Source organism: Sander vitreus, chromosome 12 (genome assembly GCF_031162955.1).
Source record: "Sander vitreus isolate 19-12246 chromosome 12, sanVit1, whole genome shotgun sequence".
Taxonomy (NCBI): Eukaryota; Metazoa; Chordata; class Actinopteri; order Perciformes; family Percidae; genus Sander; species Sander vitreus.
Genome location: NC_135866.1, coordinates 17,085,266 through 17,192,776, shown reverse-complemented (window position 1 = coordinate 17,192,776; position 107,511 = coordinate 17,085,266). Strand labels below are relative to the sequence as shown.

Below are 107,511 nucleotides of genomic sequence, written 5' to 3'. Positions count from 1 at the left end.
GTCTGGAGAGAAGGGAATTAGGCTTGAGTCGTTAAGCTTGAGCTTTTCCACTCCAGCTGCTTGTGTCTGCACTGCTCTCGGTTTAGAAGGCCCTCGGCATACCCGGGGGTTAAAAGGTCATTGACACTATTGCCCTCCCCTGTGCCCCTCACACAGTGCTGAGAGGTGAAAAAAAGGGTCATGGAAATGATGTGTCAGAAATAATAAAAACGGATTGATTTGTGTGCTGCAATAAGTTGCACAATGGTAGATAGAAAGCCATTGTGTGGGGCTTATTTCACATCCTGCTCCATTAAACCATTGTAGATTGTCTCAACTGAACCAGATTTTGTGGAAAATGTACTCCACTTGTACTACTACACGAGACAATTACAGCATTGCTGCACGCAGGACGAGGATAAATGTCTATGCATAGTTCTGTGTTCCCATGATGGTATGTTTGACATTGTTCCTGTGCCCTCTCCGGTGGAGAACGGGGGTACGCCTCCCCAGGCACTGTGGCTCCACATCACCCTGTGGAAGACACAGGGAACACTAACCTTGTATAATTAATGATGTAAAACAGAGGAGGATCTGAAAAAACATCCTGTTTTAATTGCTCTTATCTTGTTGAGTGTTTTATTCCATCCCTGAAGGGATTAATTAAGCAGCAGAAGAATCATACATGGACCTAAATGCAATCCCTTAGTAAAACACACACTACAACTTTAGGTGAATAGTGTTCTACTTGGTGCGGTCTCCATGCAATCACACTACATTTACTGGTGCTCTGGACTGTAGTACTAAGGTAATGAGTTGTTTTTCAGCATCTATAGTTAAATGTACTTGTACCACCCTCCCTGTAAGGTAGCTTCAAATTGGTGTGTGCTACTAAAGTGATTGTAATTGTATAGTGAAGGCATCTTGAGATATAAAAACGTGTTTCATTAAGAGACACTTGAAATGATTCCTCATGACCATCACTTCAGAAACACCGACATACTGTATATGAATGAATGGGACTTACAAGTAGAATAATGGAGGAACCCTGCTGCATGTTAAATAAACCAGCAAGATTTATTGTAGAAATACCTCACTTTAAAATAAAGGAAGCTATATGTACCACTGATTATACAAAATAAAAACGTCAAGACTGACCTTGAATTAGTAGTGCAATCACAGTTACAAATGTGGGTTATGTCATGTTGAACAGCTCTTGGAAATCCCCTGTATGATGTATATGTTTGTCACATTTATGTTTTTCAGTGTGGTTTCAACTGCTGATGGTTTTGTCTTTGTTCTTTTGGCATATGTTGTATTTTTGCAAGACTACCAGTATTAATATACAGTATTAAAGGATAAGTTCATATTTTTTTCAAATCTATATTAATACATACATTTCCTACATACCATATGTATGTTGAAGTATGGGGGTCATTTGTCTGCATTAAGTACTTTTAATTTTATGTATTGAGTACATTTAGCTGATTATACTTACATACAATTTTTAAGGCAGATGTTATACTTGTAATGGCGGATTTTTACTATGTGGTATTAGTACTTTTACTTAAGTAAAGGATCTGAATACTACCTTCACCACTGGTAGTCACTCCTCTCCATACTGGTTGTTAAGCAATCCAATTTTAGCCCACCTTCAATGTCAATATAAAAAAAAAAATCACAGAACACCAGTGTACTCAATTGCCAGTTTATCAAATCAGAGACACACACATACACATACACAGAGAGGAGAACATTAGCTGAATGTCCAACCTAAACTGTGACACCTTCAGACTCTGTGGTGAAGGTGTGTGACCTCAGGCCAGCACTTCAGCTAGCATCATTACCCTAAATTACAAATACATCTACTGAACAACTCAGGACGTGTTTCAATATCACCCATTGATTGCAGACAGGATGTATGAAAATGACTGTGAGGTGTCTGCCCCCAGGCTCCACTTAGTACTAAGTCCAATAACAGTTAGACAGAGTCTCGGCTAATATATAATAGAAAAGCTTATCAATGAGCTAGTCTGTTACACTCTGTCTGTGAATCCCAGCTCTTTCAAAATCACACTCCACGCTACCTCATCTTTAAGCTTATTGCTTTACTCCTAATGAACAATCAGTGCTGGTCACAATATGGCAGATATGAGATTAATTTACTCCTGCCGCAGTACACAGAGTGATGTTATTACAGGAAAATCAATGTCCCTGTTGTTCTCTGGGGCTGGACAGGGTGTACGCACATCTGCTCTCATAATACAACTGCTGACCTTGCTGTCAGAGTGAGCCAGAGAGAGGCTGCAGCGAAACGGCCGACGGTGTTGTTTATCAAGGCTTTATCAAGCCTCTCTGCTCTCACAGACGTGTGACATCAGACTGTGGGTCAGTCAGCCAGCCAGGGTGTACTCCAGCTGAAGAAAAAAAAAAAAACATATGTAGACAGAGCATGATAACCTTTAAAGATTAAAATTCCTGCCAAGAACATGATAGTTCAGACTCAAGAGTAAACAGTTGCTAAGGGAATTCAACCTCCTTCAAATGAAAATATGTTAGCTATAATTCATAAAATCTCATTCCTGACCTCCTTGTGTTCAGATTTCATTAACTCCCATCATCACTAAAGGCACAATAGACCTGAATATGCCTGAATGACCTCTTGACCTTTTGCAGAGGATAGGTCCATAAAAAGAGTGTGGGGGAGGTGTGGAAGACAAGCAACCCATTTGCCCAGTGAGTTTGTCCTCTCTTATCCTCTCATTTTTACAAACTTGATGGAAAGCCAACAAGAGAGATAAGGCTTTCTATGTCATTTCATGCCAGGGAAGGCTATGTCAATAAAACCATCCAACAACCTGATTCAAGCCAAAGGCACACAAAGATAAAAGAAGAATCTCTAAAACGAATAGATCTTACTGGGAATACTACCTAAATATATATATATATATATATATATATATATATATATATATAAATATATATATATATATGTATGTATATAAATATATATATATGTATATATATACATATATATATATATACATATATATATATACATATATATACATATATATATATATACATATATATACTATATATTTAGGTAGTATTCCCAGTAAGATCTATTCATATATATATATATATATATATATATATATATATATATATATATATATATATATATATATATATATATATACATATATATTATGGGGGGAAATCATGCTGAAAATGTAGAGCAGAAAAGAATTCACGTTCACAGTTTACAAATTAAATTTTCTCCTTAAGATAAGCTCCTTTTTTATTGAAATAAAACGTGCAACAAAGAGCTCCTATAGTGAGGACCCAATTCTGGACCCTAAGGCCCTCCAAAAGTCCCCGAACCCCATTTGTGGCATCCACTGACTGCCTGTTGTTGACGTCTATCTCCAGCTCTCTGCTCACTGCTGGAGGAACAAATCTCCCAGGCTGCGCGAGACAAACAGACAGGCAGGCAGACAGACGAGAGACACCCCCGCATAGTTTCCGTCAGCCGGGTGACGTCTCCGCCTCTCAGCCCGTGTGCAGAGTGACGTTGCGGGGCTGTAGTGGAGCCTCTAGCTGCATCTTGTTGACGGTCCGCCAGGCTTTTCCAGTATTGAGAGGACCCCGCGCGAGTGAGGACGACCGACACAGGCACCGTTTTCAGGCAAGTGTTACTCGATTAAAAACAGATGGAGCTTTTAAATGGTCGTTTTTTAAACAGTGTTGATTTGTCGATAGCGGATCGCAGCGCATGAGAAGGTTGAGTTTGAATTCATGTATTCAGCCGACGGATTGTGGGCGAAGCTAACCAGTTTGCCTTGTATCGCTCTATATCTAGGGGTTAGCGTGCTGTAATGTTAGCGCTTTCGGTCCTCTCGGCTAGCCAGCGTTATCGCTTACTATGTCGGGTTAAACTGCCTTAATATTATAGTGGGTTATCCTACTCAGTCGCGACGGACACTGTCGTTTATCACTCTTTGTGTGCTGGGTGAGCAGTCTGATTTGTTTTCGCTCTCATTGCTGATGTGAACTGGGTTAAGTTAGCCTGTCTGTGCTCTTGAGAGCCATGTTAGCCTGCTTCATAGCTCTCTATGCTGGTGAGACTGCTTTATAGTCGACTGTACCCGGGGTAACGTTAAGCCGGGGGAGCTAACGTTAAGTTAGCTAGCGCAAAGTGTTGAGCCTTTTAAAGATTTCTCAATTGTTGTTTTTGTGGTCAAGACATGTTTATTTATGATTTAAAATAATGTGACACAAAATGCGTAATATTGAATGTGTTTTGGGTTGTTTCAAGCGATTTGATGTTGGGTGTATCGGAACAGGCACGTTAACGTACCTGTGTGTTTAACGTTAACACACGGGGAAAGCTGCGGTTCTAACCCCCACTATGCCCTCACCAAGTCGGTGTATGTGTGTGTGCGCGTAACGCTGGATCGAGGTGCCTTCCCAGACCAGACTGTAGACAGTGAATGTCATTATCAGCGCTGTCTGCATACCAGTGCCGTCGTGGCGAGCCAACAGAAGAGGCGAGGTACAGTTTGCAGACTGGAGAGAGGAGGAGGGAGCAGAGCATTATTATACGCGGTGTCCTTGCAGCAAAAAGGATAACAGTAGTGGAGGTGACATTAAGAAATATTTCCTAATAACGTTAGCCAATGGCTGTGAGGTTGTTTGAGAAATACCACCGTTGTTATTGACCGAAGCAATTCGGGTGTTGTGACTTATGACATAAATAAACCGATCTGGTTGGAGGTTTTCGCAGCCAAACGGGAGTCCCGTGCAGGCTGGGGTAGAAGCTGCTACCTCCCCGTAGAGTAGACCATCATTTATTGGTCATTGATCTGATTTTGCAGTTTCTTTCTCAATCGGCACACGGTGATATTTGCCATTAACAACGCCCACAAACATCAACCCGCTTTGGAATTGAGCTCGAGGCTTACACCGCCGCAGCATTTCAGTCGGTGGAAAAAACGATGGGATGCTGACATTTGCAAAAGTATGCAAAACCATGCACCGTGGTCAATTAACCGAACGTGCGTTTTTGCCTTTTTGACAAGCCGAAATCCCCAATTAGTGTAGATACAATCAAACGCATTTCAGACAACAAAAATTGCGCAAATAGAGTAAATGTTGCAATTTCAAACTGAAGTGCATTCAGTCTGCCGTCTCTTGGTGTCATATTGCAGTAGTAGCCATTGTCATCTAGATTGCGTTTTAAATTGGGGATACCAGCTAAGTGTTGTTTACCTTATTACAGTCAATTTAGTAATTCCGCAGTAAGCCTGAGAGTAAAAAGGGGAAACACCGCTTTCCACACTGCTGAATGTCAAGCTGTGAAAGGCATGAAAGAAGGGGGCGACTGCTGTTAACGCTTTTATCAATTGTTTTTCATGGAGTTGATGGGGTCAGCGTGGGGTAACCAGACCTAGGGGAAGACACAATATGGTTGGGAAGGGCACTTTCATTTGCTAAGTGAAATGTTTCTGACCATTGTATCAGACTTACATTAGCAATGTAATGGGAGAGGGGCTGGGTGTTGGGGAACTTCACTTGGATAGTTATGTCTGGTCAACTGGTTTTGCTTGTTAAAATTCTCACTTGGGGCTGGGAAGTTAGTTTCAACATCTTTGGTGAAAACCTAGATGCAAATTTCCCCTGGGGTTCAATTACAAGGGCTGAGAAAGCCTTGTGTTTGTGTTAAGTATGGTAATGGCCATTTGGTTTAGTGAGCAACCATTGACCTCTTCAGCCCCCAGCTGGAACAGTGGCCATAAAACATTTTAAACTCTATGTGGATAATTCATGCTAAGCAAATAATTTTTTTGTGAGACCATTTTCAGTTTATTTACTAATCTACAGGAAATACATTGATTAGTTGTAGTTTAGATAGTGACAGATTTTTTTTGTGCTGCTTTTCTGTTTTCTAAATTTCTGTTTTTTTTCATACACAGGAAGCGGATCAGAACATAAAAAACTTCAGTCATCATCATGCATGTGTCTAACTACCAGAAGATTTGTGTCATTTGAAAAGACTTAAGGAGAGAAAAAGACTACGAATACGAGAACTCAGTCAGCAGACGGAAAAAACAATAACCCAGTGCTTAGACATGGCCGGCACCCAGACCAGTTTGAAAACCCCTTTCAAAGACTTCACCTCATTCAAGGGCAACATGAAACGGCTGTATAGAGAGCGACTTGAAGACGCGCCCATTAAGAAGCGAGTGATGGCGGAGATCAACCTGAAGCGTCGCAGCTTGGATTCCCTCCCCAAAACTCCCAAGGTAAAGAGGGAGCAGATCGAGGATCTGTGCCACGACTCTGACATGGATGTGGAGGGCCGGGCTGAACTGCACATGGTGAGCTCCGCTAAAGCCCTGGACCTGAGCCCTGGGCTCAAACACACACTGGCCCAGTTCACCCTCAGCAGCCAGAGCTCCCTCGGGGGCCCAGCTGCCTTCTCAGCCCGAACCAGCCACGAGCATTCCCCGGCAGGCATGCCCCCCCTGCCCTCCCCTCCTGTTCTGGGAGGGGGCCCTCTGCTGGTTCCCTGTGACAGCTCCACTGAACTCACCCACTCGCTGCTGGAAGGAGAGTCTATCTCCTGCTTCATCGTTGGGGGAGAGAAGCGGCTTTGCCTGCCCCAGGTGCTCAACTCTGTGCTCCGTGACTACTCGCTACAGCAGATCAACACCGTGTGCGACGAGCTCTACGTCTACTGCTCGCGTTGCGACGCTGAGCAGCTGCACATCCTCAAGGTGCTGGGCATTCTGCCGTTCAACGCACCTTCCTGTGGCCTCATTACACTGACGGATGCGCAACGGTTGTGCAACGCTCTGCTGCGTCCTGGGGCAGTCTTGCCTGCCGACCCCAGCGGTAAGCTGTCGACCCAGGGCCTGCTGAAGGAGAGTGAAGCCAGTTTCCAGGTGGAGCACCAGTGTTTGGGGAAGTGCCAGGGTCTCTTTGTGCCCCAGTTCTACACCCAGCCTGAGGCGCCCTGCATCCAGTGTGTTGAGTGCCAGTTGCTCTTTTCACCACAGAAGTTTGTCATGCATTCACACAAGTCACCTGATAAGAGGACCTGCCACTGGGGCTTTGACTCAGCCAAGTGGCCCTGCTACCTGCAGCTTGCCAGGAAGTACCAAGGCATGCCTGAGGAGCCAAAGCTCAAGCAGCTCCTGGATGAGGTCAAAGAGAAGTTCCACTACCAGCACAAGAGGTCGCTAGACAAAGTAAGTGCACTTCTGAGTGATACCTGTCTTTGTTTGTTTGCATGCATTAACATGGCATTCATCGTCAAGGAAGCCAATTAAAACAGTTTTATTATGTTGAATGGTTTTCCATAGTCTGTGTATTCAGCAGGTTTTCTAGACTACATTACAGCTGGTATTTTCTTAAACCTGTGTTGACCTAGTATGTGTTAAAGAGACCTGGGACAGGTGGTGACATCTGCCTGGCCAGGTCTAATCAGACAAGTAAGGCCATCTGGCCACAGCTGAAGGGGAGTGCATCACTTGCCCCCTCAGGTCCCCTGGAGGTCACTGGGAATGTCACTGAACAAAAGGCCAACATAGGAGACTCAGGAAGGGCATTTTAACCCCTATATACAACAATTATGTTAGCAGTTAATTGTTGGACCTTTTATCTAACTGTAAAATATGTCAGTTTCTAGTTTGCCCAAGTTAACTGGAATTTGTCTTTTAGCAAATTCCTACACAATTTAAGAAAACAGAATGCAAACTAAGACATTTTTGGATGATTAGACAATATATGGCTTCTATTAGAGAATTGATTCATAAATCCTTTTTAAGAGTTGCTCAGCAACAAGGACAAAATTACGGGTACATCATTAGTGACCCTGTTACCTCCAGGCAAACCTGAAAGTAAAATGGCTTCATTGATTTACCAGTAATTATCACTGAAAGCCAGAATGCAGCAGAGTCTTCCAAATGATTTTGCCGATTCTTTTTGTTCTTGCTGTGTAAATCATGTCAATGCAGTTATCTAAACGACAAGGGCAGCAAGCCTGTTGAAAAGTCAGCATTCATTGGGGGGGAAAAGCTCTAGATTGTTTCCCTTCCATTGACTGGTTTATGTCTAATGACCTCCCGTTGACCACAGTGGACTGCCCTTTTTGTATTGCTGTATGGGTACAAGTGGGTTTGTGTTTTTGTCCGTTCGATGTGGTGTGTTACATCCAAGTCCACCAGTTTTTACCGGCTTTAACCAGCAAACACACATTTTGAACAGAGAGGGGCTCTACTACAACCCCTTGCTGGCAAGATTTATGTGTGATAGTAGTACAGCAGGCAGCAGGATAAATGAGTGTAGAGTAGGGAGATTGCAGTGTGTATTCACAATGTGTGTGCAGGTGTGAGTATGCACATTTCTGGAACACATTTTGTATTGTTGTTTTTGTACCTGAGATGGGGAAATGCCTTGCTTTTTTCTCTGTCTGCCTGGGTAACTTGGTGTCTCAATGTGCCGGAAATACTGTCTGCTGTCTTGTCTAGCGTCTCGACCACATTCCTGTCTCGCCTCTTCCTAATTGTCCTCCTTCTCTTCCTCCGCCTTGGTTTAAGGTATGCATCTTGGAAGACGTAGACATTCTTTCTAAAAGGCAGAGATGTTTTAATAGGAAACACACATGCAAAAACAGCAACATACACAGACACGTGTACAAAAAACATATGCTCAAGGTGGATGATGAGTCCTACAATCTGTGGTGTGTGTTTGTATGTGTGAGACATTGCCAACCTCAGTGTGTGTGTAATGAGCGGCTCACTGGAGGCTAGTATGACGCATCTTCGTCTCACACTTTGCCAGTCTCACTGGAGCCTCTCTGTCTCACCACAGTTTCAGGTGCTGTCTTCTCTCTCAGGGGTCATTTCTCAGTCAATTGTTTTCCCTTTTCGTCGTTGTTGTGTTTTTTTTTTTGTTTTTTTTTATATTTTGCAGCTATTGCTAAGCAGTATTGACTAGAGTTAATATTCTGTTATTTGTGAGGGGTTGGCTTGATCAGAAATGGCAAATTAAAAGTGAAACTTCAGCTACTTTTGTGTTGGCAGAGACACGCAAAGTCACAAATCGCCCAAATCCTGGAAAGACAGTTGCCTGTGAGTCTACAGGAAGCTGGTGATTTTAGCATTAAAAGAGGATGCCACTCCACCCCCACACCTAAAGGGGATGTACGGGTGTACGAAAGGTCATTGGCCATAGAACGAGGTGACCTGGCAGTGTCCGCTTCAGTCAGTCTATCGTGTGTGTGTGTGTGTGTGTGTGTGTGTGTGTGTGTGTGTGTGTGTGTGTAGGAAGTGAGGCAGACGGACATGTCTCTCACCCTGAACATCCTCCAGGGTCTCTGTGTCCAGCCGCCTCTGCTGCACTGTGTGTGACTCATACTTTCCACATCCCAGTGGATGTTAGTGGAAGTCCAGCCAGGCAGCTTATAGTCACACATGCTTTTTGGAAAGATGGCTCGCCTCGGTATGTTGGTCTAACCCCGACTGCAGATCCTTTTCCCAATGGCCCTTGTTTACACACAGTGTCAATGTGCACATTTACAAGCAGTTCATAGTTTTACCGGAGAGCTCTGGGACCTCTAAAAGAGAAGAGACACAAACAAGGGAGCTTTCTGGAAGATTTTTTTCCCACATTCTCCAATGGCTAATGGTCCTATATCCTGTAAGGAGTGTTTGGTTTGAGAAGGTGCAGTTAAAATCTCCAGGACTTGCTCTCTATAAACGACGCTTTGTGCCTCAAGGCACTGCTACCCTGTCTACTGATCCCTGCTGTGTAAATAGAGTTTGCTAGACAGACGCCACCAACAGACGTTACTTTAGTATCTGACAGACAATGAGTTCATTTTGCCTTCAGGGGATGTGATGGACACTTGTACTTTCCACTGAGACAAGATCATGTGTGTCGTCATTTTTATTGGGTGATTTTTTTTTTTTTATCTCACAAGACAGGAAGTAACAGAAATTTCCATTGATGATCATTATTTTGTTTATTTTGGCTGTGTGTTTACATGGCATGTCATCAGGCATGCGGTGTATTACACAACATCTAAATGACAAAATCCCCAGTAGTAGTCGGTATTAGGTCAAGTTATATTTTAAGATGCAAAGATACACGAAGGTAATTTTTACTGTAATGTAAAACAACTGTAAAACTTTGGTCATTGGTTTTATTGACCAGAATCATACATTTTTCTTAGTTTATATGTCTAAAGTAGAAATAAATGTGCTGTTTTGAAATAAGAAAACATTATGACGATATTTTAGACATATTTTCACCACCCTAGCAAGCATAACCCCATGAGCATATTGAACATAGCTGTCTGTTGCTTATGTGCCTCAGCCTTGTTTGTGGCGTTGTGTTGGCCCAGAGTCAGAAGTGTCAGACGAAGAGAACAGCCTTTCTCTGTCTGTCTCGCTGGCTAGGCGGACACAGTGGCTGCGGCACAGACGGCAGACAGCTGCATCTCTCTGGCTTCCTCTATTTGCTATTTGGAAACCAGTGACTTCATTACCGCAGACCATTGCAGCTGCACTCTCTGGCTGTCTCCTGGGCTGTCTGCTCTGTCTGTCTGTCTGCTTGTCAGTCATTCTCTTGGGCATCTAATTAGATTTTGGCAGGCATGCTAATCGCTCACTGGGCTGCCTTTGCTATCTGTTCCTTCTTCCTCTACCTCTCCCTCCATCATGATTTTAATCTTCGATCTGCCTTCTTCTCTTGGGTTCATGTCCTCACCCATCTTGACTTATGGCCTTCAGTGTGCTCCTCACTCTGCCGTCCTTCGCTCACCATCATCCCTTTTCTTCTAACCAAGACGGTTCTGCTGTTGCCCACATGTGTCTGTAAACAGTCAATATCCCTGGGCCCCAATCAGTGGACAGTAACAAAATAAGCAGCCAAATGACCCGATAAGTTGATCGATACATGAGCAATAAGACTACTTGTGTGCGTCTGCAAGGTGGATGAGAGGAAAGCCAGTGGCTATTGATTGGGTCTCCGACCTTGATGGATGTGTCGAGTTGTTGGGTGACACGGACACTGAATAGAGGAGGCGATGGACCAAGAGGGAGGCAGGAGGAAATGGAGGAAAAGTGAAATGAGGAGACTCAGTTACAGGGGCCGCAGCTGGTGTTGCATAACCTCCTGTCTGTGTTCAGACGTGCATCAGTTTCCCAAATTAACCTCACCTCTGCTTCTGCTGTTGCCTGCCTTAATTTTTGCAACTCAGACAGACTGCCAGACAGAAGTAGTGTCACACAGACACAAAAAGGGTATCTGTGGTCAGAAAACACACCACCCCTGGGGGAGGCACTTAAGCAAATGTGGTAAGGGCAGAGAATAGAAGTAAAGAGTATGAAACAATGAGAGGTTAAGGCCAAGACAGGTGGGTCTGGCTGTCGTCTCAGTCATAAACTGCGCTACACTTTGGTCGTCTTACATGAAACAGGCCGTGTCCACAGCCATTAGGTTGTTATAGGGAGCTTGGGCCCCAGCTCTTCTATTCACAAGTTGAAAATTAACCTCTCAAAGACCTGAGCTGAACCACAAATCTAGTCTGGAACAGCCCTCTTGGTTAGCCAATCACATGCCGGCTAGCTCGCATTTCCCCAGCTCCAACTCTCTTATTTGCCCCCCACCCCACCAAAAGACACCCATACACATATTTCTATGTCTGTTTGTGCATTTTCCAAAGAACAGTTATCCACTTATACTGAATACACAGCCGCTTCTTTGAACGCAGGCCCAGAGTAACCTACAGTATATCACGCCTGTATGTAGTTTGGTGGCTGCCAGTGTCCCCTGTGCACAACATGCTGTGCCTTGGCCAGTGTTTGCTGCCTGTTGTAAAGGGCTAAATGGGGCCCAGCAAGGTAGGAGGGGCTGAGCCGAGGGGCCTCTGGTATGTCACCATCAGGTCAGTGCCAGTATCACAGCTCCATAACAGCATTGCAGCTCACTGGAAGAACGCCAAAGTCAGGCTTTTTCATAAATGCATAAGAATTTAATCAAGTTTGGAAAATGGTTGCAGGCCTCAGCCCCAGTTCAATTCACCACTTAGATTTGTTGTGCACTATCTCCCATCTTATTCTGTGCTCTACAATCCCACATTTACCATTAGTTTGCTGGTGGTAATGTTTCACCCCAGCTGCAGCTTATTATGTTTGACTGTTTCCTTGGTTTGGACTCATTTCCCACCTCACTACCAGAAGAAGAAGAAGAAGATAATGCGCTGCTGTAAGACTGATGTGAACTAGCTACAGCAGCAGGCAGCAGAGATAGCCAGTCCAGATACAGTGGAGCCTGTGCCACGTCTGCCAACGGTCTCATAGACTAAATAAACTGGCTAAGCCCCTCCCAGCCAAATGTTCCATGGGCTTTAAAAGAGTCCTGGACTGACTGCCTATCTGCATGTTCACTGTGCTGTGGCTCTACCCCCTCAGGGTGTCAGACCAGTTTGTTGCCTCTCAGGAAAATGAGAGTGAGAAAGTGAAAGAGGGGCCTATAATGGGCTACGAGTTCAAACAAGACTGTAAGAAACGAAAGGGTCTTGGATCGCAACACGTCTGACAAGCTTGCCTGGGTTGTTTTGCGTGAGACCGGAATAATGAGGAGTCTTAATTAATCGATGTGTTGATGAAAAGATTAATTGTCCACTGTCTGGTCTCCCTGGGAGACAGTCAGACGAGCAGGTTGTGTGTATGTTGGGGGCAGGGAGTCGGAGGCAAGGGAGTTATACTGTAAAAGGGTTGTGGGAGACTGCCAGCATGAGTGTTTTGTGAGCAAGCAGAGAGATTGCGTTTGCATTTGAAAGGCTCTTCTGTGCGGCCTTCCCGGTAGGGAATGGTGATTAATGAAGATGTAAATGGCGAGACCCAGAGACCGAGCTTACCATAGGAGCACCACACAGCAGACACACCATATAGGTACTTAGACTGCCTCTCTTGTAGTATTTCCTAAAGCCCCAAACTCCCAGACAGTACTAACTGATGTTAGTAATAACACTGGATATCAAAGGCGTGTCATGAGTCCCGCTGGGCTGCCACTCGGCACATCCACAACACATTAAGCCCGACCACTACACTGCAAACACAGAGAAATAAGGGGAAACAGTCGGCATATACGATTTAAAGTAATCCCCAACTCTCCACTTTGCCAGTAATTTATTTGCGTGTTTGATAATGTCTCCTTATTTTCATATGGAAGCGATTCTGCTTGCGTTGTTTGTATAGACGTTCATGTTTTTTTGTCAGCATCCCCCATGTGCGTAATTGCACACAACAATGGCAGCCAAATGCTCCTGTGGCCCATGTTTTGACCTTCAGCCTACACACCTAGATGAAAGCAGATAGCACAGCAAACCACTGTGAGATGCAAACTTGCCAAGCTTGGATAGGTGATTACTTGCCCTGAATGTCTTTTATTTTGCAGCCTCACCTTTGCTCCACTTAAATCAAACATCCTCCAACTGTTTTTTTTCCTTCCACTGCTGGCAACCTCTATACCACTGTAAATCCTTATCTCACCAGGGGCCTGACTGATGTTGCTTAGGACAAGGCTGTTAAGTTAGCAACTGGGAAACAGACTGCATTAGTGAAGGTAAAACAAGTGACATTTTGTGGTTTACCCAGTCTCTGCCTCTACATTGACAAATGTGGATGTGTTTATCTCACCGCTATTCCCACCTGCAGTGATGCCGCTCCTTGGAATCATCAGTCTCTCTGATATTTCTTAACATACAGTCTTCTTTGCCTCATACCCCTCAAGGGTCCGTTCCAGCTCATCTAGATGCTGTAAATAGAGGACTGTTTCCCTCTGGATCCTCAACAGCCCCACTGCACCTCCTTTATAGTGTAAACTAAGTAGTAGACAATCCTCGAGGTCGTTGACCTCCAGCTGCAATTAATTACCTAACTGCTTTCATAAAACGTATATTGTGTATTTTTTAATATACTGCAGCTATATTAAGGATTGCATGTGTGTGTTAAGACTGGAGAGTGCACTTCAGTATCCTTGCATGCAAGCTACTAGTCCATCTTAATTGTCCCCAAGCAACAGTGTGGTGTGTGCTTATTAGGGGTGGTACGGTTCACAAAATCCACGGTTCGGTTCGTATCATAGTTTTAGGGTCACGGTTTTTGGTTCTGTACGGTTCTTGTTATTTTTTCTTTTAATCTTTAACACTCCAGAAATATACATCAGAAATCAGAATATGATATATATATATATATATATATATATATATATATAGCTAAAATTGGCATATTGAATGCATGTTGCACAATACATGCACACAGTGGCAGTTCTATCTATTGTTTTATTTCCGCTGTCATCATAGGTAACATGAAATCCAAAATGTTCCCACACACGTGGACGTGACCTGCAGCATTCCACACTCCACCTGAGGAGCGGTCGGCTCGGCGCCTTTCAAAATCTGACGAAAATCTTTTAAACTGACCTTTGTCGATCAAAAAAACAGACAGATTCAGCAACTGTATGGCCTATTTCTAGAAGAGAAACACTTTTCGGCGAACTATTTTCGTAAACTACGAGATCGTATTCAGAACGAGACGCCATTAGAGTCTGTTTTGAAATTCGGGAGCAGCAAGAACCACGGGACGCGTTCGTCCAATCAGCTGCCATGTGTTGCGTTCGTCACGCTCATCCCCCTCGTCGTTTCCAGTAAGTGTTTCAACATAGGTGTCGAAAGTGGGCACTACGGCAGTAAGTGGTTAGTGCACATTAACAGTGGACTGACGAACCGTGCGACACACACACGCTCCGAACCGAGCGGTTCAGATGTTTTTTCATGAACCGTACCACCCCTAGTGCTTATGTGTACAACTCTTGTTGAGCATGTTGCTCTGATTCTCGCTCTTTGCGTGTCCAGCTCTCTTTCCTGGCTTTGCTGTTGCTCGTATTAAAACTGCTGGAGCGACTTGGCCCACATAGTGCCTTATTGCCCTTGACTTTATCCTTTGAAGAGTGAAACAGTGCCTTGTGGTTTACAGTCTGGCTACATTTTAACTACTTCCTATGAGAAGTTCACTTTGTTATGCCAAACATTTTCTTTGTCATGACCGTCTGAATTTACCATCATTTATCATCCTGATCCCAGATGAGGCCTTATGTAAAGTAGTTTTTTAGAAGACTGACTCATGTTGAGGGAACAAATCTAGCCGAATGATGGTACATTTTGGCATGAAGAAGACCCAGCAGGGTCGAAACGTTGTCTTTTTATTCAATATGGGAGTTTAAAGCAGTGTTGCGGACATTACATTTATTTCACATTTTGGCATGTTGCCTTTTTTTGTTAGCTGATTTGGCAGACAAGGAAGCGGCCTTGGTTACAGTTGAACATTTTAATCAAAAACTAAAACTCTTTGTCCTTCTCTGTCATCAGAGGTGAATTACAGAAAGCCAGACTGTGACTTGACCCTGACATGTCCATATGATGACATCTCTTATTAGAGAGATGACACATGCAAATACACAAATTAGCACAGTATGCTGTGCAGATGACACAGTCCGCAGTTCATGATTAAAGGACACACACACACACACACACACACACACACACACACCAACAACAACCCCACCATCAGTTACTTCCTTTCCGTCACCACGCCAACCCTATCCTGCAGCGTGAGTCACGGTTCTCCATCAGTGCTGCGGTCTGCTCTCCACTCATCAGCGTCACTGTGGAACCAGGACAAAGATTTATCACCATTCCGGTCTCTCACACAGTCTGTCTGATCTACGCCCAGGTGTGTTCACTTAGTGCTCTGACTCAACTGTAATGACATTTACCAAACCCAACTGCGCTTTTCTTGGGCTGTTGTCAAGCCTGCCTCAGACGGTGACTGTTCTAATGAAGGAAGTCTGGTGATCAAGTGTATGAGTTCACCTGTCATATGTTTTGGTGCATTAATATCAGTAAAGGCAGGATGGCCATATGCTGGTAGATTTCATTTTGGTTTTGAAGTTCGTCTTTAATAATTCAGATTTTGTCAGTAGGGCTGGGCAATATATAAATATTCTATCAATTTCATGATATGAGACTAGATATCGTCTTAGATTTTGGATATCGTAGTCCTGTAAATGGCTTAAGTGTTGTCTTTTCCTGGTTTTAAAAGGCTGCATTACAGAATTTACTAGACTGTTCTAGCTGTTCTATTATTTGCCTTTACCCACTAAGTCATTATATCCACATTACTATGATTATTTATCTAAAATCTAATTGTGAAGAATTTTGTTAAAGCACCAGTTGTCAACCCTATGACATATACAGTATAATGCAATATCGACATTGAGGTATTTGGTCAAGAATATAGCGATTTCTGATTTTGTACATATTGCCCAGCCCTATTGTCAGATTAAAAGTGAATGTATATAGTCAATTTCCTAGTCCACAAGCCATTGTAAAAGTAGAGAGAATGGTCTTAAGAGACTTGATTTGAAAACCAGAGCTTGTGACAGAGAGAGAGAGTCATGGTAGCTGATGGATTTGCATTACTCTGTGTTTGTGTGTTGGAGAGACAGGGGAACCCGAGGGGCCTGGACAGCAAAGCCAAGCTGTCCATGCAGAGACGAGCAGTAGAAGCTTCAAACAAGCTTCTGCATGTAATATGAATGAGACCGGAGCTTTCTGCAGAACAGTGAGGGGACCCAGGGCCTGTTTGGATTTAACTGTCTCTCTTTCCACATATGTGATTTTTACCCTGCAGGGCGTTTTGGCCAGGTGGAGCTTTCGCTTTGTCGGGCTGTGACTATATCATGGGTCAGCCCCCTTACCTCTCTCTCTATCTCTTCAACCTTCCCTTCTTCTCTCTCCAGCCTTTCCCCCACCCTCTGGCCTCGCTGCAGACAGCAACGACCAACCAAACATTGACATTTACTGCAGTATTCCACCTTAAAGTAGAGCAGCCTCCTGTGCTGAGGAAGAATTAAACAAACCACTGATCAATATATGGCCGCGTAGTAGGGCCAGTAAAGAAGGGTTTTAGCCCAACTCAAGCTCTTGCAGTAAAATAACTTTAACTGTGCAGTTGTTTTTAGAGATTTAGCACAATAATTAAGAGTTTTTATTTACTCTTTTTACCAAGAGACCATAGCTAATTATAGTGTCTGATTGCTTAAGACTATTCTTAAAATGACTATCAGGCCAAATTATGATGAGGTTGTTGTTGGGGGATTTAAAGTACATTAAGCTACAAAATGGCTATTTGAAGCAGGCATCGGCATATATTTTGAGGCATTTTAGTAGATGCTTTGTAATTTATTGCGAAGACAGAGGGTTGGGCAGTGTCTCCATTTTGTGTTTTCTCTCTGAAGTGATAGCAGTGCATTGCTGGCTTGCTGACAGCCTCTGTCGACTTTCAGTCTGCATAGCAACGCTCCTCCTCTCCTCTCTCACTCCCCTCAGTCTACAAACACTTGTTTTATCCATTCGAATAGTAAGCCGAGTTCCCTTATATAGAAAACGTGTGTGTGTCCGTAATTGCGGATTTGAACCAGTTACCTACCTCCAAACAGCGTCCCATGGCAGCAAGCTTCTGTAGAGACTTTCTGTTTTGTTTTAAGAGATGGTAAAACACACACACATACTGGCCGAGATGAAGCTCAAATGATCAGTACAGTCATCTACAGACAAGAGCCCACTGGCCTCATTCTCAGTCAATGTGTTCTCTTGGGAGAAGTGCGTCTTGCTTGTGTCTGTGTGCATATTTGTGCACAACAGTTGTTGCTTGCAGTAAACCACGTCATCCTCCTACACTGCTGTTTGATGGAGCAATTGTTTGATGGGATGTCTATGTCTATGTGTGTGTCTCCTGGCCTGGTTGACGCACATAGGTGAGCCCCGACAGCTTTGGTAATTAACGCTCTGGGAGGCAATGGGGAATGAAAGTGGAGCACACACTGAGCTGCTGTACTAGAGACGGTAAGCTGCGCATGTATATGCAGCTAGTATGCGCATGGATGATTTTTAAATGCCCTTTACTAATTCAAACACATTTCCTTGTGCATATGTGTGCATGTAGAGGAACATCAGTGGCCACATTTATATACAGGCCATGTCAAACCTATTGACATAAATTGGGGTGGTTTGGGTTAGATATATGCTTTTCAAGAGTCAGCACCATCATGCCCTCTACTATTGCTTTGAATATGAAATGGCCTGGTATGAAAAAGAAAATACACAGTTTTTTCTTCGCCGTGGCTAGAAGGGTAAACAGGAAATTTCAGATATCGTTAATCTGTCAACCTGCATGCTGTGGGTCGTTTACAGGGCTGAATCCCATTTGCTTTCACATAAAGCTGCATGATTATGGCTGAAATGATCTCATGCGTCTTCTGTTCATGGCTATTAATCATAGCACTTGAGGTGAGAGTGACATAATTTCATTGTACGTCTTTCCTCCGATGCAATGTCTAGACTGTTTACAGTTGCAACATGCATTTCAGTAGTGTTGCATCGTTGCAACTAGGGCTACAACAAACAATCTGACATTATTGATCAATTAATCATGTAGTATGTATCCTTCTGTAGTTACCAGAGTTCAAAATGATGTGTTAAACTCAGAGATGTTCACAAGTCATTTTATGGAAGTCTTTGAGCTCGAGTCCAAGTCAAGTCTCAAATCTTTGAGGGTCAAGTTCAAGTCAAGTCTCAAGTCTTTTGCCACGAGTCCAAGTTAAGTCTCAAGTCTCAAAAATGTCTAATGTCAAAGTGGAAATCAATTCAAGATCACTATGCTTTTACTATCTAGTAATTGTTGACTCTATTACTCCAACTCTGAGCGAACTCCAGGCAAACTCTCTGCTCCTCAACACAGGGCTTCCGCCCAAGTTGCAGAAGTAGCAGTGCTTTGCCTTTCTGAGAATATAGTTCCCAGTTTGTATACGGTTAGAAGACAGCTGTGTCTCATATGACCTTGTTGTTGATTTGTATACCCTGTGACTATACAAATCACAACATGTAAATAGGAACATGTTGGCGTTATTTTGTCACTTATTCGGAGCAGTAGGCTAGTTGGAACCGGTTACCTCCAGGATCCGTGCTAGGCTTAGCTAGCGCTGGGGGCGTCAGACAGAGTTACAACACGCACGGATATGAGAAGGGTATGTATCAACAATAAGTCGCCGTGTTCCTTTTTAAATGATTAATGATCAGAGTTGTCATGGATTAGTTTTCTGTCAACCAGCTAATCGATCAGCAGCACTAATCATCTCTATAATAATTACGGCAACTAGATGCATAATATTACGCAATCATGTAGCCATATTAGCATTGTAAAATGAGGTTGGACTGAGTGAAAATAACTTGGCTTGGACAAATGTCACATGATTTTGTATAGTATTTTTGTTGTTGTTGTTGAGAGCTAAAACAATTGGTTTATTAATTGATCTACAGAATTTTATAAAAAAAAATGTAAGCAAAAATACAAAAGAATTAATAGATGTTCTCAAATTTGGATATTTACTGCTTTTTTTTAAGTCTTCTATGATAGTATGTTGAATATTTTTGGATTGTGTGTGACGTGGGGTTGGTGGTTACCTCTTCCTGCCTAGTGTATTCCAGTCAGACAGTTTGTCCATTCATGAGGTAACATTATTACAACCCTCCTCGTGTACTGCTGTGAATATAGACTGGGAGCTGCCACCTGGGATATGACTGTGAAACATGAGAAACGAAGGAGGTAGAGAGAAGGGGGACGAGAGGGAGGGAGGGTGGGCAGAGAGGGAGGGAGGCAGGGAGATGAAAAGAAAAATTGATCGAAAGAGCTTAAAGAGACTGCTTTTTATGTGAAGGATCATAGTTTAATACTGTAGCTGTACAGTTGTAGCTGTAACTCCTTTCTGTAGTAAAGCAGTAGGTGGACAGAGATTCCTCACAATCACTTTCATAACTTAATTATTTCCCATAGACTCCCATCAACTGTTTGTCCATTGGCTGAAGTCTTTCAAGGCTGTGGTGTGTGGATTGTAAAATGGCTGACTGTAGCTGTGGAGGAAGGAGCTCAACACGTTGGCAGGGAGGGGAAAGGCTGTGTGTTTGACGTGCGTGTGATAACTGTCTAGACAGAGTGCCCATGTGGCGCAAGTGTGTGTGTGTGAGTGTGTGAGTGAGAGACTCTGGCATGCTTATCAGTGTGCTTGTCTGGCTCTGTTCCGTTTCTCTTTGTGTTTGGAAAGAGGGAGGAACAGGTGTGTGTGTGCGTGTCTGTCTGTCTGTCTGTCTGTCTGGGGCAAGGCACAGACAGTCACATGCTGTCTGTTTGTCTCCTCATCTGTCTTGGTTGTTTGCCTGTCCTTTTTTTTTTTTCTTTCCTGTATTTCTCTGCCACCTGTTTGTCTAACTGTCCACCTGTCAGACCTGTCCTTATCTGTGCCCTGCTCTGTTTTATTACCGCTTTAACTCTTTCTCCAAGGCAAAAGTGAATGAAAGATAAGTTGAATTATCTTCTCAACACATACAGTAAGACATACAATATTGTTCTTCCATTGAGCACTAAGTAAAGGGTCAAACACTTTGAACACTGAGCAGAAGAAATCAGAATCAGAAACGAATGAAAAGATTATTGAAGGCTCTTGACTTGAAGTGATCGAGGAATATGCTGTCTTTGTATGTTGAAATATTTTTTTTTTCTACCATGATTACATTACACACAAGTATAACCGAAGCATTAAGAGTTAAGAACTAAACATGTAGACTCAGTCATCTAATTTCACAGTGCTGAGTTAATTAGAGAGCCTAGAGAGCCAAAAAAGTGTATTCCTTTTAATGCCCCACTTTGCTGCCGGGTTCCCTTGTGGGCTGTTATTGATTTGGCCGCTGAAACAAAGTATGGCTCCCAGTCCATGGATAAATGGCTTATTGGATTAAGACTTCCATATAAAGGCCGTGGGGGTGTGGGTGGGTGTGGGACCACCAGAGCTGGTAACCAGTAAAACACATACAAAACTAGACTCCAAAGATTAATTATTTTATACATCAGATCTGAATCGCAGGCAAAAGGCTACACACTATTTAGATCACTGTTGGGGAAGCTTTGAGGATAAAGCTGTGTTAGATGAGTTAAAAGTAAAGCCGTAAATTAGTTTTTGCGACACACATTTAGGCAGGCTTGATGCTTCAATATCTTGTTGCAGGGTTTTGGCCAGGAAGTATATATATCTACGTACTGTATCTGTAGCTTGATCTTTGACACAGTCGATGACTGCAGCAGAACAGGATGTGGTCTAGAAACAGACAGGGCGTGCCTGACTGTCTGTGTATGTGCGTGTTCCTCCTTTCCTCCCTTACTGTCTAAGTCCGAATGAAAAGGCACCCAAATAAAGGCTGTTTACTTCCTCCTGAGAGGAAAAAGGAGAATGAGCTGCATTACTCTGTCCCCCCCCTCCTGAATGCCAGGCTCATGAATGGCTCAGAGGAGGAGGAGGAGGAAGAGGGAGGATGGGTGGCACAGTTCTGTTTTGTGAACCCCTCTGTTTCAGTCCCATGAGCGAGATTGTGGTGTTCACCTGGGGTTTGTTTTAGTTTTTGTACCTGACCACTGATGCCCGGGTTTCAAAAGATGTGTAGACAATTAGGCCCAACAGTGTTTATGTTTTAGGGCACAAAAAGGGTGCCTCAAGACACTTAGAGTAGATAGAGTAGGTCTAGACCACACACTATAATTTACAAAGACCCAACAATTCCAGTAATACACACACACACACACACACACACACACACACACACACACACACACACACACACACACACCTGCTGCTCTGAGATGAGATGAAAGGTCAGACCAAGGTGTGCACACTTTCATGTGCCCTAGATAAGATTTGCCATTAGGCTTGTTACAACCGGTTCTGTTTGTGTGTTATATCCTTTGAGTTTTACATTGTCATCATTTCTGTAGCATATTCTCTAAAGAAACAACTCATGCTACAAGCTAAAAAAAAAGGTGCACACTGATCCTGGAGATAAACTTGTATTTAGGGCTGCCTGCAACTAATTATTATTTCCATCAATTAATATTGAATATATATATAATATTGAATATTGAATTAATTATTTTCTTTGTTTATCTTTTTGTCTGTAAAATATCATAAAATAATGATCACAATTTTCCAGAGCCTAAGGTGACTTCTAAAATGTCTTGTTTTTTGTTCAACCAACAGTCCAAAAGCAAAAAATATTCAATTTACTTCTATGATGATATAGATGGAGAAATGCTGGAAGTGCTCCGCTGTCACAAGCAAATATTTAGCATATTTGCATGAAAAATGAGGCACACACAACTAATCAATTGATCAACTTATCATTTTAGCTTTAGTTGTACCTCCAAAATGTTAGGGAATGCTAGGAAGGTTGTATTTCCTTTTCTTCTAATATTTTCAAAGTAAGTGCCGATTTTTCTCCATCACTGTAGTGTACTCATATGTGTGTGGGGGGATGAGCCGTGAATGTGTTTTTATTATGTATGGAGACTGTGTGTGTGTGTGTGAGAGAGAAAAGACGGCAGTCATCTGAAGTAGGGCTGAACGATTAATTGCATTTGCGATAATATTGCGATATGTTAAAACGCGATTTCCTAATCACAAAGGCTGCGATTTGGTCACATGACTCGCGAGAGCAAATCAGTCTGCACTCCGCAGAGAAAGCGTCAACTTAGCACGCTAACGCTACGCCGTACCTTGAGCTGATTTCTGTCATTCAAACAACTCTTGAGTTGTAGTTTAAAACTTTTACAGCCATTTTAATAAAATGAAGGGTTTTATTCAGGCTTGAGTCCATACATGCAGTTAATGGATACAGGCACGCAGAACTGAAGGCTCGGTTGGCAACGAGGAGAGCTTGACCTCGAACTTGTGTGTGTTTATATTCTTTAGATATGAAACAAGTAGAAACGAGATTCCTCTTGTTGTCTGTGGGTACGAGCAGAGACTGGCAATAGCTGAAAAAAAATCCTTATATCCTCTGCAGTCTTCTGCTGCAAAGATATCGGGAAAGAAGTTCTTGTGAAGTTAGAAGCCTTCACTCCAATCAAAAATCAACTCTTCATAAATGATATGGTGGTGCTTTCACTAGCACAGCCAAATATGAAGTCTAACGCTCTGAGCAGAATTTCATTTCTAACTTAAACAGTTACTTAAAATGACACTGATTGTCAGCCTCAATTTCAAATGCCCCCTTGCAGGGAATATCCAACTAAAGAGAATAGAGGCAACAGGCATTCCTGGTTTAAATTAGATGTTTGTGCTTTGCAGTGGTAAGCACAGATGGAGCTCACAGTAGAAACACACGGCAGCCGCTGAAGTGCATTTACTCTCTTACGCCTGCGTTAGCGAGAGTGTGTATGGTAATGTACAGTCATGGATGTCTGTGGAGTAGAGTGGTGCTTGTTATTGTTGGAACAGCACTCAGACTACACAGACACACAGAGAAAACACTTTCTGCTCCATTATTGCGACTGCTGTAGAAACGTCATGTGTGCTAAACTGAGGCTTTGGAAATGGGTCATTGTAAAAGTTCACATGGCTGTGTGTCTCGAGTAGTAGGTTTCATCTGGTTGTATACTGGTGGGGTGAACTGTGTGTGTGTGTGTGTGTGTGGCTCCAGCGACAGGCAGACTGCTGGTGATTAGGAATAACAGGGCAGAGTTCATCTGAGCGAGTGTTTGGAATGCTAATCCACATTGTCATAAGGCGAGCTTCAGCCTGACAAAGGGCTGGAGACATAGGGGGTAGGGGCTGCATGTGTGTGTACATGTCTGTTTGTGTGTTTGTGTGTCGCAGAAGCAGATAAGAAGGTGCTTCATTATTGTCGATTATGTAGTAGCAGTGTGGTGTGTGTTAATAAAACAGGGAGGGAAAAGGTGGAAGGGACAAGAGATATGGGCAACTGAGGGTGGGGGGAAGAAAAACTGCCACTGTCTTGAAATGAAACATTTGCACCGCACACATTCATTAAGGAATAGAGCAGCTGTGTGTGTGTGTGTGTGTGTGTGTGTGTGTGTGTGTGTGTGCAAATCTGTCAACTGTTAGGTAAGCAGGAAATACAGATAGAGACAGGCAACCATTAGTGGAACACACACCTTTTAATGAGCTGTCAGTTGTCTCATCAGCAGAGCATTTGCTGTCGGGTCAGGCAGATGAAAGACCTCTGGATGACCTGTGTTAATGTCAGTTTGGCCCCATGCTCGCTGTATTTCTCTCTCTCTCTCTCTCTCTCTCTCTCTCGAACGCATGCACATGCACGCACGCACACACTCTTGTGCAGTGGGGGAAGTGACAGGTTTAAGATTAGGGGAATGTAGTAGAGAGTGCCATCAACACACAGTCAGACAACCTTCATATTGTAGGGAGTCAAGCCAGCAATGACCCAGCTCGCCTCCACACCACTGCAGTGGGTTTATTGTTATTTCTGTCAAATCTCCTCACTCTTTTCCCCCCTTCCCTCTATCTCTGCCCTGTCCCATCATCCCACTCTCTCTGCCTCCCCTTCACTCCCTCCCTCCTCTTCAGTGCTGCAGTGCTGCCTTCTCTAGAAAAAAAGAAGAAGTAAAAAACACCAATCACAAGAGCTTGTAAACGGACGAGCCCCCTTCTATACAGACACACCTGGCTATGCATAGGGCGCCAGCCTATTACATTTGCATGCATATGCTCATTCATCCATGCTCTTGTAAATAAGGGACTATCCCCTACATACAGTACACACACAAATTAGGACTATTAGTAGTTGTTTTTTCTTCTTGTTGTCTTCAACAGAAAAGATAACTTGTAACTGTAGTTGCTGACAGTACAATAGCTATAATATATGTAATATACTATTTTTTTTTCCTGAGTTGAGATGATATTATTCCCATTTGTGTGTACAGAGCTGACGCATGTTTAGCCTAGCTTAGCTTAGTTATCATAAAGACTGGAAGTTCTGTCCACATTTCATAAATACATCTACTAACACATCTAACGCAGACCTGTTAACACGTTGTGTTCTATTGTTTAACCAATATATAAACAGAAATGTGAAAACAAATCATTTTAGAGTGGTGAGTGATTGAGGGAGTGATTAAGTATTCTATGGATAAACGTTTATAGATGGCTTTAAGAGGCTAGTAAGTCAATTATTGATGCTTTCTACAACCTCTATCTCTCTTTCTTCCGTCCTTCTGCTTTTGCAATTTTCTCCCCATTGAATTCTCTCTTTTCCTGTTTATACCTTCTCTCCTCTCTACACCTCCCTTCTCCATCTCTTTGTCTGTTGCTGTGGGCTACCTAGCAGTTCGTATTGCTGTGTGTGTGTGTGTGTGTGTGTGTGTGTGTGTTGTGTGTTCTGTGTATAAACTGCAGACAGCCTGTTTGCAGCCTGTGTGTCATGTCAGACCTGTCTGTGGCAGATAAGCATCAACTCCATCAGCTTGTGGCCTCTCACTGAGCGTGTCCTGGATTTGCTCAAACACACACACGCATAGCGAAAATACATGGTTCAGAGGGAACGAAGCTGACACAATGAATCATAAACATTCAACACACAAATATGTCTTCACATTGAGAGAAAGGCTGACTCCAACCGTGTTGCATGCATACCAATGAATCACACACACAGAGGCATGTTGACAGGCCATGTTGTAGCCATGTTGACTATCATCTTATTTTATTCATAGGCCTTCCTCAGTGGGCTCATTCAGCCTCTACTCTTATCCATTTTCCTGCTGCCTTCTTTTTCCCTGACACTGTATCACAGCCGACTCAGGTCGTAGCTCCCGTGCGTTCCTCACTTTTAATGCCATTCGTCTCCATTTTCCAGCTCTTGGATGTCATTTGTCTCTATTTCCTATCATCTAAATGACATTTGTCTCTATCTTTCCCCTCTGTGACCGTGTTTTTCCTCACCACTTTCTTCTTCTCGTTCCCACGCCTTCTGACAAGGTTTAATTTTTCATAGTATTCTGACAAATATAATCTATGCTGCACTCTATCTATGTGTTTGATCTTGTGTGTGTGTTTTCTGTTTCTTTTAACCGCCAATTCTATCTGTGTGTGTGTTTCAGAAGGCAGTGGAGGAAGAGGAGAGCCAGGTGAGGAAACCCTCAGCAGATCTCTGCTCCCCCAGCAGCAAGTTGCCCGATGCCGACCCTGCAAGAAAGGTCAGTTGCCGGCTCCCCTCCCTATCCACCCATCCCTCCATCACCTCCTACCGCTCCAACATCTTCCCCTCTTCCCCCTCCCCCTCCTCTACAGACAGGTCAGCTCTCAGGGTCACCACCCCCACCCTGACTGACTGACACACACACCCTGCTCATCCATTCATAGCAGCACGCATCTCCTCCCTGACCTGTCAGGAAATACACTCATTCAGTGGCTGAAAGGCTTTGCTTCTTCACCTCCCCCTTGTGCAGCACACACATCAACTTTACATGCACACACACAGGGAAGAAGCCCTTTATCATGATCATCTTTTTTCTCCAACATTCTGTCTCTCTCTCTCTCTCTCTCTCTCTCTCTCTCTCTCTCTCTCTCTCAGAGAGTCATGTACAGTGCAGCACATTCCCTTCTCCTGCTGCTTCTCCCCATGTATTCATGTGGATGCATGTGTCTGTATGTGTGTGGGCATGTAACGGGTTGCCATTGTGATAATACATCTGTTCTGCTGCAAAATTGTATGCAAAGATCAATAAATATGATTGAATATGCTATTCTGTGCCTTTTATAACCATAACACAATGGCTTAAAAAACAGTGTTGTTGTGTGTTACTTATATTTGTGTATTTGTTTTGTTTTTCTCAGGGGAAAACATCTCAACCTACTCTGGTGTTTAACCGTCTTTTCTCTGACATCAAGGAGGAGCCAGGACACCCCACCCTGGTCCATCCCAGGTACTACACCTTATTAACTTTGATTAAACAACACCAATAGACCATTTTAGGTTTGCAACTAATGTATAGATATATCATTATTTATTTATCTATGTTATTTTTTCCATCCATTATTTAAAAAACTGAGAATGGCCATTACATGTTCTCGCAGTCTAAGCGCCCACAACCCAAATATATTAAATTGACAAAAAAAGCAGCACATTTAAGAAGCTGAACCTAGAGAATATTTGACGTTTTTGCTTGACTGAAACGATTAATTGATTATCAAAAATCTCTGTCGATTGGTGTCCTAGAGAACAAATCACTAGTTGTTTAAAAAGTAAATTTTTATTTGAGGGAGGGAGGGGGGTAGTCTTTGCTTAAAAAAAGCATCTATCAATACTAGAAGCTATTCCTGTTGGCCAGGTGTTATCTTTACAAGCCTGCTACCTCTGTGCCAGATACTGTAGGTGTTTTTTTGCCCTTCTGCTTTAGTGAATTACCAAGTAAAATTAAGTTTCAGTTTGACTTTAGTTTCTTTCTCAGTAAATACAATTCCCATTCTTTAGTTCCCTAATTGGTGCTGCACTCCCTCTTTTGCTCCCTCTTCTGCTCTGTTCCCTCCTTGTCTTCTCTCCTTCATCACATGTTACCACTCTCCCTCCCACCTTTCCTTTTCTTCCCAAAGCCCTCGTTTCCTCTCTTCTGGTTCTCTGTTACTCCCTCCATCCCTCCCCAGAGCACACCAGCCTGTGTCGGGATATGGCGCTCTGATAGCTCACACAGTAATCTAACCCAGATTAAAAACCGGAATTAGATGGTTTACGGCGCCATAGCTACATGTGACTGCCGTGACATACTGACTGTGGGGGCTCGCAGATGTCAGGCCAGACAAATTGGCAGTGTTAAAGTTCTGGTCACCTACCAGCATCACATAACTGCTACACTCTCAAACCAGTCAGGACTTGCGCAGACCAGTTTGGAGCATGTCTTTTGCATTGCAGCGTTACTAATAATTGCACTGCTACAGCCAAGCGTCGTTCTACACATCCACAGCACTTAACGTCGTATTTGGGTTACTACCAGCATCCATTAGCTGTACACTTGTCAAATACAAGCCAGGCTTACATTATTCAATCACATCTTTCATGTGAAGGAGTTTCAGATTCCCATTCAGGCGAGCAGGCAGTGCTTCGTCTCCATCCAGAGGAGAGGAAACAAGGCTCGGTTGGTAGTGCTGTAGTTTTTCAGGCAGAGCCCCACTGAGCTGTCATGCTTAACCTAGTTCACAGCTCCCGCTCTGACTAGAGGGGGCTGCTGGTGGGGGAGGGGTTCAGAGCTTCTCTTCCCTCCTCTCCTCCATCTGCTTCTCTATCTCTCTGTCTCTTTCTATTCTTCTCTCTTCCTTCCCACCATGCAGCCAGGAATAGACAGATAGTGTTGGCTCAGTGGAGCATCTCTCCAGGCACTATCTCTTTCTCAGTTGTACCCACTACCTGGACATTTGTGATAAGTGAAAGGTCTGTTTAAGCTGAGATCCTGTAAACACATGATAAGAAGTATCCATATTCCACATTGCGTTTTCAGCTCCTCAGAGCACATTTACTGTAGGCTAAAACAGCCACTACATGACTTTTGTTCTGTTACTATGATTCAGCTGTTTTATTGCTGTAGAGGTAAGAGGCCCACATGAGTTATTGCAGGTGTATGTAGCTTCACGTATAACAGTATATTAGCGTTGCAGTCCATAACTTGTAACATTTTAAGTTCATTGCAAAGACGGAAAGGTATGTGAAAGGCGCCGCTGCTACCATTATGAACTAGAATAGACTACAACAATAAAAACAAAGACAAAACAGATGCTTGATTCAATGTGTACAAAATTGTTGTCTTTGTAAATTATAGTGTGTGGTCTAGAGCTACTCTATCTGTAAAGTGTCTCGAGATAACTTTTGTTATGATTTTATACTATAAATCAAATTGTAATTGAATAATTAGCAGCATACCTCTCCTTTGTGTCATCGATGAAAACTTTGAATTCAATTGAAATTACTTTTCAATGCTGTTGTATGTTCAGCATTTTTGTGTTAGGGTTAACATTAGTAAACATGTATGTACATATGAAGTCAGTTCAGTAATTTAAATGTCTTATTTATTTTTTTAATCTCTGTCTCTCCCTCAGTTACTACCTGTACACATATGATAAGATGGTGGCTCCCAACGTGTCTCTGGGGAGGGAGGCGGAGATGAGCCCTGAGATGTTCGGAGCGCTGCTCAAACACCACTACAGCCGCAGAGTGCTGGGCCAAGACGAGCCACCCATGGGTCAGTAATGATACACACATTAATATACTCACAGTTGATGACACAACTTGACAAATGGAAAGACATTTATTTATATACACTTTACCACTTTGCTAAACCAAAGCAAGCAAGACTTTATTTATATTGCACATTTCATTCCAAGGGAGGAGGAATGTTTTCTATCTGCTTTTGAACGGTGTTAATGTTGGAGCACATCTAATGCAATCTGGCATCAAGTATTCCAGGAACTAGCACCATAAAAACTAAAAGCCACTTCACTAACTTTAGATTTAACCCTTTGAACAATCGAAAGGCCTGAGCCAGATGATATTGGATAAACAAGTCAGAGAGGTAGTGTACTGTGGAGCACAAAGTAAAATGTGATCAGATTTAATGTCAAGTTCCCAAGGTATACTATACTGAGAATTGTCATTCCTTTAGATAGATACTAATAATGAGCAAGTAAGTCCCACCCACTTCTCAAGCCTTTCAACTTTTATGTTATGATCCATTCTGTCAAATGCTAAACTCATTCTTACACACTCACATACTATAATAATTATGTTCATGTAAGTAAAAAAACTGAAAAGAGCAGAGCTGAAAAAGGTGAAATGGCAGGAAATTGCTTCTAATCTGTTCATTAAATTATTAGCTTTAGAACTCGCTAATACAGTGGGGAGAACAAGTATACTTACACTTACAAAGCATGTAGAAGTCTGTAATTTTTATCATAGGTACTCTTCAACTATGAGTGACGGAATCTAAAACAAAAATCCAGAAAATCACATTGTATGGTTTTTAAGTAATTAATTTGCATTTTATTGCATGACATAAGTATTTGATACATCAGAAAAGCAGAACTTAATATTTGGTACAGAAACCTTTGTTTGCAATTACAGAGATCATACGTTTCCTGTAGTTCTTGACCAGGTTTGCACACACTGCAGCAGGGATTTTGGCCCACTCCTCCATACAGACCTTCTCCAGATCCTTCAGGTTTCGGGGCTGTCGCTGGGCAATACGGACTTTCAGCTCCCTCCAAAGATTTTCTATTGGGTTCAGGTCTGGAGACTGGCTAGGCCACTCCAGGACCTTGAGATGCTTCTTACGGAGCCACTCCTTAGTTGCCCTGGCTGTGTGTTTCGGGTCGTTGTCATGCTGGAAGACCTAGCCACGACCCATCTTCAGCTCTTACTGAGGGAAGGAGGTTGTTGGCCAAGATCTCGCGATACATGGCCCCATCCATCCTCCCCTCAATACGGTGCAGTCGTCCTGTCCCCTTTGCAGAAAAGCATCCCCAAAGAATGATGTTTCCACCTCCATGCTTCACGGTTGGGATGGTGTTCTTGGGGTTGTACTCATCCTTGTTCTTCCTCCAAACACGGCGAGTGGAGTTTAGACCAAAAAGCTCTATTTTTGTCTCATTAGACCACATGACCTTCTCCCATTCCTCCTCTGGATCATTCAGATGGTCATTGGCAAACTTCAGATGGGCCTGGACATGGCTGGCTTGAGCAGGGTGACCTTGCGTGCTCTGCAGGATTTTAATCCATGACGGCGTAGTGTGTTACTAATGGTTTTCTTTGAGACTGTGGTCCCAGCTCTCTTCAGGTCATTGACCAGGTCCTGCCGTGTAGTTCTGGGCTGATCCCTCACCTTCCTCATGATCATTGATGCCCCACGAGGTGAGATCTTGCATGGAGCCCCAGACCGAGGGAGATTGACCATCATCTTGAACTTCTTCCATTTTCTAATAATTGCGCCAACAGTTGTTGCCTTCTCACCAAGCTGCTTGCCTATTGTCCTGTAGCCCATCCCAGCCTTGTGCAGGTCTACAATTTTATCCCTGATGTCCTTACACAGCTCTCTGGTCTTGGCCATTGTGGAGAGGTTGGAGTTGGTTTGATTGAGTGTGTGGACAGGTGTCTTTTATACAGGTAACAAGTTCAAACAGGTGCAGTTAATACAGGTAATGAGTGGAGAACAGGAGGGCTTCTTAAAGAAAAACTAACAGGTCTGTGAGAGCCGGAATTCTTACTGGTTGGTAGGTGATCAAATACGTATGTCATGCAATAAAATGCAAATTAATTATTTAAAAATCATACAATGTGATTTTCTGGATTTTTGTTTTAGATTCCGTCTCTCACAGTTGAAATGTACCTATGATAAAAAATTACAGACTTCTGTGAGTGAAGTTTCATGTTCAGAAACCGACTTTGTGTGATTAGCAATAAAAATGGTAAGGGTATTAACCAAAATGAATACCAATGTAGAATAAATCCACTTTTAAGTAACTGTTTCTCTTTGCTCCTGGAAAAAGAAAATGATCAATAGTCTATTCTATAATGTATGTGCTTCGAAACTGTGCTTGAAACTTGGGTAATACTTTACTTTAATGTCACTTATTCAGCATTTATAAGCAATTTATTTACATTTAATGAATAGTTTTTTAACACTTTAATGTAACCAATTTCAGGTTAAGGGATTTCCATGAAGAAATTTGATCATTTAAGTAATTATTATTACTTAATAAATACTCCCATGACTGTACACTGCATGTACATTAGACGGACAAACATGGCTGACACATGCCCACTTTAAAAACATGACACACACATACAGCAAGAGATTTACATACATACAACATAATGAGAAGAGAAATGCAGATCATGTAGAGCAGACACATGCTTACTGTAAACATACAACCTACAGTAAACTGCCATCCAACAAACACACATTCATGCACACACTTAACATTGTACCCTGCAGCGATGCCCATAATTCTGCATTGACCTTCACATAAAGACTCTGGCACCTCAGTTTTGATGAACAAGAGGGGTGGTAATAGTCTGTGACCTCCTCTCTCTCTCTCTCTCTCTCTATATATCTATATCTATATCTATATATATATATATATATATATATATATATATATAAATAAACCGTTTAAATAGAGAGAGGGAGAGAGAGAATCGTGGGAATGGTTTCCATCTGCGATTATTATGAAACGTTGACTGACAGTCTTTCTCTCATATCTCTGAGGCGTTCTGCTCCCCCTTTACTTCTCCAACCAATCCGTCTCTCTTCCCTCCTCCTTCTCTTTTTCCTGGCAGCTTTTTCCACATCCTTTCTGAGTCCGTCCTCTGTCTGCTCCTGCACTTCCTCTCCCATCCATGCATTCCGTCCTCGTCTCTTTCTTCTCTAGCTCCCTTCATCTCCACCTCCCTCACTGCTGTGACTTTTTCTTTCCCCCCTCCTCCTATCTTTGTGTGTGTGTGTGTGTGTGTGTGTGTGTGTGTGTGTAAGCACACGCGCAAGCCAACTGGAGTCAGTGAATGATGTCCTCTCCAGTGCCAGACATGTTGTGTACAGAGTACGTACTGTCAAACACATACTGTATAAATACATTATTCTGGTAAACAACACACCGTTGTCATACTCTCTTCACTATTTCTTCTTTTCTTTTTGTCTGTGAGCTTGTACAAACACAAAATCATTACTAGCCTACACATGTCCCACTGCAGCATCTGTGCACATGTGTCTTTGTATGTTAGACTGTGACACAGACTGTTTCATCTTTTTCCCATGATGGACACCTTTTTTAAAGGCCACAGTGAGGGAACCAGCCAGAGTTTAAACAGAGGATGAGCCCACGCACAGCAGCGTAGCTCCCACACAAGGCCCTTTATTCCTCTCTTCTTTCTCAGTGACTGAGGCTGCGTGCGCGCGCACACACACACACACACACACACACACACACACACACACACACACACACACACACACACACACACACAATTTGTGGGTGAGTGTTTGATTCCTTAGCTGTTGCCTTGTGCTTGTGCGTGCACTCACACTGAGAAAAAGGTGTGAGCTTTTATGAGGTTGTGCGAGGGTGTTACTAAGCATAGGCGGGAGTGTGCACCAGCTTGGCTCGCACTTCCTGTCTTACAACCACCTCCTCCTCCTTTCTAACTTCTTCCTTCATCCTCCTCTTCCTCCCTCCTCAGATCTTCATGCGTCGCCTCCCGTTGCTGCTGGCGCCGAGGAGGCCAAATCCCGACGTGCCGCTGCTGCCTCGGCCACTGAGAGGGAATGCCAAGCCCAGGCAGTTTCCATGGAGACAAGCAGCCCGAGCTGCAAGAAAGCCACCCGCACTCCCGCCCACACCCCTCCTCCTCCTCTTGCGTCGTTGTTGTCGCCGGTAACGGAAGTGGTGGCTAAGGACACGGGCTCTGCCACGAGCAGCACTGCAGTAGTGGTGGGGGGGCTGGAGGACGACAAGGACAGGATTGTTGTGGAGATCATGCAGATGTACAGCAGGCAGCAGGATAAGCTCAATTCCACCCTGCACAAGCAGCTGCAGCTGGAAATGGTGAGTTGGCGGTCGGAAAGAACAAAGACCAAGAAAAATGAGCCCCTGACTAAGACCATAACTGTCCTCGCCTAATTAAAAGTGTCCTTGATGTGGAGGTGATGCTTACCTTCCACCGACCCCTCCATCTCTCCATCCTATAGCTGAAAAAATCCTAAAGCCTAATCTGTCCAAATGTTAGTTTAAGATGGTTCAACTATTTGTCAAACAAGTCAGCACCCCAGTTCATGTAAATCACAATGGTTCACTGATGTACATTATTAAAACACTCAAGTTTAATTTCAGTTTGGACATATGGAAATAGGGTTGACCTACATTATAGTGATGTTCACATCTATTTCACGTCCCTCTATTTAAACCCACCGATTAGATTCTTTTCAAGAATTGCATTTGTATAGTAAAATTATATATTCATCATAAGAAAATGTTGGTTACAAAATAAAAAGCAAATTGTGCTTTAAAAAAAAGTTTGATATACACACCATATTTTTCCACTTTGGTCTTTTTTTGCCCTTGACTACATCTATAATCCCACTGAATGTCTTAAAGGTCACATGCACCGATTTATAATCAGTAGAAGCCTGCATTCTACTGGCACTGAGGTATCAAACATCTGACCTCCTTGTGGAGGGGCTGGAATGTAAAGCATCTTTCTCTCCAGGGGTCAGTGAAGTATCACGTTATTATTGTTATTTCCCTGACTTAGTCTCTGTATCTCCAGGAGCTGGAGGCGGTGCGCGGGGGTGAGGCGGCGAGGCTACGGGAGCTGAGCGCCGAACAGCGGGAGCTGCGCAGCGAGCTGGAGGCGGTGCACAGCGAGCAGGCGCGGCAGCTCAGCCAAGCCCGCCAGGAACAGCTGGAGCTGGAGACGCGTCTGGAGCAGCTCCGACAGCAGGCCTGCGCCTGCGAGCCAGGGGCACAACTCCAGCAAGAGGCCCACTACACTGCACAGGTATGGACTTGGAGGGGAACACATGCACGCGCAGCACCGGTTTTGGCATCGGAAACGGTCTGAGTGATTCACAGTGACATATACAATATGCACATTGGCTTGCATCGCTTAACATATGCCATTTTTATCTCAGACGTTACCGTTCCAGACACCAGTCAAACTCAAGGAAGCATCAGTGCAGCACTCTACATGTTGATACTTCCTTGCATGTTCTAAGCATTTATGACCAATTCATTTACTTTGCTTTCAATTTATTACCATGATTATGCAACAATTTCCGTAATGACACTGTTGGCAAGTTATTGACAACTTGCATTTTAATGCTGCACATTAAGACAACAGGGTGAGATATACAATAAAATGTAAACATCACTCTGTGAATCATCCTCAGTAAGCTCCCTCATATTTTAAGCTTCATCTTTTAAATCTGCCTTTCAGATACAAATATAATAATTTTAAGATCACATAGTCATCAACCACATATTTAGGGTAGCGGAGAGTCTTTTCTACCAAACTTTGAGAGTGGAGATGTGGTCATAGTCTTTCTGTGATTGAGAGTTTTCCTTCTAAATACTTTTGTGTCTATGCATGTCTTATATCGGTCACTATGCTGTTGAAGAGTGTGAAAACACACACACACACACACACACACACACACACACACACACACACACACACACACACACAGAGCCTTTGTTTGGGTTTCCACTAGACTTAATCTTAAAATAAGTTCTGTTATGTTGGCCTGAGCTCCGGTCTGCAGTATCCCCCACCTGTGTGTCACTGAAGTTGCCCCGCTCCCCTTGGCATCAAACTCAGGATGTCTGCCAGTTAGTTAGGAAAGGAGGTGTGCATGTGTTTGTGTGGCTATGAGATTAATGTTGGCCTGAAACTAGACATTGTTTGAAGACATTTCTCAGTTTTACACACATTTCCAAAGTCTGGGTAAAAACACAGAAGTGAATAAGTGTCTTCTAAATCTTTTCTTGTTTTATGTTCACATATAATTATTATTAGGACGCTTATCTCTGTGCTCTCTTTGGCTGGAAGCAGCACATTAGTCATAACAGTAGACTGTAGTAAACACGGTTGAGGTTAAAAAAAAAATGTGACCACTGATGGCCAGAAGAGCAACAAACAATGAGTGTTAGGGTCTCTCCAATCAGGATTTGTCTGCATCTTGACTGTCACAAAATACAGTGCGACTCCAGTAGATAGCCTATCTGCTATACTTTGCACAGTCTGTTATGATAGTACCTACTAGCTAACTACGTGTCAGCTGCTATCTATTTGTCTAAATGTTGTGTGTAGGGTCTGTTTTGTGTACATGTCTTACTGTATTTATTTGAGTTTCTGATAGGAAGAGAAGGGCTAAGATTAAAAAGAATCCCTGAACATCTTAATTCTCTGACGCCACATCATTTCTAGTCATCACAAAGTCTTTTAATACGTCTAGCATGGCTTATGACAGATTATTGTTAAATGTGTTAGAATAAATGTCTTCTAAAGTGCTGTAGGCATATGTTGACCTCAACTGTTAAATTGAGTGCAGTATAGAGGTGGATGAATAATTTCTTTGTCATCATGTGTTTTTGTTTGTTTGTTTTGTCAATGTATATGTCACCATTATGTGTACCTTTTAATGTATAGTGAAGGAGTGCTGTATGACTGCTGGCTATCTTTATGTTAGTCCTATGTTACCTGCCTAGAGACTGCAGATGAAAAGTAGTTATTTTTTACTAATTCTGGCATATTTACATGGTGTTTTTATACAACAATGTTCATAAGTATGCATGGTCCCTATCAAATAAACCAATAAAAAAAAAAAAATGTCTGTCTTTCTTCTCCCAGTTGTCGGAGCTACGTCAGAGGCTGGAGCGGGCGGAGGCGGACCGGCAGGAGCTGCAGGAGGAGCTGCGCAGGGAGCGTGAGGCGCGGGAAAAGCTGGAGCGCACAATCACCCAGCTCAAGCAGCAGATGGTCCAGTCTGCCACGGTGGGAGGCAGCCCCTCTCCTCCTCTTACCCCTTCAACTGGACCCCCTAATGCCCACTCCCCGCACTCCTCCTTCTCAGAGGCCCCAGCGGCTGGCCAAAAGTAACTGCCACCCCCCTCAGGCGCCTCCCTCATTCCTCTCCCCATCACCCGCCAACTCTACAGACACAAACACATTTCTTTTGCTCCACTCTCCTCTCTTTAAACAGTATTTAAAGATTTTTGGGCATGTATGTTTGATTTAATTTATAGTTTTTACTGAACAAACGGCTGCTTCACAGATGGGAGTTTGGTCAAGTGGAGACCCCCCCCCCCCCCCACCCCCCGATTATCACTCTCCTCTCCCATCTCTTCTTGCTCTCTGGATTCTGGAGCTAATGACTGAGATTTCAGATTTCAGCTCAGACACACCGACTCGTCACGGACGTCACTTCATGGTACTACCTGGCACAGCAGCCGGTGTCCACGGACACATAATGGTGCCTGGTTGCATGCCCCTTCACTCTGTACGTACAGCCCAAACGCTCCAGCCCAAAACGCCCAGTGACTGCAGGAAACTGCATGGACATTTCAATATTTTTGCCCTCCTTATAAAACACAGAAAGAAAAGTGTAACATGTTAAAAACATCAAATCTATATGGAGGAGAAAGACCTTTACTGTACAAAAAAAAGACATTTTTGCAGATGTCGTAAAACCTCATGAAAATATGCTAATAGTGACTCTGAACTTGAAATTAGTGTTTTTAGTGTGACCCCTACAAGGTAGCTAGCTAGCAAATCGTCTGGCCTGGACCCCAGCTGCTCCTCATACCGACTAGTCTCACCCTTCACTCTGCTGGGCAGCACCTGGACTGTCCCGTTGTAGACCAGTCTGTCGGTTAATCCACCCCCCCGCCCTTCACACACACACACACACACACACATACCGTCCACTGCTGTACGCTAGCGCCATCATTACTCTCTGTTGGGAAACTCCTTAACACTGTGGTTATCACCCACTTTAGGCTAGACAGGAAACACTGTGCTCTTTTCTTGGCTTGGCATAAAGACGCTCGCAAGCAGTGTTATGCACTTAACACGCTCTCCTCCTCCAGAATCCCCTGGGAAAGGAATGTGGCTGGCTGAGCCGGTGTAGCTTTTCGAAGAAAGGCAGAGTCTCTCACATGTGCAGTAGCTGTACTGTGTTACCATAATACATGCAACATCCTTGCATGGCCACGCACACTCGAGTGTGTCAGTCCAGGCATTCAGGCAGAACAATGGCCCCAGCGTTCCCAGCAGATGATCAAAGCTTAAGTCTGTCCCTGTTTTCTGGGCTTCTCTTTTTGTATCATTTGACTTCATTGTTAGCAGATGGTTTTTATCCACCACCCTGTGTGTCAGAGCGTCATCTAAGAATGTGGGTCGCAAGTGAAAGCAGTTAGTCCAGGGTTGTTTAGGCCTCTGGTCCGGCCCCTGCTTCACGTTGTTCTGCCTGGCTGAACAAACAGCACCAGGCAGGAAGAGGAAGAGAGGGGAGGCGAGGATTGAGGGGAGCGCTCGGAGGCCTGGTGCACTCTCCCCCTGGGTGGCCTAGACGCCCGAGGTACAGAGGGAGCCCTTTTTTGTTCTGTACTGTCAGAATGGGGGCAGCTGTTGTTGTCTGTGGGCCTCTGCCCACCCTCGGGTGAGACTGTACAGGATCCCCCCCATCTCTCAATAAACTCCCTCCCTTGTTCTCAATAACCTCCCTCCCTCGTTATCTCCCACAAAACAACCGTCACTCACTCACACATACATACCCGTCCATCCATCTCCAGTGCCAGATCAGCTCGGGATGTGCTGTGTTTTGTAGATGCCCAGGAGAGCAAGCAGACGTCCAGCCAGAGGAAGAAAGGACTTCCATTGTGTCAGTTGCCAGGCGAAAGTGCCATTTTTATTGCCACTAAGGAGATCCCTGTGTGTGTGCGTGTGCGTGTGCGCGTGTGCGTGAAAAGAGAAGAGGATCGGCCTCAGCTAAACTGTTGAGCTTTTTTTATGCATCTGCTATAAATGCAATTTGATAGACATTCCACTGTGGTCCATCCTGTTCAATGCTGATTTTCTTACACAGCTTCCCTCAACAATAACAGACCTTAAAGACCGGGCAGAGTACAGCTGTGGTTTGTTGATTGTCATAAAAGCAGGTGCAAGAAATCAAACCGCCCCCCGCTGTACACTCTACCGTTTCATTTAAACCTTTATTGAAATTATGAAAGAAAATATTTAACGTATTAACTAAAGATTTATATTCACTTTGTAAATACAGTAGTCATTAATATATTAACTGTTCTTGTATGAAAAATATTCTAAAGGTTATATAAATTGGACCAGAACCAAGGCTTCAGATGTTTTTGCTTTCTTTTTAAAAAAAAAAGTTATTAGAACTTGACTTTTGTCGAGTGGGGAGTGAAACGCATGGTTTACTGAGACGTGATGCAGGACAAAGGCAAAATAGGAAAATAATACTTTGTTACACACTTCCCCTCTTTTCTGAAATAATACTTTTTTTGTGGATTTCATCTTTATGAACTGTTTAACGTGTAATGTAATGAGTTTTTTCTGTTTAATAAGAGAGAATCCCCCCCCCCGGGATAAATTGAAAACGAAACATTTGTTTAAGAAAAAGCATTTTGGGAATTGCAAATTATTTATTTTTTTGTGCATGTTTGGCTGCCTCTTATGTTCTTATGTGTCACCGGGCCAATCTATCAATCTGTTCAAAAAGAAAAGCAAAAAGATGTTTCCCCTCACGTAACGCACAAACTATTGAGATGCTCATATGCATGAACATTGAACATGTGCAAGTTCCATAACATTATTGGTTTAGAGGTTGGCTAAAGTCAGATTATGAAGAACCTAAAATGTAGCCTTGTGGTTTGCAAATGATGTGTGAGGTGAGAGAGGAAAAGAAAGTGTGTGTGTGTGTGGGGTTATGTTTTCTGATTCTGATCATTTGTTTGTCTGGATGTGTAAAAATATGACTTAATTACCCCCCCCACACACACACACTTCACTTTGTGTGATTTGCATTTTATACACAAGGGGGCGTTGTTTAGCTTCTTTAATCATACACCATATTGAAATGAAAAGGACTAAATGTAAATGTAAGGGGAGAAAAATCCCTTGTAACACGGTTTGCTGGGCCTTTTGCATTTTGCAGTGTTATGAGAACTTGGATATGCTTTGTACAGAATTTTTACAGGTGTGAACAGACAAGAAAACAAGGTGAAATGAGCAGAGCTTCACCATGTGGACAAATTTGAATACAGGATTTACATACGCATTGCCTCCAGACTATGTGGAGAATGGTAGTAAGCAAATCCAAGGTGACCTTTGAACTGTTGCAGGTGGTATGCTTTGTTGTTTGGTGTATCATTTTCAGCCAGCTAATTTTCTATGCCAGTGTGGGAGAAGTAGGAAGTATGGCTGCATTGGTGATTGATCACACAGATCACTGAACACCACGTTTTAATTTATGCACATCTTGCTAAAAAAAGATTCATGGCTTTGCTAAAAAGAACCTTTTTTCCCCTCAATGCTGTTCTGAAACATGAAACACAGTGTCTGTGTTTGACCATTGCATACTACGTTGCCAATACTACAGTGTGATCAGACTTTTGTTCTTGCATGAATCGAGGCACTGTTCTCCTACCTCATGTTGTGATATGAAAAGATGTTTTTTAAGCAGAAGACACTGCATCTCTGTGTATCATCAATATTTACTAGTAAATTACATACCTGTAAATGCTTTTAGCTAATACCTCAGTTGTATCTAGTGTTTGTTTTCAGTTTTTTGCCCTTCCCTGATTTCAGATCTTGTAAATAAACCCTGTATAGACAATGAACTTGGATCAAATTCAAGTAAAGTTCTGTAGTGTCAAACCAGAGTTGTCTTTTGCCTTCTTATCTGCTGGTGATGCTGATATAACCTCATAACATCCTAAGTCTCGTATATCGACATATGAATATTGCCCATCCCTAGGAAGAAGTACTCAAATGTTGTACTTAAGTAAAAGTAGCAATACCACGGTGTAGAAATACTCTGTTACAAGTAAAAGTCCTGCATTCAAAATGTTTAAGTAACAGTACAATACAGTAAGTAAGTATTATTTCCTGGTTAAATTTGTAATCTGTAGAGCTGAAACTATTTCATCATTTCATTTTTTCCCAAATTGATTTTTCATTGTACTTTTTATTTTAGAGTAATCATTTAATTTCAATCAGTCTTTTTAATTGTATATTTAACATGTAGCTAGCTGCACCCAACTGTGCAACTTGTCAGCATAAACACAGACCGTCCAGAAAGTGGTGGACTGACTGACCTGAACCACATTGCCATTCGTAAAGCCGTGCTGCTACCTTGGCTACCCAACTTTTCTTTAGAAATACAAATGACTTTCTTTCTAAAAGACATTGAAGTCTCAGCAGCTAATCCCACTTCTTCTAATACAAGTCCTGTTTTTACTTGCTTTGAGCAGTCATGTTCTGTCCTCTGCAGCCAGGCTAAATTTAAATCTCCACTCACAGAAGCTGTCGGGAGGAACTGCTGCCAGGCCCTGTGCTAGCTGCGCGCCTGGACAGGTTGCACATAAAACGACTGTTATCAGAAGGCTGTTGAGGAAGCAGAGCCAGGCAATGTTCAGACCCAGGTATGCAGGCATTCCCACAGGTAGCAGGAGGAGCGCAGCCAGAAAACCCAGGAATAAAGCCCATGTGTTCAGAAATATATGCAGGGCTTGATGAACAACATTTCTTTTGGAGTGAGCTCTACTTTCATCTGTAATTTGGTCTCTCAGAGGAGGATTTTTTAATAATCGTGTGCTGCACCCAGCATGCAACGCTGCACAGCCCAGAGTCAGGAGGAGAAACATGGCAACCTGCATGATCTGAGTGGTGTGGAAGACCCAGCACTGGTGTATCTGGTAGTGAGACACATCCTCCATGGCAGGACTGAAGTCAGACAGCACGAAGATGTAGAGAGCAGTGAGGTACCACAGGAAGCCAGTCACAAATAAGCAGACAATCCCTCTGGCTCTGGCGGTGGTGGGTTGCAACCTTCGAGTGACAGTAAAGAAATGGTCCAAACCGGCCACGACTACAACAGGCCACTGCAGAGCACTGTAGACTTGTCCAAGGATTTGAACCAGCAAACACACATGGTACCTGGTCAGCTTCAAGCCCAGGAGGAGGGCGTAGTCATCAGCGTAGACGTGAAGGGTGGTGACAGAGAGGGTCACGATTGAGTCGACGACAGCGAGGGAAACACTGAAAACCCCCAGGAAGCTTTTGCAGATGTGGTTTCTCTGGAGAAACACCAGGGCCCAGTTGAGCAGACATTTTCCTCCCAGACCGAGCAGGATGGAGGGGATGGAGATATTCATGGTGTGCAGTCTGAAAGACTTTTTAACCAGAAGTGCACCAGGAACTGTGGGTCATTACAGAGACAGTTGCAGCATTTTAGCATTTATTTGTTTGTGTCCGGTTAGTTAATGTTAAGTTAATGTTGGACAGTCCAACCAACATTAACTTGTATTTTAACTTATCACTCATAGTGTAGTAAGATGCTAATTAAGAAAATATGGGCTGTTAAATTTTCAGGGCTGTTAAATAAAATAGATGACTTCTGTGACATACCTTATGATTTCTTTTCAGCTTTGACTGTATGGAAATTACAAAAACTCACAGTGGAATTTCCCTTAAAGGTGCAGGTAAGCCTTATAAAACTAACTTTCTGTCATATTTGCTGAAACTGGCCCTATGTTCCAGTAGAACTACATGAAGCAGTGTCAATCACTGCTCATGCACACACATTCATTCTCCCTTGTGGGGGGAGGGGCTTAGGAAACCGTTTTGGGCTTTAGCGGAAAGGGGAAAGGGACTAAGAAGTTGTCGAAGTTCACATTTTTCCAGGGCCTGGATCTTCGCAATCCTACCTACAGCACCTTTAAAATAAAAAAGAAACAGGTTTTTTTTTTCTACTGCTTATTTAAACAGACAGTGTCTCATAGTAACCACCAGACTCTTCTTTTCCTTTTTTAAAACCTTCTTCCTTGCAGCAGAAAACTCAAGTGTCTCATTGTATTGGCATAGGTGTTTGAAGTCAAGGCAGTTTAAATAATAACCACAAGATTAACTAAGTATTTAAGAGAGCCTTCAAGCTTCCCCAACCGTCATGTTTCAATTTTTCCCTTCTGCTTTTCAATCTACAACTGATTTTACTGTAAACCCAGTAAAACAGGCGTATTCACAGTCTGCAGTATCAATAATCCCAACCAGGAAATGGAGCCAGTACACAGTACAGACAGTGAGATACTAGCTATCACAGTGATATCCTAATAATGAACTCACTGTATGCACTCACACAGTCATTGTGTGTGTGTTTAAAGCCAAGAGACAATAAGAGATAAATAAATACACAAATTTTCTTTTTTTTCCCCTGAGCTTTAAGGTTGTTTATTCGTGTTGGCTTGAAAATTCTGATTCATTCTTCACCAAGTAATAATAAAAAAAAAAGAAGAAAAAAAAAAGAAGAGTTCTTCAGATACCAAATGATTATTTTTTTATTCTACGTGCAGACGGTGACAAAGTGACGCTTGTCCTTTGACTGAAACATCACATTTTACACGTTAGAATAAATTGATTCTTTCTGCACCAATCAACTTATTTAATAGTAAGTGAGCGTTTGGACTAAATAAATCCATTCTTTACACTCTTTACAGATTTCTTTCAGTTTGACAGGAGACTTTTGCAACACAACACACCTATTTAAAACCCTTGTGTTGACGTCGGGTCACATTGGCCCGTTTTACATTTTTGTTTTATATCAGAAAATATTGGACGTAGAAATAAGCGCTGAAAATGTGTAGAAGAAAAATTTCTAAATTTAAAACGTTGGAAAAAGCTAAATGTAATTGTGAAAAAAGGCGTCACAAATGTCAGAAAAAAAAGTGTTTTTTTCAAGGTTGAAGGGAAGACAACACAAGGGTTAAAACAAACGAAGACACGTTACCTTTGGCTTTTGTTATGGGCAGCTCTCTCTCTCCGCCCTGTTTTGGGTGTTTTTGTTCTCTGTTTGTCTGCGTCTATCTGTGTTTTTCCACCTGGAGTGCTGGAGGTGTGTTCAGAGGAAAGTAGGTCAAGGGGCGTGACCGAATCAACACTGCACAGCCGTTCCTCACAGCTGCAGCTCATCTACAAGAGTCATTCCAGCAATACTTAAACCCGGGCTGATCACCTCTGCGGCGCCAGTTCGTTAGCTACACCCATGTGGTAACTCGGCCCTGAGGTCTCTGGTTATTCAAAGTTGTGTCCGTGTTGTCTTGTGCACCCTAGCTTTTGTCTTTGTTCTCCTGAGCTCATACTTACCCTGTGTTTCTGTCCAGTGACCGCTCAGACCTGCTGCCTCCTCCGCTGTGCCTACAAGCCTCCAGCCTCACCGTCCAGCCTTATCCCCCACCTGTGGAAACTTCTGTGAACCCTTCCCTGCCTGTCCGCCTCGAGTCTCGTACGACCTGGATCCTTCCCCCTCGGCTCGCCTCGGTACTCGGACCAGCCAGGAGATTCCCCGCTCAGACAAAATCCACACTGTATCTCTGAGTACGATTTTGTTCATTAAAACCTTTACACACTGCTTTCATTGTCTGTGTGTGAAATCTCTGCGTTCTGGGTCAGAACAAGCCCCTAACAAATGTATTACCTGTGTGAATGCATTCATCTGTTGAAAGCGGCACTGTATGTCTGTCTCGGTCACCCAAATATCCAGCTTCAGTGCACCTGTACTATCAAATTGTTTAAAAGGCGTGGTTGAAGGAAAGGGAAGTCAGTTGGTCAACAGGTGTATCAGAACTGGCCAAGGCGGATCACAAACCTTACATTGACTTTTTCCCCCATCACTACAGGGAGTGGAGTTTAAGCAACTTTACACGTTACGTACAAGTACAGTTTCATTTTACTGAGACTTTTCATCATCCGAGTACAGTGGTCGTAGTTCAAATATTAATGCTTGACTGTACGGCCCTGTTTTTGCATGCTCTTTCCTCTCACACTGCCAAGGTAAAAACCATGAAAAACCATTTGAACAAATGAAAGCTTTTAATCAAAAGTATTTTTACGTTGAATATTTAAAAAAAATCAACGGACCCCGTTTCAGGAAGGAGGTTTAACAAACTGAGTCTAACCCTGATGTCTGAGTTGATTTACCCTGAGATGGGAAACTGAGTTTTCGGTTCCAGAACAGCTGATTTGAGTTGGTTCAATCAACTCAGAGTAGGTTCACGCGCGTGCACCACCACAATTAAAAAAGCCAGTATGAATGGAGCCATGATACTACGATTCACCATGGACACAAACGGGTCGGCGGAAATACTCATGCGCACAAACGAGTTTGAACATGTATTTCGTTAAAAAAGCAAGACAGCGGTTGCTGCTGCAACAGAGGGATAATTGTTGTGGGAGAGAATTGTTGCTCTAGTCAATGCGTAAGCATTAACGGTGTATTAATTTCATATTTAATCACAGTTAACATATATATATATATAAAACGTATACAGCTTTTTCATCAACGGGATCGTCGACAAAAGGACATGACATGTTTGAGAAAAAAACGTTTTATAATCTGCCTAACAAGTTTTTATTCATGCAGATAACAAACTGCATTAAAATGCGTCTGATACAGGCTGAATGAATGAATGAGAAAATGAGAGAGAAGAAACCTCGAGTTTCTGACACTGGGAGAGACTGAGAGAAACTCGAGGTTTCTTGAAGAAAACCTGCTCCCGACCAGGTTAGGTTCACAGACTCCGTTATCATAGTAACTGACTGAGGTGAAGTTACAGCTCTTTCTGAAACAGAAAACCTAGAGTTTCCCTCATCTCAGGGTTAACAAACTCAGAGTTTTCACTAAACCTGCTTTCTGAAACGGACCCCAGTTATTTTGGTGCCACTGCCACTTTGTAAACATGGATGTATTGGTTCTAAGAGAACGTGTGTAAATCATGGATGTATAATGAAGTGTGGACGTGACACTAAACATGGCGCTGTTCCTTTAAGTAAACACCGGTCCTGCGCAGAGATCAGACCGCAGTGAACTCCGGTCCATTGGAAACATCACTTCCCCCTCGGTCATGTATTGTCAGCTTTTCAAGACTGTATGGCTGCAAGTTTGACGGCGCTGTCTGTCTTTAAATAACGTTACGCGTTTTTGTAGCGTCTTAACCCACTCGGTCCTTAATGAAGTAGTAGAAATATGAGGATGTTTGCTTCTTTCTGACACAGTAAGGCTTCGTTTCTTCCAGAGGTTAGCTAGTTTAGCTTATTGCTAGGTAACGTCCGCTGTCAACAAGTCAACGGTTATCTGAGAGCCATTTCTAGCGGTTAGTCGGTTGATTTTGTGTTAGACCGAGGAGAAGTTAGTTTAGCTAATGTTTGACATTCGTCGGTTTTCGCGGAGGTTAACGTTACCTTCAATAGATAACTACAATGTCAAACATCAAACTAACTTCACCCCGGTGTTAGTTAGCTGCTTATTTACGTGTGGTGTGGTAAATATACGCGTATCTTACCAAAGCTTGGCCAAGGTCAAATTGGTAATCAATACATTGAATTTTGTTTTACCTTAATTTGGTCGTGAATATAACGTTAATGCTCAAAAGAAAGTTCTAGGTTACCTGTTAGACCTTGGCTTACGTCCGTGGTTTGATTCATCCCCCCTCACCCCCATATTTCATTAGTCAGGCAGGCTAGCTAGATAGTTCAATTCATGTTTGACTGTGTTTTGTAGCAGACAGTAACGTTAGGAGCAAATCAATATCAGTTTGCTGTAAGACTGATACTAACGATTTTAGTGATTAAACCATCGATTATTTCTCCAGGTTTGACATTAACCCTATTGAACCCAAGGAGACACACACTCGTGTTATCTAGCTGTAGAGCCTCAACTATTAGTCGACTAATCAATCTACAGAAAATGAATCGCCAACTATTTTGTTAAGCGATTAACGTTAGTCGTTAAAGTAATTTTTCAGCAGTTTAAAATTAAAAAAATATTCAATTTTCAAAGATATCAATTATAGAAAAGTTGCAAATTCTCATATAGAAGCTACAGATAATGTTTGGTATTTTAGTGACTGAAAAATATTTTTCGATTGTAATATTCACATGGTAGTTGGTCACTAGGTTGCAACAGACTACTCAAGTAATAGGCCAATTGATTCAGCTCTTAAGTTAGGTCTTATTTTTGGTTTAGTTGACGATTAATTGTCATAAAAATAATTGCAAATAACGATTTAATTGTCTTTTTCTGTTAATTTTATGCCACAGAGTGGCGCTGTTGTGTTTGGCTTTGCAACTAGGCCTAAATCCATTCTTTTAATTTCAATGGATGCTCATAGATATTATGCAAATGTTGGCAAAGGAGTGTCAATTCATCTTCAAATAGTTGGCTCAAACAATGTTTCACTTTTTGATCTGCTGCACAGATGTATTTTAAATAGCTTGTTCTACAGCTGTTGTATGGGCCAACCTAGTCTATATCCTTTGCATTCCACTTCCCGGATTGCTCAGGTGCTGCAGGAAATTCTGCCAGATCCATTTATTTAATCTCTGTTTCCTTCCGCTTTCTTTGTGTTGGAATTTTAAATTTGGTGGATTTATGAGGACTATTCCTCAGATCTCTGCAGGGTAACTTGAGACCGCTAACTAGACTATCTGTCCAATCGCTCACACAACACGATTCTGATTGGTTTAAAGAAATGCCATTAAACCAGAGCACGTTTTCCTACCATCCCCGAATGTTATGTGGAGTAGCCAGACCCTCCTTCAGCGTGCTTTGGAGGGGGGGGTCTGGCAAAGTGAAACTAAGGCCAACCTAATGTAATGGAAACATGGTTCAAGACAGTTAATTAATATAGAATGGGGCATGATTTAATTTTCAAAAGTTAATATGCAACGGCAAACACAAAGCCATCATTAATGCAGGCTTTACCCAGAGAGAAACTGAAACCTCTCCAGATCCCCAGAGCTGTCAAACACATTGCTGTAAAGCAGAGATTCCCCGCTACATCATCTTGCTTTGTAAGCAACAAATACGGTCTCATATGTACAGCAGTACGATCTAGAAGCTCTCTTTGTCAATGGTTTTTTTTTCTGACATTGAACCTTGTGCTCACGTAGACACCTTATTTACCCAGTGAATGGAAACGCACCTTATTTACTTTGTATTTGTTGCCGCATTTGTAACATTGGCCTTAAAGTCCCTTGTTTGTGGAATCCAATGATTATGCAAAATGATCTTGGTTAGCTGAAATAATTTTAATAATTACTACAATTGCAATAATTGCGACAGGCCTAACTTAAGAATTTTCTGTTATTCATAGAATCATCTCATAGATTGTTTCTACGCTTTAAATTGTCAAAATATCTTTAACAGATGTTTCTGTGTTGCATCCATAGACTGGTAATATTAATGGACAACGCATCCGGTTCGGCGAAGTGCTGCAAAAGTGCCTTAAACCTGCATTCTATCTGAATTCCAGCAGAGGGCGACACGTGCGGTTATAAAAGGAGGTCGGTTTCTGTAGAAGTCTATGAGAAAGTGACCCACTTCTCACCTGATATAAACATTTTCATAATGAGTTTATGGTCTCAATCGCTAGTTTTAAGTCTTCTGCAACACAGAATGATGTTCATTTTTTGAATTATGGTCTCGTCGATTTTAAAATCGGCGATAAAGCAGGGGGTGTTTTAGGCCATGGCTATGATGTGATTGCCAGTGAAAGTGTATAACCTAACGTGGCTCCTCCCTCACTCTTCCCTCTCGTCTAAAATCGTTGCATCCGCAACCAGGATGGCTGCACCCGTAATGGCAAACTTGACGACTCATAGCAGATCTCCATAAACCAATGGGTGACGTCACACATGCTCTGTCCATTAATATTAACAGTCTATGGTTGCATCCTTGCAGAATGGAGAACTCAAAGACCGGTCCATCATCGGAGTCTCTGGGAGTGCCAGATATGGTGCGACCCTCAGCGCCCCCCGATCAGCTGTCAGAGTCAGCCAGGCCCTCCAAACCCCGAGAGCACCCGCCCAAGTCACCTAGGAGACGGCGTAAAGGGACGAGGTCGCAGCGACGGGGTGGTGATCATGAACAGCTGCACTGGGAGGTTGAGCGGCGGAGGTTGCCAGGCCAACACGAGCACTTGGACCCCTCTGGCTCAACGAGCGACACAGCGGAAAGCTCTCCTAAGAGGTTTGCACTGAAGGTTGCCAGCTGGTCTGCCGTGCCACTGCCACAACTCTGTTGCCCGGGACATGCTGTGATAATGTCTTGACCTGTCCTCCTCTTTTTACCTCCTCACAGGAGAGCCCACTTTCTACATGGACCGTATCCAGCCACTCACTTCGGACCCAAAGCCTGTATTCTTCCCAACCCAACTTCAGTCATGTAAGCGTGAGGGTCGAATTTTGTATGTACAAACTGGCGAATGCTATTTACACAGAAGAACAGAACAGCGAAGCTTGTGTAACTGTGTGAGATAAGATAAAATGGGAATGGTGTGATTGGATGTTACATGAAATGGGATTGCTAACAGAACAGACCACAGATGCTTGTTATCATCTGGTCTCATGAGTGTTTCCTTGGACTTGATCTGGAAACAGACAGACAAAATTGTCTGCACAATGCCTGCGATCCGCCACGTAAAGGAGGAGAGAGACAAACGGTAAAGAGGAGAAAAAAAAGATTTTTTATGTTTGGAATTTGGACCTTACTCCTACAGACGTAACATCATAGTTTCATACAAGTTAATGAATGACTGCAGCTGTAGATCTACCTTTTACTTCACTCAGAAGATGAGGTTGACATTATTTGAAACTTGTCCAGCAAGCTGAAAAGTGGCAAGACAAAGTGATAATGTAACAGTCAGGTACCGATGGTGTGTTTGTTTACTCACTTGTGTGTGTGTTTCTGTGCCCCAGGCACATCCAGGACCCAGCCAGCCAGCGGCTCACCTGGAACAAACCACCTGTCAACGTGCTTGTCATCAGGAAAATCCGAGATGAGAGCCTCGTCGAGCCTTTCAAAGAGATCTGCAGGTTTCTAGTGGAGGTACAGGAGAATAGGAATCAATAAACCATACTGTATGTTTGTTATCATATATGTTTTGGAGATGAATGTTTTGTAATGTTAATGTATGATTGAGGAGGCAGACTTTGATATCTGAAAAATTCTTTCAGATGTCTTGAGACACTAAAGTTGTGGTTTCAGGGTATCTGCATGTCTTGAAAAGCCTGAAAAATCATAGAATCCAGTTTTCTGCCAAAACATTTATTTTACAAAAGTCTTAAATATTTCTAGAAAAATCTCAGTCAGGTCATAGTTGTCCAGGGAAGAGAAAGATCCCTGTGGGATTGTTGCAAAAGTAGATCATGCGTGCAGCAGGCTGTTTTATTCCTTTTTGTAGAGTTTCAGTTTGTGCCGATCAGAATCATAGCACACACAGTCACTACATCCAGCTACAGTAGCTATAGGAAGCTCATCGTCTCATAATGGGGAAGTGTAATTTTCAGCAAAAACATGTTTAGTATTTAAGTATAAAATAAAAATATCAGATTATCAATTCAATTGATTTCAGTTACAGTTTTGTCCTCTGCTGCTAGTAAACTAACCCCATATTGCTGAAGAACGAGTGTACACTGAAACATTTGTGACACTGAAGAGCAGCATCTAACAATAAGAATCCAGGAAATGAACCAGACATGGTGATAAAAGTTACAGTCTGGTCTTATGCAGTTACGACACCTTTCGGCCACGTGTTTCCAAAACAAGCTGTCCTTTGTGTAACAAGACTGTCAAAGAATCCCAGTAAACCCATGTATTTACATTCCATACAAACAGTGACCTATTAAACCCCACATGTTTGGCGTACGCTCAACTTCATTTCAGAAAGAGTACTTTTGAGAGATGTCTATGTTCGTTTTGGCTGCTGTCACTTAAGCATGTCGTTGTGTATCAGGAGAAGCAGATGATGGTGTACGTGGAACGCCGGGTTGCAGATGATGCTACGCTGTCAAAGGATGAGGCGTTTGGCTCCATCCGCAATCAGCTCTGCACTTTCAGAGAGGGTGAGACCCAACAATAAAACCACAAACATTAATGCTGAACTAATGGCATACATTTGTCAAGTAATAATATCCTTTTCAGAAATAAAAGTATTAATACTGTGATGTAAAATATGCCCTTAAAAATAGAAATTTCAGCTGTAAAATGCTAAAACTAAAGGTACTCATTCTAACGACTTTATGTAAGTGGTATATAGATTTTGTGGTGTTTCCAAGTATAAAATCTTATTTTGCTAAATAACCAGTAACAAAAGCTGTCGAGATGAATCTAGTGTTCACTGTGTCTCCCTGAGAATGGTATCAGTATTTTCTTTCCTGTACTCGAGTACAGTATTTAACGTAAATGTTCATTTCTACCTCTGCAGCCAAAGTTTAGTTTAGATCCCATTAATACTATAGACAGTATTTTACTACAGTATTTTATTGTCTTATGTTATTGCTATTTGCCTGTTAGGTTAGCATATCAGTCTGGTTTTAATTTATTATGCATTACTGGTCACATATGTTGGCTGACATCTAAAAAAATGCCATTCTTACATTCTTGAATAAAAATACATTAAATATTATATTTGTATAATGCTGTTAAAATGAAAACAATATATTGAGTTTATCCGTGTTTTTGTCTGCCTGCAGGTTATGATGATATCTCTGACTGCATAGACCTGATCATCTGTCTGGGTGGAGATGGGACTCTGCTCTACGCCTCCTCTCTCTTCCAGGTAATCACACTTTTATTGGTTGATCACTTCAGACAAGCTGAACTAACCCTAAAACATTGTATACTACACAAAAATACTTTAAAGTGTGAATTACACTTTTTAGCTCTTTCGGTAGTGCGTGCGCCCCATCTAGGCTGAATCCTTGGCAGAGGTGCGGATTCAAATCCAACCTGCACCCTTTCTTTCGCGCTCTCTCGCCTTTCTGGTTTATCTGTACTACCTTATATAAATGCATAAAAAGCCCCCAAAAATATTTAAAAAAAGGTAAACTATACTACATATGTCTTAGTATTTATTCCCTTTAAATCAAATGAAAAAAATTATTTCTTGTCTTTTGGGACAAATCTACAATCGCAAAGTCATGAGTTTCTGTGAAACTAATAAAAATATTTGGCTTTTTAAAGTTGCGTCCTGCGGTGCTGAAAAATGAAGCCAATGCAGAAGTGCTAAAAACTGCAGTTCATCGAGTGGCTACTTGAGACTGGCTACAAACTGTACGCTTCATTCGGCCCACCTTGGCTCCATCAACGCTCCACGTTTTTGCCCATTTTTGGATTAGCCGACGTCAGGCACTGCCAAGATGGTGACGGCTAGAGCCACTGGGAGCCGCCCACTTTGAGCTTCATTTCGGCTCTTAAGAAACCTATGGGTTACGACACAGAGATATGTCCATATTTTATATAGTGTTGGTATATTGTTGCCACTTTACGTCAAATAGTCGGATTGCTGAACAGCATTTGAAGATCAAAAAACAACAACTGGCGTAACAGCCTAAATTCAAAACTGCATTTTTGTCTGAGATTCTAAAATTAGAGGCTCGTATTTAAGTGTCCTGAATATTAAGTTCACTGTACAATTGCTCATCATAAGCAATTTCGTGAATACATTTCTTTAAGATATACCAATTTTTAACACATTAAAAAAAGTATAGTAATACAATCTTTTAATTCCAAATGTTTACAGATTGTCTCAGTATTGTGTCTACATGTAGTTTAGTAAACAGATGGGTTTTTGGGTCATGATTCTGCTGTTCTGAGAGGGGTGAGAGTTAGACAGATTTTTATGTGCAGACTGTTTTTCTTTTCTGTAGGGCAGCGTCCCTCCGGTTATGGCGTTTCACCTCGGCTCTCTGGGTTTCTTGACGCCCTTCAAATTTGAGTCATACAAGACCGAAGTGGCCAAAGTGTTTGAAGGTAGAGAGGAGCTTTTCATGAAATATTGGTCTAGTGCATGTTAACGTAAACACTCATTCTCTCCTGAAGGGTCAAACTTCTTGACACAATCTGTACAATAAGTAGAATATGTGTATGTGAATGCCACGGGGGTGCTTATGTTTGCACGTATGACTGTATGTGGGTTTTCAGGCAATGCAGCCATCACTCTGCGCAGTCGTCTTAAGGTGAAGGTGGTGAAGGACATGCTTCAGAGAACAGGTCAGGAGTCGTACAGCAGAGAGCCACAGCAGCTGCAGCAGGAACACAACGGACTCCTTCCTCATGGACACACCAACAGCGAGGCCGGCAAGGTCACACTGCAGCTACAGGTGAGAACAAAGAGGCACAAGTTTATTTGTTGAGAGGAGAGAGACCAAGTGCCTAAAAAATACACAAAGCAGGGTAAAGATGCAGATTGCAGCCCCCTTTTCACTGCAGGAAGTTTTTCCAGGGGCTCATGAACCATTTCAGGATCCTACCTGTATTTTAACCAGAGGACTAAATATAGTATCTGCCATAAGTTTAGGTGCTAAAAGAGTCCTTGCTCTGAGGCCCAGAAACTATTGCCTTTGGTTGCTACAACTTATGTGCAGCTTTATTCACATCATAAGGAAGTACTGGGTGAGTTTAGAGTCAATATAGAATGGCAGTCAGGCATTTCTGCTGAAGTTTATTGACCTTACCTACCAATCGGAAGGTCGGTGGTGTGATCCCTGGCCATGCAGTCCCATGTCGAGGTGGACAAGACACAGAACCCCAAATTGCTCCAGATCCTGCGCCACCGGTGTTTTAATGTTTGTGAATGTTTACCATTTTTTCTTTTTCATTTTTTTTCTTTTCACAAGACAACCAAACAAGACAAAATAATAAGGGGAGGGGGGGCGTTGCCGAATATTTCACAGAATCTGTAATACATTTTCCATTATTGTTGTTATATTACTATTAACATTGTTTTCTAATGTAGCTCTTTGTAACCTCTATCGAGTCGGTTTAACAACCAGACAATAGTTACATAGAGCTGATACATTCTTTGTCAAGATATGATCGAATAATGTTCCAGGGACCTTGAGTGCCGTCCTGCCTATAGGACTCTTGCAGAGTTAAAGCAGCCTGTTCCATAGATAACAAGTCCATGAAGTCCTTGCGCCAACGTTCAGTGTGTTGTGTCAATGTTTATTTGATGAGCATGCGGCACCTTGTATGGCAGCCTCGGCCAGTGTATGAATGTATGTGTGTGAATGGTGCCTGTACTATGTAACACACTTTGAGTAGTTTTTACGACTAGAAAAGCGCTATATGAATATAGTTATTTACATTCTTTGACTGGTCTAAAAAGAAAGTAAGATGAAGAGAGAGTATGTATAAGAACAAGCTCAGAGTAAAGCAAGCGAGAGACAAACAAACGTTAATTTGCACCTCTGCGTGTCTCCGCGCCATTCATTCATGATACGCTGAAACATCAGAGTCACACAACCGTAAAGATATAAAATAAATAAATGTTTTGTTGTGTGTGAAAATTGCCTCTCAAAGGCTTTCCTTTTTTAATCACTTGTTGGACTCCATCCATCCATCCATCTTCATCCGCTTATCCGGGGTCGGGTCGCGGGGGTAGCAGCTCCAGCAGGGGACCCCAAACTTCCCTTTCCCGGGCCACATTAACCAGCTCCGACTGGGGGATCCCGAGGCGTTCCCAGGCCAGGTTAGAGATATAATCCCTCCACCTAGTCCTGGGTCTCCCCCGAGGCCTCCTCCCAGCTGGACGTGCCTGGAACACCTCCCTAGGGAGGCGCCCAGGGGGCATCCTTACCAGATGCCCGAACCACCTCAACTGGCTCCTTTCGACGCAAAGGAGCAGCGGCTCTACTCCGAGCTCCTCACGGATAACTGAGCTTCTCACCCTATCTCTAAGGGAGACGCCAGCTACCCTCCTGAGGAAACCCATTTCGGCCGCTTGTACCCTGGATCTTGTTCTTTCGGTCATGACCCAGCCTTCATGACCATAGGTGAGGGTAGGAACAAAAACTGACCGGTAGATTGAGAGCTTTGCCTTCTGGCTCAGCTCTCTTTTCGTCATAACGGTGCGATAAATTGAATGTAATACCGCACCTGCTGTGCCGATTCTCCGACCAATCTCCCGCTCCATTGTCCCCTCACTCGCGAACAAGACCCCAAGGTACTTGAACTCCTTCACTTGGGGTAAGGACTCATTCCCTACCTGGAGAAGGCACTCCATCGGTTTCCTGCTGAGAACCATGGCCTCCGATTTAGAGGTGCTGATCCTCATCCCAGCCGCTTCACACTCGGCTGCGAACCGATCCAGTGAGTGCTGAAGGTCACAGGCCGATGATGCCATCAGGACCACATCATCTGCAAAAGCAGCGATGAGATCCCCAGCCCACCGAACTGCAACCCCTCTCCACCCCGACTACGCCTCGATATCCTGTCCATAAATACTACAAACAGGATTGGTGACAAAGCGCAGCCCTGGCGGAGGCCAACTCTCACCTGAAACGAGTCCGACTTACTGCCGAGAACCCGGACACAGCTCTCGCTTTGGTCGTACAGAGATTGGATGGCCCTGAGAAGGGACCCCCTCACCCTGTACTCCCGCAGCACCTCCCACAGTATCTCCCGGGGCACCCGGTCATACGCCTTCTCCAGATCCACAAAACACATGTAGACTGGTTGGGCATACTCCCAGGCTCCCTCCAGGATCCTTGCGAGAGTAAAGATCTGGTTGGACTAATGTGCTTAATATTCATGGTGCTTCAGATGAAGTGGAAATGCAAACCAGGATGTTTAAAGTTCCTAGTTGAGTTTCTCTGATTCTAAGTTCTTGGTCGAAAAGGGTTTGTGTGACTGTATTGGATCACACCACGAAAAGCATGCTGTAAGCCCATAAAGGTAGGTGTGTGTGTGTGTGTGTGTGTGTGTGTGTGTGTGTGTTCATTCGTTCCTAGTTTCCCTTTTTCATCCTGGGTGTGTTTGTCCGTTCGTACATGTGTACAAGCTTCATTCAGACAGTCATAATACATCTGCTGGGTGCAGATATGGGAGAGAAACAGTAGGATGTGTATGAAGTTCTGTTGAGCCAGTTGCCATGGAGACCACGACGTCAATAACGCAGTCAACCCCGAATGGATATTTAATGAGCTCTGACGCTCTTGGTCTGACACACTCTGTAAATAAACAACATGCCTCACTGTTGCAGTCACACACACACACACACACACACTGCTGCAGTTTGTCATTTTAAGTGCAGCTCTCCCTCTTTCCTGTCTCATGGATAAAAGACAGTGACGGATCGTTCTGGTCTCTGAACTTGAGTTTGACCTCACATTACATCACTTCTGCTGCATCCAGCAGGATGTCTGCTCTGCGCTAAGCTCTGATGTCAGTGTATCAGCCAGACATCACTGCTCAGCGCTGCAGTACTGTGAAGTGTGGACACATGATTTGTGTGCTGCTTGTCTGCACACCGGCAGTTTCTGTCTGCTTGTAATTTCCTCCTGTAATGTGGGAATGTAATGCACTGTAACTGCGTCTGTTGCTGGCTGATTTATTGTTTTTATTGAGTGAAGAGATTACATTTATTTCATATTCTCTAAAAAGACGGTATTACATTGAAGACCGCCCCATTGTATAGTCAGAGCTTTTTCACAATATATAGCAACAGCAGTGCGGTTATTTTGCCATATCATCTTTGCCAGAGAGGGTGTATTGAAAGTTGTTTGCTTGTTTGTTAGCTAGATGTCTCTGGATGAGTTTTTGTTGTGGATAGAGACACCATGTGGCCATTAATGAAGCACTTTACATTTGACACAGTCTTTACCAAACTTCGGTTAAGTTCCATCCCATTCCTACATGAACAGATTTTTCTCCACATTCATTTTTGCCAGCACTCCTTTTCTATACTTTGCATCCAATCTTCGGCATATTCGGTTAAAAACATATTTAATTTTAACATTTTCCTGTTATTGCTTGCCAAATTCACACATATATATTGCTCCCAAACGCATCAAAACATGTATGGCATTGGGCCTATAGATGGCACTACAATAACAGGATTAATTTAAATGGTCACGAGTCTGATTTTGCTTGTACAAATAATATTCCCAAAGAGGATTTAGGTTTTCTGCAAAATCAACATGGTCATATGTTTAAGTATGTGTCACCATTTTGATACCGATTCAGAGTCAAATTGAAAGATTGTGCAGCGTCTGAGTGCCTTCTAATATTAACTTTGGTCTGTGTGTTTTCAGGTGTTGAATGAGGTGGTGGTGGACCGAGGCCCATCCTCCTACCTGTCCAATGTGGACTTGTACCTCGATGGACGGCTCATAACCTCAGTGCAGGGAGACGGTAAGAGCAGTCATACTCTTCGTCCTGTCATGTAATGTCACTCTATTGTCTTAACTCGTCGATATGGTGAATTAATTCTGTAAATATGCTAAATCCTCTCCCCTCTCTCTCTCTGTCCTCCAGGTGTGATTGTGTCCACACCTACAGGCAGCACAGCATATGCAGCCGCAGCAGGAGCCTCCATGATCCACCCCAATGTACCCGCCATCATGGTCACGCCCATCTGCCCACACTCGCTCTCCTTCAGGCCCATCGTGGTCCCTGCTGGGGTGGAGCTCATGGTAAAAATGAAGGGGAAGGAGGCTAGACTGAGCTTGGTGCAAATTAGAGCCCGACCGATATATCGGCGGGCCGATATTAGGCATTTTCCAAACTATCGGTATCGGCATTTATAATGGCCGATAAATGAATATTTCTTTTTTTTTTTCTGTCTGATAAATAAATATTTAAAAAAAAAAAAAAAAAAAAACGGACAAAACAACCTTCAACCATGTTATCAGTGTTGGCGTTGCATAGTTTGTCCACCAGAGGGCACTCTACAACGTCCCTGTCCCTATCCTATTATTTTAGTGAGGACTCCTAAATAACTACAAATAACTAATGTTAGGGAAATCTGTTTATGTTTTGTTTGCGTTTCTGGATTATTATTTTTTAAATATAATGGCCGATATACCGGAATATCTGAAACTCTATCTAAAAACTCTACTCGAAGGATAATTTTTCCAAATCATATTCTCTCATTTGTTTTTTTAACGATGGTGCTGCCTGACAGTTTACCAGTAAACTAATTGAAATCCTTAAAAAACACTCCTGGTTATTATTTGCCTCCTTATCTTTTATGTCATGATTGTGTTATGACATATCCATCAATCCCTGTCAATGTTTGACTGCTGCACCGTACCTTTGCTCTCACATTGATGGTGTCATTCTGTACCAGGGCTAAGGACTTTTTTTTCAGTTTGCCAACAAATTTCCGTACTAAGGCATTTTCTACCTTTTATATTCACCTAGAAACATTTTAGCCATGCTAGCAACATGGCTCCGTGGATGGCACTGTTGGTCTGGTGTGTATAACTCATAACTGTAGCTTGGAAACTGACTGTCTGTCCTCTTTTCCCCTAAATCAGATCACCCTGTCCCCTGATGCCAGGAACACTGCCTGGGTGTCGTTTGATGGTAGGAAAAGACAGGAGATCCAGCATGGAGACTGGTAAAGTTCTTTTAACTTCATCATTATCAGTTGCCGTTTCATCATGCAGATTTATTTTTCCATTTTAGGATTAATTTGCGTTCGCCTTTTCTCTCCCAACAGCATCAAGATTACTACATCTTGTTACCCAGTGCCCTCTATCTGTTGCCATGACCTGGTGTATGACTGGTTTGAAAGCCTGGCTCAGTGTTTGCACTGGAACGTACGCAAGAGGCAAGAGCGACTGGCGGACATCTCGGACTCGTCAGACACCGAAAACTGAGTCGGCGGTTGCTTTTTCTGACCTACACTCAAGTCAACGCTTTCCACAACAGCTGTGTGTGTGACAGTGAGGGGGGTCAGAGCCACATTACTATTACATTAGTCCTTTGAATAGCATGTTTAATGAGCATATTGTGTATACAGTATTTTATGCATTTGAAAAAGCATCTCATTACATTCCTGTACAAACACAATCTGTCATTTAGGATTATAGGTAAGAAACACTAATAGATAAGAAAAAGGACTATAAATGTAAATTTGTACATACAGGATTGAAGCATATATGTATATAATGTCATATGTATGTGATATTTATATAAATTGGAGGATAAAAAAGACTTACAACTGAGTTTCTATTACTGAGTCAGCCAAAGACTACTGTGTGTAATTGTTCTGTACAAAACACATATTGTGCAATTCAAAGCCTACTTTCTGTACATTCTAGCAGTAACTGTTATGTCCAAGTTAAATTCTACAAGTCAGATTGCATGTTGTCGAACAAAACAAAATAGAAATAGTTGGAGAAACTTACACTAGTCATGTTGCTTTCATATACAGATGCTGGTCATATAATTAGAATATCATGAAAAAGTTGATTTATTTCAGTAATTCCATTCAAAAAGTGAAACTTGTATAATGTATACATTCATTCCACACAGACTGATATATTTTATATATATTAAGTGTTTATTTCTTTTAATTTTGATGATTATAACTGACAACTAATGAAAACCCCAAATTCAGTATCTCAGAAAATTAGAATATTGTGACAAGGTTGAATATTGAAGACACCTGGTGCTACACTCTAATCAGCTAATTAACTCAAAACACCTGCAAAGACCTTTAAATGGTCTCTCAGTCTAGTTCTGTAGGCTACACAATCATGGAGAAGACTGCTGACTGGACAGCTGTCCAAAAGATGACCATTGACACCTTCTGCACAAGGAGGGCAAGACACAAAAGGTCATTGCTAAAGAGACTGGCTGTTCACAGAGCTCTGTGTCCAAGCACGTTAATAGAGAGGCGAAGGGAAGGAAAAGCTGTGGTAGAAAAACGTGTACAAGCAATAGGGATAACCGCACCCTGGAGAGGATTGTGAAACAAAACCCATTAAAAAATGTGGGGGAGATTCACAAAGAGTGGACTGCAGCTGGAGTCAGTGCTTCAAGAACCACCACGCACAGACGTATGCAAGACACGGGTTTCAGCTGTTGCAGTCCTTGTGTCGAGCCACTCCTGAGCAAGACACAGCGTCAGAAGCGTCTCGCCTGGGCTAAAGACAAAAAGGACTGGACTGCTGCTGAGTGGTCCAAAGTTTTAGAGCACTTCATGCTTCCTGCTGCTGACCAACTTTATGGAGATGCAGATTTCATTTTCCAACGGGACTTGGCACCTACACACAGTGCCAAAGCTACCAGTACCTGGTTTAAGGACCATGGTATCCCTTTTCTTAATTGGCCAGCAAACTCGCCTGACCTTTACCCTATAGAAAATCTATGGGGTATTGTGAAGAGGATGATGCGATGCGACAGACCCAACAATGCAGAAGAGCTGAAGGCCACTATCAGAGCAACCTGGGCTCTCATAACACCAGAGCAGTGCCACTGACTGATCGACTCCATGCCACGCCACATTGCTGCAGTTAATTCAGGCAAAAGGAGCGCTGACTAAGTATTGAGTGCTGTACATGCTCATACTTTTCATGTTTATACTTTTCAGTTGGCCAACATTTCTAAAAAATCCTTTTTTGTATTGGTCTTAAGTAATATTCTAATTTTTGGAGATACTGAATTTGGGATTTTCATTAGTTGTCAGTTATGATCATCACAATTAAAAGAAATGAACATTTGAAATATATCACTCTGTGTGTGTGATGAATGAATATAATATACAAATTTCACTTTTTGAATGGAATTACTGACATAAATCAACTTTTTCATGATATTCTAATTATATGACCAGCACCTGTACTGTCAATGTGAAAAAAGTAGAAAAATAAAGCTGCAGACACTCACTAACTTCTTTTCATCAGTCTGATCTTTGTGTGAAGCCAAACTTTCTGAGTCATCAGCTACAACAAAACAAAATCTTATTGGACAATATGAAAATCAACTGAGGTACTGACCTTTCAAAATATAATCTGCAGGAATGGATGGGTGGGCTAATCCCTTACTTAAAAAAGTTGTTTCAGTAACCTGGAATTACTTTAAAACATAAATGGTGATGTTACTCTTATTTTATTACTGATAGTTTTTGTATAAACATTTTAAGATTGTTTCTGGACCTGTGGACATCCTGGTGTCTAACTACAGACGAGTCTATAACCTTGTTGACCTTGTGACGGGCCATTTTTTTAAATGATTTTTTTATGATATACTATGAGTTTCTTTATAGCCATACTATGACTTTTTTCGACATACTATACTGTGACTTTTTCAGACTTTTTTCTGACATACTATACTATTATTTTTTAATGGCTTTTTTCGACATACTGTACTATGACTTTTTATGACTTATTTGTGACATACTATACTTTGACTTTTTATGACATACTATACTATGACTTTTTCTGACTTTTTTCTGATATACTATACTATGACTTTTTTATGACTTTTTTTCGACATACTATACTATGACTTTTTATGATTTTTTTCTGATATACTATACTATGACTTTTTATGACTTTTTTCGACATACTATACTATAACTTTTTAATGACTTTTTCCGACATACTATAATATGACTTCATTTAGCTTCCATAATGTAAACAATAAATCAGTGTAGCTCGGTGAGATAAGCTGCTGGAGAAGTGAAGTTTGGAGATTCATGGTTCAACTCTTCAACATAGTATGACATACTATGACTTTTTTATGATTTTTTTCCGACATACTTTACTATGACTTTTTAATGACTTTTTTGACTTGCTATACTATGACTTTTTTATGACTTTTTTCAACATACTATACTATGACTTTTTAATGGCTTTTTTCGACATACTGTACTATAACTTTTTGACTTTTTTCTGACATACTATAATATGACTTTTTTCTGACTTTTTTTGACATACTGTACTATGAATCTTTAATGACTTTTTTCTACATACTGTTCTATGACTTTTTATGACTTATTTGTGACATACTATACTTTGACTTTTTTTTTTCTTTTTTCGACATACTATACTATGGCTTTTTTTGGCTTCTGTAATGTAAACAATAAATCAACGCCGAAACCAATAGCTGATGTGCTTCACAAATAGCAAAGTGAGATAAACTGCTAGAGATAAGGTCAAGCTTGGAGTTTTAGGGTTCAACTCTTCAACATAGTATGAGTATTTTTGACATACTATGACTTTTTTCGACATACAATACTATGACTTTTTTCTGACATACTATAATATGACTTTTTTCTGACATAGTATACTATGGCTTTTTTTGTCTTCTGTAATGATAATAATACATCAATGCCGGAACTGGCAACAAATGCGCTTCACAAATAGCTCAGTGAGATAAGCTGCTAGAAATAAAGTGAAGATTGGAGGTTTAGGGTTCAACTCTTCATAGTATGACTTTTTTTTGACATACTATACTATGACTTTTTATGACTTTTTTTCGACATACTATACTATTACTTTTTAATTACTTTTTTCGACATAGTATACTATGACTTTTTAATTACTTTTTATGACATACTGTACTATGACTTTTTATCACTGTTAAGACCGGCTGACAGGCCACAACAAAAGAGGGAGATGCACAGTATCAGTGATGAATGAAGGTGTATGGCTGTAATGGAGAGTGTGAGTTGCATGTTGTCAGTAGTTAACAAAGAGAAAACTCAAAAAGAGAGAAAACACGTCGGTGTGCAGTCGGGAGAATGCGGCCGACGGGTCTCGGGGCAGGCGGGGTTAAATTATCTGGGAGGACCGGCCAGGTGATCACAGTCATCTCATTATTGCCTCCGCTACACCTGCAAGTTAACAAGACAAACCACAGTACACATGCACAAAATGCCCAGGGCCGTCACAATGACTTATTTGAGACATACTATACTATGACTTTTTTATGACTTTTTTTGACATGCTATACTATGACTTTTTATGATTCTTTTCCGATATACTATACTAGGACTTCTTTCGACATACTATAAAATGACTTTTTTATGGCTTTTTATGACTTTTTTGACATACTATACTATGACTTTATGACTTTTTTTCGACATACTGTACTATGACTTTTTTTTCCGACATACTATACTATGACTTTTTAATGACTTTTTTGACATACTATACTATGACTTTTTTATGATTTTTTTCAAAATACTTTACTATGACTTTTGATGACTTTTTTGATATGCTATACTATGACTTTTTATGACTTTTTTGATATGCTATACTATGACTTTTTCGACATACTATACTATGACTTTTTAATTACTTTTTTTCAACATACTATACTATGACGTTTTGTGTCTTTTTTGACATACTATGACAATTCTATGACATACTATACTATGACTTTTATGACTTTGATGACATACTATAACTTTTTTATGACTTACTATACTATGAATGTTTATGACTTTTTAATGACAAACTATATTATGACATTTTTAATGCGATTTTTATGACATACAATACTATGACTTCATGACTTTTTTGACATTCTATACTATGACTTTTTATGACTTTTTTAGACATACTGTACTATGACTTTTATGACTTATTTGTGACATACTATACTTTGACTTTTTATGACACATTATACTATGACTTTTTATGACATACTATGAAATATTTTATGACATTTTTATGAGATACTATACCTTTTTATGACACACTATACTATGACTTTTTAATGACTTTTTTATGATAGTTTTATGACATATTTTATAACTTATGACATACTATACTGTGACTTTCTTATGAGATTTTTATGACACACTATACTGTCTGTTTAATGAGATTTTGATGATATATTATACTTTACTAAACGTTTTTTTTGGCCTTTTTATGACATATGACATCCTTTTAATGACATACTGTATGATATACTATGCTACCATGCCTTTTTGATATACCTTACCATAAGTTAAAATTTGCTAGTTTTAGGATTTGCCACTTTTATGTTTAAGTAGTTGCTGTCATTTAATAAACAAAAATGTGATTAATTGAAAAATGGATCCTTAATTATTAACAAAAACAATTGTTAGTTTCAGCTATATATTACAGTACTTTTTGGAGTTATTTATTAATACTTCTAATAGAAATCTTTGAAGAAACTATCATTTTCATTATATATTAACAGTTTTAAACTTACATTAATATAGTTGAAATGACTGCAGCAGGTCAGTACTAACTGTTCACAAAGTTTAGGGTCTTTGTGAACCTCTGTATCTCAGATTATAGTATTTTTAAACAGATATTCATTTAAACAAAAACAGGACGATGTTTTGTTGCATACTGCGTTTTGTCTCACCAATGATCAGAACACTGCCAAGAAAAGATACATTACAGGAAAATATGACAAAACTTGTGTGCTTTCTATATTTTTATTGCAATGATAAGATACAGATATATTTCCAGACATCCAGTTTTATTAAATTATACTCCAATATTGCATGAGACCGTCTTCAGAATGATATTGATCCAAATGTGGACAACTAGGTGATCAAAAGACCAGATTTTTTGACCAGATATAAAACATAGATGTTTTACAATGTCACTTTTTAATTCTCCAATAAATGTTCGATGAGAAGCAGCAGCATAGAGAGTAATAATACTACAATATACAACAAACCGATACTGTGCAACAGTCAAGAACAATTGGGAGAATCTTTTTATTCTCTTTTGTGAAATGGTTATGCAAATATTGAGTACAGCGACTGGCAACTCAGGACACAGAGATGCACTTTGCCCGTTTGGGGAAGAAAAAAACCCAGCTATATAAGAAAAGAAACAACATGGAGGTGTGAGTTAGAAAGAGTTACAAACCTCAGTGGAATAACAGGAGACAGAACAAAAGACGAAATACAGTCTAAATGAATACATTTTTAGGCAAAACAAATAACTGTACAGAAAGCTGTGAGAAATATATTAAGATACTGTTTCACTGTGGGGAGTTTTTGTCACGTCAGATTAAGTGGGAACCAGCAGTGTTACACAATCCACTGGCTTTATAAACTCGGGTTAATGACTGACCATGTGTTAGTGAGAGAAATCTTGTTGGAAAAAAAACCAACCAGATGTTACGGTGACAAATGTAAAAAAGGAAATACAGAAAAATGTTTAATAAATTACCACTGTTTTCTAATCCCAGATTTTACCTTTAAATAATAAATTTGCTCTTTATGATCGTACAAAAACAAAAATCTGCAGAATACAAATTATACCTCCAAAAACAAAATAAAAAAGGAAAAAAGTTGTTTTATAGTTTTTAGACTGCAATTATTATATATAGTTAATATATCAATAGAATCCATATATAAATGATACATTTCTATTTTTTATACTATATAATCCTGGCTATGACTAAAAAAAAGCATCTAAGACATTTCTAGCCAGAAGATAACGTGAAGGAACAGTTTGGACCACGGCCGCCAGCTACTGGGCTTTGATTGAAAATGAAACTGTGGTCTGGTTAGTGGACCAGTACCACCATTTTCACACGACAGCTTGTGCAAGACTAGACAGAACTGGTTTGGATGGGAGTCTAGTGCTAACACCTTTAAACGGTTTCATTGAGACCAAAATCTTTGTTTAGCTACACACTTATAACTTTGTGCTGTGCTTTATTTATTTTTTCAAAGATGCAAACGTTTTGAGGAGTTTGACACTGCGGTTACAAAATGAACAAAAACGTACCCCTCGTTCTTACACTCAACTCTCCATTTTAAATCAGCATGCATAACATCATTATTAGTTGTGTTTGGCACTAGTTTACTTTATATCTGGTTCTGTTTGCAAATAGACAGTTAATCAGTGAATGTAGCATATTCTAGCTTTTGTTTTACAACAAATGCCGCAATCTTAAAAGAAGTATGCTAGCTGTATCCCAGTTGCTCAAATTTACTCTTAAAGATGAGTCCCACATTATTAAACATGAACTACTTCAGACTGTGTAGAGGATTGCACTATGATCATCAGCCATTAAAAAAAAAAAAGACATTTTTTTTCCTTACTGAAAATGGCAAGTACTTCAAGGAGCCGTGCTACTCTGCTTTCATAATACTCCATCCAGCCACATCATGGTCGATTTTTAGGTTTCTTCGAGTGAACTACAGGATTTGGTCCATCCGGCTTGGTTCAGGTTTCAAAGCGGGTTACTTTGCTTTAAGGGCTGCCTGAGAAAGCTATCAGACTGTCTCACCAAAACACCAACAACAGGTGAAAGAATGGGGGCTCTCGCTAATGTGATTGTACCAACAACATGGAGCTCAAAGACGACAAAAAAGGGACAAAGAAACCAGCATGTCTTCGCTTACTGGTTCGCTTTGACCTCACATGCAAATGTAACAAAGAGAGGGGACAAAAATAAACCCTTTTTTTGTTGAAATGTCAAAAAGAAACTTGAGATGTGAAACCAGAAATGAAAAAGACAAAAAAAATGAAAACTCTATCAGCTGTTTGTTGGTTTGATTTTTTTGTTGAGAACTTCCTCAGGCAAACATGTCAGTGGCAGTTTTCACTTTTACATAAATAACATTTGGGTGGGAGGAATAAGATCCACAATAAGGCTTCTTTTAGGACCCCCCCCCATTGTTGTAGCCGTTTACTTTTCATCGTGTCTATCCCAGTACTGTTCTATTGGTACGGTTTAGTGGAAGATCTCAACAAGAAGAGATGAAGCCTCTCCTCTGCCTCAGCAGGCTCAGAGAGGCCGGAATAGCAGGTCCTGGGATCACAGGAGGAAGGGAGGAAAGGCCAGAGAGAGAAAAAGTAGAGAGTGATGGGATTGTAAGAAGTTTATGTTTCAGCAGTCTGGGGTTTAGTCTCACTCTCACCCCCTTCTTTCCTCTCTTGCGTCTCCTCGTCTTCCTCCTCTGTGTGCTGCTCAAGCTCCTCCCTGGTGATCATCTCAAAGTCGTTCCCGTTGCTGTGCTGCGAGCCTTCTTCCTCCCGGCGGTCGCTGTCTGTGTCTGAGTGGCGGTCTGCCCCCGTTCCCTCCCCCTCGGCCTCTTTGCCCTCCTCCTCCTCCTCTTCCTCTTCCTCATCGCCGTCCTTCTTCTCGCTGTCTGATTTGTCATCGCTGTCTGACTTCTGAGCCTTGTTGCCATCGTTGTCCTTCTCGTCTGTCTTGTCTGAGCCCTTCTTATTGCTGGCCCGCGGTCCTTTGTACTCGTGGGTGTAGAGCGGCCGGAACGAGTCGATGAAACCAACATCTGCAGTCAAGTTGGGAAGGAACCAGAAATGGTGGCGCCCGCCAGTCACCAGCCAGATGATCAGGAAGAGGATGCAGCGGGCTGAAGACAGAGGTGACAACCAGTGGGATCAATTTTAATCTACAGCAATTCATACATCTCTTTAACTATAGTGGTATTCAAATCTAGATTAAACCCTCTGCTGCTCACCTGTGACTGAATGTTTGTCTACAATACTTTTATTCCCCTTACTGAATATGGGGCAACTTATAACTAATTACATCGTTGTAACTGTATCCCTCATGTGTTATTTGTTTTTTATTATACATTTTTTTCTCTTTAATTTTATTCTATTGTAGTTGATTTTACAAATGCATTTCTTTGCTTATATAAATACTTTGAATTGCCTCTCTGTTTGAAAGGAGCCCTACAAATAAAGCCGTGCTGTCTTGTTTTAACTGAAGAACTGAACAATTTATTGAAATTAATAAAATGAAATTAAGTATACAGCTAGGAAAAATGTCATTCTTGCTGACAGCATCCCTATGGGGATGCAGGTTTTATTTATTTTATAGTAATATACTACTACGCTGAAATGATTGCTGCCCGGCGCAGCCGCTCCACTCCTGATTGCAGCCAGAGTGACCATACAGATTTGATAACATGGGCGGCAAAATGAAAATGTTTTGCCGTCAGTGTAAAGATTCCAAGGGTGTGTGCCGGTATCCCCATTTGAATGATTAATTGCGTCTCTCTATGACGGCATGTTTTTAAACAACACGTTTGCTTTTGGAAATGTTTGGTGGAGACTTTGTGTGAACTATTTTGTTTGAAACATACTAAGCCCTTAATCTTTGCTCTTTTTGTGTGAACTACTGGGTCATTTTCCTTCTTAGGAACATATTTTTTCTTCTTCTAATAAAACAAGAAAAAGATAAATGTTTGAACTAGCCACATCCATTAGACATACGCAACTGGTGATGACATGGACATTAAAAGGTGCCACAAGAGAAAAAAGCTGGGAACTACTGCTAAAAACTCAAACAAATTCCTATGCAAATTAAAAATGGCTAGGGCGACATTTATATTTAAAATGTTATGATGTATATATATTAGGGCTGTCAATCGATTAAAAAATGTAATCTAATTAATTACATACTCTGTGATTAATTAATCGAAATTAATCGCATACATAATTAATGGTGCCTGAACCGATACTTTTTAAGAAAGGAAAAAAAGGAAAAAAAAAGGGTGCTGAACAACAGTTGGTGACATTAAAGAACGGCTTGTTTATTGCTAAGGCCACATGGTCAAAATGAATGATTTAATAATAATGTATAATAATAACTTATTTCACTAGTAAATTGCTGTTGAACTACAAAAACAACCACCAGATGGTAAAAGGACATTTACAATAACTTTAAATGCACCACGAGGCTGTAGTTTACCAGTTTCATTGAACGCACCGTCCGTGTTGTTTCTCCGACGGCAGCTACAGATTGTTACATACCGGTGTTGAATCCTCTACAGTAAAACACAGTCAGACTTTACACCGTTTAGCGTTAGCTGTCAGCATTGTAACCGTGTTTAATCCAGCTACTAGCTAGCGGTAGGCTAACGTTAGCTGCTGTCGAGTATAGTGTTAACTAGCGTCACATGCAGCGGTGTTTGTGTTGCCTATAACGTCTCAGAGAGAAGCGCAGACATATCAGTGGCACCAGATTTCGGTAGCCAGGGTTGGCAGGAAGAAGATTTTTACAAGTAAATGTTCCAATGAATGATCCAGGCAGCACATTCTCGTCTCCCTCCTTCATTTTACAGTCCAATGGTGGCTAGAACGGCTCCGGGTCAAATGTCAATATGGAATGGATTAATCTGCGTTATTTTTTTTAACGCGTTATTTTTTCTCAGATTAATTAATCGAAATGAACGTGTTATTTTGACAGCCCTAATATTATATATATATACATACACAAAGTACATGTACTTACCAACAGCAAGAAGCAATATACTGGCTACAAAGCAGCCTGCCGCAACACTTAGATAGTAAACTCCTACACGCATTTCTGCTGGCCACAGGGGGAACAGTGTGGCTGCTATCACAGCAATGACTGAAAGACAGAACACACACACACACACACACACACACACACACACACACACACACGTTGAGTAAAAAAAAAGTAAAATCAGCTGCCATCAGCGAAAGATAACCCTATATTCAGTTATTTTTCAAAAGAACTCTGTTTATGATTTTAAACCTCTGACTCACCGAGTATCAGTCCCATGGCAAATGTCTTAAAATGAACAGGATCGTAAATCCACACATACACCTAGAAAAAGAAAGAAAAGAGACACATTTTGGGTTTTGATGTCTTTCAGGATCACAAACACTTCTCCCACATATATACATATTTATGTTCTAAGCACACTCACCTCATTTCCATCTAGAAACAGCTGATCTTCATGAGGCTCCAGTTTAAACTTCTTCTTCACCTCTTTCTTCTTCTTGGGCGTTCCAGGACTATCATCCTATGAGAATGTATAATTAAATAAACAAATGTTATATATGAAATCTGTAGTTTTACGTAGGAATCACTTATACTGCAGTCAGTGGGACCTATGTATTGGTAATACCTCTTTCACACCAATGACCAGGGTCGTTCTTTTGTCAATTCAAACCAAGCCAGTCAAAACGGGTTGATTCCTGGTCATGGAAGGTTTATTATTATTTTTGGACAAGGGGAGAACATTTCTCCGTTTAGTCTATATCCACAATGTTAAACATTAAAGTAAAGTTAGGCTTTGCTGTTGGCTTCCCCGGCTCATTTAAAAAAAGACCTGTGACAATTTGGTCATGACTGGACACCTTCCAACCAATGACATCATTTGTCCTGCCCCGGTTGTTGGCGACCCTGGTCGCGTGCAATTCACATAGAAATGGACCTGCGTTCAACCTGCATCAACCACATATCAACCTGGGTTGCGAAGCTGAGTCTATCAACGCAGGTTAACCCTTTCAAACACAATATCAACCCTGGTTGAGCCCTTGGTGTGAAAGGGGAATTAGAGAGACAGATCATAGCCTGGAACTTAACCTTATGCCAACTGTGAGCTTTACGTTAAAAACATGCTTATAAAAAGGAGATGTGCTTATTCACTTTCTTGCAGAGAACTAGATGATACCACTCTCATGTCTATACGATAAAAATGAAGCTACAGCCAGCAGCCGGCTAACTTATCTTAGCGGGAAACCGCTAGCTGACTGTGCCAGAAAGGTAACAAAATCCACCTACCGGCACCTCTACAGCTTACTACTTAACATGTTGTATGGTGTCTGTTTACTCTGTACAAAACTAGTGTAAGTGTAAAAATGATAATTTACAGTTTTTTCATCATTCTAGGCAAGCAAGTGAACGAGAGTATTTCCTAAACTTGTACTTTAAGTGTTAATGTTTTTGGAAGGTCTACACTGAATGCAGCATTTCAGTTGGTTATAGTTGGCTGGTCACATTATTAACTAGGGGTGGTACGGTTCACAAAATCCACGGTTTGGTTAGTATCACGGTTTTAGGGTCACGGTTTTCGGTTCTTGTTATTTTTTCTTTTAATCATTAACACTCCAGAAATATACTTCAGCATATGATATATAGCTAAAATTAGCATATTGAATGCATGTTGCACAATACATGCACACAGTGGCAGTTCTATCTATTGTTTTATTTCCGCTGTCATCATAGGTAACATGAATTCCAAAATGTTCCCACACACCAGACTAGCGCATCCTCCGACTCCGGGCAGCCTTCCTCATCTCTCCCACTTACCATTTCTGCATGTGACGTGACCTGCAGCATTCCACACTCCACTTGAGGAGTGGTCGGCTCGGCGCCTCTCAAAATCTGATGAAAATCTTTTAGACTGACCTTTGTCGATCAAAAAAACAGACAGATTCAGCAACTGTATGGCCTATTTCTCGCTTAAAATGTTGTCAGAACTATTTTCGTAAAATACGAGATCGTATCGTGGATGTATTAAGAGAACGGATCGTATTCAGAATGAGACGCCATTAGAGTCTGTTTTGAAATTCGGGAGCAGCAAGAACCACGTGATGCGTTCGTCCAATCAGCTGCCATGTGTTGCGTTCGTCACGCTCGTCGTTTCCAGTAAGTGTTTCAACATAGGTGTCGAAAGTGGGCACTACGGCAGTAAGTGGTTAGTGCACATTAACAGTGGACTGACGAACTGTGCGACGCACACACGGTCCGAATCGAGACAAGCGAACCGAGCGGTTCGGATGTTTTTTCATGAACCGTACCACCCCTATTATTAACTCAAACTGGCCTTTGGCCCAAAAAAACCTCACCTGTTAATTTTCCACCATGAACTGATGACCATGAGCTTTTTATTTTCTGATTTCTAAAGATCTGTGTACAGCAGTCAATATCCACCTGTTTACTGTCAAGTTCAGCAGTGTCAAGGCAACTCTGACCACTCATTAAACAAACATACAAAAACTGAAATCAGTGTGAGGGGGTGTCTGTAAACTGTGCCAACACCTTGTTTCAGATGGATCCCTCTGTCACAGCAGTGTAAATATACTGATGTTTGACAGTAAAGCACAAGCATTTCCATCCACTAAATTCGTAAACAGTATTCATGGCATTTCGTATTTTACCAAATACCTAATTTTTAATGGGATGCTCTCTCGTTAATATTTTTTATAGAGGCCAAACATAAAAGCTGCAACAGTGATAACACTATCTTGTGAAGACAGATATAATCTGAGGGGTTTTGTCAACATAGAGGTCAACAGTGTTAGATCACGTACGTTCTTCTCTTTCTTAGTTTCAACAGCCTCAGACTCTTTCTTCTTCTCTTTCTCCTTCTTCCCTTTTCTCTCCTCCTCTTTGCTGCTGTCACCCTTGGTCTTCTCCTTCTCTTTCTCCTTCTCTTTCTTGGTGTCTTTCTCAGGCTTTTTCTTCATCACTTTGAGAGCCCGGTGGAAGAACTGCTTCTTTAGGAGTCTACAGAGGACGGAGGAGAATGACTGTGGCTGATGTAGAATGGCTGATTATTTACCACTGATTTGTAGGACGGTTTTCATTATTTCCGTACATTATATCGACCAAACAATTAATTGACAAATCAAGAAAATAACCAGTGAATTAATTGACAGTGAAAATAATTGTTAGTTGCAGCCCTATATACCAGTGACCATATTGCAAGTGTATGTATCAAATGCTTAGATACCTTATTTTGGACTAACACTTTTTGACAAATAATTATTCATCTACAACATCAGACAGGTAGCAGGGTGTGTTAGAAAGCTAACCTGTTGCAGTAATCCAACACAGACTCCCTGGTGGTGAACAGCGCCTCCTCTCCCTTCTTCGCCTTGGCCCACTTGGAGTCCATCAGACAGTCCACTGCCTTGGAGGCTAAATATAGGGACACGAACATATTAAAAAAACAGAGTGGTACAGGGTCTGAAAATTTCATTCAGTGATTATTCTGGTAAACTGTCTTTTTATCAGCTGTGCAGAAGCTGAATAATTGCCATAAGTGCGAAAAACGTCATAGCCTGTGTTGAATGAAAATTCACTACATTAATGCACATGGAATATATTTATTATTCTAATTATCTAAAAACTGAATACAAAACAGAACAGTGGGCAGTAGTTTAGATGGAGTAAAATGTCAATGCCAATTGGGGGCAGCAGAAATTAGTTGTGAACAAAACACTGATGCTATCATCACCATATAAGTTGATACTGCTAGCTTGTAAGCGAAGAGTTGCTTATTTACACATCTAGCAGTTACAGACCAACATTATCATTCACGTGGAGTCGTGTTTGTGAGGAATGTAAGTCCAATATTCAATCTCTTTTATCTCTGCTTTGGTCTCTACCAACTCCTGAGGGAAACATTTGGCTGTTTAGCTCCACTGTGTTCACCAGCTGGTCGCTGTGTCGGTCTGCTGTTTGGTGTAGAGCAGGTAGTAGTGTACTGTGGGTTTTTAGAAAATAGCTGTCTGCTGTGGCTGAAAACAATGCTATGAGAGCAGTGAGAGTGAACCAAAACAGTAAAGCTGCGTTCACATTAGCCCCCGGGGAACAGGCGATTTGCCGCAGGGTGGTGCGGCGATGTGGGAATGTCACTGAAAAGGCCCATTTGTGTGATGCCCTGTTGTTTTCTTTAACCCCCCCTCCCCCCAATGTAGCACAAGGAGACATATTTCACAGTTACTGTTTTCCGTAAGATTGTTTATAGATCTCAACATTTCCGACTGCACTCGAAAGCAGCTTAATTAATTAATTTATTTAGCAATGGTGCTTTGTTGTTGCAGGAAACAGTCAACTGTTACACAAACACCTGGGCAGTTCAGTGCTTGGGTTTTAAACCAGCAGCGATAGAGGCAGTGATGTATCCTGTGTACTGTACGGGCCTCTCACACCGCCTCAAAACCGACAGACGAGTCCGATTGCCGGGTACATGGTTAGCCACCGCAGCGTGACGTGGGGTTGTGTTTCTCCAAAAGTTGAATCGTCTCAACATTTGTTTCTGCGTTCTTTTTCATCTACCCCCATTCAAAATTAATGGGCAGACCGGTGCTTTCAGGCAATGTGAATGCATGCTAAGGCTGTGGTTGGACAGCTAAACAATGAAGTGAAACTCACTATAAAGCTTTGTGAAGCTGAGGGGAGCTGCAGCTTCAGTAAGTCACTACGAGCACCTCTTTCACAACTTAATTTGATTCATTCTTGTTGTAAAAATATTGATCACTGTAAGTATGTCTACTTATCCCTTTATCTGACAAATTAACCTTGAATAATGGCTACAGGCAGTAGACAGCTGTCCAAAGCAAAGATAAGAAAGGTCATGTGATGGTGATGAGAGGGATAAGCGGCCTCAGCAGTCATAACCTCTTCTATACACAACTACTGACTAAGCAAACAGCATTTCCCAAAACAAACGTATTGCACCATGCAAAACAAGACAAGTATAAATACTGTGTTGCTGGGTCAGGTCTGTAAATGGGACTGCAGCTGAAACATTTGTTTAAGAATTTGACAACTCTTCGATAATGTGACACAGAGTTTGCCCTAAAAATACTTGTGTGAAAAAAACCACAGGTTTTTAATCACTGTGACAAAATCAAATGCAACTGAATCTCTGCCTGTGTGTTCGAAAACAAACAGAAGGCAGGGTTTGATCTCCTGATTCAAACTACACCCAGTATGTGTAGGTTGGTGTTGTGCCTGTTGCCTCACATCCCACAGCTGAGCACTAACCAATAAAATAGTCGACTCTGTGGCCCATCATGTTGGTGGACTTGGTTGCGCAGTTGAATCGGAGGTACTTGGCCACCGCCTTCTCCTCCTTGGTGGGCTCGCTCACCTCCTGCAGGACCAGACAAACACACAGATGAATATACACGCATGAAAACAATATCACAATCAGTCAATGATACTTTACTATATAACTCTGCTGCCAGGGTCCTCACCCACACCAAGACGTGGCAGCACATCACCCCAACCCCCATCCACTTTCACTGGCTCCCAATTAAGTCCCGCATCAAATATAAAATCCTCCTTCTCACCTACAAATCCCTCCATGCCCTGGCCCCACTGTACCTCTCTGACCTCCTCCATCATACACCCCACCCCGAAACCTGCGGTCCTCAGACGCTGGGCTGCTCTCTATTCCCCACACCAGACTCTGTACCTTTGGAGACAAAGCCTTTAGTGTTGCAGCCCCATCCCTCTGGAACAACCTCCCTGCAGATATTCAAAATGCTACATCCCTGGACATTTTTTAAAAACTCCTGAAACACCACTTGTTTACCACAGCGTACAACCTCCCTTAGTATAGCCACTGTAATTCTGTAAAGTGTCCTTGGGTTTCATGAAAGGTGCTATATCAATAAAAGTTATTATTATAATTATGTTCTGGCATTGAACTACAGGCAGACAATCAACAGCAAATCTTAAAGATACATCCAGACAGGGTTTACGTTATCCGGCATATGCCATTATCTTCACTTTACATGCCTCTCATCTGCTCTGCTCCGTGCATGTGTGAAGAGGCACAGGCAGTAAACATGTATATGCGGACCATTCGCAGAGCGGCTGCTGCACAGCTTCCGCTCTACAAACTGATAATAGGCTAGATGCTAGTCTTCTATTTATATATTTTACTATAAAACACGAGCAAAGGACATTGATGATTGTGTGGCGCTCAGAATTCTGCGGCGGCGGTGCACAAACTACTGGTACTACTTATTTGCAGTGTTGTTGTTGTAGGGCTGCTCGATTATGGGGAGAAAAAAAAAAATCATAATCACGATTATTTTTGGTCAATACTGAAATCACGATTATTTAACATGATTACTCACCTTAAAATATGAAATTATTTCCCTTAATACTTTTCCCGTTTTTTCTCAGTCAGAACACAAGACAAAATAAGAGTTTGCTTGCAAAAGGTAATAATGATTTTTCTCGATTAATCTGTTTTTGTGATCGTTGTGAGCTGAAAACGTGATCACGATAAAAAATTTGGTTAATTGCACAGCCCTCTGTTGTAGTGCACCTGTATTATGCTGTAAAGTATACCTAATATGTTGTCAATACAACAGCCCGAACTATGACCATATTAAAAAATTATTATAAAGTGAAATCCACAACACCTCTGTCACTCAACAAAAGTGACCATTATAAGATTAACAAAAATAGTAATTGCATCCGACCCAGGCTTCTGCACTGCATTGCACTAAAATGTGCTCAGCCTTTTTAATGTAAAACAGGTGTGGTGAGTGACTTAAATCTATTACATTTTATATATCTGGATACATTTTTGTTTTAACTAAAAACTAGAAAACAGAGATTAAAAATGACCGGATTTTAGTCTATGTTTTGTCTAATCCAGTGAATTAAATATCTACTTGACCAAATTCAGACTACATTTAAAGGGTCAACGTTGAATATTTAACGGTCCTTCATCCCTAAATGAACATACTAGCTCTGCTGTATCTGCTTGGGTGCTAAAATCTTTGACTGTGAGAATGTATTCTCTGTTCCACGAACAACAATCTACTTTGAGCAAAAGTTTCATTCATAGACCATATCAGAGGTAACCAAAATATATTCAAATAATATTGAAATCGGAGTGGCTGAAAAAAAAAAGCTTGCACAGTGTAGATAGTATCTAGCAAAAGTCGTCCTCCCTTCTCACAACATCTGCACTGTCTGCCTGTAGCACTGAACCACATGCCAACACAGATGGAATAAGAGCATTGGCACAATGAGAGTCAGTGCTGCTCTATCCAGTCCAGCTGGTTCCGGCCAGCAACATGAGGAAGATGAGGCTATCAAACCAGCCTTTGTTTAAAGAAGCAGGTATCAGTCACACAGCTCAGTTACATGAGACCCCTACACAGAAAGCCCCCTGTCACCGTCTATATGATCTACCAGGCTTGATCACAAAAGGATTAGCTGCTCTGCTCTAACAGCCATAGTATGTGATTGCTATTGCTCCACACTAGGACCAAAGCACTGGTCTTTAAAATGCATATCCAAATAACAGTTTTGGCTAGATATGACACCTATTTCCCCTTTTGAATACGGTAAGACACAATGAAAAATGGGAGCTGAATAATCAAGAGGAATCATGTCCAAAAGGAGATAACTGTTGTGTAATCTAGCGTGGTGATCTTTGGAAGCCTCTTTCAAGACATAAAGGTCATAACAATATGAGTTATGCAACTGAACTCGAACATGCAGAGACCTACACTTAGTTGGGTGGTTAATTAGGAACACCCACTTCAAGCTAATGCAACAGCCTTGTAATAAATCCTTCCTACATGAGGGTTATGAAGTTGCAAATGTTTTTCAGAGAGGTGTTGATTCAACATTACAGTCAGTTTGTGGCGCTGTTGGACTGTATTGTGTTATATTGGGAAGTGTTTCTAATATTTAGACTACCCTCATTAATTTAAATAGAGCAGATAAAATCCCATAAAACTGAACATTATAACCTTTGTCAATGTAGGGTTTAATTATTGCAGGCCTGTTGAATGAGACAGCATTACTTATCGAGGTGAACCAAGTAACAGGCAACCAACATTGAAATAATAATCTTGGCTTCATGTCAATTCTTGAATACTGTGATGTAAAGCCCAATCATATGGTGTTTGAAAACTAAAGAGGAATTGTGTGTATAATGTATAGTGGTGGTGTTAAGAGAAAACTCTATTTTTGGTTTCAGGTATGCTCATAAATGAGAAAATACCATCTCTGTTTGTTATGCAACTGAAGTAACTGAACTCAAACGGGCAAGAGAACTACTGTACACTCAGTTGCCAGGATATTAGGTACACCTTGCTAAAACTAGTGCAGTCTAGAACAACAGTAATCCTATGAAGGATGAAATGTTCATTTTGGAGGCTGTAGTTTGTGGTGCTGTTGAATTGTTACACTGCAAGGTGTAATGCATTAATATTAATATTTAGTCTACATTGATATAAAATGTCTAAAACTCTTTTAAGAAACAAACTTAATAAAAGGTAGGATTTATTGCAGGGCTGTTAAATTAGAGAACATTAGTTTCAGCTAGATGTACTTAATAAATTGGCATATTAATATTTAATATCAAAGTAATATCTTTGGTTACAGAGCAATTTTAGCATAGATATAAAACACTTGTTCTATATCTATGAATGTTGAAGCCCCTGAATGCTGTCAGGTAAAACACAATAAAATCGCATTTTAGCAATCAAGAGAAACAGAGGTTAAAAAAAGAAAATCTGAATGTAATACAGAGTGATGATGTTGTTATTAAACAGGCCTCTCTTAACTGTGGTCCACACAATAGTGGCTATGTGTTGTTAATTATGCAGCTGAGTCTGACAATATTGCTGTGTACCAAATCCATACTAACTGTATACAGTATGTACTATAATATATCCAATAGTATGTATAGTATGTTTTGAAACTAGTATGCATTGCAATCAACATACAGATAATTATACACTATTTGCACCACTGGACAGCAATCAAACTGCAACTTAAAATGGAACTAACAATAAGACATAAAAACAGTAAAACGTTTTAACACCTGTGAACTTCAACATAGTGAATGCTTTATTTTGCTCCGTTTCCAGTTTTATCACACAACAAACTTAGACCACATATTTAAAGTATGAAACTTGGACACAGCTCATGTCTGAATGAAAACTACAATCATATTTAATTAAAATGCCTCTAAACAAAGTTTTGCTAATCTGGTTTTTATGCATATGTATCAATAGACATCTGAAATGGGCCTGTTCATGTCTTCTTCATCTGTTCTTACCACGTGACAGGTGAAGTAATCAAATTATTGTTTCTGGTTTTGGTGGTACAAACAGATCAGTAATATGGCATGCTTTTGGGGGAAAGGCTTGGGATCCAAAACTAAACTACTACACGTTTTGTTTTGTTTTAAACATGCACTGGAGTGATGCTTACGTTGACTGACCCTGTAGCCACTCTATATACTGTTTCTTTGACTGAAATCAAGCGCTACTGGAGGCAAAGTAACGTCACAACGCTGCTACCCGCACAGTAAGTTAGATTGTGATGCACTGTGTTGACTCATTAATTAAAGTTCCCGCAGATTGCCGAACATTATGTAAACACGTCTGGTTAGAGCTGACGCAGCTTAGCCAGAAAACGTTTCCAATCAGAAAAAAGATGGTGGACTGTAGAGACAGCTAAGTAGAACCTATAAGAATAACTTTCTTGTGTGAGTGCTACTGGCAATAAAGATAATAATTAGCTCGAAACCGTGAAATCAAAATACAAACACTAACATTTGTTTTCGCTACCCAGCTAATGCTAGCTACCGTTAGCCATCATCTGGCTTTATCTGCCGCCGGTTACTGGCTCCCCACGAGGATGCTGCCGTTAACAAACATCCCTCAATAGGTCGTAAACTAGCACATGGTTGTTATTTGTTGTCCTTTAATTTGCACGGGCAGCAATTTCTATGAATTAAGTGATGTTACCTGGATCCGTTTCTTGTGCCTCCTGCGCTCCGCCATGATCCCCCAACTCAGCTCCTCTGACGGGCGCGAGGCTGCGCACGCGCATGGAGCGTGTAGTATCCTGTAGTATCGCGAGACTAACCGATTAGTAGTTGACAAAAAAATAGATGATTTTATTTAGCGTAACTGGGCCCTCATTAAATTATGGAATAATTTAAAAAAATTTTTTAAAGTAGGCCTATTTGTGGTAAAAATATGTAATATTTGAGTTACATAAAAGCTTTTTATTTGTTTTCTTCCTAATTGTCCTTGAAATAGTGGTCAAGAACCCCCCCCACCCCCAACACAAAAATGGTTTGGCCACTGATCAAAATTTGATCTTGTCATTTGATTTGAAGTTCAGTACGCTCAAAATGTCCGGTCAGCAGAAGTCCGGTGCTCAGAAAAGGAAAGAAAAGAGAAGAAGAAAATAGAGGCCTTAGAGATTTTTCTAAACAAATATTTAAAAAAAAGGTGGTGACGGTGAAGCTGGAACTAGTAAAGTCAACGTAGAGCAAGGTAAGAAACAGCGTAGCCAACGTTTACGAGCCTTGTAACGTAACCTAACAGGCCAGCTCTAATGTTAACGTCCATTAGCTTGTGTAAAAGCCTGACACAACACGTTCTCTTTGACAGAAACAGTTGAGTTTGGTAGCTCCGTCAGAGAGGATGAGACAGAGAGGAGAGAGATCCAGCTGCAGTCAGATGACAGAGAGAGTAATGCGGGAGGGGCCCGCTGCCCCGCAACGGAGGGACAGAGTCAGGCTACCGGTGAGAGAGAAGAGAGAGAGAGAAAGAGTCAAAGAGAGAGAGTCACAGTGATGCGGGAGGGGCCCGCTGCCCCGGTGCGGGGGGACACAGTCAGGCTACCAGTGAGAGAGAGAGAGAGAGAGAGAGAGAGAGAGAGAGAGAGTCAGAGAGAGAGAATCACAGTGATGCGGGAGGGGCCCGCTTCCCCGTCGGAGAGTCTGAGCAGAGACTGATCACACACTTAATTTCAGCGAGAGATGTGAGGAGAGGAAGAGCAGAGGAGAGGAAAGGAAGAGCAGAGGAGAGGAACAGGAGAGGAAGAGCAGAGGAAGAGCAGAGGAGAGGAGTAGGCCTAGTCCAGGCAAAGTAGCGTTTTACGACAGACTAATTGTAATTTTTTTCCTTTACTCCTATCAAAATGAAACTTTACACCATGAAAGTACCCATGAAAAGTATTTTTTTGTATTACAAATTTCTTCCACAACCAGGACGGAATCCGCATTGTTCCTCTTCAACCCGAGGTTCGACTATCGGCCGAACCTTCCTGTCCAGCACCTTGGAGTAGACTTTACCTGGGAGGCTGAGAAGTGTGATACCCCTCTAATTGGCACACACCCTCTGGTCCCCCTTTTTGAACAGGGGAACCACCACCCCGGTCTGCCACTCCTTAGGCACCGTCCCAGACTTCCACGCAATGTTGAAGAGGCGTGTCAACCAAGACAACCCCTCCACACCCAGAGCTTTAAGCATTTCTGGACGGATCTCATCAATCCCTGGGGCTTTGCCACTGTGGAGTTGTTTAACTACCTCAGTGACTTCCACCAGGGAAATTGATGACAATCCCCCATCATCCTCCAGCTCTGCCTCTACCATAGAGGGCGTATTAGCTGGATTTAGGAGTTCCTCAAAGTGCTCCTTCCACCGCCCTATTACCTCCTCAGTTGAGGTCAACAGCGTCCCATCCTTACTGTACACAGCTTGGATGGTTCACCGCTTCCCCCTCCTGAGGTGGCGAACGGTTTTCCAAAAGCACCTTGGTGCCGACCGAAAGTCCTTCTCCATGTCTTCTCCGAACTTCTCCCACACCTGCTGCTTTGCCTCTTTCACGGCAGAGGCTGCAGCCCTTCGGGCCCTTCGGTACCTTGCAACTGCCTCCGGAGTCCTCTGGGATAACATATCCCGGAAGGACTCCTTCTTCAGTCTTCTACGGCTTCCCTGACCACGGTGTTCGTGGGTTACCGCCCCTTGAGGCACCTAAGACCCTAAGACCACAGCTCTCCACCGCAGCTTCAGCAATGGAAACTTTGAACATTGTCCACTGAGGTTCAATGCCCGCAGCTTCCACAGGGATGCACGAAAAGCTCCACCGTAGGTGTGAGTTGAAAGTCTGTCGGACAGGGGCCTCTTCCAGACGTTCCCAATTTACCCGCACTACCCGTTTGGGCTTACCAGGTCTGTCCAGAGTCTGGGGTCTTATTGGCGAGTGAGGGGACAATGGAGTGGGAGATTGCTCGGAGAATCGGCGCAGCGGGTGCGGTATTACATTCAATTTATCATTATATGTGACTAAAAGAGAGCTGAGCCAGAAGGCAAAGCTCTCAATCTACCGGTCAGTTTTCGTTCCTACCCTCACCTATGGTCATGAAGGCTGGGTCATGACCGAAAGAACAAGATCCAGGGTACAAGCGGCCAAAATGGGTTTCCTCAGGAGGGTGGCTGGCGTCTCCCTTAGAGATATGGTGAGAAGCACAGTCATCCGTGAGGAGCTTGGAGTAGAGCCGCTGCTCCTTCGCGTCGAAAGGAGCCAGTTGAGGTGGTTCGGGCATCTGGTAAGGATGCCCCCTGGGCGCCTCCCTAGGGAGGTGTTCCAGGCACGTCCAGCTGGGAGGAGGCCTCGGGGAAGACCCAGGACTAGGTGGAGGGATTATATCTCCAACCTGGCCTGGGAACGCCTCGGGATCCCCCAGTCGGAGCTGGTTAATGTGGCTCGGGAAAGGGAAGTTTGGGGCTGCTACCCTTGCGACCCGATACCGGATAAGCGGACGAAGATGGATGGATGGAAGTTCCTCTGAAAATTAATTTTAATATGCAAATGAGCTATACACTAATCGAATTTGCCCAAAATACACCCAAATAGGCTTCATTTTTTCCTTTACTTCTACCACAATAAAACTTTACATAGTAAAAGTATACATGAAAAGTAACTTGTATTTTTGTATTACAAGTTTCTTTTGAAATGAATTTGAATATGCACATGAGCTCCACACTTATTGAATATGTCCTAATTTGCATAGGCAGAAATACCATTCATATATATGACAAACAATCTTCCCCAGTCATCCTACTGCCAATGGGTGATGGCAATGCTGCTTTTAGACTGGCCTCTAACCTGAAAACTGCCTGGCTTGGTAGTACCTGCCAGGGGTATAACCAGGGTTTGAATTATGATTTCATCTTTCATGATTTCATCTTTTTTTAAAGAGACCCCCAGGTCTCTAGAGGCATAATTTACTCCTCCCTCCTCTTTTGCGTCTTTTGTTGGGGAAGTAACTTCCTTAAATGTGTACATGACATTCACCTCAATGATACATTAATTCATTTTAATGAATTAATAAACCCCTGGACTGTAATATTTCAGATGTTTGAGCAAGATTTCTGCTCATGTGCAAAACTTTGTGCACATTCAAATATAACTCTTCTGTGCTCTCTGAGATTTGGAGGAGTCGTGATATTTTGAGAAAAATAAAGTTATAATAGGCTGTTACAAGAATAAAGTCACAATATTTCTGAAAATAATCTACCTGCATCATAGTCTGCTGTGCATTGCGTGATTGCTCTGCTGATACGGTAGATCTCAGACCTTCTGACAGATCCAGAGCCCCGTTTGGGTCTCTGGTCTCTGAATGAGAGAAAGTTTAGGGAAGTGGCTGTACGCTGCTCTACATCGGGGGTGGGAAACCGAAACTACTGCAGAAATTCACGGAGCACAAACGGGACACATCTGAGCTCCGTGTGTTTGGGAAAAGTGCTTTATTTGTGATTTAAATAATGGTGCTGATGATTTTTAGAGACCCCCACAGGTGTATGATTTTACTGCTTTCATGGGCGCTCATCCTCTCTCTATGGGAGCTCAGCTCCCACTGGCTCCCACGTTATTCGAACCCTGGGTATAACCCCCGCCGGTATAGTCTTCAGGGTCACGGAGGCACACAAGCCTCCTCACCACGACAAGGTAGCAACAACAGGGGAGTTTTTTTTTTTTTTTTAATCCAGCCTGGATCCTCGACCCCTTCTCGGTGGCTCTTGGTTTTAGCACCCCCTATATCAGTTCCTGGTTTGTTCTTACGTTAGCCTCTGCCGGGAAGCTAACGTTAGTTTAGCTAACAGCTTGTTAAGTTAGCTGACTTGCGCAGGCTTAACTTGACGTGAAAGTATAAGCGGAGCGTTTGTTCCATATAGTTATTTATTTATTCCATATATCTGTGCACGGCTCTATTCATCCGTCCTCATCATTGTATACAAGTGAACTCAACTCAACTGGCATACACACAGGTATATGAGAGAATATAATACCTTACGTAAGCGTAAAACCGTAATGCCTCAAATATAGCAACCAACACTATTACTGTAGTGTATTGATTAGAGCATTATACAAAAATTATATTTAACACAGCTAATTCAGCTAACCGCTAGCTGACAGCTTGATTCAGTCTAAAATAACGTTAACTCAAACTTAACACTGGGTAAAGCTGTCTACAGCTGACGTAACAGCCGTTATATATGTTAACGGTTATTTTCAGGTTTTATTTTGAGGGTCTTTTAAAGTTATTACATGCTGTCTCAGCTAGCGGTTAACCGAATTAGCTGTTAGCTAAACTAACGTAGCTTCCTTTATTCAGTGGTGCGCGGTGGTTTATGGGATGAGTAGTTCCTTCGCTCTGAGATGACGATATGTACACAGTCTTGTACCTTTGACTTTTTGGGGATTTTCTGTTCATTTTTTTTACTCGAAATGATATGTTGTATGCTTATGAGTCATGTACCATCTGGTTAGCCTAAGGCATGGTCTAAAACCCTTTATATACGGATTTTTCCAGACGTCAATGGGAGAAATGAATGGAAAATTTACTTCCGGAACCCAAGGTCTCTCAGAGGAGGGGCGGAACTGTTGAGCTCTATTTGATTTGTATATTGCTCATTTGCATATTCAAATTCATTTTCAAAGAAACTTATAATACAAAATGTTTTACTTTTCATGTAGACTTTCATTGTGTAAAGTTTTATTGTGGTAGGAGTAAAGGAAAAAATTAAGCCTATGCAGGTATATTTTGGGTAGCCTATAGTCGATTAGTGTATAGCTCATTTGCATATTCAAATTCATTTTCAAAGAAACTTGTAATACAAAAATTTTTACTTTTCATTTCATTTCATTGTATAAAGTTTTATTTTGATAGGAGTAAAGGAAAAAAATAGCTCCATTGGGGTGTATTGTTGTCTGGCCTTACTGGCACACATCTCGGATTGATGAGAATTAAACATATTTCCTCAACTAGGATTTCTTAGGACTTTTAGTATGTGGTTCTGGACATCTTATAGAAATGATCTATGCTGAAAAAAATTCTTTTACAATTAGTTCTATTTTTGGCTCCAAAATGAGTTACTTTGCCTGGACTAGAGAGAAAGATCAGAGGAGAGGAAGAGCAGAGGAGAGGAAGAGCAAGGGAAAAGGAAAGATCTGGGCCTGGGGGGGGGGGCATCCAAGATTATCTCGTCCCGGGTCCAGGCAAGACTGTCAGCTGGCCTGCTACTACTACTACTACTACTACTACTACTACTACTACTACTAATAGTAATAATATATGCTTCATGATGAATCATGCACAAGATGAAGGAGCTGATGGGATTACATTTCACTAGAATTGTACCCAGTGTGTATGATTCTTGATATTCACTTATTATTCCTTACCTTAACAGATAGCTAGTACTGCAGGTTATATGTAGAAAAACACTTTTATTGCAATCAAACAGACGAAAAAGGTATCAAACATCCAAACATCTTGCTTAGATTTTTCACTGTTTGATTATAAAACTATTCCCATATTATTTTTATGGTCCTCATGGCGGCCTACTGGAGAAATGACCCTTAGCATATTAAAAAAATAATTAAGTTTAAAGCTACACGCAGACATGTAGATGTATGTAATTATATAAAAAAGAAAAAAATTATATTGGACCTTCTTATGGTCTCATAACTCATACATCAGTTTCACTCCACTAATTAAAAAATATGTACATATTATGTAAAATACAAATATTCAGCAGACTCGTGGGCCTAGTGAAACTATGCGTTAAACATGCACCCAGGAAGCAAATTGTAAAAAGCCTCTTCAATCCAGTTAATCATAATGTAAACAAATCCACCACTAGAGCCATGCTTTACTGTGAGTGCAGGGCAGGCTGGGCCTGGTTAGGTTTGCATCTTTCCACTTTATCAGTTCTGATCAGGCTGTCTCACTGCTGGCAGATGGAGGGGAATTGTTTTCTGTCTCGTGCAGGTGTTCTGTAGATTTGAGGACATCAGGGTCTCTTGGACTCGCCATCATCTCCTCGCTGTTGCAGTTAACAGGGGAGCCGATCTCTGATGAGTGGTCGGCGGGCTTCTCTGGAGTGGCCTGCAGGGTGGAAGTGGAGAGCGGCAGATTCCTCATGTACAACATGTTGCCCAGACGCCTGGACACCTGTGGAGGAAAAAAGAGACTTGACACATATTAAAGGAATGATGTACTTGTTAGGGGTGCAAGAAATATCGACTCAGTATCGTTATCGCAGTATATCGAAAGTGTCGCAATAAGAAAGCAATATATTTGTTTATTTTGTGGAGCGCTGCGTCCCGTCCGTTGGCTGTGTGGCTTAGTTGTGTTTGATTTAGAGCCCGCTTGAAACACTATAATGATCATCATTTCTTTGGCCAGTTACTGTGCCACTTGCACAAGTTAGTACACGTCAGCGCACGGGTCCACTACGTGACAAACCCTATGGAGCGTACCACGCGTGTGCATATTCCGAGAGAGTGACAGTGTAAGTGAAGAAATAGATAGAGACAACTAAACGGAACGAATCAGAGAAGAGAAAGAAATGTTGTGTCCTGTTCTCATTATTTACATATTTTATACTGTCCAACCAGTAAAACATGTCCTGTTCTGTAGACATGGTCATGTTGGACCAGTCCAATATGATTGAAATAAACCTTGTGTTGTAAGAAAACTTGTTTTATTTGTTATGAATCTATTTTGATGCGTTTTCCTGTAAGTTTTGTAATTTCACACGTGTTTAAAAATATCGAAATTAATATCGATGTTGCAATATTTATAATCAATATCGCATGATCACACTTTGTCAATATCGTGCAACCCTAGTACCTGTAGAGGACAGGAAGTGCTGCAGAGAGTGGTCACAATTATCACACCTGTGCAACAATCCAATCAGTATAATGGTTCTCCATAGGTTTTTTTTCTTTCACAGAAGACATTTTGAAATGTCACAGTAGAAAAAGCACAGGTGTGCATAATAAAAGTAATGATGGCTAAGTTCCATTAAGCTGCTTCAGTGTCATGACTTACTGGGACACTTGAACAAAACATAATCATCGATAATGTTATTAGTAACACCTGTGCTTTTCCTACTATGACAAGTCAAAATGTCTGCTGTGGAAAAGGCCTATTCTACACCTGATACAATAATGTATAAGTTAATATCTAATTGAATTAATATCATACATTTGTACTTTATTTACCTAATATTGTCATTCTGATTCTGCATATTGTACTTTGAATATTGCTACTTCTGTTTTCTTTGCATACTACATTTATTGCATGTTTTTTTGTACAGTTTTTTCTGACCCAAATCGAATTGGGTCTGATGATAGAGGATGTCATATGCTGTACAGATTTTAAGACCCTCTAAGGCAAATTTGTGTATTGACGAGTTATTGTGTAGCGTTGCACAGGCATTGCTGAGATTTATATTAAAGTAGCACTCATCCCATCTTTATAGTGTCTAAGTCTTGATATAACTTCCTTTATGACTTGTTTGTGAATGTTCGGGGCTCAGTCACAGTCTGTGTTTCCTACCTGTGAGCGGATCTTAAGAGCTGGTCCCAGTTTGAGCCCCAGTGTGTCCAGTAGATGCTCCTCTGACAGGAGGGGCAGCGTCTCCCCGTCAATCATGTGATCCTTGAACGTCTGCAGAATAAAATCACACAACATTAGCACAACAAAGACCAAACAGAAAGAATTGAGACAGTTACAGAAAACCTTAAAAACCAACCTGTGCATATTCTGAACATGTGGGTATACTGTTGATAAAGTTGTAAACATCATTCACTGTCCACTTCCTTATGTCTTCGGGCACCTCATCACCATTAAGAAAGAGATTGGGTGGACCTGGAAAAATAAATGTCCTCTTTATTGGTGCTGTAATACAATTTATTTGCTAAAAGAATATATATATATATAGTGATCCATCTTTAGAAACTCACCAGGTGGAAGGAAACCATTTCCAGGGACTGGGAACATGTAAGGCATGCCTGTGAGTGCTCCACCAGCGGAGGGATACATGAATTTCTCCTGAAAAGCTGAACATTGACTCGATATGTCTTTATCATTTTCACCGCTGTTGGCCACATCTGACCCATCTTGACTGTTCACACAGGTTTTACGCAGGCCTGGGTCCCCATCTTTGTAGTTCTTTCGGCTTCCTGTGGCAAGTTCAGAGTCTAGTTTTGCTTGATGGTGCGTCTTGCTAGTGGGACACTCCTCTCCCATGTCCCCCTTAGCCTCCACCTCTTTCTCTTCCCCTGATGTGGCCCCTGGGCTCTGCTCCACACTTTTATCTTCAGTATGGCCCTTCAGGTTGGACACATGACTCTCTGTGCTCTTGTGAGCAGTCGGCCTCCTACCAGCCCTGCGTCCCCTCTCTCTGTGCAGCGTGCTGATTGGTGGGTAAGGGCTGGCTGACATGAGGATGCTGTTGGAGTGCAGTTCATCCAAGGTGGGACGGTGGATGAAGACATCTTGGCCGTCTGGCATGCGCTGCCGACCTCTAAATGCCATGGGGTTGGAAGGGTAAGACATGTGATTATCGATTCCCATAAGTCCCTTCTGGTGGGCATTCTCCAGCTCTTTCTGGTGCAGGATGGCATTCATCTCCATTCTGAACAGGAGCACACACAAATATTAGACATTCGTGCAACAATGATGATGGAACCACATTATCACACTTTGTTATCAAATTAAACGATTAATCAAATGTCTCAGTTTTATTTGGCAAAATGTAATGTAGACCTGTGTGTAGATGGAATAGTTCTCTGAGATGCTGATGATATTCTGCACGCACTACCTGGCTATATTTTGCTTGTGAATGAACTCCTGTCGCCGGGCAACTGTTTCCATGGGCTCAGAGGGCAAGAAGCCGTAGCCAGCTGAGAAAAAAAAAAAGACAGACTCGCTGTTAATGCTCATATAGACAGGCCGTTAGGTATGAATGTGCATCGGGCCATGCTCACCTGCTGCAGGAAAAGCTCTCCCAGGCAGGACATTGGCATGGGGAGGTAGAGGTGGACCCAGGTGAGGTCCCATGTGCATCTGTCTGGCCTCGGAAGCTACCATCTCGGAGGGGGGAACCAGCTCTCTGATGAAAGACAAGCATTGAAAGGGGGGACAAGGGAAAAATAATCAACTGTAATAACTGCTGTTTTGTCAATGACTAAGGTATATTTTGGTGCATGCAACAGATGTTTCTCTCAAGTAGCCATGTCTTTTTCGCTCATGCACCTGTAACTGACTGAGCTACTGTTTCAGTTTTAAGAGTGACTTCAGGTACAGACCTCTCCATGAAGCGAGGTTCGAACTGTGTTGGGACCCCCTGTAACCTCTGCTGCCCCTGGGTGAGGATCTGTGGAGCCATGGCCATCTGGTTCCTCATTATCATCTCTTGCCTCTGCCTCAGCTCTGCAAGAGTAGAAAAAACACCACAGGTCACCGGGAAGCCAGTTTAGCCTGAGATGTGCACCGACTGTGAAAGCTGGAGACAGCGGGTACTACTGAGCAGCTAATAATACATTTAAATCAATACACGGCAGACAAGGTCACACAGTTGGTTTAACCTGTTATGAGCTCCAGATTAAATTCAGACAAAATAGACGGTGTCAGGAAATGTGTAGCCTAAATTAAAAAAACATTATATATTTATACACACATTCAAGTTCTGCACCTATATTTAACTGTAATATTTGTTTGTTTTTTGGACTCCTGCTATATTTTATGTTGTTGTGTTGCTTCATCCCCTCTGTGTTTTTCTCATTTCTCACCTCCAGCTGACATGCCATTGACCAGACGGTACCAGTGTTTCTCATCCATAGCCCCCTGCTCTCCCAGCGCTGTCATCTTCCTCAGCTGCTCCCGTGGGGTCATGACACACACGACCTTTGACCTCCTAACCGCTGTAGAAGTTTTAAAAGAGGGTGGAACATGTAACTACTTTGATAAACTGGTTACTGTAATATTGCATGATATATTGTAGTTTTGAAGTATAACTTCATAAAAAATTTAGCTTGGATGGACGTATACATTTTGTAATTTCTGATTACTGCCACAAGGGGACAGCAAATATGTACACATTAAAGAGCTTGTTGATGCTCAATGAACTTTGTGCTACCATGTATTTTTTCAAAAGAATATTTAATCCCACTAAAATACCAACAAAGTAACATTTGTCACTAAACTTTGTTATCATATATATATATATATGTAGGAAAACACAGGAAAAACACATTTCATTCAAACAATCCTACTTAATTTACATAACAGTACAGAGGATTGTTTTCGTTGTTGCAGATGTCGTGTCATGTTAGTGAACTTATTTACCTATTTGTGGTGTTTGTATTTAAGCAGAGCTGTGACGATTAAATATTTTTGTTGAGATTAGAACCGACTGACAAAATAAAATATAAATTATAAAATATAACAAAAAGGGATCCATGCACACACACAAATTAATTCATTAACCTTTGATCCTTCCTCTCACCTCTTACCTCCACCCTAGCATTAAGCATTAATCTTAAAGCAACCTTAACCTTAACCCTGACAATAAACGTAAACCTAATCCTAAACTTAAATTTAACACCCAAATCCTAATTTAAATACCAACCCCTTAAAACGTGGAGACCATCACATACACACTTCAAATGGCCACAATGTTCTTGGCTGAGCCAGCAGTATATGTAAACAAGCACAATCAACTTAGACACCTATCTATCAAACAACTAACACTCAGTATGGTTTTAAAAAATCACTTAAGAAATATTACCTTCAAAGATATTTCAATTTAATTTAGAGAGATTCTGTTATAGGGCTTTTTTAATTTTTTTATATTTTTTAATTTGTTTTGTGTGTGATTAATTGTGTTAACTGTAAAATATGATTTGTATTTTCAAATGTTGTGTAATGTGAAGTAATGTCTTTGTGCGTATGTTGTGTAATGTGATGTCGTAAATTGTATTATAGATAGATAGATTGTAGGACCCCAGGAAGAATAGCTTTTAGCTTATGTTGAAGCTAATGGGGATCCAAATAAAACAAACAACCCTCCAATTAGCTTCACACTGCAGAAATCCCATTACAAAATATGAATGACTATGAATCCAGTTCTGCTAATCCAGCACCAGACTGCACAGTATGCTTCTGGGTAGATGAATTTGAATCTGAACACAAGTTCGCCATCCACTTTTTCATATGATATTAGTTTAAACTCATCATAATAGTATTTGATTGATATGTTTGTCAATGTTTCAAACTGCATACTGTATGTACTACATTTTTTCTGCCCTCCTCTCCCTCAGAGAAATGCTGTCATAAGATTTTCCCTGAGGCCTTGAGCATTATCCACAGTCCCTCAAGTTCCTTCTGAAGCCCATCTAATCTGAGGGCTGTAATCCGCCTATTAGTCCTATAACAGTCTGCTAGCTACATCTGCTGACCTGCCTGAGACCGCCCATCCAACCCCCATCCCCAACCTCCCAGGCCCCTGCTACCACCAGGATCCTATTAGCTAAGTCCTGGCTATACAGCACTTTAAAGGGATGTGTTGAAGGTAATCCGCACATTTAGAGTTTTACCCTCAGCAAACCTTGCCTGTAAGCATCCCGGACAATACACCCTAAGTGCTAAGCCTATTAGCCGCCATTAGCTTTCAGGATGTCCTTAAAACACCTTGGGGATAAATCTGGGGATGCAATCGGTTTATGTGGAGCTATGTGGCGCTCCAATGCCACAACAGCTAGCATCAGCAAATAAGAAGAAATGTATTTCAACATTTACATCTCTGTAATTCCCAAGTGGGCTCTAAACTCTGAGCCTCCGGGCATTGGTGTAATGTATTATCACCTTCACATTCTCTCACTGAGAATTAATGATTTATACTTTCATTTATACTTTTTTTTTTACATTTTACATTCTTAACGATTACATATAGAAAGTAAAATAATGAAAATGGAGACCTAGAAATATAAATTTGATCCCTGAGTCTCTCCAGAAACAGAAAAAAAGTACCACAAACTGTGACAGGTCAAATGGGGCCTGTGTTAACACCTGATTGTGCCTCCCATGTATCAGCATTACATGATTCACAGAGCTAAGCTGCCAGGTTTTCAAAAAAAGTAATATGATTTTTGAAAAATACTTTTTGAAGGTATTTACAGAGTCATAAAAGACTGTACATAAGTATTCTGTCCGCCGCACGATGAAAAAATATTTTTAACCTGTTTCCTAAATTGCGATTTATTTTCTAATCCAAACAAAGATGGTAGCCGGATGTCTTGCTCAATTTGCTTAATGTGAAACAGGTAAAAATGGTATTATCAGTAACATCAGCAAAGGCCTTGCAATTTGAGGTACATTGTTTTCAGTTTATCTTTATGGTACATTGGCTATTTTAATATGTCTAATGTATGTATTTGGTGGTTTAATTATTTGTATGTTGCACTGTCATCTGGATCAAAACAATATTCAGTCTGTTGCACGAAAAAGATTTTTAAACCGTTTCTTAAGATGTGACTATTTTCCTTCAGGTAGCATGCAAGCAAGCAAAAATATTGACATGTTATTTTCTATGGAAATGTAAAATATTGGAAAGAAATATCAATATACTAATGTGTTGAGTTTATTTACCATTTTTGTCAATACACAAACGTTAGGAACCTGCCTCGGTGAGCTGTGACAGGAAACTTAACATTCATACTGTATACAAATAATAGAACCATATACATAACATATACAAATTAAATAAAGATAAAAGAAAAGATAAGGATAAAAATACCTTAAATTGAGAGAAGTTTGCTGATAATGCTACTGATAATAACATTTTTAATTGTGTTTCACATCCGTCTCCAATCTTTGTTTGGATTAGGAAATAATGTCGCAAATATAGGAAACAGGTTCAAAATCTTTTTTCATTGTGCAGTGGACAGAATATTTTTTCATGCAGATGATTAAAAGAGTCTTTTATGATTCTGTAAATACCCTCATAACAAGAGTAAGTGTTAAACCGCCTTTGTTGTTGATTGTTGGGTATTTTGTTTTGCGGGAAAATCGCATGCTTAGCTCTGACTCCAATGCAGAGGTAACACATGAGAGGCATAATGTGTTATGTGGAAACTTAGAGGAATTCTTTGATAAGGCCTGTTCGATCACAGCTAACACTTTTATTAGGTTTTGTTTTAAGTCTTTTAAGTGAAGTTGTAGACTAAGACTTAACGTATAACGCTGTAACACATCTCCAAACCTAACCTCGCTCAAACTTCTTGCAGAATCTTACATGGAAGTTTCAAGTGGCATTTTGTGAGTGAAAATGTCATTACAGGGGAGTTCTTGTCTCATATTTCCTCAATAAACAGAGGCCACACCGCAGCTGCCAAATCTGTGGCTTGGACTCTTTGGATTTGCTGTTGCCTGGTTAATCTCATTACAAGAATGAATTAAGGGAAAAATTGCTGACGGCTTAGATGGAGCCCTGAGGAGGTCAAATCAGACAAGACAGAAGTATTGTCTAGTCCTTCCTAATCCCCCCTCACACAACATACACATGCTAAATCCATGTTATATGCTGTCAGTTAGAAGAAGCAGATTATATTTTATGAGAGTTGTAAGTGGGCAAGCTCCAGGTAGTATTGATTAAGAATTACTTGTGATGTCACAACTCACATAACAAAATGCTAGAAAAAGATGATTGAAAAGATAAAATTAAATACAAATCAATATGTAGAAATATACAGAATGAAGTAGACACAAATCATCACAGTTAATAAGAACCACATACTAATTCATCATGTATTGGAGCATTATTTTCATTTCAATAAGCGCTATCTACAGAATCAGGGCTAATTTTAAGGGTAATTATGCAGATTTCAAGGTTGTTCCTCTAATCGCATTGGCCCTTTTATTTATAACATTGTGATGCAAATATTGAGCTACGTGCATGGATTTTTAGGTTGTTACTGTTATTTTTTTTTTATCACATACTGAGGCACCTAAGTAGACTTAAAACTAAAATACAACCTAAATAAATCAGTCACAAAGAAAAACAATGCAGGAGGAGAATGTGAAATATTGAACATAACTAAAGTTTTAACAGACTTACCTTCAAACTTGAACCAGTGAGCAGAGCTTGGAACTGGTTTTGTCCCAATTCAGGTAAAAACACAAGTAAAAAATGTGAAGGAACAACCTTTGGATAGTTCACAGACTGTCTTTCTTTACTGTCCTTGACTACTGAGCACAGCCTGCTGCCAGCTAACTGCCTTAACTAAAAAAGACCTTTTAAATACCGATTCATTTCATCTCCATTAGATGGCCTTATCTCCTGTAGTAAGTCCTCCCTGTCCTGACATCACTATGATCTCCCATCCAACTGCTTGCCGCACCTTGCAACTGATGTGTAATTACTGAAGCAGCACTGGTCCTAAGCATGGGGTGCTAAACCTCTTTCAACGTTTACCTCACTAATCCCTTGTTAGCACTTTAGACCATAGTTAAGACACCTAAATGCTTAGCTTCCTTTTCCAGTGGCAAAATGTCCAACCCCTCCTTAACTGCTTTGCGGCCACATGCAGAGAAGCTACATCATGCTGGTTATAGACTTTAACAATCCAACAGATCAGTGTTGTTTTGGATATTCCTCACATGTAGTTTTGGTGTGAGAAGTATGTTGCTCCCCATGGTGCCAAAGGGTTGACCCAAACATGCTTGGTGGTAATTTGCTAGAAATCCGACTAAATGTTGGCCGGATGATCCTCTCAGACCTCTTAATCTGACAGTTTGTGCTCACCAACCGCTTAAAGCAAGGTCCTACACTTCTTTCAATGGTGTTTTCTTTAATGCCGGGTGGTCAGAAAGGTGTGGACAGTTGTTGGGCTGGGTGGTAATTTTGCTAAACAGCAGACATGATATAAAAAAGGCAGTGTGGTGTTTCTATCTGCTTCTCTACAGTCTGCAGGACAGCAAAGAGATCCTGGAGAGTTGAGTGAAACTGGTGGTCAGTGAACCCCTGTCTTGTTTAACATATACATACACAAATAAACTCAGTTTATTATGTACACCAAGCTGTATGATCATTTTGGAGGCTGCAGTTTGTGGTGCTGTTGAACTGTATTGCATTATACTGACAGGTGTGCTATTATTAATGCACCACAAACTACATCCTCTAAAATGGCAGATTCACCTCTCGGGATTCCATAAAAACTGAACATAAAAACCTTCATGAAGGTAAAAAACTATTACAGTCAGTGACTAGGACCTGCATTGCTTTATAACAGCTATAATTAGTTGACATATAACAAGAAGGGCCATATTACAGTATAAAAACACTGAGGTCATTAGTCACCCAAGTCTAATTATATTTTATTTTCCGACAGGAACGTTCACATGCTAGATGAAAGCCTTCGACTATAAGCAGAGAGGATATACTGGCAGAGAAATCCTGACTCTTTTATGTATTTATTTATGAGAAGAATTTAACTGACAACAGGCCTCTTAGAACCACAAAACCCCTGAAAAAATATAGGGGAAATAATAATAATAATAATAATAATAATAATAATAATAATAATAATAATAATAATACCTTAATTTACAGTATATAGTATATTTATATAACAGAGTTACAAAATGCTTTACAATAAAAAATACAAGTATATTAGATCCAGAACTTAAAATATAACGTATTAATAAGAATCATATTAATAATTCACACAAATAAGATGAGTTTGCCTAGAGTTGCACAGCTGAGGGGCCCGGACTGCTGATACCAGATGACTGCATGCTTTGCTCTAGGGGTGGTATCTATATTGTGAATAAAAGGGGACCCAGAATAGAACCTTGGGGGACATCATGGTCCACTGTGTCTAAGGCTGAGCTGAGGTCAAGGAGAATTAAAATAGCATACAGCCTGTCTCCATATACACACACACACACACACACACACACACACACACACACACACACACACACACAAGCCAGATGTATCGATCAGGTGCCTCATGCACTTGTTCTTAGCAGGCACGTGAGATATTTGGATGTGTGTGTTTAGTTTGTTGGAGTGTGTGAGAACCAACAAGCATAACATGTTTATAGTTTCATTCCTTCTAATATTTATTCTAATAGTTAGTGAACCTCTGAAACCTGTTCCCTGTGGGTCTATTACAGTAAATCTGCATACTGAGTTGCAGCCGCATCACTGTTTTGTTAATAAGCCCCTTAACTTCACTTTAAGTTTTATTACATTCACTATACATAAGCATAGTTCCTCAGATAGTAGCTTGTGCAGTGGACAAGTAGGTTGATCATTTTTACTGAAAATAGATTAATAAAGGAGCAGAGCATTAGGACATCTAAACCGCTAATTTAAGAATCTCCTGAGTGTAAGCTTTTTATAAGGGATTTCTGTCATTCTTGTTTGCACCCAGCATCATGAACTCCGCCTGTTTAACTTCCAGAAACAGGCCCGGATATAAATTCACAGAGTTCGTGCAGACTTCTGTCCATCTTCTAATTGCAGTGACAATCTGGTGTCCGGATCTCTTCCTGTATTTTCCCTCATTGAATGACAACTGTACTACATAGCTGTAATCCCTCAAAGGTGGAAGTCTTTTACGCTCAGTGGAAAATCTTGTTTAGGTCTTGATTACCGTGAGATCCCAGGCAGTAGGATTCTTCAGGATAAAGAATCCCTGAAATAACTGACCATGCCTTAGATCTTAGTTTTATCAAGGAAATACCTACTGAAATAGTGAATGTCTTTAATGCAGTGGTGGAAGAAGTAGTGGTATCTTTTACAAAAGTAAAAAAAATACAGCTCTTTAAAAAAGTCTTTCATTCAAGATTTCATTTTATATTTCCTTCCGCTTTCTTTGTGTTGGAATTTTAAACTCCAGTGGATTTATGAGGACTATTGTTGACTGCTCCTGAGATCTCTGCAGGGTAAATCCGGACAGCTAGCTAGACTATCTGTCCAATCAGTTTTTTCAGAGTTTTCTCTCGCACGACTATTTTACAGCGGCTCTGTGTGGATCTTAGCACCGCCCATGACGATTCTGATTGGTTTAAAGAAATGCCAATAAACCAGAGCATGTTTTTCCCCCATCCCGGAATGCAATGTGGAGTAGCCAGACTGTCAGTACCCAATCCGTACTGCCTGTAAGATCCGTTCTGCGCATCATGCTGAATTGTGCGCATGCGCAGAACAGATCTTACAGGCGTTACGGATCGGGTACTGACAGTGTTCGCGCAAGTGTAGAACTGATCAGGCAGTGTCGTAAAACAAGTTGAGTTTCTGCGCATGCGCTGAATTGTGCGCATGCGCAGAACAGATCTTACAGGCGTTACGGATCGGGTACTGACACAGACCCTCCTCCGCTCCGCAGCGTGTAGATCGTCTGGCAAAGCGAGACTAAAAAAAATGTAAAGTGAAGATAACAAATCACTATAAGTATTACAATAAAAGTTACTCATTAGTCACATGTTAGGATGCTACCATGTGCTACCTAGCACTAAACATAAAGTACAACTGAGGCTGATATAAATGTCATTAGTGTTGCAGGTGTTTAGTCATAAAAAAAGTATTGGACAAATTGAAATTCAGACCTGATGATGATGCTAGAAAAAAGATGATCGATCACCAAAGTTACAATTAATCCTGAGGGGGGCAAAAATGAATGTCTGAAAATGAAATGAATGAAAATTTGCATGGTAATCAATCTACAGTTTTTTTCACTCAAAACCACCAGTGTTGGGCAAGTTACTTCCAAAATGTAATACATTATAGATAACTATTTACTGTCAATTGAGAGTAATTAGTTATATTACACTACTGTCTCTAAATTGTAATGCTTTACACTACTTTTGCGTTACTTTTGAGTTACTTTCACCAAAATTACGGCGGCAGGTAGCTTGTGAATTTCACCACAGGATCAATAAAGTCTCATCGTTATCAACTTTAATATATCATAGTTTATTCATAATATTTTGTATAATTAATATGAATATGCAATGTAACTAAAGCTATAAAATACATAGTGAAGTAAAACGTACAATAGGCTTATTTGACTCTGAATTGTGGTGGAGTAGAAGTATAAAGTAGGAGAAAATGAAAATACTCAATTAAAAGTACCTTACAATGTATTGAAGTAGCCTATGGTATAATCACTTTCCACCACTGATAAAATGTAGGCTAATGATATTACGTGCAGCAAGCCTAAACATTAATTCCCGACATGTTTATATCTGTCAGTTGCTCAGACACACCACTGTCCGCGCTGACGTACCGTTACCTGTTGGGATACAGATGCTGTCCGTACAATCTCTGGTTCTGGCTCTGCACGGGAACAGTGACGGGACAGCACCTTGCTTCAACGGAGCAAAATTAGTCCTGAAAATAATGTCCATCTCGCAAATGTATCCGTCCATGCAGTCATCTCAACCACCAAATTCCAGCAACAGGAAATTTGCATATAGAGCTAACCACTCCACATAGGATGCAATTTCCACTGTACTCCACCTGACTTTATCACATTTGGAGGAGAAAAACACCCATGCTGGGCTTCTCTTCATCGATTTCAGCTCGGTCTTTAACACCATCGTCCTGCAGCAACTTGTTAATAAGCTAGGGAGGCTGAATGTAGACTCTGGCATCTGCTTCTGGATTCTTAACTTCTTGTCGCAGAGATAGCAGAGAGTCAGGGTTGACAGCTACACATCCAAAACAATCTCAGTGAGCACAGGCTCACCCCAAGGCTGTGTCCTGAGCCCCCTGCTGTTCAGCCTGCTGACCCATTACTGCACTGCCAGGCTTAGCAAAAACGACATCACTAAGTTCGCTGATGATACAACAGTTGTGGGTCTCATCATCAACGATGATGAGACTGCTTACAGGAAGGATGTGGAGCCTTTAACTTTATAGTTCAGTTCACACAGTGTTTTCCTCAACGTGGACAAAACAAAAGAGATGGTGATTGACTTTCGGAGGAGGGCTGGCAAGTCCCATCATATGCTGCTGAGCATCGATGGTGCCACTGTGGCGAGGGTAAACACCATCAAGTTCCTGGGGGTTCACCTAGCAGATGACCTGACCTCCACCATCAACACCTCAGCCATCATCAAGAAAGTCCAGTAGTGGCTCCACCCCCTCCGGAAGCTCAAAAAGGCAGGTCTCCCCACCCTACACCTCACCACCTTCTATAAGGGCACCATTGAATCGATCCTAACTTATGGCCTCACATTCTGGTTTGGCAGCTGCAAGGAACATGAGAGACAACGGCTTGCACAGGATTGTGAAGACGGCCAGTAAAATTATTGGTGCCCCTCCTTCCCCTCCTGCTAGAGCTGTTTCACCAACGCTGCGCTCGCAGAGCCACCAGTATGATAAAGGACCCTCATTACCCCTCCCACAGCCTGTTCTCCCTCCTGCCATCAGAGAAAAGGTACAGGAGCATGAGCACCAGATCCAGCAGGATGCTCAATAGCTTCTTTTCACAGGCAGTGAGGATTGCCCCCTGCCAGTGCCCGCTGCACTGCAGAAACACACTGCACTGCTAACTACATACCACAGCAATTTAACACACTGTACCATGAACAGTTTTGAACAGTTTTTAAATATTTTTTATCTGGTTTTATATACTTATTCTATGTATGTATTGTTACGTGCGTCTGTATGATTGGTGTTTTTTTCTTGTTGCAGTGGCTGGTGAAGAACTGTCTTTTAATTTTCTTTGTGTATGGAAGTACACAAGGAACTATGACAAATAAAATGTATCTTAATCTAAACACTCACAGACGTTTTGTTCTGTGCTGAAATGTTTCGCGGTGTTGGTAAATTCTTTAAAAATAAATTACACCAATAAATGTGATGTAACTCGCGTAACTGAGAATGTAACGGGTATAATATTACCGAAATGTAATTAGTAAAGCGTTATATTACTGCTTTACAGCAAAAATTAATACATTACTGTAATTACTTTTATAACACGTTACTCCCAACACTGAAAACCACAAATATCAGCCTCACAGTGGCACTAGAGGAAAGCTCATGAGGTCACCAAAGTCAGTAAGGTTCAACCTTTGGAAAGACTACTATTCCAACACTTTAACTTGCAATTGAACGTCATCTTTACCTATACTGTAAATGTGAAAACATAGAAATTTTGAATTTTGAATTTTGAAAACTTGTTCACTTGACTGGCCTATCCCCCCAGATGCTGCCCCTGTTCCTTACTGGGTGCTGTCCACCAACTACGACAACTACGCTCTGGTCTACAGCTGCATCAACCTCGGGGCGATGCATGCGGCATATGCCAGTATCGTGAGCACCATGTCCTCTTTTGGAGTCGGAGTGGATAAGCTGCTCACCGCCAACCAGGATGCAGCTTACTGCAGCGCCATGTTTGTTTCATGCTAAGTCAATGCAATACACTTATTTTATCAGCATCTGTGGGCCTCTGTGGTGGTCTGAATACAGTATTGATAATCGATTAAATGATCGTTACCTTTGCTGCTGTTTTTGCCTTAATAAAATGACTCTTTGGTATACCCAACCAATACGATTTTAGTTTTCTTTCCCTCTGCTTAAAAAAAGTGGAAGTAGATCTGGAAAGGTGGAAGTCTCTACCTATATCTCTAATTAGATGAATAAACTGTATGAAAATGAATATCCTACCCAAATCTTTTAAAATCTATTTTAAGCTTTTCCAGTACAATCCCAAAAGCCTTCTTTAACAATTTGAATAGATGGATTTCTAGATTCCTGTAGAACGGTAAAGTTCCTAGAATCAAGCTCAAAACCCTATCAGAATAAGAATCTCAAAAAGGCTCATTACCAAGTAAGTTTTCACTGACAAAGAATTTGCCTTGGTGTTTGGTGCATACAATAAATATTAAGAGGAAATGTTGCCCCACTGAACAAGTAGGGCTAAATCTACCTGACTTCTGGCTATATTTGGCTGCTCAATTCAGAGCTATTTGGACATGGATTAAAAACCTAGAACATCCTCCAGCATGGAAACATTAAAAGTCTCATACAGCTGAAGTGAGACAGCGTAACAGTCAGTGCTTCAGTTTACATTAACTGCGTCGGACGCGGGTCGGGTTTGGACATATAAAAGAGAATGGTGTTGTAGTCAGGCTCGGTTGCTACTTTCTAGTTCAGACAGAAATATACAGTATGGCCCGAGCCGCAGTTCACTGTCACTATCCTCACTCCTCTGCTCTGGTGCTTCAGGTATAACAGAAAATGATAACAGGTGCCAATTCTTACACAACCTTCTCAAAACAGCCTCAGTTGTAAATATTAATGTGAAATAAGTTAATATGAAAATGAATCCTCAAGTCAAGCTCAAACCCCTGTCAGAATAAGAATCATAATAATGCGTATCACCAAGTAAATTATCACTTACAAGGAACTTGACTTGGTGTTTGGTGCATACAATAAACATATTACTGTAAGAGGAAATGTTGCCCCACTGAACAGGGAGGGCTAAATCTACCTGACTTTCGGCTATATTTGGCTGCTCAATTCAGAGCTATTTGGAAATGGATTAAAAACCTAGAACACATTCCGGCATGAAACACATTGAACAGTCTCATAGAGCTGAAGTGAGACAGCATAACCCAAACTCAGTGCTTCAGTTTACATTAACTGCGTCGGGCTCGGGTCGGGTTTGGAACAAACACAAAAATGCTTATTGTGTTCTAGTCAGGCTAGATTGCTACTCTCTAGTTCACTATCCTCACTCCTCTGCTCTGGTTCCACCGGCTTGTCATCCTTGCTACCAGGTGGCTCACTATTTGGTGCCATCTGCTGCTGTGAATGTATATTGACATTTAAAAGTGTAGACCCAAATATAGGATGACTCCACTTTTTCAAACGTATTTCCAGGCTTATATTCGAGCCAATACGGTATTGATCAGGTAAAAAACATTGATGATTAACTAGGCAAAATGTCAATGAGTTTACAGATACACGTTAGTTGCAGCAGCAGCACCATGCAGACTAAATTGCTTCTACTGACTGTCACTTTCACTTGGCGGGTAAACCTTGGGATGGAGCTTTTAACTGAGCAGCTTTAAACTTGACAGAAGAAGAGGCACAGAGATTCAGATGTAACATTAATGTAAGTTTGATATAGTGCGTTATATGTTCTAATTAGTGGGAATGCTGATTCAGCAGCATCCCAACTATTGTTATTCTGTTCGGCCATTTTCTTTATTTTTCTTATTCCGTACGTTTTTTGGCTCTCCGTAACTTCTGCATACTTTCAGCTATTAAAACCATTCAACTTTTTTTTTTAAATGTTCAGCTCTTTCAGCTAATTCACTTTGAAGTCAATGAGAGCATGCTTCAAATCTTCTTCTGCTCCCAAAATTTTCAGCTCCTTCATACTTTCACCTGCAGATGCCAAACAAACTTTAAAATGTTCACGAAATATTCAGGTATTAGGCTATGGCTATAGCTTTTCAGTTTGATATCTTTTACAGTTTTTGTGAAAAAACTGTTTATGTTTAGTGATCATTTCAGGATTTTTCTGCGTTTCTAATGAGTGTGTGTGGCGTCTGCCAGAGTGGATGATGTCATACACTAGAGTGCAGAGCCTTAAAAAATTATCTTTGTCCCTTCTCTATAAATTGCTCTCACGCCCACAATATCTACTTGTCCTGCACAATTTATACATCAAAACGTAGGTATTGTTGTCTAGTTTCAGGCAATGCAGTTATGCGATATGACTTATACTTTTGGTTCGATGAGCTTCCAAATGACAACAGTTCAAAATCTTCCTCCATTCGCTGCCATGTTAGTTATGTGATATGCCTTATACTTTTGGCTCGAGCTTCCAAATGACAACAGTTCCAAATCTTCCTCCATTCGCTGCCATGTTAAACAGCCTCCACATTTCCCAGCGAAACTCATAGCGAACCACTTTTTTAAATTGCTGATATGCCCACATTTTTAAGTTTATCAACATAAATTTTATATGGATGTGTTCATAAAGGCCTTGTCGTGGTTACGATTACATCATTTCACTGATACCCCTTATCGTTTTAGCAGTCTGAGCCTTTATTTGAGAGCTGGCTCTCCGTAACTTCTGCATATGTTCAGTTATTAAAACCATTCAACTTTTAAAATGTTCAGCTCTTTCAGCTAATGATGGGACTTCTTCAACTTTCTTCTACTATTTATACTTTTTTAAATATTAAGAAATTTTCAGGTAATTCATTTCAACTTTCATCTTTGACAGTATTACAGTTCATCTTCCAGCTTTTCTAACAATGTATTTTAGCTCTTCACTTATTTAGGTAATGCAGTTTAGCTTCCATCTCTGACAATTTTCCAGATGTTTCAGCAGTGCAATGCATTTGGGCTTTAAGATTTTTCATACAATTTGTTTCATATTTCTGCATATGTGAGTCATTATCAGTTAGAAAATATACTCAGACCTCACAATGTTCTACATATTTTGTCATTTTTCAACTTTTAAAGCCGACAATTCAGTTTAGCGTCAAGTTTTAACGTTTTATTGAAATTCATACTTATTAAAACGATTTCCACTTTTTCAATTACTCTCACTACTTCAACTTCTTCTTACGGATTTAAGCTATTCATCCAGTTTAGCTTTAGCAATTCAGCTATTCAGCATTCCCACGCATTTTCCGCAGGAAAGTCATTTTCTAGTTAACCTTTGTTGTCAAAATGGAATGGACTTTAACTGAACTGAATGGTTTACTTGCTAGGTAGTATTATCTAGAAAATTAATAGTCTAGGATTTGCTAGCTAACATTAGCTAAAGTCAGCCATTTTTTTAACCCCATCAAATATACAGGTTACCAAGCATGACAAAAAGTATAGCTTTAGCTGTATAACGTTCTACATTTTTCACTCAAAACCAAAAATGTCAACCACACAGTTGCACTAGAGGAAAGGTCATAGGGTCACCAAAGTCATTAAGTTTTATCTTCTGGGCAACATGAATGTCTGTACAACATTGAGATTGAGATATTTTAATCTGCACTAAAGAAGTGGAGCGACCAACATTATTATCCAAAAAGTACTTTAACAATCTACTGTAGTTATGGGTAGCAGAAACGTTATTTAACTTTTACACAACCTGTCAATCAGATCCTTCTGCCAGAAGGCTCTTTAAACACAAAATGTTAACAGGTGCTAATTCTTACACAACTTTCTCAAAACAGCCTCAGGTGTAAATATTAATGTGAAATAAGTTAATATGAATATGAGGCCTCGAGTCAAGCTCAAACCCCTGTCAGAATAAGAATCATAATAAGGTGTATCACCAAGTAAATTATCACTTACAAGGTACTTGCCTTGGTGTTTGGTGTATACAATAAACATATTACTGTAAGAGGAAATGTTGCCTCACTGAACAGGGAGGGCTGAATCTACCTGACTTCCGGCTATATTTGGCTACTCAACTCAGAGCTATTTGGAAATAGATTAAAAACCCAGAACACATTCCGGAATCATATTGAACAGTCTCATACAGCTGAAGTGAGACAGCGTAATCCAAACTCAGTGCCTCAGTTTACATTAAGTGCGTCAGGCTTGGCCAAAAAAACAGAATGCTTGCCGTGTTCTAGTCAGGCTTGGTTACTACTCTCCAGTTTAAGAAATATACAGCCTGAGCCGCAGTTCACTATCACCATCGTCACTCCTCTGCTGTGGTTACACCTGCACGTCATCCTTGCTACCAGGTGGCTCACTATTTTGGAGCCATCTGCTGCTGTTATGAATGTTTGGCACAGAGATTCAGAGGTAACATTGTTAACTTGATATAATGCGTTATATGTTCTTTTTTAAGATATTTCTGCCAGAGGCCTCTTTAAACACAAAATGTTAACAGGTGCCAATTATTACACAACTTTCTCAAAAGAGCCTCAGGTGTAAATATTAATGTGATATAAGTATATTTCAATATGAGGCGCTGCAGAAACACGGTCACTGAGCTATAAAAACTACACCAAAACTCAGAACTTTACTGCTATCCGGTAAGACAGGCAAGCGAGTGGCAGGTGTGATGCTCTCCTTTTCTCTACCTTTTTGTGAATATAGTATCTAAATTAATTCATTACCTTTAATTCTAAAATCTAAAAAACTAAACAGTCTTTTTCTTGTTCTACACAGCTTGTAAAGAAAAGATGAACGCCATCCAGGTGATTTCCCTGACCCTGCTGTCCGTTCTGGCGGCCAACGCTCAGTTCATCATGCCAGGAAGATGCCCCAAACCTGCTGTTCAGGAGGACTTTGATGCTGCCAGGGTGAATACCAAAGCTTTTAACTTTGATATATTATGAAGGGAAACAAGGTAGAATTTTTGTTTAATTTTTTTAAATTTAAATTCCAGAAGGTAACAAATTAGGCGTTCCCGGGTGACCGCTTTTCCCACTAGACATACATTGCCACTTAATGCCTCAAGATTCTGCAGCTCTTCATCAACAACAACTTAATGTGGTGTTTTTGTGTTCCTTGTGCTTCCTCTGCAGTATCTTGGTGTGTGGTATGATATCCAGAGACTGCCAAATAAGTTCCAGAAGGGCGAGTGTGCCACGGCCACCTACAGCTTGAGCCCTGGAGTTGGATTTAGTGTTTTCAACAGAGAGCGGCTGTGAGTACTCCAGCTGCATAAATAATGAATTTTTTAAGAGTTGGACACAATAAATTGACTTTCTGGAGCTTAAACAAAGAGATACAGGAGGTCTATTAAACTGTACAAGCTAAAAAAATAAAGTTTTGTGCAGCCAGTACCAGTTAAAGTTGTCAGGAAGACTTATCCTGGTAGTAAAACTATTAGCTCAAACAATATATTTTAAATATATTCCATCCAGTAAATGACTGTAAATTACATTAATTCAAGGAAATGTTAATTTACTTGAGTATTTCAACTTCATACTTGAACTCCACTACACTTCAGAGGGAAAATGTTGTACTTTTTACTCCACTACATTTATTTGACAGCTGAAGTTACTTTACAGATTAAGACTGTACAGACAAAACATACGATCAAGTTATAAAATATGATGCTGTGCTGTAGATTGAACTATCCAACAGTATATAAAGTATTTAAAGTGTGCTCCATCTTTATCAGCAATGACAATAAAATCTTCTGTCTTAAAGCATCAGTGATAATATTCAAATAATATAACTCTGTATAGGGACCGTTCTGTCCAGCAAGTACTTTTACTTTAAGTACATTTTGCTGTTAATATCTTAGTACTGTATCTTTTTACTGTCTGTTTCTTTTAGTGCTAATGGGACCATTAAATCCGTCATTGGCTCTGCCATAGCAGAAGACCCCTGTGAGCCTGCCAAGCTGCAGTTCTTCCATGAGAGTAAGGACCCCTAATTATTACAATCTGGAAAGATTACTATTCCAACACTTTAACTTGCAGTTGAGCGGCATCTTTAACAATACTTTACATGTAATAACAGACATTTTGAAAACTTTACTCTCCTGTCGTCCCAGACGCTGCCCCTGTTCCTTACTGGGTGCTGTCCACCGACTACGACAACTACGCTTTGGTCTACAGCTGCATCAACCTCGGTGCGAGCCATGCGGCGTATGCCAGTATCGTGAGCAGGCAGCCCACCCTGCCTGAGGAGACAATCAAGAAGCTACAGGGCACCATGTCCTCTTTTGGAGTCGGAGTGGATACGCTGCTCACCACCAACCAGGATGCAGCTTACTGCAGCGCCATGAACCAGTAAACAGATTGAGATAGTCTCTACAGATTGTGGTGCATTGTGGTGCTTTTGATTGTACTTTCACTGTTTGTTTCATGCTAAGTCAATGCAATAAACTTATTTTATTGGCATCTGTGGGCCTCTGTGCTGGTCTGAATACAGTATTGATAATTAATTAACTGATCGTTACCTCTGCTGCTATTTTTGCCTTACTAAAATGACTCTTTGGTATACCCAACCAATAAGATTAAGTTTTCTTCCCCTCTGCTTAAAAAAAGTCGAAGTAGATCTGGAAAGGTGGAAGTCTCTAACTATATCCCTAATTAGACGAATAAACTGTATGAAAATGAATATCCTACCCAAATCTTTTTAAATATATTCTAAGCTCTTCCAACACCAATCCCAAAAGCCTTCTTTAAAAATTTGCATAGAAAGATGTTTAGATTCCTGTGGAACGATAAAGTTCCTAGAGTCAAGCTTAAACACCTATCCAAATCAGAATCTCAAAAAGGCTTATTAACGAGTAAGTTTTTTACTGACAAGAAATATGCCTTGGTGTTTGGTGCATACAATAAACATATTACAGTAACTGAACTGAATGGTTTAATTGCTAGCTAGTATTATCTAGAAAATTACCAGTCCAGCATTTAATAGCTAACATTAGCTAAAGTCAGCCATTTATAACCCTGTCAAAAATACAGGGTACCGAGCATGACCAAAGTTATGGCTTTATCTTCATAACCTTAGACCATCTCTGCTTTTTTTGTATGATAATCCATCTACTGTTGTTGAGATTTTTCACTCAAAACCAAACATGTCACCCTCACAGTGGCACTAGAGAAAAGGTCATGGGGTCACCAATGTCAGTAGGGTTCATCTTCTGGGCAACATGAATGTCTGTACAAAACTGAGATTGAGATATTTTAATCTGTGCTAAAGAAGTGGAGCGACCAACATTATTATCCAAAAACTACTTGAACAATCTACTGTAGTTATCGAAAGCAGATCAGATATCTAACTTTTACACAACCTGTCATTTAGATCTTTCTGCCAGAGCAGAGGCCTCTTGAAACACCAACTTGTTCAGACATATTTGCAGGCTTGTACTCGGGCCAAAACAATTTTAATCCTGGAAACATTGATTATTAACTAGGCAAAATGTCAATGAGTTTACACTTGTACATTAGTTGCAGCAACAGCACCATGCAGACTAATTTGTCTAAACCAACTGTCACTTGCATTTGGCACCGTAAACCTGAGGATGGAGCTTTCAACTGAGGAGCTCTAGACTTGACATAAGAAAAGCACTTCTTTAAACACAAAATGTTTGGTGCCAATTCTTACACAACTTCCTCCAAACAGCCTCAGGTGTAAATATTAATGTGAAATGAGTAAATATGAATATAAGGCCTCGAGTCAAGCTCAAACCCCTGTCAGAATAACAATCATAATAAGGCGTATCACCAAGTAAATTATCACTTACAAGGAACTTGCCTTGGTGTTTGGTGCATACAATAAACATATTACTGTAAGAGGAAATTTTGCCCCACTGAACAGGGAGGACTGAATCTACCTGACTTCCGGCTATATTTGGCTGCTCAACTCAGAGCTATTTGGAAATGGATTAAAAACCCAGAACACATTCC

General features: G+C 41.1%; 6 protein-coding genes across 12 annotated transcripts; 3 read left to right on the top strand and 3 right to left on the bottom strand.

Moving 5' to 3' along the window:
• The first annotated feature begins 3,476 nt into the window (after positions 1–3,476).
• Positions 3,477–40,405, top strand: skila (SKI-like proto-oncogene a). Its single transcript, XM_078264176.1, has 8 exons — positions 3,477–3,670; positions 5,958–7,235; positions 26,073–26,168; positions 26,809–26,897; positions 29,059–29,201; positions 33,191–33,555; positions 34,277–34,507; positions 36,359–40,405. Exons 2-8 carry the CDS (start codon positions 6,114–6,116, stop codon positions 36,605–36,607), a joined length of 2,295 nt encoding a protein of 764 aa, XP_078120302.1. The 5' UTR covers positions 3,477–3,670; positions 5,958–6,113; the 3' UTR covers positions 36,608–40,405.
• gpr160 (G protein-coupled receptor 160) lies at positions 40,062–44,371 on the bottom strand. 5 transcript variants are annotated; one of them, XM_078264180.1, is made up of 2 exons: positions 42,158–44,371; positions 40,062–41,948 (listed from the first exon to the last, which is right to left on the bottom strand). In XM_078264180.1, the coding sequence occupies exon 2, from the start codon at positions 41,902–41,904 to the stop codon at positions 41,002–41,004; it is 903 nt and encodes a 300-aa protein (XP_078120306.1). In that variant the 5' UTR covers positions 41,905–41,948; positions 42,158–44,371; the 3' UTR covers positions 40,062–41,001. The 5 variants fall into 5 exon arrangements, with proteins under 5 accessions (XP_078120306.1, XP_078120304.1, XP_078120307.1 ...); XM_078264178.1 differs by having other exon boundaries at positions 40,062–42,465; positions 43,533–44,371; XM_078264181.1 differs by having other exon boundaries at positions 40,062–43,631; positions 43,889–44,371.
• Positions 44,372–45,609: 1,238 nt separating this feature from the next.
• On the top strand, positions 45,610–60,425 carry nadkb (NAD kinase b). 3 transcript variants are annotated; one of them, XM_078264174.1, is made up of 13 exons: positions 45,610–45,795; positions 47,972–48,085; positions 48,483–48,770; positions 48,882–48,965; positions 49,499–49,628; positions 50,536–50,644; positions 51,275–51,360; positions 52,451–52,553; positions 52,725–52,903; positions 56,837–56,936; positions 57,060–57,217; positions 58,064–58,146; positions 58,249–60,425. In XM_078264174.1, exons 3-13 carry the CDS (start codon positions 48,484–48,486, stop codon positions 58,406–58,408), a joined length of 1,479 nt encoding a protein of 492 aa, XP_078120300.1. In that variant the 5' UTR covers positions 45,610–45,795; positions 47,972–48,085; position 48,483; the 3' UTR covers positions 58,409–60,425. The 3 variants fall into 3 exon arrangements, with proteins under 3 accessions (XP_078120300.1, XP_078120299.1, XP_078120301.1); XM_078264173.1 differs by lacking the exon at positions 47,972–48,085; XM_078264175.1 differs by lacking the exons at positions 45,610–45,795; positions 47,972–48,085 and adding an exon at positions 45,814–45,894.
• Positions 60,426–66,241: 5,816 nt separating this feature from the next.
• On the bottom strand, positions 66,242–78,883 carry sec62 (SEC62 homolog, preprotein translocation factor). The gene is made up of 8 exons (XM_078264172.1): positions 78,806–78,883; positions 74,055–74,163; positions 72,095–72,200; positions 71,591–71,786; positions 69,199–69,294; positions 69,035–69,095; positions 68,754–68,873; positions 66,242–66,864 (listed from the first exon to the last, which is right to left on the bottom strand). The coding sequence occupies exons 1-8, from the start codon at positions 78,839–78,841 to the stop codon at positions 66,368–66,370; spliced, it is 1,221 nt and encodes a 406-aa protein (XP_078120298.1). The 5' UTR covers positions 78,842–78,883; the 3' UTR covers positions 66,242–66,367.
• Positions 78,884–85,074: 6,191 nt separating this feature from the next.
• Positions 85,075–89,043, bottom strand: samd7 (sterile alpha motif domain containing 7). Its single transcript, XM_078264721.1, has 8 exons — positions 88,941–89,043; positions 88,458–88,581; positions 88,137–88,261; positions 87,971–88,052; positions 87,111–87,784; positions 86,900–87,015; positions 86,704–86,814; positions 85,075–85,311 (listed from the first exon to the last, which is right to left on the bottom strand). The coding sequence occupies exons 1-8, from the start codon at positions 89,041–89,043 to the stop codon at positions 85,075–85,077; spliced, it is 1,572 nt and encodes a 523-aa protein (XP_078120847.1).
• A 15,278-nt stretch (positions 89,044–104,321) lies between these two features.
• On the top strand, positions 104,322–105,889 carry LOC144526471 (apolipoprotein D-like). Its single transcript, XM_078263971.1, has 4 exons — positions 104,322–104,442; positions 104,668–104,789; positions 105,428–105,513; positions 105,648–105,889. Exons 1-4 carry the CDS (start codon positions 104,323–104,325, stop codon positions 105,887–105,889), a joined length of 570 nt encoding a protein of 189 aa, XP_078120097.1. The 5' UTR covers position 104,322.
• The last annotated feature ends 1,622 nt before the right edge of the window (positions 105,890–107,511 follow it).

What these genes read in the sequence shown, in the direction of transcription:
- skila (XM_078264176.1), top strand. Translation starts at nt 6,114, where the DNA reads ATGGCCGGCACCCAGACCAGTTTGAAAACCCCTTTCAAAGACTTCACC. An exon ending in ATGCCGACCCTGCAAGAAAG is followed by an intron (nt 26,169 to 26,808) that starts GTCAGTTGCCGG and finishes TGTTTTTCTCAG; the next exon opens with GGGAAAACATCTCAACCTAC. An exon ending in AGCAGCTGCAGCTGGAAATG is followed by an intron (nt 33,556 to 34,276) that starts GTGAGTTGGCGG and finishes CTGTATCTCCAG; the next exon opens with GAGCTGGAGGCGGTGCGCGG.
- gpr160 (XM_078264180.1), bottom strand. Translation starts at nt 41,904, where the DNA reads ATGAATATCTCCATCCCCTCCATCCTGCTCGGTCTGGGAGGAAAATGT.
- nadkb (XM_078264173.1), top strand. Translation starts at nt 48,484, where the DNA reads ATGGAGAACTCAAAGACCGGTCCATCATCGGAGTCTCTGGGAGTGCCA. An exon ending in GCTCTGCACTTTCAGAGAGG is followed by an intron (nt 50,645 to 51,274) that starts GTGAGACCCAAC and finishes GTCTGCCTGCAG; the next exon opens with GTTATGATGATATCTCTGAC. An exon ending in AGTGGCCAAAGTGTTTGAAG is followed by an intron (nt 52,554 to 52,724) that starts GTAGAGAGGAGC and finishes GTGGGTTTTCAG; the next exon opens with GCAATGCAGCCATCACTCTG.
- sec62 (XM_078264172.1), bottom strand. Translation starts at nt 78,841, where the DNA reads ATGGCGGAGCGCAGGAGGCACAAGAAACGGATCCAG. An exon ending in GGCACAAGAAACGGATCCAG is followed by an intron (nt 74,164 to 78,805) that starts GTAACATCACTT and finishes CTGGTCCTGCAG; the next exon opens with GAGGTGAGCGAGCCCACCAA. An exon ending in TGTTTCTAGATGGAAATGAG is followed by an intron (nt 69,096 to 69,198) that starts GTGAGTGTGCTT and finishes TTCTTTTTCTAG; the next exon opens with GTGTATGTGTGGATTTACGA.
- samd7 (XM_078264721.1), bottom strand. Translation starts at nt 89,043, where the DNA reads ATGACCCCACGGGAGCAGCTGAGGAAGATGACAGCGCTGGGAGAGCAG. An exon ending in GAGAGCTTTTCCTGCAGCAG is followed by an intron (nt 88,053 to 88,136) that starts GTGAGCATGGCC and finishes TTTTTTTCTCAG; the next exon opens with CTGGCTACGGCTTCTTGCCC. An exon ending in CTCTTAAGATCCGCTCACAG is followed by an intron (nt 85,312 to 86,703) that starts GTAGGAAACACA and finishes TTTCCTCCACAG; the next exon opens with GTGTCCAGGCGTCTGGGCAA.
- LOC144526471 (XM_078263971.1), top strand. Translation starts at nt 104,323, where the DNA reads ATGAACGCCATCCAGGTGATTTCCCTGACCCTGCTGTCCGTTCTGGCG. An exon ending in GTTTTCAACAGAGAGCGGCT is followed by an intron (nt 104,790 to 105,427) that starts GTGAGTACTCCA and finishes TGTTTCTTTTAG; the next exon opens with TGCTAATGGGACCATTAAAT. An exon ending in GCTGCAGTTCTTCCATGAGA is followed by an intron (nt 105,514 to 105,647) that starts GTAAGGACCCCT and finishes CTGTCGTCCCAG; the next exon opens with ACGCTGCCCCTGTTCCTTAC.